Source organism: Capricornis sumatraensis, chromosome 2 (genome assembly GCF_032405125.1).
Source record: "Capricornis sumatraensis isolate serow.1 chromosome 2, serow.2, whole genome shotgun sequence".
NCBI lineage: Eukaryota > Metazoa > Chordata > Mammalia > Artiodactyla > Bovidae > Capricornis > Capricornis sumatraensis.
The window spans coordinates 134,212,749-134,356,927 of record NC_091070.1 but is presented as its reverse complement, the minus strand read 5'-3'; the positions used below and the strand labels follow the sequence as shown (position 1 = coordinate 134,356,927).

Below are 144,179 nucleotides of genomic sequence, written 5' to 3'. Positions count from 1 at the left end.
CAAGGCCCATGTGTTGAACATCAGTGGAGGGGGTTGAGAAGAGGATGGAAAGACAGGGGTAAGGAATGATCCTGGAACAGATGTGAGCAGTGTGGTCTGCCTACCCTTGCCATTTCCCTAGGAGGGCTGGATACAGAGGACCTCTGGGGTCCTTCCCTTCTGATCCCTTGTGAACCAGACCCTAATCCCTGGACTGTGGAGGGGAGAGAGAACCATCCTCTGTTTCCCAGGCTCCAGAAATTCACCTCCTTTCCTCCTCCCCTTCTCAGTCCCTTGGGCCCTTGATCACTTTTCCTACCCTGAGTCTCAGAAAGCCTCATAGCTAATGATTTCCTATGCTAATTATCTTCAAGCTGTGTCCCAGAGGGTGCCTGGAGAGCAAGGGTGGGCTTTCAGACGGTACTGCGGGGGAACTTTCCTACATCACGCACCCACATGCTCTGGGCACTTAATCTGCCAGCCTATCCGGCTGGTCTGTGGTCTCGGGTGCTGGCTGAAGGGTAAACTGTTGTGGGGAGGGGTAACCAGACCCCTACAACCTCAGTCCACCTCTTCTGAGCAAGGATGCTCTTCTTAGAATCTCTGTAGCCAGGACAAGACCAGAGAAGCAGGGGGCCCCCCATGGAGTTGCATGGGAGGGAAGCATATGGCCCTGTGCCCCTCAGAACTGGACCCCAAGGCTGTGTTCTAAGTTTTTTCACTGATTCCACAATTAACTATGGAGCACTTCTTCCGTGTGAGGGCCAAATCTGACAGCATCCTGCCTTCAAATTGCTTCAGTCTAGTAGGAGTGATAAAACATGTATATGCCCCAAAATGCCAAGGCATGGAAGTTATCCAGACCTGTCTGTGGCATTCATGAGCATTACAAAGGATCAGAGGAGGGAGAGATGGCTGGCTGGCAGTGGGAGGAGGGGGCTGCTTGCATGGCGCTCACCCTGGGCCAGCCAGTGTTCCCAGTGCTTTGCATACAGTCACTCTTTTAATCCGCACAACTACGCTGCCATTTTACAGAGGAGAAAACAGGCAGGGAGAGGCTGATGACGTTCCCAAGGGCCCAAAACTGGTAAGTGGATTTGATCAGGTTGGGTGGTGCTCTTAACCCCTAGGTTATTCTGCCTGCTTCTGCCCTGTCCTCATGTCTCACTGCCTAATTGTCAAAACGCAGTTATAGAAATGAGCACTAATGTCTTCACTGCCGCTCTTATATTCAGTGTTAAAAAAAAAAAATCACTGTATCTGCAGGCATGTTCCTATGTGTTATTGCTGGATTATAAGCTACAAAGAATCTCATTCAGCTACACTTATTGAGTGTCTGCCAAGAGCCAGACACTGTTGTAGCTGCTTTTGCATATTCTAGGTCAATTTACTTCTTGCAACAGCCGTGGGAAATAATGCCAATTTCCCCTATTTTCGAGAGGAGGAAAATGGAAGACAGACAGGAAAGAGATTTGCTACACCAATACTTGTGGAACTAAGCTTTGGACACCCTTCTTTTAACACCAACTTACTACTTTTAATTTTAAAGATTAACATTAATACTGTTGATCTTTACACTATGGAACCCCATTCAGCATAGCCTAGAGTGAGTATCCTTTTCATCTGCTTTTGTTTGTTTGTTTTTACATGTAAGCCAGGCTTTTTTTTTTTTTTTTTTTTTAGAACTAGCATCTTCACTCAACATTAAAGAGCATGGAACATGAGCATCTTAACTCTTAACATTAAAGAACATGGAACATCTGGCTCTGAGTTTAAGTTTTCTGACTATTACTTTAGATATTTAAACTTAGGAAAATCTCCTCAAATCTTTGAACCTCGGTTTCTTCATCTAGTAAATGGGGATTGTAATAACCAACCCCATAAAGGTACTGTGAGGCTTACATTCAACAGCATACAGAAAGTGCCAAGAACTGTGCATGGCATCCAGCAAATGGTAGCTATCCTTTACGGACAGCCACGCAGCATGGACGCAGTTAACACATATTGGGCTAAGGGCTTTTACACAGTAACCTAACACATATTATCATTTCATCCCATCAGTAAACCTGTGAGATAGATGTTCCCGTTTAGGAGATAGATTGCCCACAAACAGTAACTGACACAGCAAACTTTCACATGCATGACTCAGGACCGTCCATCCTAGGGCCCTTCCATCATCTATACCAATGGCCATGTTGGTCTTACCATCCAGGGAAAGGTTGGGAGATTCCTATGATGGGACAGATGCCTAGAGGTGCTTTATAAACAAAAGGACCACAAAACACCAGTGATGATCACATGGACCGTCCTGCCTGGTGCGAAGACAGAGTGATGCCTCTGAGGCACACTTACCAAGGTGTTCCCAGACACATCAACCCCATGAGATGTTTTAGGAAAAAAAACGAGGGAGTCGGTTCTTGACCAAATTTGTTTGGCTGTAGCCTGTCCAGCCTTGTAGAAAGCCACTTGTTTTGCTTATAAGTTCTGGCTTAGAAAACTCCTAGATCTTCAGCTTGGTTAGAAATTCTCTATCTGGAATCTAGCCATTGGGTTCAGGTGTATGGTGGTTTTGAATGAAGGTTTATTGGTTAAGCTATTGATGACAGCCTACCCACCCCACCCCCGAGGGGGGTTGGGGGGAGATAAAATCATGAGAGTGAGGAGGTTCCTGCTTCACCTAATGGGAGCCGTATCTGGCATTAACTGTGTGAGCCCTGTGGTCCAGACTGCATCTTTGTGAGGTTGGCTTTACTTGCTGACCTTCTCCTAGTCAGTGCCCTTACCAGTTGCCTTCTATCCTTTACCTGGTGTAGCAGATGTTCTCTGCCATCCTGAGTACCTGTCTTGGGGTCCTAGGTCCATGGGGATCCTCATCCATGGAGATCCCAGACTTCCACATCCTTTAACTTGGAGAATCACAATGTACATAATATTTTAGTTGATCATGCATCTCTTTATCCTATAATACCTATTAATATCCTACAACTCACCTTGGGAAACATTGTCTTCGTGAAAGAAATCCCAAGTACCATTGTCTTAATGGAAGAGATCCCAAGTGTCAAAAACCTCTTAATGAGCCTCCATTTCTGAGTAATCAATAAAAAGGCATTAAGGCTTACCATGGGCAAGGTCCCATGGGAGAACGTGGAGAGTGTGGGAGGCTTCAGAGCTGTACTTAGTCCCAGAGCCTGCCCCTCAAGGAATCCACAGCCTGACGGAGGGAGGGAATGCACCACTGAGGCTCAAGGAGGACAAGTGTGGTGTGGTGCTAAAGGTCAGGTCAGAAGGGCCCTGGCGGTATTCTAGGAGATGTACCCAGGGGAAGGCCAGGAGAGAAAAGGAGTTGGGTGGCAGACGGGTGGTGAAGGTCCAGGCACCAAGGGTGTTCCTTCAAAGAAGAAGAGGAAAGGCAACCCAGTTTGGAACCAAAGAAAGCAATCCCAAGTGAGGCTGAGAACTCAGCCAGGTATGCCATCAGGTGTGGAGGAGGAAACTTGGCAGGGTCCCGCTGAGCGAGTGGCGGAGTGGTGGAAGAGCAGCCACCACCAAAGCCCCGCACAGAAGGAGCATCCACGAATAAGACGTCTTGGCTGCTCCCAGGGACGGGGGAGGCTGTGGGAAGCTGGTCCCAAGAGAGCAGTCTGGGGGAGAGCTGGCTGGGCCCAGCTCGGAAAGCTCTGACTCTAGAATCATAAAGCAGTGGGTAGGAAGAAGTGGCTTACATTGGTTGTCCCTAACACTATCCTGTGCACTTCCCTGTGGACCAGAAAACAATAAAGAAAACAAAACAAAACTCAATCTGAACTTCGCTTCATTCTGAGAGTGAAACACTGGAGTTAATCATCCAATAAATATTTATGGAGCACCTGCTCTGTGAAAGATAGTACACTGGCCTCCCCTGGGTGAGGAGAGAAGGCTGGGATCAAGGCCATGCATGGGTAACATCAGCTTTTAGTACCAGTCGATGCTTGAGGGGCACTGGATGAACTGTATCAACCACAGGTCCTGCATTCATCTTCTCATTTGTCCATTCCGAGCCAGGAGCTGCAATCTGACTTCAGGCAGGGAGAAAGTCTCTCTGGTGGTCAGGGTGGGCTTCAGTCCATTCTGCCAGCTGATATGAAGGTGCCTGATGGACAAGGAAATTAAAACTATAAAACCTCACGTACGTGCTTTTGACAGAACCGAGGACCACTGCCACCTGTCGGGTGTTAGGAGACAGAGAATAGGTTACAGAGGTGGTGTGCTGGAGCAGATGTGAATGGTGATGGAGAGGGAGGGCGTTTCTTGAGTAGAAGAGAAATGAGTGGGTTTAGTGCTAGCTCACGGCGAACTGTCAATAATCTTGGCTATATGCAGAGGTACAAGCCTTTCATAGGCCCATCACGTGTCATATGTGAGCTAGAGGGAAAAAAGGTGAGTAGCCTGGGCTTAAGAAGCCTGGGCTGGAGAAGAGGAAGAGGTTGTAACACAACCAAGTCCTGCTAAGTTGTCTGGCCCTTACTGGGGAGTCACTGAGGGTCCACTGGAAGATGCTACACAGAGCAGGATACCTTACCTTTGCCCTTTAGGAAGAGCTTGCTGGTGTCCATTCTAAGAAGGCCTGGGAGGCCTAGTGAGACCAGAGGCAGGACTCAGGCTGGGCTCAAACCAAGACTTGAGGATGACTTCAGTTCAGGCCTATGGAGACTGGGGCATCCTTCAAGGGTGGAAAAAAAATTTGGTTTTGATGAAAAAGTGACCTTGTGTTTGGGGGCCAAAAATAGACCAGGCCCACCCAGACTCCAGTCTCTGGGACCCTAGGCACACAGTACTCCATCTCTCTCCTATAAACTCTCTCTCACTACTTTCAAATACTATTTTGGGGAGCAGCCAACCTTGGATCCTGTAAAGAGGAGGAAAAGCAGCCCTTCCAGAGGGGAGGAGAATAAAGGAAAAGAGAGGAGAAAAAGCTGCTGAGAGAGGAGGAGGAGGAATCGGTGGAGGTCTGCCCCTCCAGATCTGCTCCTGGGCCAAGAGCAGGGTGTGGCTCAGTGTACATTGTAGAGCAGACTCTGGGACTGGAGCCTTGTCCAGAGCACTGTGCCAGTGCTCAGGCAGCCCTGAGCCTGGGGGTCCCTCGGGGACACAGAAAGACAGTCATGTCTGTCGACCGTGTTTGGAGTGATGAGAGGATGGCAGACAGTGACAATACCCTTGGAAGCAGAGCTAGTTCAGCTGGTCTGGGAACCAGGGGAGGGATGTGCTAGAAAGGAATGAAGTACTGATGATTCAAAACGAAGTTAGGGGGATGGTTGGAGGAGTGAGCAGGGGTGGCGGGTGGATAGCTGGCTTCAAAGCATTTACTGCGCAGAGTCTGGGCACAGACCAGATGAGTGGCAGATGCAATTACATTTCCCATCCACGAGCTGTGAGCTGCCCCGCAGAGCACCCTGCAGATGCATCGACTGGGACTCAATGGTTCAGACCCTTCTGTTGACAAACAAGCTAGGATCCAAGCTCAGTACCTTGAAATCAAGGGTGGAGAACGCAGGTTTCAAGCCCCTTCTCTTGCTCAGGCATGTAAATTTGGCAGTGCTTCCCAGCTGCTCAGCACTTAGACTGATCTCTCTTCCCAGACCCACAGGGATGAGAGCAAATGAGAATTTCAGAAGCCCCCAGTCCACCCAGACCTGAGGGTAGAACTAGACCCACCATCTACCCAGAGCTCTTCATAAGCCAAAGCTGGGACGGATCCAGGGCCTGGGAGCAGTGACAGGCAGGGCTTGAGGGGCCTCAGCCACAGTTTCCCACGCCCTACTTGCCCTGGGCTGCAACTCTGCTCCTGCAGCCCTACTGGTAGCTGCTAGCTGCGTGTGGCTATTTCCATTTAAATTAATTAAAATTGAATACTGCAATTCAAAATTTAGTTCCTCAGTCAGGCTAGACACATTTCAGGTGCTCCATAACCACATGGTTACCATGTTGGACAGCCAGCTAGAGAACACTTTCACCATGGCAGAAAGTTCCATTGGATAAGCTGGTGACATCTAAAAGTAACGACATCAGCATAAGAATGAATGCCACATCTCTTATACCTTGCACAGAAGAGGGTTCCTTGGCTCATGTGGTCCCCTTTCTCCAGTCGAGCCCTTCCTCCTCACTCTGGGCCCCTCCTCCTCAGACACTGGGCACCCTCCTTTCCCATTCTCGCCAACGGTTCCTGAGCAGTGATACCTCTCTCGCCTGCTGACCTCCAGGTGGCCCCCCACCCCTCCTTGGCCCTGGCCCCGAGGCTCTTCTTCCATGAAAGTGGGGCACAGGAGAATTGTGTGTAACAAGAATTGTAACAAGTACGGTTTCCCTGGTGGCTCAGCGGTAAAGAACCCACCTGCCAACGCAGGAGACCCAGGTTTGAGCCCTACACTGGGAAGATCCTCTGGAGGAGGAAATGGCAACCCACTCTAGTATACTTGCCTGGAGAATCCCATGAACAGAGGAGCCTGGTGGGCTACAGTCCATGAGGTCTCAAAGAAGTCAAACACGACTGAGCAAATAAACAACAACAAATAGCAATGTAGGGTGTATGTCCTGGGCGTCTGCCTTTTTTCCTACCTTGGTGACCTGGGCTGGACCTAAGGCTCCCTGTACCCACCTCATCTGAGCCCAGACCTTGTCCTGAGTGACCAGACCCTTGTCCTCTCCTCAGAGCATTCCCCAGGCCCCTGGAGCACCTCTCCCCTAGGCCAAGAGCTTCCACAGTTCTCCTAGCACTCCAAGTCAGACCTTACCTGACTCCCCCTTCCAGGTGTCTTCCCCACACAGCCCCCTGCTCCTAAGGCTAAGGAAGGGGCTGCTTTTAAGGCTAAACCAAGGTGGGATGTTGTCCTAAGCCTTTCAGTTCTCATCAGTTGGTTTATTTCTCAGGTGACTCTTTCCCATCCTCTATCAAATGTCCTGGGTGACTGGGGGCACATGGCCTAGATTGCTGATGGATCACCAAATCCGTTTCACCTCCGTCCTAGACACACAGCTATGCTTCACCTTCCAGCTTCCCTTGCAGTTTAGCGCATCCTTGGGAATGAGTTCTGGACAATGGTGTGTGAGGCAGTGCGCACCACCTCCAACCCTGACCACAGAGATGTCCTAGGTCGGTCTCTGTCTGTGTTCTCTCCCTACCAGCAGATGCTGGGACACAGGACAACCTTGTGCTGAGCATGGCAGAGCCAGAGCCACCTGGGCCCTTGAGTAACTGTGTAGAACAGAACCCCTCCCCCACAACCTGGGCCTGTGTTAGAGCGAGAGGGGTGTTCACACATGCACACATTTGTGCACGGGGGTGCTTCACATCCGACTAGAGGTGTTCCTCTGGGCTCCCAGCTCCCTGCGCTGTTTCTGGTTAACAGGCAGGGCATGTCGGCCTCGAGGCTCTGTGGATGAAGGAATTTTTCGGTCCCCAGCCATTTCCCTGCCATGTCACCTTTCAAGTACGCCTATAAATTTCTTTGGACAATCTCTCTCCGGTCCTCAGGCTAGAAAGACCATTTCTGCTCCTGCAGGCTGGTTAATGACTTGGCTCCTGCCAATTGGCAAGCTTCTTCCTCTCTCATTGTTGAAAAATGAGCTGAGTGATGGTCAGGGGAGGGAGAAAGGACCTCAGTTGAGAGCAGCCCCCTGTCTCTAAATTATGGAAAGAGGTCCCTAAATTCCTCCCTCCCCGTAACCCTTGCAGGTAGAAGCCTCTGGGTCAGCAAACTTTGAATTAAATTGCAGAGATTAGATTTGAAGCTCAGAAGGCCTGTTTGATTTGACAAAGAGGCCCAATGCACTGCCAACAGAAGGCCTTCCTTCTACCATCTGGCAACTTTCAGCTGCCCCATCCCAGGGCTGACAGCTGGTGACAGTCTCCATAGACTGTGTCGTGGGTCTAGGGTTTCCCCACTTCCACTGCTCTCTGCTTCCTCCTAGATGGGGTCTTCATCGAGGTATATGCTCCAACTAAAGACAAGCTCAGTCCAAATAGCATTCAAAGGAGTTTCTTTAACTAAAAGGGCTTTAGTCAAGTGCTCATCAAGACATAAATGAACAGCTGCCTCTTGCCTTGAGCCTGATGCCTGGATTATTCATTCCTTTTGGCTTTCAGATCCTCCTTTTGGATCCAACGGAAGCTGCTCCTTCCACAGCCACCTTGGACTATAATGACCTCCCAGCGGCATGCCCCCTACGCTGGTCTCCCCAGCATTTTCCTTGTTTTGGCTGGGTAGGTGTGTCTCTCTCTTCTCCAGTCCCTTTCTTTCCTGTCCTCTGGACAGAGTCTCTGGAACACTACTTCAGGCTTCTCTCACTTCTAGCCAATTCCCTTCCCCTTCTTGTCCCAGCATCCTTAAACTCATTTTGTTGGCTTCTCTCCATTTTACTGAACTTTCCTTAAAATATCTCCTTCCTGTTTATCTGTCTCTATTCCACCATGCTCTAAAAAGTAAGCAGATTCTGTCTTTAGCAGCATCCCTGTTTCTGCGTGGTACACAGGGCTGCCTCTTTCTTTCCTTGTCACCAGCATCTACCCTGTCCAGCCCCCAGCCCTCAGGTGTTATTGTACACGATTTACTGACTGTGTGACATGTGCCAGGCACTGTGTCAGTGCATTACCTGCACTTTTTCACTTCCTCCTCACAATACCTCATGATAGTAGCTACTACTATCCTATTTCAGAGGTGAGGACACTGAGGGAGGCCCAGGGAGATCGAGTCACTCGCCTAGGGTCACACACTTTCAGTGGGAATAGGGACTCTGATTAAACTCTGTCATGCTCTCTACTCAACTCCTCCTAACACACACCTCAAATCAACAAACATTTAGCAAAAGCTAAGTTTGGAGAGGGTGGTGCTTGGAGAGGAAACAAAGAGAAATAAAACAAGATTTTGTCTATGCCCTACAAGGGGTCCACTTAATGCCAGAAACAGATGTGTAAATACATGTAAAGCTTGGAACCTGAAATGGATAAACATAACCACAGTGCCCTGAGCACATAGGAGAAGGAGTAACTATTGTCATGACCCATATGAAGCCCTTTCAAGAGGGTCTTGTTTATCTAAACAAGAATCTAAAGATAGATGAGAGTATATTTCAGGGAAGGATCCTTCAGTCACAGCAGGAAAGTGGGAATTGTTAAGGAGCATCTTAGATGTTTAACTCTCGGGTTCGGGGTCAGATTCTTGATTTTGACCTTGGGTAAGTAACCTAATGTCTTAGAGCCTCAGTTTCTTTATTTGCAAAGTAAGGAGATACTACCTGCTTCATAGCAGTGTCGGAAGGCTTAATTGTTCAAGTGAAGGATTGAACACATTATCTGGAATGTTTTAAGTGTTCAATGATTATAATCTCCACAATCTTTCTTCTTGCCACAAAGTCCCCCAATTCTGTCTCTTGATGAATAGTATTTATTGAATATCATCTTAGAGTCAGGTGGCTTCAAAGGTTAACTCATTCGGTTCTCAGAACTAGGCTATACATTTTGTCTGGCATGGTTGGTTGTCATTGTCTTAACAGACGAGGGAGCCCAGGCTCAGAAGCTTCTGAAATTTGCTCAAGGTCATCAGAGAGACCTTCACCAGGACTCCAATGGGCTCTGCCGGGCTCTGCAAAGACCTTGCTTTTTCCTTTGCATGAGTCACCAAGAAGTCCTGGAATGGAGTTGCTGAGTGGAAGTGGAGGCATCAAGATCCCGGGGGATCTTGGATGACACTGGGTCCCAAGCTGAAGTATCTGTGGAAGGTGAAGGCCACTAGGCGTTCTCCTGGTGGCCCCACAAATACTGAGCTGTCTTGCTGCTTACAGTGGGGACAGGCAAGCAGAGCAGCTGATTTTCCTTGGAAATGTCTACGATTCTGGCAAAAGCTGCCCTGCGGGTGTTATCTATCCCTGCTATAAAGTAATGGGAAGGCAGTGGGAGTCAGCATCTTATTGGAATGAATACAGAATTCAAAGATAGTCGGACATGTATTCAAATCCCAGCTCCAAGGACTCTCTTGGTGGCGCAGTGGCTAAGACTCTGCACTCCCAATGGAGGGGCCTGGGTTCGACCCCCAGTCAGGGATCTAGATCCCACATGCTACAACTAAGAGTTCTCATGCTTCAATTAAAGATCCCACATGCCATAACTAAGACCCAGCGCAACCAAATGAAAAAAAGAAAAGAAAAATCCCAGCTCCAAGTCTCAAGCTGGGTAGCCTGGGTAAAGTACTTCCCACTGGCCCTTGGTTTGCTTGTCTGAAGACAAGGATGATCATAATCACCCAGCCTCCAGTGACTCCAGAGAGTGGTCACTAGAGCCAGTCAGTCAACTCACGGGGCTCAATTCAGAGTCAGGTAGACTTGGCCTTCGTAGTTGTTGAAATGAACAAGGGGGTATTTGGATGATTCACTGCCCAAAGGAGGAAAACCAACCTAACATCCACCTAACAGAGGAGAGCAGCCTGCTCTGGGCCACTACTGGGGAGTTCTTCAGCTCCCCATCCCCTTCCCCGTCATCACTTGTTTGTGGTCTACACCACATACAATTTTCATGGATCATAAAATCCTCCAAGCTGGCCCCATGTGAGCCCTTTGATAACATTCTCATAGCTGTCACCCAGCACCACACACAGAGAACACATTAAGTCCCTGCTTATTGACTGAGTCAGTGTTGGAGTCCCTGCTTTAGTCCCTGCTTTCTGGCCTTTACAGAGCTTCTAGCTACTAATACTTGTCCTCTCACATGGAATCCATTCCTTACCCAGGCCTTTTCAAACAGGGAACTTGTCCTGGGCCCCTGGCCATTGTTTCTTTTCAGGCCTTCATCACTTCCCAGGTGGCTCAGGTTGTGGATTTCAAAGCAAGGCCACAGAATGTGAGATCCAGACTGTTTTTTTTTTTCATGGTTTCTGCCAGCCCTGCTCTTTCTCATCCATCCCTGACAAGCTCTGGCTGGAACCAGATGCCAATAGGCCAAAGTCCCTGTTGCCTGGCCCTTCATAGCATCCAAACCAGGAAACCAGGGGCTTCCCTGGGCCTGAGGGACCTCCTCTGGGCAGGGGACCAGAGCCCAGCAAAGCACTGCTTCCTTAGCTGCTATGGCTGCATGAGGCCTGGGCTGCATCCTAGAGAATGAGGGCCCAGCTCTGCAGATGGGAATCTCCGGGGTGCAGGGCTACACAGACCTTAAGAAGTCACCAAGCTCAACCCTTCTGTTGTCCAGGGCAGGAGAGTAAGTGCCAAAGAGGCACAGCAACCAGAACAGAGTCACTCTGCAATCTAGGGACAGAGTATGCTGGGCCACAGCCCTGTTCCCCAGCCCTGGGTTATTTCCTCCCCAGAGTTCCCAGTAACTAGACTGGAAGATTCCAAAGTCTGGCTCCCACCTCTTTCTCTCAGGGTCCTGCTCTTTGGCTGTTTCAGGGGAAAAGAAAGCTATTTAGTTTGTTCTTGTTTCCAATTTCAGATTAAGAGACTGGAAAGAATAGTATCTATAAGGAAAACACTATTATGCTGCCCATTTGATAGATGAGGAAATGGACGCTCCGAGATAGGAAGTGTCTTGCCCCAGATCTTCCAGCGAGTGTTGGGATTCCAACTCAGGCAACTGCTTTATCACATCACATCCCTAAACCTCAGATGCACTGGCTGCTCCTTGGAGCCCCAGAGGCCAGGGTAGGGCTAGGAGAAGTCAGCCCGTCTCACATCTGAGGTTGGGTAATATAAGCGTGGCCAGAGGTGAAGCTGGGAGGATGTGGGCAAAGTGAAATCCCCAAGGAGGGGGGATACTGCTAGGTTTGGGCAGCTCACTGTATGGATCCAATCACTTTCTTCAACAGTCATGGATAAAGATTCTAGAAGCAACTGAAAAGGACAGGAAATTTCCTTTCTCTGGTCCCACTGTTCTCTGAGCCTCAGTGTTTATGTTTTTGTTGTTTTTAATCAGTAAAACTGGGGGCTCAGATTAGTTCTCCAAGATTCCTCCCTTATTAACAGCCAACAAGGAAAACACAACAAGGAGCACTGTGCTAAATCCTCATGCAGAAGCATCAGTGCCCACCATCTCTCTCCTGGAGATGAGGGCCTGCATGCTCCCGGCTTCAAGGGCTTAAATGACTGGAGAAAACACACAGTCTGGAAGACTACATAAGCAGGTCCTTGACTTCCCATGCAGGGCCCTTCTAACCTTTACAGGGTCCATGGGAGGAACTGGAGTTTCGAGAGTGGCTTCTTCCCCATTCCATCCTCCAGATCCCCTCTCATTCCAGGTCTGTTCCACCTCCCTGATTTCTCAGCCCTCAAAGACTTCAAGGAACCACTGTTTGAAGGTGGAGAGACCTGCTTTCCCCAGATCCTGGTGCCAAGGGATGGAGAAGGGTGTGGGGAGACTCCCCCTCCCCCACCTTCCAGGGCACCGTCCCTGCAGGACCGGTTCACAGTGCCCAGACTAACAGTACAGTGGACCTCCCCTCCTCACTGCCATGTGCAGAAGGCCTCTCTTCCACTGCTGTGCCGGGAGGATGTGCCCACCAGGTTGGAGGAGCTGAGGAGGGCAATGCTCTGGCTCCCCTCATCCCTCCACTTCATCTGTATAACCGCACCACCAGTTTACAAAAAAGGAAGCCAAGAAGGAAAATGACTCACCCAAGATCTTATAAGATACAGGCGGCAAAACCAGGACACAAAAGCAAATCAGACTCCAGGCTTGCCACCTCTCCACTGAGCGACCAGGTTTAGCATCCGCTGACTCGTGGCCAGCCACGGAGCCCTTCCCCCTCCCCGGAAGGAGGTTTCCACCGGCACTGAGAGCCTCAGGCCTTACTGAGATCACAGTTCTCTCGGAAACAAAGGACCGCACTAGGCCCTGCCGTGGCCTGGGATGTGTCCAGCTGGAGGACACCTTTTGATGGAACGGGTTCCCTTCAGCTTTCCGCCAGCCCGAGCTATTATCCTGGGTTATCAATCTCATCCCTCCTTCTGCCAGTCCAGAAGATCTGGGGACTTCGACGGCACTGCCAGGTAGCATCTGGAATCTCACAGCCCTTGCTGGGAGGCCCAAGGTGCCCACCCCTCCCTTCCCCACCCCCACCCCCCTGGAATGCTTGCGGCTTGAAAGGACCGAGTGACCCAGTTTACTCAGCAGCGAAGCTTTGCTAGCGAGCTGCGCAGTTCGGTATCTGTGTGTCTCTCCTGCCCCCTGCCGGTCGCCGGGCAGGAGGTTAGCAAGCGCTGGCGATCCCACTTGGGGCCGTGGCGAGGATTGACTCTCAGGCCTACAAACGTTTGCTGAATTGACTGAGTGAGTGGATTGTTTACAGTTCCAGGCTCTGGGGTCTAAACTGACCAAAGAGAAGGGGACTGCCCTTGGCAAAACAGTGAACTCACGGAGCTGAGCCCGGGCTCCTTGGCTGTCCTTTTCTTTCTTTCTGCCTGCCCCTCCTGTTACCTCCCTCACCTCTAGGCTACATTGCTAGGAAGAACTAGAATGCCCCAGGCTCAGGACCACTGGATTCTCTCCTCCTACCTCATTACAATTTCTTCTACCCCTTTGAGGGGGTCCCTGTTCTCTATTTGAATGCCTCCACTGACAACACACTCACTACGAGAGTAGCCTTCCCCACATTCTGAGAGGAATAATCAAAAGAATTGTCTTCCTTTCTTCTAGAAACTAACTCTGACTCCTGTTACTTCCACTCAGAGACCCAGTTGTTATTGTTGCCTCTTGGATGAGCCAGTCCCAAGTCTGACTTGTCCAGCCTATGACAACCATTCGGCTTCTTGAAGACGGCAGTCACATCCCTGAGACTCTTCCTCTCTCCTCACAAACACACTGGGTCTTCACTTTCTGAGACTTCTTTAAAATGGGGAGTCTTGAAAATAAAAAAGCCTGGGACACTGACAGTGACTCTCCAGTGGTGGAAGTCTAGTCTTTTAGTCTAAAGACCTCGTGAAAGCAGATAGGTATCTGCTGATCCTGGGAGAAGCCCTAAATAACAAAGTGGGATGACTCTTTAATCACTCCTTCACTGTGTTTTAGATTCAGAATTCACAAAGCTCTTTTACAAGCAGGCTATGTCAGTTGAGTGAAATTATTTTCATACCCATTTTGGGGATGAGAAAAGTGAGGACTCAGAGAGGAAAAATGTTGTACTCATGATCATACAGTAAACAGAAGATAGCTGGCACTCACACTTGATCTTCTGATTCCAAGTCTAACATTCTTTCTATAAAAGCATTTGTTGTAGCTTCTGCCTCCTGAAAATGTAAAAAGGTCAAAAAAGGCAGAAAAAAAGTATTAGTACTTACTGTTTGTTGTATACTGTTCTAAGTGCTTGTGTGTGTGCATGCTCAGTTACGTCCAACTCTTCGCCTCCCCATGGACTATAGCCTGCCAGGATCCTCTGACCATGGAATTCTCTAGCCAAGAATACTAGAATGGGTTGCCAGTTCCTACTCCAGGGGATCTTGCCAATCCAGGAGTCAAACTTGCATCCCTTGAGTCTCCTGTGTTGGCAGGCAGATTCTTTACCACTGCACCACCTAGGAAGCCCTATTCTAAGTGTTTAATATATGTTAATGTTCAAAACAACTATATAAGATATGTATTATTGTTATTCCCATTTTACTTACCAGGGTTAGTAAATTGAAAACCCAGCATTCTAATCCACATAGTGCAGCTGCAGAGCTGACTCTTTCAACCACCCCCCCTCACAGCTCCACACTTGTCTGGGTTTGTGCTCACATCTTTGTTCCTCTCCATGCCTCTTAGCTGGTGAATGACACTGAGGAGAAAGTTTGAGGAGCATTCTCCAGGAGCAGGGTGGGGAGACCTTCCTCCAGAGGCAGGGTAGTAGTTGGGAATCCAGAGGCTCATTCAGACCCCGGCTCTGAACTCTCCAGCTGAGTGTCCTTGGGCAAGGCAGTCAACCTCTCCTCCCCTCAGTTTCATCATCTGTAAAATGGCAGTAACTCCAGAACCTACCCCACTGGGTTTCTGTGGGTTATAAGTTAACTTTTTTGTGAGGTGCTTAGAGCAGTGTGTTTTTATTATTAAATTGGAAACTTTGGCTATTTGAGCTGACTGGGGCAAAGCCTGGAGGATGGGTTAAAGCAGGGAACAAACTGTGGGGGCATAGGGAGAAGGATGAGGGGGGAGGAATGATGGAGGATTTGAATAACTTTTGGTGGGAGCTGACCTTTTCAGGAAATCACGAGTTCTTTGAATTAGGATCTTTCTTCAGCATCTAACCCAACTAGGCAGTATAGTAGGCAGGAGTCTCAGCCAAAAACCTCAGAAGACCAGGAATTCCCCATTTCCTGAGACCACAGGACATCGGCAATAAAATGAATGACACTCACGGAGGCTGGGATTGGGAGAGGTTCCCTTTGCCCTCGTAGAGGATCTTGACAGCAGGGATATTGAGTCCAGATGCCTTTACACCTGGCCTCAATTTGGTTTCATATCCTGGGAATTCTTAGAAATGATTCAAATCTGCTGCAGAATTGTATGAGTTCTAGGCTGATAGCTATGTTGATAATAACAGCCAACATTTATGGATTTCCATGCACCAGGCACAATTCTGAACACTTGCTTTCGAACTCTTTTAATCTGTACACCATTGCTCTGACACTGGTTTAGCCCCACCTTACCTAGGAGGAAAGGGACACACTGAGAAGGTTAAAATATTGGGCCATCATCAAGCAATGAGTAGTGATCAGAGAATGAGAACCAGACCTTCTGACTTGAGGACCAGTATTCTCAACACAAGGGAAAGCCACTCATTTCAAAAATGATTGAAATTGTATATTGAAAAATTCTTTATTCTGTCTGAAAATGGAAGCGGGTCTTGAAAGATTTTAGAGAAGCTGGTTTCTCTTACAGTTTGTGGCAGCATTTTCTCAGAACCAAATGGTGCCATGGATAACATCCCTTACTCCTCCAGCAGTATCTGGGTGCCTGTTTCATGCCAAGCATTGCACCAGACCCTGGGGATGTTACACGGAGCAACACAGACTCAGCCACTGCCTCGTGGTGTTTACAGTCTGGTGAGGCAGAGACACTGGACATGTAGTTGTGCCAGCATATAATCTCATACCATGATGGGTGTTCTGAAGGAAAAGTTCAGGAGAGTACATGATGGGCATGGGCACTGCCCTGGACTGCTGGGAAAAGGGCACACGGCAGGGAAAATTTTCCATCTACGTGTGTAAATGTAAATGTCTATCACATGATAAAACATCTTTTTCTAAGATTATTTCTCAGTGAGTGTAAATAATGGACATGGACGCAAATTTCACTCAGAGAAAAGAGGTTCAATGTTTACTTCCAACCTCTTTTAAGAGGCTCAGAGTTCTAGACTCAAGAAGGCTTCTGAAACTGCATAGCCCCTGAATGGGTAAAGAGGGTGAGAAATGATTCTTGGGTGTCCAGTGAGCTGGCGTGGGAGTAACTTCATGGTCCCAGGACCTTATAGTGTCCTGGTTTTCCTTTAGAAAATGACAGTTCGTACACATTGACGATGTGCCTCAGCTTTTAGTAATGGAGTCATCTTGTTAGGAGCCCTAGCTTTGGTGTCAGACTGACATGGGATAAGTTACTTCTTTCCTGTAGGCCTTAGTTTCCACTCTATAAAGTGGATCAATAATAGCATCTACTCACAGGGTTAATACAAGGAGTAAATGAGTTAACACCTAAGCAACACTTTAGAATCATGCTGGATACATGGCAAAGATTCAACCAGTGTGAACTAGTATTTGCCTAAGACTTCAACTAGAAAGGTTAGGATATTGGGATGAACCTGTTTTTATCTCAAGACATGACATAATTGAATTTCTTTTCTTTTTTGGCCACACTGTATGGCAGGTGGGATCTTAGTTCTCTGACCAGGGATCAAACCCAGGCCCCTTCTTTGGGAGCATGGCGTCTTAACCACTGGACTTCCAGGGAAGTCCCTTGAATTTCTTTAAATAAATACTTTCCTTAAGTTGTCTCCATATAGTCTTTTCTTCTTTTCTTCCTTTCCTATTTACCTTTTTATGTGCATTGTCTAATTTTATGGACTTTCAGAGAGAAAGGTGACAAGAAAGAAACTTGCTTGGAGTTTCTTCTGTGAACAGAGAAGGAGATATGGAAATTCTCTCCAGCATTCCCTGGTTATTTATAAAATCTACCCAGAGGGAGAAACAGAACTCTAAATATAAAAAACCATGTGAAAAACTTCCATTTAGGGAGCTCCAAAGTGCTTTATTTTTAATTTATTGTTATGATTGTGGAGACTATTGTTAGATTTCAGACACTGTGGGGTGATGGGAAATTCCCAAGTGAATTTTGCCTACGGCCTTTCTGGGTCCAAGGGAGGAGGGGTTGCAGTGAGTGGCCTTCAGAGCCCAAGCCCACACAAAGCTGCCTGAGTGGGGCTTCCAGTGGAGCACTTGCCAGGGGTGGAGGAGTGGAGTGGGGAGGAGAATGCCCTTCCCACTGCCCAAGGCAGGAATGAATCTACAAACAGAAAGATGCTCCTCCGGGGAATTCCTGCCCAGGTGTGCCCTGGGTGTAAGAAAGCTATATCTGGGTTCCTGATCCTCTGAGGGCAGGAAAATAGCTCTTGTTCACACAGGATCTCAGAGAACACAGACATTTATCTCCCTCCCTTGACAGTGGCTGGAATGCTGCCTCTTCAGGCAAAAATAATTGCTCACTATAATTACACTTGGCATTTGGGCAGCACTTGATGGCCACTCATTAGTTAAATGTACACAGCACCCCATGAGACCAAAGGATCTCTGGCTCTGCTTTATGGGTGGGAAGAAAGGGATGGGGAGTAACTTCCGACTGTGTCTCAACTTGGAGTGAGCTCCTGCCCAGCGCCTGCTCCCACACCAGACCCAGCTCAGTAACTCTGCACAGCCAGTAAGGGTTAGTTTTCTTATTCCCCAGAAGGACCAGGAGGTGGTGGTTTCCTATACCATTCATTCGGCTATGATATTGGATATTGGAAACAGTACCCTCTGAGCAATCTCAGAGTAACCAGAGGCTCTGGTTAACCTATCTCCAAGCATTTCTTGAGCTCCAGCTGTACGTATATGGAGTACTTATCTCTGTGCTGTATTTACTCTGTGCTGATGTCCTGGGGAAAAGGCACACCTCCTTTCCTCTCTCCAAGAGTGCATACCCTAACCTGGGGGCATCTGTGCAGGCTCGATTGCTTCAGTCACGTTCGACTCTTTGTGACCCTGTGGACTGTAGCTGGCCAGGCTTCTCTGTCCATGGGATTTTTCAGGAAAGAACACTGGAGTTGGTTGCCATGCCTTCCTCCAGGGGATCTTTCTGACCCAGGAATCTAACCTGCATCTCTTGCATTGCAGGCAGATTCTTTACTGCTGAGCCACTAGGGAAGCCCAACTCGGGTGGAATGAGGCAAAATAACCTACAGGAAATAATCAGCATGAAAGCCAAAGTGGAGAGAGTGATATGGAATAGAGCTTGCTGAAGATTAAATGAAAGAGGGACTTCAAGTTGAGCCTGGGAGCACCAAGGAGAAGGTGAGCTGTGGTGAGCTGTGTAATTGAAAGGACAGGGCACCAGTGAATGTGGAGAGTGTGGAGGCTCTGCTGCCTCAGCCCCTGGGAAGGGACACCTGGAGCTGTCAGCCACTTCAGGTTTTCTTCACCTGCAGAGAGCAGCCTCACCCACGGTCACGATCCATTCCACAGTGGGGTCAGCTGGAGCTGTGGTTGGGTCTGACTGCAAGTCCACTTTTTCTTCCTCCCAATCCAAATTCTTTCCCTTTCCTTCCATGGGTGTCAGTCTCAAAGTCACTATTTAAGAAACACCCTGCATGCTAAACTCTTTTCCAGGAACCCACTATCAGAGTTTGGTAAATGGACCATTGGTAAACTTTCCATTAGGAGCCTACTCCAGAATGTTGATCAGGAGAATGGGAAGTGCGCTTTGGGGAAGACTAGGCAGGCTATGCATGTAAAATGGGTGACAGCAAGGGACAGGGGTGGAGGTGTGATCAGCTAGGGGACCAAAGGGTGAGGAGGAGATGGCCTGACCGAAGGCAATGAGGAGAATCCAAGAATCAGTAATGAAGAAGAAGAAGAAAATTCAGGATTTGGTAGCAGATTATTTTTCAGAGAAAGAAAAGTCAGGACCTCCCTGTTGGTCCAGTGATTAAGAACTGCCTGCCAATGCAGGGAACACAGGTTCGATCCCTGGTCCAGGAAGATCCCATATGCTGTGGGACAACTAAGCACCACAACTACTGAAGCCCATGCACCCTAGAGCCTGTGCTTTGCAACAAGAGAAGCCACCACAATGAGAAGCCCATGCACCGTGGGCTTAGACAGTAGCTTCTAGAGAGCATCCCCTGCTCACCGCAGCCAGGCAAAGTCCACACGCAGCAATGAAGGCCCAGCACAGTCATAAATAAATAATTGATTTCTTTTAAAAAGAGAGAGAAAAGTCAGAGATAAAAAGGTTAGTCTATTTTTTTTTTTAAGTTTTAAGCATTACCGAAATAATAAGATTATGGGATGAAGGCTTGTTGTCATAAATTCTTAGACTTGAGTTTGAGTTGACAACAAGACTTCCCAGTAAGATATCTTGTGGGCAATTGTGTATCTAAAAAAGAGAATAGATAAGAGGTCAGGATTGGAAATCTTGATTTGGGAGCTATATAAGTCGATATCTTTCAAAGATGTCAGAACAATATCTCCCATTGCACAGGCTGTTCTACTTTGCGACCTGGCTACTGGCCCCATTGAGAAGTGGAGTCTAATTGCCTTGTCCTTGAACCTGGGCAGGCTAGTGGAAGCTTTGATTCATAGAGTAGAGTGGAAGTTCTGCTGGTCAGAAAAGGCCATGCAGCTTCTGCCTGGTTGTCTTGAAATGAAGCCAGATGCCTTGTGAAAAGTCTGACTACCCGAGACTACTCTGCCAAGGAGGCCATGTGTAGCAGATGACGGCCAATGTCAACCGCCAACCAAGTGAATGACTCATCTTGGACATCCAGCCCAGATGAGATGACTAAAGCCCCAGCCAGCATCTGACTACAACAACATGGGACACCTCAAGCTTGAACTGTCCAGTGGAGCCCTTCTCAAATTCCTGATCCAAGACTCTTTTTAGCTGCTAAGTGAAGTGAAAGTCACTCAAGCGTGTCCGACACTTTGCAACCCCATGGACTATACAGTCCATGGGATTCTCCAGGCCAGAATACTGGAGTGAGTAGAGCTGTTCCCTTCTCCAGGGGATCCTCCAAACCCAGAGATCAAACCCAGGTCTCCCAAATTGCATGTGGATTCATTACCAGCTGAGCCACAAGGGAAGCCCAAGCTATGGGTTAATTTGTTACATAGCAATGGAACAGGGGTCATTAGCATAGGGGAGAGTGGGACCTCATCATTGTGTCCTGTGTAATAAGCTCCCTGTCTGTTCCATGACACTGCATCCTGCCTCACCTTCCCTACCCCACAAGCACTCACCTTCCATGGAACTGCCAGGGTTCCTTCTTAAGCGGTTCCCAGATAATCTGATCAAATTGCCTCTCTTCTTGAAGACCTTCCACTGTTCGGAATGGCCTGCAAAGGTTCTCAAATTTCAGCATGCACTTAAAGTGGTAGGGTGATCAACTGTAATGACCATGGGGTTGACAGATATTTGGTCAAATGTATTCTGGATGTGTCTGTGAGGGTGTTTCTGGATGAGATTAACATTTGCATTGGCAGACTGAATAAAGTCAATTGACTTTATTGGCCCTTCAGTTGGAGTCAGCCTCATCCAATCCAAAATCTAAACAGAATAAAAAGGCTGTGTAAAAAGCAACTCCTGCTGCCTGATTGAACTGGGACTATGGGCTTCCCTGGTGGCTCAGATGGTAAAGAATCCACCTGTAATGAGGGAAAACTGGTTTCGATCCCTGGGTTGGGAAGATCCCCTGGAGAAGGGCATGGCAACCCACTCCAGTATTCTTGCCTGGAGAATTCCATGGACAGAGGAGCCTGGCAAGCTACAGTCCATGGGGTCGCAAGAGTCAGACACAATTGAGCAACTTTCACTAAGGAGACAGTCTTTTCCTGCCTTTGGACTCAAAACTGAAAAATTCTCTTCCTGGGTCTTGAAAGCCTGTTTGTTGGCTTTTGGACTAGAACTTACACCATTGGCTCTCCCAGTTCTCAGAATTTGAATTCAAACTGAAATTTATACTGTCACCTCTTCTGGGTCCCCAGCTTGCCACCTGCAGGTCATAGGACATAGCTGTATCTATCTGTATTTATATCTATCTTTACATCCTCCTGGATCTGTTTCTCTGGAGCTGCTGCTGCTGCTGCTGCTAAGTCGCTTCAGTCGTGTCCGACTCTGAGCGACCCCACAGATGGCAGCCCACCAGGTTCCCCTGTCCCTGGGATTCTCCAGGTAAGAACAATGGAGTGGGTTGCCATTTCCTTCTCCAATGCATGAAAGTGAAAAGTGAAAGTGAAGTCACTCAGTCGTATCCAACTCTTCGTGACGCCATGGACTGCAGCCTACCAGGCTCCTCCGTCCATGGGATTTTCCAGGCAAGAGTACTGGAGTGGGTTGCCATTGCCTTCTCCAGTTTCTGGAGAATGCTGACTAATACAGGTGGAACCTGAAAATTTGCTTTATAAAAGGAGATCTCCCAGGTGATTTTGATTCTGACACCATTTGACAAACCCTCACTTACAGGATACAATCCTTTCAGCCCAATGTTCTGCTCCCACTTTTGTTAAATATCTCACCATTACCGTCAAGAAGACAATGGCTTTGCTGCAGAACCTCTGTATTCTCTATTTATATACCAGTTTTTATAGTTTGAGCTTTAATTTCTGTCATTTGTATTGTGAAAACAATAATTGTATTCTTATTCTTGATATAAAATATATTAAAAATCTGTAAATTAATAATTTATGTAATGTATTTTAAATATGCATGTGCATGAAATTTATAAATTAAATAGCAACAGTAGGAAAAAACATTTCTTTCAGATCAACATCCCCATCACCACCCCTGCCATGCTTCCAGAGAAACTGGTCCTCTGTCCCAGGCTGGGCTCCCTGAGGATGCCCTAATCATGCTAGTCTCTCTGCCTGGAAGGCTTTTTGTTCTTTTAACGTATATTTATTGACGGTTCAGCCTGTGCCAGGCACTGTGCTATGCAACGTATCTCTCCCCGCCAAAGAAAAGTAATTGATTCTTTCTCTGAGGGCCACAGCCCCTGAGCCTGTACTTGTATCATAGCCTCCTGCCACGATGTGTTAGTTGTCTACTTTCCTAGGCTGTGAAGCTTCTCAGATCCAGGATTGTATCTTGTTCATCTTTGTATCTCAATCACTGGCACAGTGCCTGATATCCAGTAGGAACTCAATGAATGCTGATGAATGAGTTCATAAATGAATGATGATAGTCCAGTGTCTGGTACATCACAGGTGATCAATAAATATTGGTTGAAATGCTATTGAATTGAAAATGCAGGTCACAAAACAGGTGCAGGAAGAATTTCAAGAAGGGTTTCTTGAAAACAGTCAAAAAGATAACAAAAGATCAAGGAGATGAACACTGAGGGGAAAAATAAAACATTGGATTTGACAAAAAAGGAAGTTAATGTTAAATCCTAGAAAAAAATAACAATTGACAAAATGTTTATCACAAAACCAAGAAGCAAAGATCAGTATTTACTTGCCTTCAGAGTGTCAGTGTTGCCTCTTTAAATCCTGTGACTGGGTACGTTCCTGTGTTAAAGTAAGTACCTAGTTAAAATGCCCATACATTAACCATCATAGCTTAAAAAGCTTTCACTCACACTTGAACTTAATTATAGTTATCTTTCCTAAGATGGGACCACTCACTAGCTGAAGGGTTATCACCACAGTTATTTTCTCTCTCCATTCATTCTTTGAACACATATTTATTCTGCTACAAACTGTGCTGAGGAGAGTCCATCCTTCAGCTAATGGAGCAGATTGTATTCATAGAACTTTTTTGTACTTGTGGCTCCATTTTTCAAATTCTAAATCCTACATCTGCCTGGATTCCCAGAGCAGTTTAACCGCTGGGAAATTCCTCTCAGGAAACAAAACACTTCTTACCATTTGCTGAACCAAAAACATCAGCACGGGCAGCTAGGTTACCTCCCTTGAGTGGAAACACTGCCCAGAGTTCATCCTAGGGAACTCTGGTTTATATTCTGTGGTCAAATTAAGATGAATCCTTCTTTACTGTAGGATTTGCTACAGTTTTTTTTTTTTTCTTGCCAGAGTGTTTTATATGCAAAGATACATGGGGGAGCCTTGGACGATACAGCATAAAGTATTTTCTAAACTCATTTGACTCTTTATCTCAGGACATTTTATGGGATATTGGGAAATACTGATACAGATTATGTTCATTCATTCATTCATCAAACAAAAACTTGTATCAATTGTGTGCCTGATGGTGTGCTAACAACTGGGGATAAAATGGTAAGTAACCAGACACACAGAGTACTGTCCTTAATGAAAGCTTGGGGAGAGAAAGACATAAATCAAATGCACTAAATTGTAAATAAAATAATTACAACAAGTGTAAAATTGCAATTGTGACAGGTGCAATGAAGGAGAGGCACATCACATGGCAAATGAGAGCCTATAATAGGGGACTTCAGTCTAGTCAGGGAAGGCTGCCCTGAGGACGCAACCTGGAAATGCTCCCTGAAGTATGAATAGGAGTTCACATGGTGATGAGGGTAGAAAAGAGCATACGCCCTGGGAAGGGAGGGAGTTCAATGAGTGTGGGACAGAAAGAAGGCCAGTGGGAAATGCAGGGCAAAATGAGGCAACAATGGTAGAAAGGGTCAAACCATATAGGGCCTTGTAGGGCATATTAAGAATTCTTATCTTTATCTGTGGAGCAATGGAAACTATCAGATTTGTGTTTTGGAAAGATCGTTCAGGGTTACACAGTAAGGAAATTTAGGGTCAGAACCATTATGAAACATTGCTTGGACTTAGAATTCTACCCTGTGCATTCTTTATGGTCTGGAATTCTACAAGGAACACGCATAACTCCCCTGACTACCCCAGCCTACACTGAGTTCTCTTATCAGTAAACTTCTATACTTGACTTAATTTTTTTTTTCATTTTAATAATTCAGTGACAAATTTTAAATGTACCTGATTTTTGTTCTCATCCAAGCAAATTCTTGGTAGGGTTCGTGTCATACAATTTCTCTCTGTACTTTCACTATGCTGGGTACATAGAACATACTTTGAAAAAGATTGATTAGTTAAAGGAGCTCATAATTTTTTAAATGTCACGGAAATTCTGTCCATGGTCATGGACAAACATATGCAAATATTTGTAGAAGTCTTCTTTTGTTTCTAGTAGGTTATTTACGGCTGTGTCAAGGGGCTGGGTTTCACCAGAGCTGGTTTCTTCTTGCTAATAGTGGGCTCACAGAGATGGCTCATGAGATCTCAGAACTGTATTGCATTTCTGTGAGAAAATTTATGTACTAAACACACCAGGAAATATAGAATCTACAACTTTTTCTTCAATTGAAACACAGTTGGTGACAGAAGCACTCACACTCTATCAACTTTATAACCTCATCAGTGTTTATAGGTGGATGGAATTTGACATGAAAGATATAGGAAGACACATAGGATACACCATCCAGAGCTCTTTAAATTGGAATCTCCACCTGACATAGGAGCAGCAAGAGGATTTTGCCTAATACTCAATAAGGAGCAGCAAATAAAGCTTTTATTGCCTCTGACTTTAGAAGTTTTGTCCAATAACTGAGAATCTGTGAATTCCCATCTCCATTGCAAGACTGCTAATTTTCACCTCTAAACTGCCTACAATCAAATGAAATACTTTCTTCCAGTTGTTATAAACTACTGAGGTTAAAGCATCATTCTCAAGTAGGCAGATACTAACACAGTTACTATATGTATTCTATATTAGTGACTCAAAGAGTTGTTTATATCATTTGTTATAGTTTTTTGGTATAAAATGTTCCCTGTCAGAGTATTGTATCTGTTTGTAACACAGAAAGGGAGAATAGATATGGGGGGCAATCTGCAGTGTCACCCCTAATACATAAGAACGACTTCAAATCAAATGCTTTCACAGACTTGGGAAAAAAACCAAACCTACACATATTATTATTCTTAAATATTTGTAAAACAAATTGGATCTCTAAGCCTCAGTTTCCTTTACCTGATAAAGAAGCTGGGGGTGGGGGGTGGGGGATGTACTTCCCTGGTGGCCCAGTGGTTGAAAAGCCACCTGTCAGTGCAGGGGACGTGGGCTTAATCCCTGGTCCAGGAAGATCCCACATGCTGTGGGGCAACTAAACTTGTGGGCCACAGCTACTGAGCCTGTGCTCTAGGGCCTATGCTCCACAGCAGGAGAAGCCACTGCAATAAGTCCACTTGCTACCAAAATTTGTTTAAAAAAGGCATTAAAATAAAAGGGAGGATTATAAGCCTGCCTATCTCCTTGGGTCGTTGTGAGGGTGAAGCAAGCCAATGGGAGAAAAGTTTGAGCAGAATACCTGGTATGTAGTATACGCTCAGTAAAGTCTGGCTTTGATTTTTATTATGTATTTGTGAATTATGTAATCTGATTTGTTTGTTCAGGCTTCAACCTGCTGGAGAGCCATTTCATTTCCGACAACCTGGTTCATACGCGATGCATTGGAAAGTGTCCCACAGGGGGACTTAGTTAGTAGATTTAAGTTCCATCCCACACCTTGCAGATTTACATGCCAGGTTCAGAAAATCAGAGAACATAGAACTACAAGGTTTTTATGAAAGGTAGATGTTGTCCAGAGAAGCCAGGACTCCAGAATTGGCCTATGGTTCCTTTCCCTTGGACTCTTTCTTTAAATTGAAATAAACAAAAACTACCACCACCAGCAGCAACTGCAATTAGCCTCTTGAACCTTAGTCTCCCAACCTGCAATTAAGATAATCACATTTGCCCTAACTCATATAATTACTATGAGGATCAAATTGGATAATATAAGTGAAATCATGAAATGACAGTTTTCATCGAAGCTTGCTAAGTACCTTGAGCTTTCCATGCATTGTGTCATGTAATTCACCCAGTACATAGTTGTGGAAGAGACTGTTGGTGGCCCCAATGCCTGTTCTCCCTCTTTCTCCTTAAAGACCCCTGATTCTTATCTGGGCTAAAGTATATAGAGAATACTTCCCAGCCTTCTTTTCTAAGTGAGACCAGAGGTCTATGTTTTGGCAAATGAGATAGAAGCAGAATTTTAGTGAGTTACTTCCAGGTGGTCTTAAGAGGAGGACATGCAGTTATTCCTCCCATCATCTGCCCTGCTGGGTGCCAGCAATGCTTATTTGATGGCTGGAATTTGAAAAGCTATATTATTAATATAATACATCCTGTGGTGGCATAAGGATTGCAGGGCATCAAAATAGAAGAAAATAATCCATTCCTTGAAAGTTTTCTGATAACATGGAAGAGTCATAATAACATTATGAATGAAAAATGCAAGCCTCAGGAAGATTACAGATACAAATTAGTATAAAGTTACAAAACAAGGGAAACTAAAATAATATACTTTAAAGGGATATATGTGCATGTATATGAGTGCACCCATGTACACATATATTAAGGAATCTTTAAAAATCCACTTTTATATATATTTTCCCCAAACTTCATGACAGGGACTTTAAAATTCCTTTAAAAATTTTTTTTAAGTTCTCTAAACAAGGGATAGCTAAACATCAGATTCAGGATAGTAGCTATCTATGAGGGTAGGCAATGGATAAGGGAGGAACATTTAGATAGATATAAAATACTGGTAACTATTTCTTGGACTGAGTGATAGGTTCATGGGTATGTACTATGTTTTGATAAGTAAATTCCATGAGTGGACCATTAATGATTATGTCTCAGGAACTGAGGATTATGATAAATCCAATTCTATATACTAAAGTTCAAAGAGAAAATATACTAGTTAACAGCAATGCATGCTTACTGTGTGTCAGGCACTCTTCTAAGCTCTTTATACAGTCAGATGAGCCACAGTTGGTTGAATCCAAGGACACAAAACCTGTGGATACTGAGGGTCAAACTGTATGTTTTAACCCATTTAATCCTCCTGGTAAAGAGGTTTTATGATTATTCTCATCTTATAGATGAGAAAATAAAGGCCCAGAGACATTGATAGTAATTCTTTTGAGACCTACAGCAGAGCTGGCATTTAATCCAGGCTGGCTGGTTCCAAAGTTCATGCTCTTAGCCACTGCCCTATAAAATGTCTAAATAAATGAAAGAGATAATTATATTAGGGCTTAGTCATGTAGAAAAAATTATAGCAGAGTCTTTCTGTAACAGTGCTAAAGGGTGAACCACATGCATAGCTTAAGTATACTAAAACCCACTGAATTGTATGTTTTAAAGGGGTGAACTTTATGGTATGTAAATTATATCTTAATAAAGCTATTTTTAAAAAACCATACAAACCACAAACAAGTGACTTTATAGTGCAAACTGTGTCCTAAATGATTATTTGCTATTTTAGGGATTTCATATATGTCTATGGGTAAAACACACACTTTTTCTGGAGAGCAAACAAAACAAATCTTACTGTCAGGCCACTCATTTTATGAAAGAAAATGAAACAGAAAAATTTAATTCAAGACTGTGAGTGGGAAATTTAAAAAAAAATTTCCAGCTTCAGGCCTCTTTGCATCTACCAGGAAATCAAAGGGCTCTCAGCTCCCAAGGTAAATTTCATATTGCAGTCATAATTGTCTCTGTGTGTATTGAGGATACACAAACAATAAAACCTAGGAAGGAAGAGGGTGGAAAGAACACATTTGACAGGAAACATACTGGTATCTTTTCATTGCACAGCTTTCTTCCTTGAATGTAACTTTCATTTTTGCTTTTCCTTTTTAATCTAAAACTGATTCTAAAGGAGATGGAGAAAGCACTTTATGTAGACAGCTAGGGGCTTTGAGTTGTACAGCTCCAAGGGGTCAACACTGAAGCCACAATGGGCAATGGCAGCTTTTCCTCAACACTATTTTTTGGTTTTTGACAACGCACTAAAAGGAGAGATCATCTTGCTGCTATGATGTTCAGGGAATCTGTTGGTAGCTTAACTCTGTTTTCATGACCGCTGAAAGATCCTCTTCACCCAGGTCAGTTATCCTCACAAATCTGGCCATAGACCACAAGGAGAGCAGATGAAAGCCTGGACTGGACCTCAACAACTCCATCACCAACAGTAGAAAAAGTGTTCAAAGTCTTGCCCCTCTAAACCGTGGATCACTTTTATCCTCTCTCAGCCCTCTCAAAAGCACATGTGTGAATACAGGCTGATATAACCTCACTAAGCCACTTCATACTTTAAAGAACACAAAGGAAATGAAAACAAAATAAATCACTTAACTACAGCTTGGATCAACATGTCATGTCATTCATTATTCAGTTCTGTCACACACACGCACACACACGCGCACGCAACATTTTGGCTCTGTTACTGGTAATAGAATCCAGGCCTTTTCATACCTATCCATTAAACTTACCAGTCCTCTTGATAATCAGACAGGCTATTACCTCCCCTCTGGCGCCCCCTACCCCCACCCCAGATAAGCATTCCTACCATAGCCACTTGCAGGCAATATCTTCCATCAAGTACCTAAGCCTCCCACGAAGGGAGGAGCCTGGTAGGCTGCAGTCCATGGGGTCGCTAGGAGTCGGACAGGACTGAGTAGCTTCACTTTCACTTTTCACTTTCATGCATTGGAGAAGGAAATGGAAACCCACTCCAGTATTCTTGCCTGGAGAATCCCAGGGACGGGGGAGCCTGGTGGGCTGCCGTCTACAGGGTTGCACAGAGTTGGACACGACTGAAGCGACTCAGCAACAGCAACAGCAAAGCCTCGCAGAGCCTCAGGCATGGCAGTATCATTCTCTGAATTCTCTCCCTCAATTCTTGTGCTCCTTCAGTCCCTACGAGACTTGGGATACTATACTTATTTGGTCATTATTTTTACTTAAAAAAAAAAAAATCAGTGAGTCACCTAAGCAGGTCAATTTAGGCCAAAAACAGTCGCCCTGGACACTGATTTCTTTAGGTTAGCTATTGCTGTTGTTGTTCAGTCGGTTGCTCAGTCGTGTCCCACATGTGAACCCATGGACTGCAGCACACCAGGCTTCCCTGTCCTTCACCAACTCCCGGAGTTTACTCAAACTCATGTCCATTGAGTCGATGATGCCCTTCAACTATCTCATCCTGTGGACCCCTTCCCCTCCTGCCTTTAATCTTTCCTAGGTTAGCTATAAAAGATAATGCTTAATCAGATAATGGCTTAACTTCAATTTTGTGTTGTGTTCTATTAATATAACCTTGAAACAGATGAAAATCCCCTATGTAAAGTCTTTTTTCTTTTGAATAATTTTTTTTAATTGGCCTAAATTAAAAAAAAATTCTATCTTTAAGTATCATTTCCCACTAAAAGAACCAGAATTACTTGGAGAAATGGTTTATTTCATTTCCGGGGCCAATAAGCTTGGAACAAAATAATGAAGAGGGGGAAGAATAAGAGGACAATGTAGATGAAACAAGATTAACATGATCTGAAAATGGCTGAAATGTTGGGTACAAGGCAGCATTGTACTTTTGTACATTTTTTAGTTTTTCCATAAAAAGTTTTTTAAGGAAAGCTAAAAATAATTGCTATTTTGAAAAACATGAGTAGCAATATCATGCACATAGTAAAACAAGTATTAATAATGCATAAAGCTATATAATGAAAATTTGAGTCCTTCTCCCACCCAGACCCTCAACTCCCCTCTCCTCAGCATGATCTCAGTAACCTCCTAAGTAGTCTCAATTGTTTCTATGAATATATATATATATAAAATGTACAAACACATAAACAGGCGTATCATTTTTTAAGACTACAAATGGTAGCATAATATACACACCATACCACGCCTTATGAAGTTATTTTAACAGAATGACTATGTCTGCACATTACAATATCATATAAATGCTTTTGCATATTTGGTTTCTTTTAAGCTTTTATGGTCTACTCCAGATAAAAGGCTCACATCTTCACTTTCTCCAAATTTCTTAAAAACGCAAGGCTAAACAGTTTTCTGACCTGCCTCTTGAGAAATTTGTATGCAGGTCAGGAAGCAACAGTTAGAACTTGACATGGAACAACAGACTGGTTCCAAATAGGAAAAGGAGTACGTCAAGGCTGAATATTGTCACCCTGCTTATTTAACTTCTATGCAGAATACATCGTGAGAAATGCTGGGCTGGAAGAAGCACAAGCTGGAATCAAGATTGCCTGGAGAAATATCAATAACTTCAGATACGCAGATGACACCACCCTTATGGCAGAAAGTGGAGAGGAACTAAAAAGCCTCTTGATGAAAGAGAAAGTAGAGAGTGAAAAAGTTGGCTTGAAGCTCAACATTCAGAAAACGAAGATCATGGCATCTGGTCCCATCACTTCATGGCAAATAGATGGAGAAACAGTGGCAGATTTCATTTTGGGGGCTCCAAAATCACTGCAGATGGTGACTGCAGCCATGATATTAAAAGACGCTTACTCCTTGGAAGAAAAGTTATGATCAACCTAGATAGCATATTGAAAAGCAGAGACATTTCTTTGCCAACAAAGATCCGTCTAATCAAGGCTATGGTTTTTCCAGTGGTCATGTACGACTGTGAGAGTTGGACTGTGAAGAAAGCTGAGCGCCGAAGAATTGATGCTTTTGAACTGTGGTGTTGGAGAAGACTCTTGAGAGTCCCTTGGACTGCAAGGAGATCCAACCAGTCCATTCTGAAGGAGATCAGCCCTGGGATTTCTTTGGAAGGAATGATGCTAAAGCTGAAACTCCAGTACTTTGGCCACCTCATGCGAAGGGTTGACTCAATGGAAAAGACTGATGCTGGGAGAGATTGGGGGCAGGAGAAGGGGATGACAGAGGATGAGATGGCTGGATGGCATCACTGACTTGATGGACATGAGTTTGGGTAAATTCAGGGAGTTGGTGATGGACAGGGAGGCCTGGCGTGCTGCGATTTATGGAGTCGCAGAGTCGGACATGACTGAGCGACTGAACTGAACTGAAACACTTTTCAGTCTCTAAAAGTTTCAAAGTTTAGGTTTCAGTTTGGGGGACCTAGTTACCTCAAAAGATGTCATGTTTAAAAACATGTCACATTGTCTCCTACAGATAGAATCTTGAGAGATGCAGTTGCAGAAAGGATCTATACAAGAATCCCCTTTCCTCTGCCCAGAGGACATGAGGAGGAATGCATAAAAGCTTAGCCTTGTGATGAACTCAACACTACCTCCCTTCATCGGATAGAAACTGTACGTTTTCTCAACTCGGTATCACCAGCACCCCGCACAAGAGCTTTACTGTCTGACACAATGAAGGTCTATGGAAAGAAATTTGGGTTTTAAAGCGGCAAATGATTTTCAGAGTCAAAAGAGATGGACTTAGATAGCAAGGTGACTGTTCTACCCTGTTCTGAAGGTGAGGGCACGTACAAGAAACCACAGGAAAAAACGCGACACATCTGCAGGGAGCAAAGTACATTCATTTCATTCGATTATTTACCAGGGAAGGTTGTTAACATATAAAAATCTAACGCAGCTATATTATCGGACGACAAAACCCCAAATCTACGTGAACTTGCAACACAAATCAGGAAGCTCAGACTCGTCCGTCGTGGCCCGAGTCCCCACCCTGCCTATAGGAGTCGAAACTGGAAGCTTCAGTCTCTCTTTTTCCTAGGTTACCCCAGGACACTCGGGCGGGAATGAATCGCACCGAGCAATGCCGACTTCCAAGCCTGGGCTAAGCACCGGCTCCAGAGCTGCGGGACCCCAAAGGCCTGAGCTCAGCTTACGACCCGCCCCGCCCCCGGGCGTTAGTGTGACCCGGCCGTTCCTGAACTGTGAACCTGGCCCTACCGGCGCCGCGGGCCCCAGAGCGTTTTCTTGCGTACGGTGGGTGGGGCTTTTAAAGGCCGTTCACGCAAAGGCCAACGGCGCTAAGATGGTGTCCGCTGGGCGCCCCGGGACGGTTTCCTGAAGGATTCGCGGGCCCAACGGTGGGAGGGAAGAGGCAGAAGCCCAGCGCCTGGTCCCACACAGGTAGGAGGTAGGGAGCCTAGAAGTTCTGAGGTCCGAGGGCCAAACCCCAACCAAGTACGCCGTGGGAGCGAACAAATGTTGGAAAGGAAAACGCTGAACGCAGAAAGGCGGAACTGTCTCATGGTCACCATTTCGCGACGTCTAAGTGACGTCGCACAGCAAGCACGTATTCTAGTCTTTCACCTTCAGACAGCCTCCTCATTGTAAGAGCCTACGCCTTTAAGCGAGTGATGGACAGTTATTTCGGCCTATCAACTTCATCGTCAACATCCAATCAGATTTAAACTTCTTTCAGCCGCCGGAGGAGTTGGAAGAAAGGCATCGAAAGAGGGAGCTTTCTCTCTCTCGCGAGATCGCTGTGAGCCGGCCTCTCAGGAAAAAAAAAAATGCTAGAACATATGGCTTGACTTCCCAAATAGTAGGTTAAAGGACGGGGTCATAAACCAATGAAAGTTATGAGGAGGCGGGATCACTGCTTTCGCCCCGCAAGAAGTACCGTTAGAGGACAGACTTTTTGTCCAATCAACGCCTCCAGACTTTGGGTCAGGTGACCATCGAGTACAAGGGGCGGAGCTACAGTCTGGCGCGAGGAACCGTTAAGATGGACAACGAATATAACCAATGAGGTACTCTGACTAGGGCGTTGGGAACCCAATAACAGTGGTTGGGCGGGCGCCTTCCCGGAGCGCGGGGAGATGTAAAGACAGACAAATAGTTTTCCCAATGAGACTGTAGAAGAGCGAAGCTAATTGACCAATGAAGACTGCGGGGCGGGACCCTCTGCCGCGGCAGAGTCCAAGATGGCGGCGTGCGGTTCCGCTGTGTGAAACCAGCGCGGGGCGGCGGGTTAGTCAGTTCCGCGGAGAAGATCTCCGACGCCCCGCTACCATGAAGGGAAAAGAGCGCTCTCCGGTCAAGCCGAAACGCTCCCGTGGTGGTGAGGATTCGACTTCCCGCGGGGAGCGGAGCAAGAAGTTAGGGGGCTCTGGTGGCAGCAATGGGAGCAGCAGCGGAAAGACCGACGGCGGCGGCGGGTCGCGGCGCAGCCTTCATCTGGACAAGTCTAGCAGCCGAGGTGGTAGCCGCGAGTACGACACCGGAGGGGGCAGCTCCAGTAGCCGCTTGCATAGTTACAGCTCCCCAAGCACCAAAAATTCCTCGGGCGGGGGCGAGTCGCGCAGCAGCTCCCGGGGTGGAGGCGGGGAGTCACGTTCCTCTGGGGCCGCCTCTTCGGCTCCTGGCGGCGGCGATGGCGGGGAATACAAGACACTGAAGATAAGCGAGTTGGGGTCCCAGCTGAGTGACGAAGCAGTGGAGGACGGATTGTTTCACGAGTTTAAACGCTTCGGTGATGTAAGTGTCAAAATCAGTCATCTCTCGGGTTCTGGCAGCGGGGATGAGCGAGTAGCCTTTGTGAACTTCCGGCGGCCAGAGGACGCGCGGGCGGCCAAGCATGCCAGAGGCCGCCTAGTGCTCTATGACCGGCCTCTGAAGATAGAAGCTGTGTATGTGAGCCGGCGCCGTAGCCGCTCCCCTTTAGACAAAGATTCCTATCCTTCTTCAGCCAGTGTGGTCGGGTCCTCTGTAGGTGGTCACCGGCACCCCCCTGGAGGAGGTGGTGGAGGCCAGAGATCACTTTCCCCTGGTGGTGCAGCCTTAGGATACAGAGACTACCGGTTGCAGCAGTTGGCCCTTGGCCGCCTGCCCCCTCCACCTCCGCCACCACTGCCCCGAGACCTGGAGAGAGAGCGAGACTACTCGTTCTATGAGAGAGTGCGCCCAGCCTACAGTCTTGAGCCAAGGGTGGGAACTGGAGCAGGTGCCGCTCCTTTCAGAGAAGTAGATGAGATCTCACCCGAGGATGATCAGCGAGCTAACCGGACGCTTTTCTTGGGCAACCTAGACATCACTGTGACAGAGAGTGATCTAAGAAGGGCTTTTGACCGTTTCGGAGTCATCACAGAGGTAGACATCAAGAGGCCTTCTCGGGGCCAGACCAGTACCTATGGCTTTCTCAAATTTGAAAATCTAGATATGTCTCACCGGGCCAAACTGGCGATGTCTGGCAAAATTATCATTCGGAATCCTATCAAAATTGGCTATGGCAAAGCTACACCGACCACCCGCCTTTGGGTAGGTGGCCTGGGTCCTTGGGTGCCCCTTGCTGCCCTGGCACGGGAGTTTGACCGATTTGGCACCATACGCACCATTGACTACCGCAAAGGTGATAGTTGGGCATATATCCAGTACGAAAGCCTGGATGCAGCTCATGCTGCTTGGACCCACATGAGGGGCTTCCCACTTGGTGGCCCAGATCGTCGCCTTAGAGTAGACTTTGCAGACACAGAACATCGTTACCAGCAGCAATATCTGCAGCCTCTGCCGTTAACTCATTATGAACTGGTGACAGATGCTTTTGGACACCGGGCACCGGACCCTTTGAGGGGTGCTCGGGATAGGACACCACCCTTACTGTACAGAGATCGTGATAGGGACCTTTATCCTGACTCTGATTGGGTTCCACCCCCACCCCCAGTCCGTGAACGCAGCACTCGGACTGCAGCTACGGCTGTGCCTGCTTATGAGCCACTGGATAGCCTGGATCGCAGGCGGGATGGCTGGTCGTTGGACCGGGACAGAGGTGACCGAGATCTGCTCAGCAGCAGAGACCAACCTAGGAAGCGAAGGCTGCCTGAGGAGAGTGGGGGTCGGCATCTGGATAGGTCCCCAGAGAGTGACCGTCCACGAAAACGTCATTGCGCGCCTTCTCCTGACCGCAGTCCAGAATTGGGCAGTAGCCGGGATCGCTACAATAGCGACAACGATCGATCTTCCCGTCTTCTCTTGGAAAGGCCCTCTCCAATCAGAGACCGACGAGGTAGTTTGGAGAAGAGCCAGGGTGACAAGCGAGACCGTAAAAACTCCGCATCAGCTGAACGGGATAAGAAGCACCGGACAACTGCTTCCACGGAGGGTAAAAGCCCTTTGAAAAAAGAAGATCGGCCTGACGGGAGTGCATCCAGCACCAGCACTGCTTCATCGAAGCTGAAGTCCCCTTCCCAGAAACAGGATGGGGGGACCGCCCCTGCAGCAGCAGCATCTCCCAAACTCTGTTTGGCCTGGCAGGGCATGCTTCTGTTGAAGAACAGCAACTTTCCTTCCAACATGCATCTGTTGCAGGGTGACCTCCAGGTGGCTAGTAGTCTTCTTGTGGAGGGCTCAACTGGAGGCAAAGTGGCCCAGCTCAAGATCACTCAGCGTCTTCGTTTGGACCAGCCCAAGTTGGATGAAGTAACGCGACGCATCAAAGTGGCAGGGCCCAATGGTTATGCTATTCTTCTGGCTGTGCCTGGAAGTTCTGATAGCAAGTCTTCTTCCTCAGCCACATCAGACACTGCCACCTCTACTCAGAGGCCACTTAGGAACCTCGTGTCCTACTTAAAGCAAAAGCAGGCTGCTGGGGTGATCAGCCTCCCTGTGGGGGGCAACAAAGACAAGGAAAACACCGGAGTCCTTCATGCCTTTCCACCCTGTGAGTTCTCCCAGCAGTTCCTGGATTCCCCTGCCAAGGCACTGGCCAAATCTGAAGAAGATTACCTGGTCATGATCATTGTCCGTGGTGCGTCTTAAAGTCCATGTGTAACTTGTATTTAGTACTTTGACATGGTTCCTGTTTTGTGATGTGTAATGGGATACAGCATCGGATGAAAATTTCTTTTTAATTAGTTGTTTAGTTTTAGGTTTTTTCTTTTTTATATTTTTATAAACCTCTTTAAAAAATAGAAGTCAGGAGAGTTTAGCTATTATTTTAAGTGAAAGGACTCCCCTAAAGGTAGCAGGCAAGTGGTTTACTTTAATTAGGAGTTTCCACTCTTATGTGTAACTGTTTTCCTCTTTTTCTGCGAATTTTTTTTCTTTTTTAATCTTGAACTTAAAAAAATCCTCAAAATTACAAAACCAGAAATTTGAAAAGTTAGCATTTGAAAAACAAAGAGCCCACTAGCTGTAAAAAGATAATACACACCTAAAAATGACTGATTGGTAGGTCGGTAAATAATTCCTGTACCAGAAATATTATTTGTGTGGCTGAAATTTGAGCAGGGATCTCAGAAGTATAAGCTGGTAAAGCATACATAAAACGTTGCAATTACTTTAATCAGGTATTTGAGTATTTTTCTTAAATGGTGTGTTCCCAAGAGCTTGCTTTAGCATATATGTTTTTACCATTAGTTTTTGAGTTCTGTATCCCATATATGCACTTTTGGTTTGTAGCTGTTCAGTAAAAATAGAGGAGTGTGTTACAAACCACGTTGTCTTTTCCTTACACTAGTATGCAGGAAGTGAGTAGGTGCTTTTAAAATCACAATTCTTTGGTCAGTTATTGGTGTGTGGTGGTGTTTTCACTGACTTTCAGAGGGGTATAGCAGGTACAGTTCTAATTGTTGCAAATTTCAAAACTTGTGTTTTTCATCAGAGGTGAGTTTTTATTTTTGTATTCACCCAAATTTCTGACTTCAGTAATAGAAAGAAGAGTTGTCTGCAGGCTCATAAGTCATCCTTTTATTTCAGTGGGCATTAATCACCCATATCTGGATTGCAGAATTTTTTTAAAGTCATTGTGAAATACTTTTGACATACTCTAAAAATTTTGCTTGGATTTTAATTTTCATATTTAAACAGCGATGACTTCACATTATTGAAAGTATTTTGAGTATCTTTGAAGTTTTGTGTTTATATTTTCGCTGGTGTCCAGCCACAGAGAATTGAAATAATCAGTTTAGGAAAACCGTTTTTTAGTGGTTTATTTTCTCAGAGACCTGAAATTAGTATAAAATAATTTAGCCCACCTCCACATTTTTTTCCAAAACTGAAGATTATCAATTTCTGATTCTTAACAAGAGCTTTTGCTGCTTAACATTAATTCATGGTTTCCTTGTCTTTTTAATTTTCCTCCTCCACCCCCAACCCCTAGTTTCTCAGGTCGTTGGTAAGTGTATTTTCCCCTGTGGTTTAAATGTTGAGGACTTTAGCTAAAGCCCTTGATATTTAATTATGATTAGAAACTTGAGGACCTTTGGATCATGGTCATGTATCTATGCTATGTAAGTGACTTACTGAAAGCCTGGCAGAACTCAACTGTTTTCTTTCTGTTATCAAAGCTGATAGTTTTAAAATAGCACCAATAATAACCCAGGAAAACGTCATGTAATTTTTAATTGTCCGTTATGACAGGTGTCTAATGCATGTTAGCATGAAAGCCTCATCACTGCTGTGTCATCCTTTTTAGTTTTCACTATGCATTTATAAGTTTTCTTTGTAAGTTTGGAGACTTTTGTGTTTTTTGTTTTTAAACTGGAAAAACTAGCCATTTTGAGAGAAGGAAGATAATAGGCTATGAGCACAGAGGTCCTTGGTGTGCCTGTAGGGAAAATACCTGAAGTCCTACAATGAACACTTTTGGTCCTTTTGCTTTTAAAAAACTGCTTGACACGCTAATATGGAATAGACACCTGTTCAGAAACTTATGTCAGTGTGCAGTCTATGCATAAATAAATGGGGTCAAAGTACAGTTTGTGGCTAGATACATTTTTTCCAGTTTAAATAGTCTCACTAACCATTAACTTTTGAATACCTTTTGATAAGATGGCTGGACAAATGATTTTACTCTTAGTGAAGTCCTTGATACCTAATTTTACTCTAATCCAAAGTGTATGTGGCTTTCTTTTTTTTTTTTTAAGTTGATATGCCAGCTTATCGAAGAGTAGAGTACTGTGGGTTTTGCTCCATGTTTGTTTGATTCTTTATCTGACATCGTGGCTTTTGTTAGATCTGGGCAATTTGTGCTTCAGTGTTTTTGAAACAATGGCTTGATACCATTTCTAAATGTATGTATTATAACAAAATTATGTTTAGTTTGGTGCTTACCTACAGAGTGCCATCATTTGGATGAATCTTATTTGTGTTGCTCATTCTATTGTTCAGGTTTATAACATTGGTAAACTATCTACCTAAACTTAAGAGTGGAATGAAAGCATTTGTCTAAAACAATCTGGTTCTAATTCTCACTAGCCAGAATTTGTAATCTCAACATTGGATGTTCTTTGTGACAGCCAGTTGTTTCTTTTGCTTTTATTTTTTTTTTAAATGTATTTGTTTAATTGATTTTTCTGGAACTCGAGTTCAAATGAATGGAATTTCTTAAGTATATCATTAAATGACTCATTAAGTATTACTGGTAAAAAAAGAACCATCAAGCTAATTTAGATTTTTAATCACAATTTCAAAGTTTATGAAAAATTAATCATTCAGCTCCTAGCCAATTTATTTTTAGTGTTATTTTGTTGGTTGTTACTGGAATTCCTATAAAGAGTTTTCCACGAAAAAATTTAAATTCCTGGTTTGAGATGTCTGTTTTGACTGACCCGAGAGTAAGCAGAGTTTCCCCTTTAAGGATTACATCTTAAAACGTCCGTCCTTTGGCTGATAATAAGTTTTTGTCACATTTTGAAGGTAATATGTTCTGGCCCTTAGCTCAGTTAGACCACTTGAGGTACAATAGCAAAAGTAAGGGGTGTGTTGCTTTCAGAGTCTAACACTTGTTTAGTTTATTTAAAAACTGTTTTACGAGCAGATTTTCACTGACAGTTTTGTTGTTGTTATTTTGTGTTTTTAATTTTTTTTAATAGTTTCTTCAGACAGTGAAATTGCTCATTACGCAGGTGCAGCTTAAACTGCAGTTTGGGTCCATATAGGAACCATTCACCAAAAACTCTGTGGTAACAGAACTAGGAAATCCTCTTGAGAAGAGGGCCTTAATGACCTTTTTGTGAAAAAGTTTTTGGAGAGAATTTCGGGACTTTTTTTTCTATCTCTGCCACAGTATTTGGTTTGGAGATAGGAGTTAGGTATGAGAACAGGAAGAGAAATGGAGCTGACCCTATTAACATTCTGGTTATAGTGATGTGCCTAAAGGGAGAAAATGATTTCAGGTGACCACAGTGAACTGTCTAGCTTAATGAAGTTTTATATGTATGATTTAAACAGTTGGAAAGTTAAAGTCCCACAGTGTTCTTTGGCTGTTTAGCGATTGTATGAGTGTTTTAAAGAAAATAACAGCTGCTGTCTTTGGTAACATAAATGAAGGTGGATTTTTAAAAGGTTTTGTATCTTGACCCCTGTCTACAATAATGGAGTAGGTCTGTATTACTCCATATAAATTACAGAATGAAAATAGAGGGGGTATAAGTTTGACTAAACTCTACCTTTTTATAATTTCATTTTTTTTAACTTATATGGAATATATTGATTGTAAATTGATTATAAATTTGATTTTTTCTGAAATTTTTTTGACATGTTTTACTCAGTTACATGAGTACAAAGGATATTTTCAGTCCTATAATCCTTAATTGCAGTCTTTAAAAAAAAAATTCACCCTATTCTACTTGTTGTCTGTTCACAGTAAGTTCATTTCAAGGCTTGTGCCAGTGGGTATTATTGGTGCTTTTTGAAGTCAAGGTGGATTGTCCAGGAAGGTCTTGTTAATGTTATGTTCATCTATAATGGCATAGGGGAAATATATATATTTTTAATATTGTAAACATTTGTACTGAATAACCTTTTTTTCCCCCCCCCGCAAGCAAAACTGGTGAACAACGGATGAAGACATGGAATTCAAAGCTCTAATGGACCTTTTTGAAGAGAAGTTGTGGCTTATGTGAAGTTTACATGGGCCTCTTGATGGAAGAAAGCTAATCTGTTTAGTATTTGTGCATTTTACTAAAATGGCAGCTTAAAGTTGTGTATCTGCTATTGTGATGCCAATGCCGGTGTTTTAAGTGGAAAAAAAAATGACCTTGCTTTGTGCTGTGTACACAAGATTTCTGGAAAAGAAAAACCCTTTTTATGGCTCACACAGCTTAAAAGTAGCTGTCACTCAAACGTGCGCTCACAGTTGAGCTGCTTTTGTTTTATTCTAAATAAATTGTTTCTTTTGAGGAAAATGTTTTTCTGCCTGGAAGTGAATTGACGACAAACCTTTGACCCCTTTGTTTGCAGCTGAGGGGATACTTGCTGCTGCTCAGATCTTGTATGTCTTGAGCAAGAAGCAGGGAGACCATCATTTTGACTATCACAGTGTGTCAATTCTGAAGGATCACTAGTGTTACTGTGACCCCCTTTGTTTGCAGTGAAGGGGATCATTTGCTTCTCAGTCCTCAACTTGATGAGGAAATGGTGCTGTTTGCTGGCACGCAAGAAGCCGGGGCAAGCACCGTAAGCCTCACCACAGTGCACAAGTCTGGGGCTTTGCTGGTTTGAAGAGCCGGAGTTGCTGAATTTTAAGTTTTGATTTATTTTGTCCACCCATCACGTTTGGCCTTAGTTTCATTTTTAATTTGAAGAAAAGTTTGAAATTGCTTTATCTTGCACTTAACATTTGCACCAAATTGCCAAAAGAAGGAGAAATGCTCCGCTTGCTTTTTAAATGTTAATGATGATGTTAATAAAGCCTTTCCTGACATACTTGAGGAGCTCCTCCATCTTCAGGGGCTTCTTACCAGAGTTATGCAGTGATGGGTTTAGTTCTGAATGGATGAAGAGTTCCTGAGAGCTAGCGTTTGTAATTAGAACCATTACTTGGTATCTGTGCCTTATTTCACCTGTGGTTCCACATGCCTTGGATGTGCATGCACCGTGACGGTTTCATAGGTACGAACGCACACTCAGGCCCAGTCACTTCGGTTGGTAGTACAGATTGTGAGGAAAAAATGGAGGCATCCTTAAGGAGGAAAAAGTGTTTGCCTTTAGTTCCTGCATTATCCTGTACAGGGGCTCCTGATGTTTGGAAGCTGTTTCCAGTACAGGAGAACAACTCCCCTGTTTGCCGCAGGAGACTTCGGTGCACAGTGACAACGCTGGAATTCAAGAGGAAGCCAGCAGTGCTGCACCATTGGCTTCAGACACCACTGTTGTTTGCCAGTTTTAAACTTAATAGTTGCAGACGAAGACCACCTTGAAATGCAGGCTTGTTGGGCTTGTTTTGAATTTTAACCTCGGATGGAAGAGCCCTAGTGCTGTCTGTCTCCATGCGGGATGATGATTACTTAGGCAACAGGTGATTATCAACAAAGGATGCCACGCTTATACTCTGCAAGGTGGTGTTCCAGTGGCAAACAGCTGTATAAACTCTTATGAACAGGTAAGAGGGTTTTTAGAGGTCAAAAGCATTATGATTAACAGGGTGAGGGCTTTTAATGTTTGGGGATATATTTCTCTGATTTAGGCACTCTGCTGCTGTTACTAGCTTCCTCCCCTCACCAAAGTGTTATATTAACAAAGTTGTAGACCAGAACTTTTGTTCTTGGTGTTTTGATATATTTAAGTTTTAAAGTTTATTTTAACATTTGAAAAAATTCTTTTAAATGTGGGAGCCAAAGTGTTAAAATTCTGGTGATGAATTTGGACCTGTAAAAATCTGACGTTTTAACTGTAGCCTTCACTGTTATTGGTGATTCAGTGGTGCTGGAAGAACTCAACTGGTACAAACACTGATCTCTAAACCTCCAAGTTAAGAATATTTTAGTATATGTAGCAAGAAAGTGTATTATTGGACTGTGAGTGATAGATAATTTAGCCAAAATGGTTAATTTTTTTCTTTTTCCACAGGGAGATTTAATTATAACATTAGGTAGCTGCAATAAACTTAGGAAAGTGAATGGGCAGTGTTGAGTAAAATCTCTTAACCATTTTCATTGTCCATTTAGTGCTACTAACCTTCTGAGCCCTTCCAGCCCCTTCCTCTGTTATTAATCAAATGTGAGGGTTTGGCAGCTGAACACAAGCACAGCTTTTTAAATGTATAATACAATTTAGGTTTTCTTTGCTGTATTTTAAATGGGATCAAAAATTTTGAAGAGGATTTTTCTGTTTCATTAGATTCTTGTTTTTCATCTCTTTCCAAATGGGGAAAGTGAAGTACAGCAGTTTTCAGGTTCTCAGTATGTTGTTTTCAAGAATTTGTGAAACATCTGCTTATGAATTGACTGCCATTTAAAGCTTTGCTAAATGATCTGTCATGTACATTTCTTTAAGCTGTTTATTCCTGTTGGAAATGTTAATTTCCCGTGTATTTTCTTTCTCTGACTAGTCCATACTGAAAGCTCATTAAGTAGTTTTTCTAATTAGTTTAAAAAAAAAGAAAATCACTGTGGCAATTTGAGGAAAATTTTATTATACTCGAAACATATTCCTACATGTTTGGTATCTCAAGATCTCAGGCTTTATCTCAAGAAGAAAAAATATTGCAGACAGGGCATTTGTTTGGCATTTGTTTATTGTATATGTGATGCAAAATGGAAAGGTACACTTTTTTAAAATATAAATTTATTTATTTTAATTGGAGGTTAATTACTTTACAGTATTGTATTGTTTTTGCCATACATCAACATGAATCCACCACAGGGTACACTGTTTTTTGAAACCACTCAATGAAATCATTTTATTTCTACTTACACCATGAAGAAAAAAATATTAATTGGGTTGAGTGTTAGATCTAGAGTCCTTGTTTTATAAATTGGAAACTGCCCTTTTGGATTATATGTGTGGTTTCCCAGTGTCTTTTGTAGGATCTTGATTTAGGGTTCTGCTGTAAAAGAAATAGTTCCAAGAACATCTCTGAGTTCATTTTGAAGGATCTAGTTGTATTAAAATTGAAAATGGGGCTTACTCTGACTAGTAAAATAGCCTAGATTTTATAACTTGTCACTTCAGTAGCTTAAGTCACATTGTTGTTTACAAGTTGTTTATCTGAGGCAATAAATTTAATACTTATGTTTTGTACAGCATTTATTTTTCTTTTTGCAGTAGGATATATGATTATGGCTTATCTGACCATCACCTCTATCTCCCATTCCACTTTGCTATTTTTAAGCTTTCCTGGTTAAGAGCCTTTTACTTAAAAACTTGAATTATAACCTAGTTACAAGTTTTAAACAGAGTTGACTAATTTTATAAATTTAAGCAGAGTAAACAAAATTTCTTCAAACCTCAGACAAGCTTGTTGCTGAGAAGCAACCAAGATTTTAACCTTGAGGTAAAATTGTTTAACATGCTTCTGTTCCCAAATGTTATGTTATTAAGCATTCAGGTAGGATTCCTGTATAAATTAAATTCTGGCTGTATGTTAAGTAAGATTGACCATAGAGAAGAATGTATCAAATAGTCTCTACTCCTATGATTGGAGAAACTAGATAGAAACAGGGAAATAGTTAAATATTGGGGCAAGTTCATTGTTCAGGACAACCATGGGAGAAATGTCACAGGCCAATATTTGATTAATTGTCTTCTTACTGGCAATATGGGTATATGATTGAGTATGTGAACTTTTAAGCTGGGCTGATCATGAAAGAGTTTAAAAAATAATTTGTTAGAACCTAGAATGGTGGAGGGAGGTTGGAATTGAGATGTCAGTCTATCAAGCATGATTAATAATAATAGAGCAGCTTGTTGATATATGGGAAAGATTCAGGCTAAGTCTAGAAAACTAGTAATATGGTTGGGTCAGCAACAATAGGGAGTCCTGAAAGGCTGGTTTTAGGCAGGTGGGGAGTGAGGATGGATAGTTAGTTGAGGGATATGGATATAAAACAACAGTACTAATAGCAGTCATTTTTATTAGATACTTGAGACCAAGCATTCTGCCAAGTCCTTGACAAACATTGTCTCATCTACTTTTCACCACAGACCATACTCTCACAGTGATACAGCCAGGGTTCTAGGCCAGGCTTTTGTTCTAGCTAGGGCTTTTGGTCACTGTACTGTCATAACTCACTGTTTTCAGGAGACTGGGATGGGATTAAAGCTGCAAACCTGAGAAAATGTCTGGGTGGTGGATTTTATGAAGTTCTTGGGAAACATACAGGCCCTTTCTCCAACCCCAGAAATTGTGGGATTTGTTAGGACCAGCATGCATGGCCCAGGAGTCTTTGTTCTTTTACAAGCTCTCCAGGTAATTCTGATGTAGTAGTCTGTTCAGTGGTCGTAGGTTGAGCAGCATTGGTTAGAGAGGAAGAGTGTTGAAGTGTAAACTTGGGGTAGTGTCATATTAAGGCATGGGAAAAGAAGATGATGCCAGAAAAGAGTCTCAGGTAGGAGAACCAGAATAGTATTCAGATTGTGAAGCTGAGAGGAGCTTCCAGAAGATAAATTGAGAACTATTGAAAGGACAAGCAGAAGGAAGCAGCAGATGCCATGGAATTGAGCACTTAACATTGTCACAAGTAGTAGTTTTATTGTCATGTAATTATTTCCCCCAGATATTCAGTCTAAGTGTTTAATTTTACCTTATAACTGTGAAGAAGGGCTGCTGTTTAGTTTATGAAATGCTAAAGAGATACCAGAAAAGTTTTGTGGCTTAGCTAAGGGGTATATTGTCAGGAATTGATTGAGATATCCTTAAGTTTTCCGTTAATCTAAAAAATAATGTGATTGTAGTCTGTCTTGAAATTGAAAGTGATTTTGAGATTGAGTGTGTATGTACACATGTAAGTAATTTCTGTGAATGAACCATTACTTTTGTCTACTAACTTCTAACTAGGTTACTGATAGGCTGAATTGAGTGTATCTTTGGCTTGTAAATTGTTGAAAGATTTCCCATTTTGAATTATTGTTGCTGGGTTTATCTTCAGTTGGTGTAGCTAATTATTTAATACTTCAAATATTCAGGTACTTATTATGCATCAAGCAGTATTCTAGGTCTTGGGATTATATTGGTGAGGTCTTTATTTCTCATGGAGCTTATAACCAAAGAAAGTGAAGTGAAAGTCGCTCAGTCCTGTTAGACTCTTTGTGATCCCATGGACTGTACAGTTCATGGAATTCTCTAGGCCAGAATACTGGAGTGGGTAGCCTTACCCTTCTCCAAGGGATCTTCCCAACCCAGGGATCCAACCCAGGTCTCCCGCATTACAGGCAGATTCTTTACCAGCTGAGCCACAAGGGAAGCCCAAGAATATAGAATATCCCTTCTCCAGCTGATCTTCCTGACCCAGGAATCCAACTGGGGTCTCCTGCGTTGCAGGTGGATTCTTTACCAAGTGAGCTATCAGGAAAGGGAGGTCATAAACTAAGTTGGAGCCTTATTGCCAAGGATCAAGGGTTTCGATTGTGTTCTAAAGGTGAATGCAGAGGTTTTAAGCAAGGGGGTCAAGTGATTTGGTCAAGATTTGGCTACATATCTCAGGAAAGGAACAAATGTCTTTCAGATTTCTTTCAGTTATTCCCAAGATCTAGAACAGTGCCTGGTATATAGTAGATACTAAACTATTTGAAGAATTAGTTAATTAGCTATACAAATTGAAGACAAAGGCAGAATAAGTAGTTCAAAACAGGAAATCTTTCAACCATTAACACATCAAAAATAATATTTCCTTCAAAGATAGATTAGCATTTCAAATTCTCTGCAAGACTGTGAATATATTCTTGCTTAGAGATAAGCATTGTTCTTTTATTTAAATATTATAATAGAGATTTTATTTCTTTAGTCTCACAATTGTTGGCCATCCTGAGGTCTTCCTCATATAACCTCATTTTCTCAGCATGTCAGCTTTCTTTCTGCTTTCAGCAAGTTGTCACGACAGTTTACACTGTAGTCACATATAATTTCTGCTGTAACTCCAAAAAAGAGGCTAAATGAAAAACCCATACATAACCTTTTATTGCATTAATGTTCAGAGTAGAACTATTATTACAGGTAAAATGAACACTTTGAGGCACATATACATATATATTTTATTTCATGTTTTTAAGGAATTTTGGGGAAATTGTTTCATAAAATTTTTATTTTAGCATATAGAAACTGACTCAGTTTTGCCTTGCTCCCAAGATAATTGTATAGTTTATGTATATTCTTTTATAGAGAAACACTTCAATAAACTGCATTCTTTAGAATTCTTTTGTAGCAGAGGTCTCACACCTGGCTATGCATTAAAATCATGTGAGGAATTTTAATACCAGTAGCCAGGAGACTCATCTAGGTCCAGTGGGGTTCTGCCAAGGTGCTAGTGTTAAGTGCTCACCTGATTCTAGTGTGTAGCCAAGGTTGAGAATCACTGCTTGAGAGTCAAATTGTAAACTTACTGACCAACACATGCACAGTCAGCCTCTTAAAAATTGTTCAGACATCAGAACCAAAAACTTTCAGAGTGAATTTGGATTCAGTGCAGTGTGTATATTGTTTAGTCTTGTAGAATTTCTGCTGTTGAAAGTGCGATCCTCAGACCAGCAGTAATAGCATCACACAGAAGCTTGTTAAGAAATGTAGAACTGGAAGCCCTCACACAAACCTATTGAATGAACTCAGATTCCCCAAGTGATTCCTCTACTGGAAAGTTTGATAGGTACTTACTAATATGTAGATATATAAATGTTTAGGGTAGTAAAAGTTGGTGATTAGCATCTTATCCCTCATGCATAAGATTGTCAGATTTATGCTAAAGTAAAGGACATTTACTTTAAGAGTTAAAAAAATACATATTTTCATTAAGAAAAGTAGGTACAAGTGTTCATAGATAGTGAACTCTAGTGAACTCTAGTGAAAATTAGAAAATTACCAGAGGTCTCTGTCACCAAGACATGGGAGGGTTATCTGTTGTCTATCCTAGTTGGTTTGCTTGCTGAGTCACTTCAGTTGTGTCCGACTCTGTGCAACCCTTTGGACTGCCGCCTGACTGTCCCTGGGATTCTCCAGGCAAGAATACTGGAGTGGGTTGCCCTGCCCTCCTCCAGGGGATCTTCCCGACCCAGGGATTGAACCCATGTCTCTTGCATTGGCACGTGGGGTTCTTTACCAGTAGTACCACCTGGGAAGCCCATCCTACTTAGTTGGGTCTTGCTTATTTTGTTACATTTAAATATGTTTTTTCTCTCCCTCCCATTCTGTTCTAGTCCACTCTTTTCATTGTAAGATAGAGCATGTTCTTTTTTGATAGATACAGGTGAGAATATTTGAGACTGTACTGATAGGTGCCCCATAATTTAGGAGATTTGGTGGAGATGGATTCAGAGCTTTCTATGGCGAGCATAGATACGGACAGGATTGAGGAGTGGTTCCTGGTTGCTTTTGTTGTTTAGTCATAGTACAAAAGTAACTTCATTAAGAAACTGATTTTCCACACATAGCAATAAGAATCTAATGATGTTAAAGCTCACAGTGACAAGTAATAAAGATATATATTGAAGAGAATGGACCAGTGTGAATGTTCAGAAAATACTGTGAATTGCATGGTATCAATTTATTGCAGAAATGCTTTTTTAATGCCTAAGTTTTTAAGGTAAAAGATTCTAAAGTACATTAACCAAGCAGCCACGTTAATACCAAATGAGAAATTGCAGCCAGATTATTCTCATGTCTCATAGTTTTTCAATTGGCATGTATGTTTTAGAGGGATTTTTCATCAAGCACAGCAATGTCAGCATCTTTAGAAAACTTCTTTAGGGTTCATTTATGATTTATAGATTCCTCCTGAGACATGAGAATTGTTTATTTTTCAATGGAAATTTACCTGTATCCTTTATTTCTCCCAACAAATTTTACTTATGAAGTTTACCCTCTGCAGTGTTAAAAATCTTACTGAAAATTCATTCCACAAAAAGGAAGAAATTCATCTGAACTTTAAGGTTTGGTGGTTGAAAATACTTTATGTCTGTGATACATGAGTGTTCTTTAATACATTAGCTTAAAGGTATTGTGAACCTTCAAAGACACCTTTTCTTTTATTTGCTGCTTTTTAAGTGTAGAAGTGTCTGAAGCCCTAATTTAAAAAAAAAATTAACACATGGTGTTAGATCTACCCTCCTCTATTTTCTTTTAATAGCCAAGTTTAAAGGAGGGAGCATTTCAAGTATAGTAATTGGTTAAATGTCTCTTTTTCCTCCTGGGTTTCTTTTTAGGAACTACTGACAATCAAAAACCTATAGCCGACTTTGGGATATGGCTTTATTATTCAGCAACTAAAAGATGAGTTCTAATTGGCAGACTTCTGGCATTGGCACTTGTCCTTCTGTTTCTATAGAAACTGGGTTGGAAGTCAGAGCTGCACAAAGGGAAAGGGTAAGTTTCTTTTAAACTCCATATTTATAAACCCGTATCTTATTAACTGTGGCATGGTATCAGTTTTCACATAAGGATATATACGTTCATGAACTAGAACTCAAATATGAATTACTGATTTTTACTTGAGTGGAAACTGACATCAAGTCATTAAATGTAATAGGAGGGTTTAAATATGGATTTAATATTCTCATGACTCTGACTTCACATATCTTGAAGCAATGAACTCAGTATGATAATTCTCACATTTCAGCTATATCTAATTTCGGGGTGATAAAGTTGGTTTTTATCCTCTTAGATCACTCTGTTGTACTTTTCTGGTAAGTGAAAATTGGGGTATAATGCATACAGAGGACATTTTGAAAGTCTGCATGAATTACAAGTCTCTGGGACAAAGTCTGATTCTTTCCATTATAAAGCAGGTACTGTACTACTGACTAGTTTTTTTAGCCTGTCTCTTCTCTTAGCCAAACAGGATGAGATCGTCTGTTGGGCACATACATATGTTCTCATCCAGGCAGACACCCATTAATCGTAGAACCTAAGACACCTGCCACTTGGTGAGTCATCTTATTACTATGGCTTCAGAGGACTGTGCTGCATAGCTGGGGCATTTAGGCTTGAAATGGCTTAATCAAGTGTGGTAAAGTCCTCTGTTCTAGAGGTTGGTATATGTAAATAATTTATACTGAACTCTGACTAGCTTTGAGATATTGAAGGAAGGTTATGTTAGTTCTAACTCTTTAAAACTTATCTGTCATTTCCTTGGTCCTGAAATACTACTCTTAAAGGATAGATTTCTCTTTTCCTTGCTAAAAGAATGTTGATGTGTTGACACCAACCAAAGAAAGGGACATCTTGGCTTTATTTTGGCCCAGTTTGTCAGTTTTGTTAAAATAGTGTAAAAGTGAAAATTGGAATTTTTTGGGGGGGTGTGTTTGTTTATGTCGTGTCTGACTCTTGCGACCCATGGACTATAGCCTGCCAGCCTTCTTTGTCCGTGGGATTCTCCAAGCAAGAATACTGGGGTGGCTTGCCATTCACTTCTCCAGGAGATCTTCCCAACCTAGGGATTGAACCCAGGTCTCCTGCATTGCAGGCAGACGCTTTACCATCTGGCCACCAGGAAAGTTAATTCAGTTTTTGAAATTTCACTTCACAAGTTATTGATTAGTTAATGCCTGAAAGTGGATTTTCATTAAAAAGTGTATGCCTCTATTCCTTAAGTATTGCTGTGTATCCTATTTGTTTCTCTTTGCTTACTAGCCCTTGAATGATATAAAAGAAATTGAATTTGTGATTCTTGGTAAATGTGGCTTGAAGTATCCAGACATCCACATGTGTTATTACTCCTTGGTAAGAGTGGCCAACTTGTCCTAGTTTTAAAACTGAGAGTCCTACGTCCCAGGAACTCCCTGATTTCCAGGCAAGCCAGACAGTTGGCTCTGTCTGGAGCCCCATCTTATCCTCTGCATCTCTGAAGCAGCCTCACTAGGTTGTTACTGATCATTGTTTTGGATGAAAGTAGATTTTTATGATGTGTTAGTCAAAATGTACAAGACAGTAAGTTCTTTTTAGGAAATGATTGTTTTTATTTGTCTCAGTAATCCTAGGTAAACAATGCCAGCTTCCCTCTCATAGAAATAAAACATGAATTTTAATCTGATTTGTTTAAAAGATGATTCCAAGGCCTTTTTTTGTTTTTCATTTGTTTGTATATATGAAGACTATGGGTAATAAACATGAGACATTTAGGTAGATGCTTGTGGTGCATGAGTAGCCAAATGAGGCAAATATATGGACATAAAGCCTCATACAAGCTTTCTCTGTCTTAAGCGAATCACTCAAGGTTTTTAAAAAGTATTGGGCTTTGGTTTTAAATTTAGGTCCTCAGGTTTGGAGTCTGTTTCTTTTAAAAATTACATCTAAATTCAAATATTAATACACTGTGCTTTTTTTTTTTCTCCTCATGGAAAAAGCTAATTTTACAATTAGGCAAGTTTATGTACTAAGGAGCTGATTTTTTTGCAGATAAACAGCATCACATATGTTAATATCCCTAGATTATTTGAAAAATACCACAGATTATTTCAGTCCATTTAAATATAATTGTTTCTTTTATTAAGTTTTAAACTCATCATCAAAGAAGAAAAGCCAGGGGCTATGATCTAATCAACATTGTTAATTAGTATTCACAATTGGCTCCCTTAGGATTAGCTTTGTAACTTTAGACAAATAACTTGGTCTTAATTTGCTTTTGTTCCTTAGATATAAGATAGGAATATTAATAATTATCCATCTTCCTCACAGGATTGACATGATGCTGATGAAGTAATAGGTGGGAAAGAACGTTTAAAACTTAAAAGTACTATAAGGTAGAGTTTTAGTACCAGAAACAGTATTTCATGAACAGTGTATATAGACAATTCCTTTTACATTAATGGTATGGCATTTCTTAGAGTTAGAACCGCTGGAAACGGTTATCTTAATAGTTTTAAATAATTCAGTAAGTGTGAAGAAAGTATTGAACTTTTATGTTGAAAAGTTCCAACTGAACTTTTACATTCAGATTATCATGGCTCTACTAAATAAATATATATGTATTTATAGGTAATTCTTAAACTTTATAAACATTTCAACTAAAATTTTGTATTAAGGAATTATAAGTGGCCCGTACTTAAGCATGAGCTTCTTTGGTCAGGGTTGGTGAATACTGGAAGATTTTAAAATGTTCATTATTTTTTAATAACTACATTTTTCCTGTATTGTAACAGATGTTTTGTGGCTTTGTTTGTTTTGATTCTTAAATATTTTCCTCTTTTTCATTTCAACCTAGATATTAAAATGATGCCAATTTGAGTTAGAACAAATTTATTACAAGATAACTGCTTGCAATTAAATTAACTCCATAATCTTGTATACTGCCAAGAAGCCAAGATTGTCTAAAGGAAAGTGTAGGGTTTTCTGTTAGTTTGTGTTTAAGTTAGGACTCTACATACTGGGTGTTTAATTTCTCTGACCTTAGTTTTATTTATTTGTAAAATGGTCATCATAGTATTTTCTTCTAAGGGTTCTGAAGATTAAATATAAAATTTATCTGCCTCAGTGACTGGTATGTATTAGATGTTGATATAAGGTTATTCACCAGCCTACTTCTGCAAACACATGCGAAGTCTATTGTTTGTTTCCTCTTTGTCCCATGGGATATCTTTTTTTTTTTTTTGGCTGCACCCCACAGCATGTGGGATCTTAGTTCCCAGATCAGAGATCAAATCTGTGCCTCCTGCATTGGAAGGCAGAGTTGTAACCACTGGACCACCAGGGACCCTACACCCAACCCCCCTCCCACTTGGGATATCTTGAGAAAGGTGTACTCTTGCTTTTCTTGAAACCCTATATGTGTCGAGATAATATTTCTAGATTATAGTTACTTAAAAATGTGTTGACATCTTATAATATTGTTGTGTTCAAGGGCAGAAGTAAATAGGAACATTTTAAGTTAATTGTTAGTACAATGAGTACATTAGTTATGAAGTCTTTAGCTTTCTGTGGTCTGGGGATTCACCCTTTCTTGATCTACACCACCCAGATTTAGAGGAGCCTATTAACCACTGAGTAGGATGAAGAACTACTCAGTTGTGTTTGAGTCATGAAGCCTGGGTAAATCAGAATTCAACTTGGAGTTCGTTAGTTGGTTCTACTTTTACTGTTTTGTTATGTTTTTTGTTTTTGGCTGCACAGTGTACAGGATCTCAGTTCTCCAACCTGGGATTAAACCCAGGCCATGGTGGTGAAAGCCCAGAATCCTAACCACTAGTTCACCAGGGAACTCTGTTTAGTTGGTTCTACTTACAATGTATAGTTTGCTTTCATTGGAGAAAAGAATCTAGTTGTCCTAGGTAGTCAGTCTTTTAGAGAACTATTTTTGCTCAAAAGGGAATCTGGGGCGGATTAGAGTGGTTCCTAGTAAGTCACTGATTTTTTAAATCTTGTGTTTTGATGTAGAAAGAAGAAAGGAAATTGGTGGCTACTCTTTCTGAAGAGTTTTTTGCTTGGTACAAGTATATTTTCATTTAATCCTCATAGTGAGGTAGGTTGGTGGTATCCTCATATTACAGAGGAGGAAATTGGGACTCAAGAGCAGTTGAGTCCCAGTTTTCATGAAGAGCAGTTGAGTCCCTAATTTTCATGAAGTTACATAGTAACAAGTAGCAGAGCTTGGATTTATTATTATTCCTGTTTGTGTGAGGGGGTACTGTTTCTGACTATTCATATTGTCTTACATCTAAAATGTAAAAAGAATATTAGACATTAACATCTATGTGTAAAACCTGTACATTTCAAACATGACCAACTACAGTTTTTAAGATAACCTAGACTTGAACTCAGATAAATTTGGTTCCAAAATTGGTGCTGGGCCTGTTAATCTTGCAGACTGATGCCAGAGATTGACATATCAGCTCATATAGTGCTCTGTTAAAAGTCAGATGAGATTCCAGAGGAGAGAATGACTTCATGCTGCGAGAGGTTTTCCAGAAGCCTTTGGTGAGTCAGATTGTGAAGGATAAGCGAGACTGTCTGGTGGACAATGGCAAGCCATTGGGATTGCAACTGGTGGCACAAAGGTACATATAGAGAGTGGGAGAGTGCCACATTTTGGAGCTAAAACCAGGCTTTCATTTTGGATTTTTCTCTGTAGGGAATTAATATACTTTAAAGCAGAGAGGAATGGAAAGATGGAATAATGATAGTAATAACAGAAGCTGAAGGAGATTCTAGAGAGACTGGTATTGCAGAGAACACTAGGATGGTTTTTAAGAAAACATCTTAGTTTGTTTCCCATTAAGAGCCACCTATTCAACTTTCATATAAAACTTGTTCTAAAGTTGTGTCTACATAGTGAGCTTGATCATTTCAGATAATTAAATATAGTGAAAAAGTAACATTGGATGGATAGAAATAGTATTCAGAAACAATCTTGAAATAAAGTTTTCTTGTTTGGGTTTTTAGCAGTTCTTATTTATGTTTTATTGCACAGCAAAACATGTTTATTATAGAAAATTTAAGAAACAAAATTATGAAAAGAAAACAAAGGTTATCTCTAGTTATGAAGCAAACTGTTAAGTTGCTATTACTCTTCTTACCACCAGTTAGACGTTTTTGAATGCTAAAGCAAAAAAGGAATCTTAAAAAACTATGTGATTCACCTTCTCATTCTATAAATGAGGGTACTTCTCTTCTGTGCTTTTTCTTCCAGTGACTTTTAGTTTAGATTATCTTTTAGGCTCTCACTTGACTGCAGTCTTCTCTCTTTGTTGTCACACTGTTTTTCCATCTTTCAGCCAATGGTACGAAGAAAAGGGAAACTGAAGACAGGAGATAGCATGCTCCCGAGAAGTAGTAGGAGCCGGTGTATGTCTGGGTATAATCATATAACCAGCCTATAAGGAAGGAAGGATTTCTATTAATGATGTAAATCGTGCCATTAATAGTTCTCAGCCATGAACCATTGAAGGAAGGAGCCTCCTGTAATTAGTCTGTATTGTGACCCATTAGAAAGTTAGTCAAGCTGCTTACCTGTCTTATTTTCTGTTGAAGCTGAATCAGTTCCATCTGAGTTAGTGGTTTAAACCTTGGCGAAAAAGTAATTGTGGACCCAGAGCCCATCTCCAGTGTTATAATGAAAGTTGGGAGAAATTGGGAACACACACCATTTCATTTTACAATTATTCTTACAAAGAAAAAAAAAACTGAACTATTTTCCAAGGGAAAAAGTGAGAACTGATTATTATCTTTTTTTCTTCACTGAACAAACATTTGAGTTCTTTCTATGTTCCCATCAATGTGCTAGGTGTTGATACCATAATGAGCCAAACTAGACATGGCCCCTGCACTCATAGTTTAGTGGGGCTTTAGGTATTACACCTGTAATAAGGGCTATGCAGGGATGGTTCAGGTGAGAACAAGTGAAAAGGAACTGACTTGGCCAAATGGGTTAAACAATGACAGTATTTCTCCCTGAAATCAAAGTGTTCTTTTAAAACAAGAATTGAAGGGTTCTCAGAATCATTTGGTTGATGGCACATACTTGAATCACCCTGGTAGCTCAGAAGATAAAGAATCCACCTGCAATGCAGGAGACCCAGGTTTGATCCTTGGGTTAGGAAGATCTGGAGAAGGCCATGGCAACCCGCTCCAGTATCTTTGCCAGGAGAATTCCCTGGACAGAGAGGCCTGGCAGGCTACAGTCCATTGGATCACAAAGAGTCAGAAACGACTGAGCGAAAAAGACTTTCACACACTAGAACTTTAAGTGAAATGCCTTTTTTTTTTTTTAAAGTGAGTTTGGGGGCAAGGAATATTAGTACAAGGCACCAATATTTATACATTATTGCAAAAGTCATTCCTATGAAAAAGGCATAAGTCTCAAAATTATTATGAAAGGGCTTCCCAGGTGGTGCTAGTGGTAAAGTACCTGCCTGCCAATGCTAGAGACACAAGAGATGCAGGTTCAATCCCTGAGGATCAGGAAGATCCTCTGGAGAAGAAAACGGCAACACATTCCAGTATTCTTGCCTGGAGAATCCCATGGACAGAGGATCCTGGTGGGCTACAGTCCATAGGGTTGCAAAGAGTCGGACATGACTGAAGTGACGTAACACATTGTTAGGAAAATAATTTTGACCTCAGATTCCCTAAAAAGGGCTTAGGACCTCTAGGGTTTCACAATCTTTTCTAGATTATTGTATGGATATTATGTTTGTAGATGCAAACTTATAATAATATGAGTTTTATAAGTATTTATATTTAAAATCCTAAAAAAACCTTAAGGCTATTCTGATCATTTATTCAAAAAATTTTGGTACCGTGTGCAAGCACAGTTCTGGGTACTAAGACTATATCTGGATAAAAATGGATGAAAATATCTTGCCTGCATGGAGCTGACGTCATGTCTTTTAATTTTCGCTTATATCTTGGAACGTGATTTCTCACTGGCTGGGTCTGATTAAAATAAAATTTTTATCTGATTGTGTATTTCTTTATCTCCTATCCTGTCCTCTGTTCTCTTAGTTGGCTCTGATAAATACTTTTAATTTTTGTTTCTTTGCATTATTAGCTTTTTGTTTCCTTTTCTAAATGTAATGAATAAATGGGATGTTTTCTTTAAATTCAGCTAACTTTAAGTTGCTTCTACTTACTAACTCCCTGCTTGATCAGTGACCTCAATTAAATGTTTCTTGGAGATAAGCATAATAGTGAAACCTACTCACATGTTTTTGTATTATGTTGATTGACCTTTAGATATCTAAGAAACAGGTGACCATTCTAATTAACTTTTCTAGAAATGCCTATAAAGGAGAAGCTGGATATCAGCAGTACCCCCTTTTATCCTTTGTCACCCCTCCCTTAGTCCTTTAGAGTGTATATACATAGCAGGGGTATTAGAAGTTATACTCTGAGAAAAGACTAGAAGTTCTTGGACAAGGAGGTAGCTAGTGCTGCTGAAGGGTCAGGAGGATAAAGCTAAAAATAGTGAAAATGAGTTGTTTTATAAATCCTAGAGGGACTTAGACAGTTTGAGAGAAAACTGCTTATAAAGCCATTCATTTCACACACATTTAAAGTCAGAATCTTGTTTCTGAAACATTAGAGATTAAGATATATTTAGTATATTTTCTTAGCAGGGCAGGGAATTATTTAGCATCCTATAGAACTCCTTCCATGCAAAAGTTTTATTTCCATGCAAAGATTGTTGTTTTTTTTTTAATTATTATTACTACTTTTTTGCTGTATTATGTGGCTTACAGGATCTTAGCTCCCCAGTGAAGGATTGAACCCAGGTCCCTGGCAGTGAGAGCATCAAGTCCTAATCACTGGACTGCCTGGGAATTCCCAGTGCAAAGTTTAATGAAACAGTTTGTTTTAAATCTATTTCCCCTGTTCATGCTTGAGAATTGAGAGATTTGCATATTTTAAAATTATTTCTCTAAGATCTAATTGCCATTCAGTAGGATATTAATGTACAGTTGAGTAGTTAGTTTTATGATGCTGTTTATAATAGCAAATAGGTGAAAAGTGAGATAGACGACTAAATTGTATTATTATTAATTAGTTGTCCTGTGAAAGTATTCGCTTCATAATCAAGGTAAATGTGGGGCTTCCCTGGTGACTCAGGGGTTAAAAGTCTGCCTGCCAACACGGGAGACGTGGGTTTGATCCCCTGGAAAAGGAAATGGCAACCCACTTCAGTATTCTTGCCTGGGTGATTCCATGGACAGGAGGACCTGGTGGGCTACCATCCATGGGTTTGCAGAGTCAGACTCGAGTTAGCGACTAAACAACAACTAGCTAAGTTAAATTTATAGCTTCATTGTTCTAACCAGACGTCTCTTGTTGGAATAATTAGCTTTTCCCCACCACTGAAAGTAAAAAAAGACTGTATAGGGAATTCCCTGGTGGTTCAGTTGGATTCCATGCTTCCCCTATAGAGTGCAAGGGAAATAAGATCTTGCATGCTGCCAGGCACAGTCAAAAACGAACAAACAAAAAGATTGGTATATTTGGTTTGATTTTATTAGATCTTTGTACTTTTTTAATAATAGCATGAAGTAGCTGTATACAAATGTATTTTCAGCCCTAATGAGTTTCAGGGTTACTGTTGGTAGTTTGGAAACCACTGCATTCTAATCATTTTTAAAAGGAAATACACACATAAATTGACATTTAAGACTGGGTTTCTCTGTGGTCATAGCAAAAGCATTGTGAATGGCAGAGAATACCAGCTACAGTCTAGGAAAGCATGCATGGATCTGAGCCTCCACTCCACACTAGGGAACACTGTATGTAGTCAACATTCTGAGGAGTACTGGCTGCTGGTGCAGATTTCCTAAGCTGAAGTGCCCTCTAAGCATTTCCTTAATGTCTCCAGACTACCTGTGCCAGATACACTTAAGATGCATGTTAATTGTGCAAATTCATTGGCTCCTAAGCATCTTCCTCCTAGGCGGCACCCATTTGATTCTTACGTACAATGAAGTTGGGGTCCAAATCCTTATAACTGTGTAACCTTTGTTCTGGACAGAAATGTCAAATAATGTTTCCTGTGATAATTTAAAACAACTGGGGAGATAGGACTCAGCTTCCTTAAACAGTTTTGAAAACCAGTTTTCTTATAGGCAAAAAGGATTAGAATCTTTCAAGATTGGTGTTTAATATAGTATTCTAAATTCATTTTTAAAAATGTCATCATTTTAAAACTACTCTATCATTTTATGGGTTAAACCATACATGTTTAAAAATGACTGACATCTTGCCTAAAAAGTATTCATGTCTGTGATAGCTCAGAAGGTGATTTTTAGCTGGGTTTATAAATCCTTTACAGTAGGATTACTACTGTAAGTTTATTATTGGTCATTTTGTTAAGATTTAAAATACTCCTAAAAGGCCCTTAATTCCAAAGTTCCTTGATAGTAGTTCAAACTAGTTGAGAATTCTGTAAGTGATTTGCTGTTGTTGAACTAGAGCTCCTAGCTAGCTATTGGGCTGTAGCATAGTGCTAGACTTCTGAGATACAGAGATAATGATCTTTTCACATTCCTGGGGTCCTGGCTATTAGCAGCCTTGTCTTTTTACTTTGGGCGTGCTGTACAAATATTTCCTATATGTGCCATGAGGGGAGAAAGTCTTGGGAAACATGGTTTAGCAGATAAAAACCTCAGTGTCTTTTAAGATAGGAACTCCCTAAAGACCCTGTGATAGAAGTTTGCTGGAAGATTTACTGGTAGTGCTTTAATTATTGGCTCTGTGTTATAAATTTTATTAAGAGGATTTTGGTCTGTGTTAGGATGTTGAAACTTGATTTCTTGGCCTTGCAAGGGAAGGACTACCTCCTCCTCTTTTTTTTAAACCACAGTAGAGAGCTGTTTGGAATTTGTTTTTGATGTTTTTATAGGGATTCATTAATCTTAGGGATACTGAATCAAAGTAAAATTCTGTGAGGTTTGTTGTTTATGGGGAAAATAACCACTGGATAAATAAATGATTTAAATCATAAATAAATCAAAATAAATGATTTGTTTTCTTTTGCCTCTTCAGAGTATAATACATTCTTCAGGATTTAAGGGATAAGGAGCTTTGTTCTGCCTTCTTACTTGTCCCCCATACCCTTAATATCCAAAAGGGATTTATAGCAGACCAAAAGGTTGTTTGTGTATTTGTTTTCCAAATAAAATTTTAGGCCATAGAGAAATTTTCAACTGATAGGCTAAGATGACTGGTAAAACTGTCGAGGGCATGGTTGATAAAAGTTTGAGTGAGGACTGGGTGGAATATTTGTTTAACATTGTATCTGAAATAAGGATGGAATAGAGGTAGGAAATGATCTCATTTCATGAAGAGATGCACTTTTCTGCATTAATAGAGAGACAGGCTTAGATGGATGAATTTGCATTTTAGTCATTGTCTTCTCTTGTAAAACAGATAAAATGTTGATGCAAAATTAACCAGTTTTGCTCCATGGTATTTCTGATGAATTGTGAGGTTGAAAAATGATAGCAAGAGGGAAAGAAACATTCTAGACGAAGTCCTAGTGTTAAGTCCTGGCTATGATTTATGAAACAAACAAAAATAAATGAACAAACAAACATGTAAATGCAGAGATCAGAGTAGTGGTTATCATAGGCAAAGGGGCAGAGGGGAGGGCTAAATGGATGAGAGAGATCTCGACTGTATGGATGGAAAATAAAGTTTTGGTGGTGAAAACAAAAAACAGTTATCTATGACATTTTAAGTGAGTTTTCAGACATTATTGATTCAAATATAAAAATATATTTTAGCTTAATATATGCATTTATCATTTGGGAAATGGAGGGGTAGGTGGAAGAAGGGAACTATACTCAATTTGTCTTATAGGCAGCTAATATGGGCCATTGGTGTTTTTATTTTTAAATGAAACTGAACAGTCCATAGCATTTTGAGCTCACATGTCAAATCCCTAGGGTACAAGATTAGGAATTTCACATAAGTAATGTATATCTGTCTTGTATTGATATATTGCCCAAAGCACTATTTTTGTACTTATATTGCTAACAGAGGTCTATTGGAAATGTATATTATGTTTTAAAAATATTAATATTTTTTATTTTTTCACAATCTTTCAAGCTTCCATCTTGGTGTTAGTGTATAGTCCTGGATGGCATCTACCAGCAAAAAAACAGAATTTGGGTTTGGATGAACAGTGACGTTTGACCTACACTTGGGTCAGCTGACCCATTCTGAAGCAGGTCATATTGTTAACTAAAATTGAATTTGTTGCTCGGTGGTGACAAGAATAGGGAGGGCTGTGAGGTGGAGTGGGCAGAGTGATCCCTTGTGGGGAGTGTGTGTGTGTGGGGGGGGATTAATTTTAGAACTACTAATTTATTTCAATCCCTGTCAGTTTTAGTCAAGATCTGATAAAGAATTTTGTTGCTACTGTAGTTCTTAATAATTATGTGTTACAAAAAGTGTATATATAATTTTCTTACTTCTTGAAACATTCTTTTTTCTTAAAACATTTTTTTTAAGAAAATAGGTTCCTTGGGTGTCCTATGCTTCCCCCCCCCCCACCTTTCCTTGAGTTATTAAAATATGCTGTATAGGACTAACTTGTTTTTCTTTTTCATTTCCATACAGGAAGGAGAAAATTATTGTTCATGTACCATTTTTAACTAGTCTTTTGACTGAGGATTATTGTGAAACATTTTATTCTTTGCTCGATTGCTCACTTGTAATACCTGTAATTTTTATAGGAATTTCAACTTTTCTAATTTGATAGTAACAAATCTAGGTAAGTATAAAATGAGGATCTCATACAGTTCAGAAGATCTGAGTTTGGTTTAGAAAAATATTTTGTAACCAGTAAGCCTTTCAATTTAGTTAAAGCTAAAGACAATAATATAACTGTCCATACCAGTTGAGAGATAAATGGATCTGCAAATCACTATTTCTGATGTTCTTAAGTAATTGCTGCTGGAAGTTAGGGACAAATATAACAGCCTTTGTAAAATCCTCTTTGTCATTTCACAGAACAGTGACTTACAGGAGCAAGGACTATCCTGAAATCTCCCTTCAACAGGATGCCTAGCACAACTTTGTAGTCAATGAGAGATCATGATACAGAGAAGGAAACTTAACTGAATTATATATCAATTATCATAATCTTGTTTAAGATACTCTGAGCAACTCCCAGACTAAAAATCTATACTTAAGCTTTTAGCAACAGCCTTATCACTTCCTTTAACTTTTTTTGTAGAACTTATAAAATTTATGATTGCCTACATAGTATTCTGAAAGTTAGCAGGTAAAAATTCTACCATGAGCTCTGTCTTTATCCTTAGATATGGTGCTAGGATATTGTGGATATTGGGTAACAAAAGGCTTGTAACTTTTCTTTTGATTCACAATAAGAAATGTATTTATATCACATATATATTCTATTACATAGGTGTGTGTGCTTGTGAAATAAATTTCACAATAAAGTGATGCACTCTGTTTTCTGATCTGCTCTGTGGTCCTTTTTTATTAAAAAAAATTTTTTTTTTAAAGACCAACAAATTAGTTTTGAAACCTACACGTACATCTATAGCTTTTTCCTTTTAAGTAATACTCCTCACAAAGCTTGTGTTGTCTTCCCATACATTGAACTGTTAAACATTTTAAATGTATACAAAAATGTGTATCTCTAAACATGTAGTTTTATTACTTGCTTTTATCATTTGAATAATATATTCTGTGCCCTGGTATTTGTTACCTCCGATGTTTTTGGCTTAACAGAACTTAGAAAGTTCCAAAGTGTCTTTGGCACAGTGAGCGAAGAAGGGTTAAGATTGAAAAAATTCATCAGCAAACTGTATTTGAACTCTATTTTCCTCTATTTCACTGACCTGGATACAAGACATAGAGTAACTCTTCTTGGAGCCTCTAGTGTTTCGTCTTTTTTTTTTTTTTTACCACTCCCTGTTATATAATAATTCTGGGCTATAAAATTCTCGCCTATTTTCCAGTTATGAAGTATTGGCCAAGTTAGACCTCATGGAGAGAGGTGTGTTCATAAATTCAAATCAGGACTTAGTTGTATATTTGTGTACATTTTTTCTTCAGATAGATATACTGAAATTTAACCTCAGATTAGTGGTACATTTTTTTTTACCTTCAGTAATAATTTCTTAAGTTTTTATATTTTTTCTTTTGATATTTGCTTTTCTCAGTCTCCAGTTTATAGAAGTGCAAATCTTATGTCGTTATAAAACATATTAAAAAAATGTGGGGCAAGATCCCACTCTTTTTCTGTCTTACTTCAGGACTGAGGGAAGCAAAAGTAATTTTTAGATTGGATTCCTTATTGTGGATGATTAGAAATGCTGTAGTAATTTGTAATTCTGCATACTATAATTCTTTTACTAATGTCTTATATAGTATATTCTATATACTGTAATTCTTATAGGCTCTCAATAGTTGAGAACCTATAGCATAAAAGATACTAAGGCTTAAGTCTGTTTCCTAAAAATATTTGTGTGTGAGTGGTTAGTCTTTTAATAGTCTTATGTTCCAGTAGGTAAAAAGTGAATGTAAAACAATACTTCAGTCTTAAAGTTTATTTAAAAACAGAACTCCCCTAAGTTTTACTATGCTTACACTTAATGTGTCTCTCTCTAGTGGCCGCACATGTCCTCTGCACGGATTCTGGCATTTAGTCTTAAGGCACGTCTGAAGAGCAAAGGGATCAGGCCTGCAGTTTTCAAGCTCTGTAATGACTGATGTTTAGATAAAAGGTGCTAGTAGTTTTTGTTTGTTTTTTTGTTTTTAAGCATCATATACCTTTGGGCGTCTGATAAAACTCTGGATTGTCTCTCCAGAGAAGTAGATACATACACAGTCCCTGCTACAAGACTGAAATCTGCTTAGTGCACATGTGGTGAATTAACCCTCAGATTCTCCTGGTTTCATAATGGAGTTGTGCGAGTTGGTACATGAACAGCAGAGATGATCATCAGTTTCTTTTAACTATCTAATATTGTCATTCCATGTTACCATTAATCATGGATCAACATTTTGGTTCATTGTGATTGAAGTTTACTAAGGCTGAGCCGTTACCTGCTAAAGGTGGTCCAGAAAGGACAGCCATCCCAGCAAAGAAACTTGCAAGTCCCAAAAAGCTGTGTACTGTAGAATTCCCAGACAGATCAACCTGTAGGGATTAGAATCCAGTGTTAACCATATTGAGGGTGGTATTCTACAGAGACTTTAACCTACAGAGGGATAAAATACTGTGTATGTTGTCTCAAGCTATGAACAGTTGGCTTCTGAGATGGTTTGGATGGCATTCTACCCTGATATGAACCATTGGTTTTTATTTCTTTTTAAAAATCTTTTAGTTAGTTCAGGGATATTTTTCCCCCTGAGTCTCACTGTTCATTTCTGTTAGAAAATGATATTTACAGTTGGAGCTGATAGTAGTATTCTTCAGTCCACCTATGGCTGAGTACCAACCACTGGTTTATAAGAAACCAGATATCACAGGAAGTTGATTTAAGTGTTAGAAACTTTTAATTTTTGCTTAAGCCTCGTAATACTCTTCACCACTTATGCTAATATTGATACCAGGCCCGAAGATTCCTGGGGATTATGTTCCAGCGTACTGGGAACCTAGTTCTAAGGACCCATGGGGTTCCAAGAAAAACTGAGTATTTCTACAACTCCATTCCATTCAGCTCTAGGATTTTATGTCGATTTGGGATAAAGATGGAAAGGAGTTAAAAGCACAATATCCCTGTTAAAGTATACAGAACTTCTCTCAACAAGAGAGAGGTCATCACTTGTCAGGGAGCCCCTTTTTCTTTTAAGGAACTCTTCCCAGATGTATCCTAGAACCAAAGAAATTTCTGGAGCTGAAGTAAAGAATAGAAGCCTAACCTGGGAGACTGATAAAGTAGAATCCTTCTGTTCCCTGTTTTGCTTTTGCTTCTTTCCTGTTCACGTGGCTAGTCCTCTCATCATCCCTCTTTTCAAGATAAGATGAATAGCTGGATAGGATGTAGCTACAAGTTTCTGAGGCCTTGGGTATATTGTTTTTGTTTTTAGTTATGAAAGTAATACAAAGTATGTTTTCTCTTTGGGGGAGATGATTCTTCATACTTTTACTAAATGGTGTAAGAACATTAACAAGTGTGTCTACTCACCAGTACAGGAAGTATCAATGCCAGGTAACCACCGGAAAAGACAGCAAAGGAGATGGTATAGGTCATAAGTAATGGAAATGTGGTGGCTAAAGGAGCAAGCAGGTTAGTGACGCCACAGAGGATGAGGTAAGACTTGTGGTAATGATACTTCTTGATCCAGTTTTGATCAGCAACCCATCCAGAGATAATCTGACTGACTGTTTCAATGATACCTGGAACAGTATTGAAAAGGTCTTACGAAATCCCAATTGCATTTTTCTAGCCCTTTTGAAAAATGTAAATGCATAAGGCATCTTTTCCTATGTTGTAAGACTTCATTCACCTTGTGGCTAGGGCATATGAGAAAAAAAAATAGTTTGATTTGTATCGGTTCAGTTGCTCAGCTCAATCATGTCTGACTCTGCGACCCCGTGGACTGCAGTAGGCCAGGCCTCCCTGTCCATCACCAACTTCTAGAGTGTACTCAAACTCATGTCCATTGAGTCGGTGATGCCATCCAACCATCTCCCCCTCTGTTGTCCCCTTCTCCTCCTGCCTTCAGTCTTTCCCAGCATCAGGGTCTTTTCCAGTGAGTCAGTTCTTCACATCAGGTAGCCAAAGTATTGGAGTTTCAGCCTCAGTCCTTCCAGTGAATATTCAGGGCTGATTTCCTTTGTATCAGTAGATTCTATCATTTTTATACCTAAACATTTAATAAAATACTGAAAAAACCCCTCCAGATTTGGGTGGAGGAGTTATCAATTGTTTATTCTGATTGTGTTTGGAAACCTTATACCACCAAACTGGGAATACCAGATTATAGAAGACCCCTAGGCCTCCCTTGAAGAGGTCCTACAGGTGAGGAAGTGAGATTTCTTGAGGATTAGTAGACCCACAAGTTAGTGTCTTAGGGAAGTCAAATGGTGGATGACTGGAGTATAAATAATAAAGTCTCACATTGGAAAAAATAATAGATGTTGAGACACTTTCTTAAAATTGCATATGAGGTTTTGGTAGTTAAGTCCTCCAAAGGTTATTATGATTAACTTGAAAACATGTAGGAAGTCTGGAAATGGGAAATCATGTTTTGAATGTTGGCGCTGTGGTGTAACTTGAATAAAATTTAAGAATAACATTTTTTACTGAGTTTCATGGTAATAGAACCTTCTTATCCTTTATCCTATTATATATAATGTACCAGTTAAATATTGAAAGAGATTTTCACCAAGAGAAGCTTGAGCTGCAGTTGTTTTTTACTTAAAATTCTTCCTATGGTTCAAATGCAAATTGCTCCACAAAAAGGTATTTAAAATGCATATTACCATCTCCATATCTGTTTTTACAGGTTTTTCCTAGAATGCATATTGAAACTATTATATTCTGGCCTTGTTGTAAAGCCGTGTGTGTGTGTAAGTTGCTTCAGTCGTGTCCAACTCTTTGTGACCCTGTGCACCATAGCCTGCCACACTCAGCTGTCCTTGGGTTTCTCCAGGCAAGAATATTGGACTGGGTTGCTTTGCCTTCCTCCAGGGGATCTTCCAAACCCAAGGACCAAACCCAAGTCTTCTGTGTCTCCTGCATTCACAGACAGGTTCTTCACTACCATTAGCACCACCTGGGAAGCCCTGTAAAGCCCTAATCTGATCTAAATTGATACTACCAGATATTTCAGTGGAAAACATCAGTTTAGCTATGTATCTTTTTCTTGAGCACACAAGTTTTATTTGACCAAAGCAGTTGGAAATGGGGTGCTGTCAGTTTTGCAAGGACTTGGTAAAAGTCTTTTCCAGAAATTAGCAAGAGAGAAGTTAATGTTGTGCTACTGAGAATTTCCAGGTAGCGCAAAGCAGGTCTGTTTCCTTCATTTTCACTTTTTTCGATTCCCTGTTTTGTCAGCTGAAAGAATCCATATTTTCTGGGTCAAGCATTCTGTTTCCATTTATTTTTATAAATATTCAACTAAAATGATTGGTTTTATTTTTCATTCTAGTTCAATTTAAATGTTAGCCAATCCATTAATGACTAGCCTAAATACACATACTTCTTATCCCTTTACTATGAGTTAAAGGGGGAAAATTGTTAGCTACAAATATTGCTAAAACATTATTGAATGCTAATGATAGTTCAGGTACTATTTTAAACTCTACATGCATTACTTGTTTAATCCTAGTAACCTTACGAGAGTATATAATATTCATATATTGCGGATAAGGAAATGAAGAGACAGAGGCGGCAAGTAACTTGCCCAAGGTCGTAACGGTCATACACTGCAAAAGCTTGAACCTGGAAAATCTAGGTCTAGAACCAGTTCTTTCAACCACTGCACTGTGCTGTCTACGTCAGATTTTTTTGCTTCCTAAAATGACTCTTTCCACTACTATCCAGCTTTGTAAGGTTCAGTATCTAGCAAATACTTAGCTACTGACCTATGAAAATAAAACTTGGTTTGGGATCCACTGTCTTGTAGGGAGAGCCTGTGTGCAAGATGCAGTGACAGATCTGTGGACGGGAAAGCTTGCTGCTCCCATCAGCTTCAAAAAACTTGCTTTCCTGGCCCTCCCAAAACTCCTTTTTAAAAATATTATTTTCCTTCAACTTTTTAATAAAATGTAACCAATTTTTGTAGAATATATTTTTCCTTTTGAGGGTAAGGTAGAAGTAGGCTTTCTTACCAGCTACAGAAACAAGGTAGGAGGCATCCATGATGTTTATCCCCAGTGTTTTGGCTCTGGCTACCAGGTGAAAGGTAGGGATGAAATATGCCAGCTGACTGAGAAGAAAAGACCACGTAAATATGTAGAAAAAAGGATTCTTAAAGAGAGAAAAGTCAAAGAGTTTTTGTTTACAGCTCCGCGAAGTATCCTTTTTCTGATAAGTTTCTTCGTTAGTTTTTTGGAGAAGTCCATTTTTGTTTTGTTCATTGTTGGACTCTTTGCTTTGATTTTGTGAGACAGTTAAACTTAGACCTGGTCGTCGTTCCTTGTGCATAATACTGTCCCTGATGGCCAGCTCTTGTATCTCATTGCAGCATGTTTCTGTTCCACATGCTGCCTCTGGACCACTTGGAGATAAACTACTTTCATCTTTAATATCAGAATTGCTCTTGCTTTTGATATGAATGGGTCGCAAGAGCATACTAGAAGGAACCAGATGCAATGTGATAGCTCCAAGTAATATAAGGGCACCTAAACAGGAGAGAAAAATTGAGAAGCTAAAATTACCTCTTTGATTTCACAATACTCTGTATCCTTAGACTCAGAAGAGGCCCCACAACTAAATATTCATAGTACAATAATTCCTGAAAGCACTGCTTTGTCTTTGAATTTAGCTGAAAGTATTTAAATCCATTGACTTAACTGTTAGCCATACACACTGCTGTATCTTTGTGAAAACAGGGAGACCTTTGGAGATAGCCAGAAAGCCATACCAAAAGTGGCATGGGAGGAGTTATTTGTACTAAAGGAAAAAAATGTTTTGGTGTGTTGGTTGGGGTGGAGAGGGGGAGTCATATTTCAAATGTTAGAAAATTACAATGTGTTTTAAATCCTGATTTGAGGCATTAGATTTAGGTACAGAAAATACCAAATTGGGCAATGGGAATTATTTGGAAACTGCTTTAGAAGAGGAGATAGCCGTTTCATCTCATGATGTTTTAGATTCCTTGAAAGAAGACAGATACCAGTGTTGCCTTTGAAACTGAGTAGTTGCTTGAACTTCAGCATGTCCTGACCAAAGCTGTGACTTGTGTGTGTTGCTTCTAGAGATAGAATTGGCTGTAGGTTCTACTATCTTGCTATCTTGTCTTAGGGATTTGTCAGCTGGTACTGTTCACTATATTAGTGATTTTTAAAATCAGGAATAGAAAAGGGAAAGTTCAACAAAATTGCTCTGTAGGTAGGAATAGTCATATATGTATATTTACATATACATAGATTTTTTTCACCAATAACTTGAGGTTATTTTAAACCAATTGTTTTATCTCAGGTGTGAGAAAAATTATAGAGTGAATGATTTTTATTCATTCATGAAAATTTATAGTTGACAGTATATAAATATTATTAAGGAACATAATCCTCTTTTTGCCCAGTTCTATCCTTTTTAGTGAATCTGATGGAGGAGTCTTTTATTTTTTTAATGCAGATGTTTTTCTTAAAAAATGTGAAAAGAGAAGCTTTGTTTGAGGCAGGGATTCTTGCTTCCCAGGAGTACTGCTATCCCTGCAAAGGTGTGCTCCCCCAGCCACACAAATTGCCTTCCATCCCCTTAGACTTGAACTCTGAGTTGCCTGTGTAGGCAGGGAAGGCCTTGAAGTAATTCAGAGTCTCTTTTGCTATCTGTTCTCCAGGGAAGAATCATGCTCACCTCCTCTCTAGTCATCAAAGGGGGAGGGCTCAACATTAAATCTTGCAGAATTGATTCTGCAGGTTCAGGACTCACCTGTCCAGTCATACAGATCTATCAGGACTTTCGTAAAGGGTGCTAACAGAAATGTCAGTCCCATCCCTGAACGGGCAATAGCTGTAGAAAGAGCTAATCGTTTTTTGAAGTATTTGGTAGTGACCACAGCAGCAACTTGGTACAAGAAAGCAGAGCCCAAACCTAAAAGAAAAACATAATGTTAATAGCTAGGAGTCACTTTCACATTAAGTGGCTTGGTACTGGATGAGATATTCGCCTGAACCTGAGGTAATATAAGTTGGCCTTTTGAACTCACAGTAAAAGGAGAGTTTCCTGGTTCCTTTTTTTTTTTTTTAAGTCTTACTCTCACAGTGGACTCACCAGGTAAAAATCCCATAGTCACACAAAGAAAGGGAATGCTTGTAGCCCAGCTGCTGATCAGATATCCACCAGCAACAAGGAAAGCCCCAAGACTGGAGGCAGTTTTCTCTCCAGTTACATCACAAATAACAGCAACTAGGGGACCTTGGGAAAAGAAACAAATACCAGTTAAACTTGTCCCGGCATCCCTTCTCTTCTGGTGTACAGTTTAAATGGGCAACTGAGGGAAAATGAAAGGACTTTACTTTTGTGTATCCTTCAAAGGGTGTCTCTTGGGTTTCTTAATATTCCTAGTTCCATACTATTTTGCTTTTTTAGAAGAAGAGTTTTTGTTGTTTTTTGTTTGTTTTGAAGAAAAGATGTAAATAAGCAGGTTTGGAATGGAAGCTAACTGAAAAGGTATTATAAAACCTCTGCAAGAAAAGATTGTGTCCAGTGACCTAAAACTAGAACAAAGTTCAGTTATTTATCTACACTGTGATGAGTATGCTTAGATGATCAGGTCAGAGCTTTATGGTCTGACTTCCCAGTTGAGAGACTGACTCACTGAACCTATGATGATAAATTTATTCTTCAACTTCATTTGTTTGAACCCCAATTTTTCCAGTTTTGCCAAGTTAAGTGGAGGTGAACACTGTAAGTCCTTAACTTTTCTCAGCTTTACATATTGATAAATGAACCTGAGTTTTAGTAATGCTTCTGTCTTGAGTGACTGACCGATGAATCTTTGCCCTTTGTGTTCCTTCTCCTTGGAAAACAAGCTTATCGTCGACTTTATACCTGCAAAAAATCGAAGTGATGACATGATGGATCCAATCCAACCAGTTTGCTCTGAGGTGCCTTCAAACTCTTCTTGAAAAACCACAAAGAAAATTGCAAAAGTCTTGGTCATCCCCATCACAAATACATTTACCTAAATCAAAGGAGAGCAGAGTCCAAGTCAGGTGGTGAGTAAGCCATTACAGAGGGAGGTTAGGACTGCTAGCAGCTGTGATTCTGGCTCACCTGTATTTTACAAGTTTGTTTGCCAGTTCCTTTTTGTAACGTCGTATTTTATGGGATGGTTGTCCCATTAGAGTGTCTAATCACTTTACATGAAAGCATCTGATTTAATCCTCATTACGGCACATGGAATAGGTATGTTAATATTGTATTAGAAATTCAGGGAACTTCCTTCCATGCTCCTAATGCAGGGAGGTCCAGATTTGGTCCCTGGTCAGAAAACTAGATTCCACATGCCACAGTTAAGAGTTAGCATGCCGCAACTAAAGATCCTCTGTGCTGCATTGAAGATCCTGTGTGTTGCAACAAAGATCCAGCACAGCCAGATAGATAGGAAGAAATACAGGAAGTTAAGGTTTAGAGAGCTTATTGACCAACCACTGTACCATTCTGTTAACAATAGCATCTGTTAAAAACAGCTAATTCTAGTTACCTCTGTGAGAGAGATGTGTTGGTCCAAATAACCCAAGAGTTTGCTTTAACTCTGCTTTTGAGCTGAATATGCCGGGACAGCAAGGGTTAATGATGGTGTATGGTCCCCTTATGTTTGGGTCATGTGCCCCGCTCTTCAGTCCCACCTTACCCTCCTTGCCCGCACCATCCTTCTCCTCTCCACTAGGGGGAGCACCCTCTTTGAGGTCAGGTTTTCTTTCAGTTCAGTACTCGCATTTGTTTCTTGGAATGCTGATTAGAAGGGGGGCAGTGAGGAGCAAGGTTCTGAGGGGAACTGGAAGGGAGGCTCAGCCAGTCTCTAGTCAAAAAGCCCAGAAATCACGCCTACTCACTCTGTCTACAGGGGCTTCCTAGTGGTCCCTTTCTTTTCCTTTGTTCAGTGGCCTTGTTTGAAGGCTACTTTCTCTGCTTTGAAGTTGGCCATGCTTTGTGGAGAGCTTCCCTGGTGGCTCAGACGGTAAAGCGTCTGCCTACAATGTGGGAGACCTGGGTTCAATCCCTGGGTCAGGAAGATCTGGAGCAGGAAATGGTAACCCACTCCAATACTCTTGCCTGGAAAATCACATGGATGAAGGAACCTGGTAGGCTACAGTCCATGGGGTTGCAAAGGGTCAAACACGACTGAGTGACTTCACTTTCTATGCTTTGTGGAAGGACCACAGGTCCTGGGTTCCTTATCACTGATTCTTTCTCTGGTTCTGCACTGATCTCAATTTATAGTGAGATAGACATAAACAGTCATTCACTATGATTGACTGTCCATGGGATTTTCCAGGCAAGAATATTGTAGTGGGTTGCTATTTCCTTCTCCAGGGAATCTTCAGACCCAGGAATCAAAGCCTGGTGTCCTGCATTGCAGGCAGATTCCTGCACTGTAGGCGGATCCTTTACTGACTGAGCTATGAGGGAAGTCATGTTGGAGTTGTGAATACTGTGTTCTGCCTGCAGTCAGCCTGCCTCTGCTGGAATCTTGGCTCTGCTTTGTACTAGGGGTGTGACCTTGGGTGAACTACGAAAGTTACACTTCCTCTCTTGTCAAGTGGAGATAAAGGACTAGTTCATAGTTCATAGTTCCATCTAGTTCATAGGACTGTAAAGACAGAAAATTCTGGTAAATAATAACCTATTAACTATGTTTTTATCATTTTGTATAACCATTCTACTTTCCCAAGAGCTTGAGACTCATATTACTGTCTGTGATATCTTTCTAACTCAGGTTAACTTACCCAGAAGTAAATTCATCTTTCTCTTCCCCCATGCCTGTTTTCCTTTTCATTTCTCTTGATTGGTACCATCTACTGACTCATCCAAATCAGAGACCTGCCTCCATTTAGAAACTTCCTTTCCTCAGCTTCTACCTGCTAAATAAAGTAACCAAGATGTTCTGCTCCATCCTCCCCAACAGACTCTTCAGATTAATATTATTTCTTGTCTGGAGTGAGGGACTAGGAATCAGTGGTGGCTCAAAGGCTTCAAAAGAAGAGATGGTGAGGAGGAAGTCCTTTAATGTATTCTTCCCATTCTGACTTGATAGAAACTATAAGACTTTACTTATTTAGAGTGAACAATGCTATGGACACCAGGGCTATATATTAAAAAATGAAAAGGTATTTTATCAAGCACTTTATAATCATAATGTTCGTCAAAGGTACCTCTATCAGGAAATGAGGTTAGAGAATATGCATGAACTTTAAATGACACAGGCTTGTTTCTTCTGGTTCAAAATACAAAGTGGTGATTGCATCCTCTAATGAGCAAGGAGCAATACAATGGGTCCTCATTCTATAAAATTACCCTTCCTCTTCTGTGGTCATGGACTCCATGCTGGCATCTGCAGGATGCTGCCTTCTAGGTTCTTAGCCACCTGAATTTGGCGAACTACTGGTCCCCAGAAAAGAACCTTTTGTCTCTGGTCTTTCCTTGATGTCTCAGCATAGCAGCAGTAACTAGATGTGACTTGTCTCTACTCCCTGGGACTGTACCTTCCACTGTGTATATCAAGAAGACCAAGAAACAGCTTTTGTATCTACTGTGCCTCCCCCCCTTAACTTGTAACCTTCCAACTTTGTTCCTATTTGACTTAGATAGTACAGATCTATCTAGATTTTCAGGCTAGATCCCAAGGTCTAGATATTCCATTAGTTAACTGAAGTCTGTAGTCTACTATTTCATCTCATGTTTTGGACTAAGGTTGATGGGTTTCAGTCCTGTTCCAGAGTCCACATCAGACATTATAAATGGTCTTCCCCCAAAATAAAAGCCCCTAGAAATTCTGCAGCCCTCTTATTTCCTTTTTATCATTAAAAGCATGCCTTCCCCCCACCCCCACTCCCATAGTAAGAACTCCCTCACCAGACCATTCTAAGAATATTGTCTTGGGAAAGGAGGGCTGGATCACAGTGGCTCCTTTTTAATGCAGAACACAGGCTTTGTCAGAGATTATTGTTTAATAACAATAGAGTTTTGCCCAGAGAACGCACTGGTCATATCAAACACCCTCTTCCAGCAACACAAGAGAAGATTCTACACATGGACATCACCAGATGGTCAATACTGAAATCATTTTGATATATTCTTGGCAGCCAAAGATGGAGAAGCTCTATACAGTCAGCAAAAACAAGACTGGGAGCTGACTGTGGCTCAGATCACGAACTCCTTATTGCCAAATTTGGACTTAAATTGAAGAAAGTAGGGAAAACCACTAGACCATTCAGGTGTGACCTAAATCAAATCCCTTATAATTATACAGTGGAAGTGAGAAATAGATTCAAGGGATTAGATCTGATAGAGTGCCTGAAGAACTATGGACAGAGGTTTGTGACATTGTACAAGAGGGAGGGATAGAGACCATCCCCAAGAAGAAGAAACAAAAAGGCAAAATGGGTGTCTGAGGAGGCCTTAAAAATAGCTGAGAAGAGAAGCTAAAGGCAAAGGAGGAAAAGAAAGATATACCCATTTGAATGCAGAGTTCCAAAGACTAGTAAGGAGAGATAAGAAAGCCTTCCTCACTGATCAGTGCAAAGAAATAGAGGAAAAAAAGAATGGGAAAGACCAGAGATCACTTCAAGAAAATTAGAGATACCAAGGGAACATTTCATGTAAATAAATGTTTCATGAGCACAATAAAGGACAGAAATGGTATGGACCAAACATAAATAGAAGAGGTGGCAAGAATACACAGAAGAACTGTACAAAAACGATCTTCATGACCGAGATAAACACAATGGTGTGATCACTCACCTAGAGCCAGACATCCTGGAATACAAAGCCAAGTGGACTTTAGGAAGCATCACTACGAACAAAGGTATTGGAGGTGATGGAATTCCAGGTGAGCTATTTGAAATCCTAAAAGATGATGCTGTGAAAGTGTTGCACTCAATATGCCAGCAAATCTGGAAAACTCAGCACTGGCCACAGGACTGGAAAAGGTCAGTTTCATTCCAATCCAAAGGAAAGGCAATGCCAAAGAATGTTCAAACTACCACACAATTGCATTCATCTCACAGGCTAGCAAAGTAATACTCAAAATTCTCCAAGTCAGGCTTCAAAAGTACATAAACCATGAACTTCAAGATGTTCAAGCTGGATTTAGAAAAGGAACCAGAGATCAAATTGCCAACATCTGCTGGATCATCAAAAAAGCAAGTTTCAGAAAACCGTCTACTCCTGCTTTATTGACTACATCAAAGCCTTTGTGTGGATCACAACAATCTGGAAAATTCCTCATGAGATGGGAATACCAGACCACCTGACCTGTCTCCTGAGAAATCTGTATGGAGGTCAAGAAGCAACAGTTAGAACGGCACATGGCACAACAGACTGGTTACAAATTGGGAAAGGAGTACTTCAAGGCTGTATATTGTCACCATGCTTATTTAACTTCTATTCAGAGTACATCATGAGATACGCTGGACTGGATGAAGCACAAGCTGCAATCAAAATTGCCAGGAGAAATATCGTTAACCTCAGATATGCCGATGACACCACCCATTTATGGCAGAAAGCGAAGAAAAACTAAAGAGCCTCTTGATGAAAGTAAAAGAGAGCGAAAAATCTGGCTTAAAACTCAACATTCAGAAAACCAAGATCTGGTCCCATCACGTCATGACAAACAACAGATGGGGAAACAATGGAAACAGTGAGAGACTTTATTTTGGGGGGCTCAAAAATAACTGCAGATGGTAACTGCAGCCATGAAATTAAAAGACGTTTGCTCCTTGGAAGAAAAACTATGACCAACCTAGACAGCATATTAACAAGCCAGAGATGTTACTTTGCGAACAAAGGTCCGACTAGTCAAAGCTATGGTTTTTCCAGTAGTCATATATGGATGTGAGAGTTGGGACTATAAAGAAAGCTGAGCACCAAAGAATTGATATGCTTTTGAACTGTGGTGTTGGAAAAGACTCTTTAGAGTTCCTCGGACTGCAAGGAGATCAAACCAGTCAATCCTAAAGGAAATCAGTCCTGATGTTGAAGCTGAAGCTCCAGTACTTTGGCCACCTGATGCGAAGAACTGACTCATTTGAAAAGACCCTGATGCTGGGAAAGATTTGAGGGCGGGAGGAGAAGGAGATGACAGAGGATGACATGATGATTGATGGCATCACCGACTCGATGGACATGAGTTTGAGTAAGCTCTGGGAGTTGGTGATGGACAGGAAAGTCTCCCATGGTGCAGTCCATGGGGTCGCAAAGAGTTGAACACAACTGAACAAAACTACGTTATACTACTACAGGTTCCTCTCTAGTATCACCTTAGCTCTTGACCTTCGCAAACTTCTTTCATCAAAGATTAGTCTGTTAGGTTATCTCTGCTTCCTCTCATCTCACTCCAATGCATGCCTCTTATCAATGTTATTAGAGACTTCATTGTTGCGAAACCAATAGGTCATATCATTTCTATCATATCTGGCCTCTCTGCACCATCTGCTTCTGCACATTTCTGCCTTAGTTTTTGGGATGCTAACTGCTAACTGCTTCTCACTTTCCTCTGAGCCATCCTCCACCCATCCCCTAGGCCTCACTTTCCCCAGGGTTCTTGCCCAGCTGCGCAGGAGCTACTCCATGTTCAAGGTCAGGAGGGGCGGCCTTGAGGAGATACCCCTCATCCAAGGTAAGGAGCAGTGGCTGCTCTCTGCTGGAGCAGCCGTGAAGAGATACCCCACGCCCAAGGTAAGAGAAACCCAAGAAAGATGGTAGGTGTTGCGAGAGAGCATCAGAGGGCAGACGCTGAAACCATAATCACAGAAAACTAGTCAATCTAATCACACAGACGACAGCTTTGACTAACTCATTGAAACTAAGCCATGCCGTGTGGGGCCACCCAAGACGGGCGGGTCATGGTGGGGAGGTCTGACAGAATGTGGTCCACTGGAGAAGGGAATGGCAAACCACTTCAGTATTCTTGCCTTGAGAACCCCATGAACAGTATGAAAAGGCAAAATGACAGGATACTGAAAGTGGGACTCCCCAAGTCGGTAAGTGCCCAATATACTACTGGAGATCAGTGGAGAAATAACTCCAGAAAGAATGAAGGGATGGAGCCAAAGCAAAAACAATGCCCAGATGTGGATGTAACTGGTGATAGAAGCAAGGTGCGATGCTGTAAAGAGCAATATTGCATAGGAACCTGGAATGTTAGGTCCATGAATCCAGGCAAATTGGAAGTGGTCAACAGAAGATGGCAAGAGTGAACGTCGACATTCTAGGAATTAGCGAACTAAAATGGGCTGGAATGGGTGAATTTAACTCAGATGACCATTATCTCTACCACTATGGGCAGGAATCCCTTGGAAGAAATGGAGTAGCCATCATGGTCAACAAAAGAGCCTGAAATGCAGTACTTGGATGAGATCTGAAAAATGAATGATCTCTGTTCATTTCCAAGGCAAACCATTCAATATTATGGTAATCCAAGCCTATGCCCCAACCAGTGATGCTGAAGGAGCTGAAGTTGAACGGTTCTATGAAGACCTGCAAGACCTTTTAGAACTTACACCCCAAAAAGCCCTTTTCATTATAGGGGACTGGAATGCAAAAGTAGGAAGTCAAGAAACACCTAGAGTAACAGGCAAATTTGGCCTTGGAGTATGGAATGCAGCAAAGCAAAGGCTAGTAGAGTTTTGCCAAGAGAATGCACTGGTCATATCAAACACCCTCTTCCAACACCACAAGAGAAGACTCTACATATGGACATCACCAGATGGTCAACACTGAAATCAGATTGATTATATTCTCTGCAGCCAAAGATAGAGAAGCTCTATACAGTCAGCAAAAACAAGACCGGGAGCTGACTGTGGCTCAGATCATGAACTCCTTATTGCCAAATTCAGACTTAAATTGAAGAAAGTGGAGAAAACCACTAGACCATTCAGGTATGACCTAAATCAAATCCCTTGTGATTATACAGTGGAAGTGAGAAATAGATTTAAGGGACTAGATCTGATAGAGTGCCTGATGAACTATGGATGGAAGTTCGTGACATTGTACAGGAGACTGGGACCAAGACCATCCCCATGGAAAGCAAATGCAAAAAAGCAAAATGGCTGTCTGAGGAGGCCTTACAAATATCTGTGAAAAGAAAAGAAGCGAAAAGCAAAGGAGAAGAGGAAAGATATAAGCATCTGAATGCAGGGTTCCAAAGAATAGCAAGGAGAGATAAGAAAGACTTCCTCAGCAATCAATGCAAGGAAATAGAGGAAAACAACAGAACGGGAAAGACTAGAGATCTCTTCAAGAAAATTAGAGATACCGAGGGAACATTTCATACAAAGATGGGCTCGATAAAGGCAGAAATGGTATGGACCTAACAAGCAGAAGATATTAAGAAGAGGTGGCAAGAATACACAGAAGAACTGTACGACAAAGATCTTCACGACCCGAATAATCACAATGGTGTGATCACTCACCTAGAGCCAGACATCCTGGAATGTGAAGTCAAGTGGGCCTTAGAAAGCATCACAAGAACAAAGCTAGTGGAGGTGATGGAATTCCAGTTGAGCTATTTCAAAGCCTGAAAGATGATGCTGTGAAAGTGCTGCACTCAATATGCTAGCAAATTTGGAAAACCCAGCAGTGGCCACAGGACTGGAAAAGGTCAGTTTTTATTCCAATTCCAAAGAAAGGCAATGCCAAAGAATGCTGAAAACTATCACACAATTGCACTCATCTCACATGCTAGTAAAGATTACTGAAAAAATTCTCCAATCCAGGCTGCAACCATATGTGAACCATGAACTTCCAGATGTTCAAGCTGGTTTTAGAAAAGGCAGAGGAACCAGAGATCAAATTGCCAACATCTACTGGATCATGGAAAAAGCAAGAGAGTTCCAGAAAAACATCTATTTCTGCTTTATTGACTATGCCAAAGCCTTTGACTGTGTGGATCACAATAAACTGTGGAAAATTCTGAAAGAGATGGAAATACCAGACCACATGACTTACCTCTTGAGAAACCTATATGCAGGTCAGGAAGCAACAGTTAGAACTGGACATGGAACAACAGACTGGTTCCAAATAGGAAAAGGAGTACATCAAGGTTGTATATTGTCACCCTGCTTATTTAACTTATATGCAGAGTACATGATGAGAAACGCTGGGCTGAAAGAAGCACAAACTGGAATCAAGATTGCCAGGAGAAATATCAATAACCTCAGATATGCAGATGACACCACCCTTAGGGCAGAAAGTGAAGAACTAAAAAGCCTCTTGATGAGAGTGAATGAGGAGAGTGAAAAAGTTGGCTTAAGGCTCAACATTCAGAAAACGAAGATCATGGCATCTGGTCCCATCACTTCATGGCAAATAGATGGGGAAACAGTGGAAACAGTGTCAGATTTTATTTTGGGGGGCTCCAAAATCACTGCAGATGGTGACTGCAGCCATGAAATTAAAAGATGCTTACTCCTTGGAAGGAAAGTTATGACCAACCTAGATAGCATATTAAAAAGCAGAGATATTACTTTGCCAACAGAGGTCCGTCTAATCAAGGCTATGGTTTTTCCAGTGGTCATGTGTGGCTGTGAGAGTTGGACTGTGAAGAAAACTGAGTGCCGAAAAATTGACGCTTTTGAACTGTGGTGTTGGAGAAGACTCTTGAGAGTCCCTTAGAGTGCAAGGAGATCCAACCAGTCCATTCTGAAGGAGATCAGCCCTGGGATTTCTTTGGAAGGAATGATGCTAAAGCTGAAACTCCAGTACTTTGGCCACCTCATGTGAAGAGTTGACTCAATGGCAAAGACTCTGATGCTGGGAGGGATTAGGGGCAGGAGGAGAAGGGGATGACAGAGGATGAGATGGCTGGGTGACATCACCAACTCGATGGACATGAGTTTGAGTGAACTCCGGGAGTTGGTGATGGACAGGGAGGCCTGGCATGCTGCGATTCATGGGGTCACAGGGAGTCAGACACGACCGAGTGACTGAACTGATCTGAACTGAACTGTACTCTCTGGTGACTTGAATACTCTGACTTATAGTTGAAATCCCTGTGTGTGCTGCTAACTCACAAGTCTCAGTATGCAGATCCTTGGCTGCAGATACACGTGTACTATACTGAACACATACATGACTGGTTATTTCACAAGTCTCCCAGACTCAGTGCCCAGTGTTAAGCCCTTCAAGCCTTCTTTAGGTTTTGTCCCCTTCACATGTCCAACTCAGTGAAGGGCATACATTATCCTCTGTGTTGTCCAAGCCAGCATCCTAGGACTCCATGATTCCCTGTCTCCCTGATATTCAGTTACTCTACAGTCTTAACAATATCTCTTCAATATTGCTCAGATCTGTATTTTTTCTTAAAAGTCCTCCAAAGTCCCTGCCCATCTCTCCAACTTCATATTTATCACCTTGTTTATTCATGAATGTGTCCATCAGTCCATCCATCCGCCCATCTTCCAGCAGGTATTTATTGAGTGCGTTCTGTGTTTTGGCTGCTGATCAGGGAACTTGGCTTATAGTGGTGAGTAAACAGACCCAGCAAATGGCCCTGTGCTCATAGAACATTCAGTCCAGAGAGACAGGCTGAATACAGAAAACAGTCATGCAGATTATGCAGTTTTAAAGTATGGTAAGTCAGAATGAGTCCTTTAAAAAAAAAAAAAGTAGGGAGCTCCTGAAGGATATGTTATTTCCTGGGTTTTTCACTCACCTTTTCAGGAGCTCATCTATTCTAGAAAAGCAGACTTATACAGGCACGAAAGCATCATCATCCAGGTACCCAACTTACTACTGTGGCTGATTGGCCTGAGTTAATTATTAACATTTTGCGGACCCAAAATGTTTTATGTGTGTGCTTAAGAGTAGCACCACACCCCAAAAAGTGTGTGTGCTCAGTCACTTCAATTATGTCCAACTCTTTGTGACCCTATGGACTGTAGCCCACCATGCCATGCTCTGTCTCTGGGATTCTCCAGGCAAGAACACTGGAATGGATTGCCATGCCCTGCTCCAGGGGATCATCCCAACCCAGCGATCAAACCCACGTCTCCTGTGTCCTACATTGCAGGCAGATTCTTTATCCACTGAGCCACCAGAGAAGCCCATGAAAAGTGAGAGATTGTTTACTAATCTCATTATTAGACAACTGTTCTTAGCAGCCACTAAATTTGATAACTTCCTATCCTCAGAGCATAATGCAGGAAAAAGTGGGAGAACTCAAGGCCCTCACCAATAACGCAGGTTCTGCAAAGCCTGGGATGTGAGGAGGTGGCCCAGCCACAGGAAGGCTCTCCGACTTAGTGTGTCCTTGTTTTCCTTTTTAGTAACACTTCTGGGAGGAAGGAAAAGAGATTCCGTGTTCTTTAGTAATGAAGCTAATGTTTAACAAATAGTCCTTAGGTTATGAGTTTTGTATTATGTAAATCCTGGCTGAGGACCTCTGCCTTCCTCCTTTCCCATTCTCTGTCATGATGGAGGAGGTGTGGTCCTTCTATACTGTGGGCTGCAGGTTAGTTAGAAGTCACCAGGACCTGCACTCCCCTTCTTGGAAGCTTCTTACTGTAGGACTGGGCTGAGGAGGAAGATCAGGAGGGAAGGGTATCTTTGTTGAGGACATCTTAAAGTTGACTTACTTGGGAACACTTAAGAGGCATCCTGGAACTGGTGCCACACTCAGGGTTTAAGGTATAGCAGTGAAGGTATTCATCAGTCCCATCAGATTGACCATGCCGGTTCAGATCACCACAGTCTCACATAACAACCCCCAGAGCTTCTGGGAGGATGAGGGAAAGAAGTTAATTAAAAAAGAGTTGGATCTGCTTATGAATGAAGGGAAAAAAATCAGGCTCCAGTTTCAGGATTCACAACCCTGTCTTCCTTTCCAGACATGTCAGAAATATACATTGGGCCTAACTCTGGCATAAGTTATGGTTGGTGGGGATGGGTTGGGAAGTGGACACCAGGCAGAACAGAAGAAAGGTCCCAGCCTCCTAGGAGAGAAGGAAGTTGCTTGCAGCAGTTACATGTTTACTTGACTGAGCTGGGGAATCCCCTCCCTGCCCACCCTGGCAGAAGCAAATTTTAGCAGTTTCTAGTGCTATTTCCAGAGAAGGCAATGGCACCCCACTCCAGTACTCTTGCCTGGAAAATCCCATGGATGGAGGAGCCTGGTGGGCTGCAGTCCATGGGGTCGCTAAGAGTCGGACACAACTGAGCGACTTCACTTTCACTTTTCACTTTTATGCACTGGAGAAGGAAATGGCAACCCACTCCAGTGTTCTTGCCTGGGGAATCCGAGTAATGGGGGAGCCTGGTGGGCTGCTGTCTATGGGGTTGCACAGAGTCGGACACGACTGAAGCGACTTAGCAGCTGCAGCAGCTGCAGCAGCAGCAGCAGCAGCAGTGCTATTTCTCGGATGGCTAAATGTGATTGTCCCCAAATCCTAACTGCCATGCAGCCAGGGCAAAGCTGCTAGTGGTGGCTGGAGCATTCTGTAGGGTTAAGGAATGCTGAGGAGGAGTAGGAGACAGGATGGCAGTGTTTCTGGTTTCACTCAAGGAGAACATTTTCAACTTGAAGTTTCATGGGCAGTTCCTGGCCTCACTTGGATCCCCTTTCCATTCAAATGTCAAGGGGCTCATGCGTGATCTTCTTGTTAGGCTGCTCTGAGCCTTTCCCCAGAAAACTTTCTTTCAGGCAGTGGAGAAGGAGAAAGTAAATTACCAGGAAGAAATGAAATACGACCATCCATCCCCAACCTCCATCCAGGGTTTTCTTGTAAGGTTGAAACTTCCTCTTCAGCATGATGCTTCGTTTGTTTTAAATGCAGAAGATCCCTGTGACAAACCCAAGACAGACGTTGGCTTAGTTGAGAAACTGATCTGAACTTTAAACTTTATTCTATTTTTCTGTGGTATAAAACTACTTATGCCAGGCTTCCCTGGTGGCTCAGTGGTGAAGAATCTGCCTGCCAATGCAGGAGACATGGGTTTGATTCCTGGTTTGGGAGGATCCCGCATGCCATGGAGCAACCAAGTCCATGCACCACAACTACTGAGCTGGTACTCTAGAACTCGAACCTGCAACTGCTGAAGCCTGTCCACCCTAGAGCCCATGCCCCACAACAAGAGAAGCCACTGCAAGGAGAAGCTTATGTGCTGCAACTAGAGTGTAACCCCCGACTTGGAGCAATTAGAGAAAGTCCACATGCAGCAATGAAGACCCAGCACACCAAAAATAAATTTAAAAAATTTAAAAACCACTTGTAATTTTTTTCAGCCCACCTCTTTAAGAATAGATGATTTCTTGTCAGCAAATTGGCACTTGCCTGTCAACTAGAAATTGGCATTTTCCAAGAGACTTTGCCAGCGACTGAACAGCAACAAGGGATTTGCCATCTGCCTCTGGAGCTTGAACCCTGTGCTACTGTAGCTGTTAGCCTTCAACACCCCCTGAAGGAATTCAAGGTGGAATGAGGCCTCTGTGCTCCAGGGAATCTGGTGGAGCAGGTCTTTAGATAGATATTTTTAGGAACTGATTTTATGATTCCAATCCTTAACATCTCTTCAGATCTAGAAAATCACTAAATCCCATCTTGATGACTTCAGGTTCTTGTGACTAGCAGAAAACTTTTTGTAAAGTAAGCACTTGATTGCATTGAACTCCCCTCTTCTCCAAAATCATATATTGACCTTCACTGACTGCCTCTTTGGAGCAGTCTCAGAGCTAGCTGAGGTGCTGTCTCCCAGGCTGCTGTCCTCATTTTGCCCCAGATAAAACTTGCAACTCTCAAGTTGTACATCTTTTTGGTCAACACTTCTGATGTCTAAAGTTGTTTATAGGCTCTCTGATCTCAACCTCACAAATACAAGCAAGGCTTTGTACCATTTGGGGAATATTTGTGGAGGTCCCCCTGGAATTCCAGAGTGCTGACAGTTCTCTTGCAGTATGTCCTTACTTAACATAAGACTGCCCAACTAGACTCCCCTTAATCTTTGTTTATTCCATAATCACAAACCAGGCAGAACCATGGGAAAAAATAGAAAAATGTAACAAAAGGCTGTGATATGAAGGACATCAAAACCACCACAGAAATCTCTCTTACACCAGTGTGCTGCTGCTGCTGCTGCTGCTAAGTCGCTTCAGTCGTGTCCGACTCTGCAACCCCATAGATGCAGCCCACCAGGCTCTGCCGTCCCTGGGATTCTCCAGGCAAGAACACTAGAGTGGGTTGCCATTTCCTTCTCCAGTGCATGAAAGTGAAAAGTGAGAATGGCCTCTAAAAGATGACCAGTTCACTTCAGGCAGGAACTGCAAAGGAGCTGACTGCAAAGCCTGACCTCATTGATTGCTGGGTGGTCACTCCTCACACTGTCCTCCCTCCAGGTCTGAAGTCAAATCCTAGGGCAAAACTGTGTACCACCCTCTGGTCCTCTGGGTAATAAGCTCTTAAAATTAGAGAAATTTTCAAAGGAATGGGGAACTTCAGGTTTGGATATTCCCTTTCACAGCAGTTGCTGAAATGAAAATATTCTTAGGGACTAAATAGACATGACAACCAGAGAAGGCAGTGGCACCACACTCCAGTACTCTTGCCTGGAAAATCCCATGGATGGAGGAGCCTGGTAGGCTGCTGTCCATGGGGTCTCTAAGAGTCGGACACGACTGAGCGACTTCACTTTCACTTTTCACTTTCATGCACTGGAGAAGGAAATGGCAACCCACTCCAGCGTTCTTACCTGGAGAATCCCAGGGACGGAGGAGCCTGGTGGGCTGCCGTCTATGGAGTCGCACAGAGTCAGACATGACTGAAGTGACTTACCAGCTTAGCAGCAGACATGACAACAAAGGGCAATGACTTCCCTGAGTGGATTCCAGGCCTGTAAAAAGTTGGAAAGGACTTTGGGAACTGAGTTGGGGAAATTTGAATAAGGACTGTATAGTAGACCAGGTTAGATCTCCTGGTGGTGATTGTGGTCTCGTGGTTCTGTCAGAGAATGTGCTTGTTCTTAGATGTGTGCTAAAATGCTCAGGAGTGAAATGTCATGTCTTCTACCTTCACACAAGTGGTTCAATGAAATAAATACATAAAAAGAGAAATAGCAAAAGGAAAATGTAAATATTCTGAGAGGGAGTAGCATTCTTTATTTGCCACTGGCAGATAGGCAGGCAGTCTGTTTCTTCCTGGAAAGGAGAATCTGCCGGCAGAGTGTGGGGCACGACTGTCTGGTGAGCAGGCTGTGCGGGGAGAGATGCTGGTCATTCAAAACATGATAAAGAACAAACTCCAACACACAACCCCATTTTCATCCTACCTTTGATGTGGCGTTCAGCAAGGGAATCCTCCACAGACTTGAAGCAATCTGGGAAGAAAAGTTATACGGTTTTCCAGAATGTTGCTCTTTTTCTAAAGCATTTCATTCGGCTGCCCTGTGAAAACAAGCAAGCATTGTAAGAGCTCAGGGCTAGAGCCAACTTAGGCACTCCTGCTGATGGACTTTACTTCCTGAGGGGAGGAGGGGAGACTGGGATTTGACATTATACTAGGCCCTTCCCTCCACCCACCCTGACCCAGAAGATAGACTTGTTCACCATGATCTCAAAAACAAGCACCAGAGTAAACCAAGTAGAAAATCCTTTGGATAACTATTGTTAAACTAGGAGGCCAACACACTGAGGTGGCTCTAATGCCAAGTCAGCCTATGAAAGCAAACCAGAAATTGAAACAGGGCTACAAAATAGAAACCTAAAGATGACCAGTCACAATCAGCCAGGAATTAAGCTTTGACCCATCAATAACTACCTTACTTTGCTTCTGCCTTCTCTCTGTAAAAACCTCTCCCTGAGCTCCAGTCAGTGGAGCACTCCCAATATCTAGTTACTGCGCAGTTTGAACTGATTTTTGTTCAAATAAATAGTTCTGGTATCAGAAGAGGGAGCAAAGGAAGGAGACCCTGAGGAGCCCAAGGTCGATACCCAGTGAGCCCACTGGGCTCACTGCTGTCTCATTGCCTCTGGAGGTGGGGGTTGGCCCTTCCTCCATCCCAGCTCTGCAGCTTTTGCTTCATGAACCATCAGACCTTATTTGAGCATTACTTTTTCCAGACTGCATTCAGAAACTGGCTGGAGTTGCCCTGGGTCCAGGGTTGGGTTGGACTGAAACTGGGCTGGTCCTGTGTGAGGCCTCAGGTGAATAAAATTTTAAGGGTGACAAATAGGCTAAACTTACCGAAGATAATCTTGTATTACAGTGGCCACAGTGGAAAGCTTTTAACCTAGATAAGTTTATCCACTTATGTGGTGCTCTAGAGAAAAAGGGGCTCAGCCAAGCACTTTAAGAGTAGAAGGAAAATTATTTTTTCTCCCTTACAATTTTGTTGCTAGAAGCGTACCCCTTCCAGGGCCCAAGAGTGGACTCTTGTCTAACACTTAGAAATTAATAGTCTAAGGAGACACATGTGCTGACAAAGTAAGAGACTATTGGGAAGGGGCACTTGGGCAGAGAGCTGCAGGATAAGGAAACAAGGAGAGCTCCTTTGCCACATGGCTTACAGTCTCAGGTTTTATGGTGATGGGGTTAGTTCCTGGGTTGTCTCTGGCTAACACCTTTGACTCAAGATCCTTCCTGGTGGCACTCGCATTGTTCAGCCAAGATGGATTCCAGCTAGGATTCTGGGAGGTTGGTAGGACATATGGACTGGGGTCTTCTCTCACCTTTTGATGTTTCTCAAATATTTCTAGTTGTTGGTAGCTTGTTCTGCATTCCTTACCCGGATTTCTTATTTAAGCTAACTCATGCAAGTGATTACTATGGTGCCAGGACAGGGCAGGCAGTTTCAGTCAGTGGTTCCCCAAGTTTCTAGTAGCCAGGATGAGACCTGCTGGGACACCCCACTTGCTTGAGAGCCTGCTGATGAGATCCTGGGAAAACTGGCAGAAGCCCCTAAAGGGTGAGAATTCTTACCAAAGTCAGTTCTGGACCACCACCTATGGTGCAGTTTTACAGAGTTCCTTCCATTCTAGATTCAGAGTGGCAGGAGAAAAAAAATTAGATCTTTGAATGGTGGCTTGTGAATTTTCATTTACATCCGCATTGATGGTTGGATTCTTCCCCTCCCCAGTGTGAGAAACACACCAACCCAAACTCAGACTTGGAGACAGAAGGTGAGTGGGAAGCAAAGCTTTAATGATGGTCTTGCAAGATTGGGTGTCTGGTGGGTAGGCACAACCAGAGTCATTACAATGAGCAATTTGTCCCTAGCACATAAGTCCCTCCCCCAGTTCCTCATTAGATAAGTACTATGGAGTAAGCAATCTTCCCAGACATCATGTAGCTTTATCTCCTTCCACGTTATGGGCTGGCCCCTTGACATCTTGTTTCTTCCTTTCTCGAGCACCTATTCCTTCTCACATGTATGGATGTGAGAGCTGGACCATAAGGAAAGCCGAGCACCAAAGAATTGACACTTTTGAACTGTGGTGTTGGAGAAGACTCTTCAGAGTCCCTTGGACTCCAAGGAAAACAAACCAGTCGATCCTAAAGGAAATTAATCCTGAATATTTATTGGAAGGACTGATGCTGAAGCTGGAGCTCCAATAGTTTGACCACCTGATGCAAAGAGCTGACTCATTGGAAAAGACTGTGCTGCTGGGAAAGATTGAAGGCAGGAGGAGAAGGGGCAACAGAGGATGAGATGGTTGGATGGCATCACCGACTCGGTGGACATGAGTTTGAGCAAGCTGCAGGAACTGGTGATAGACAGGGAAGCCTGGGGTGCTGCAGTCCATGGGGTGGCATGATGTTTTGAATTCACCAATAGCATAAACAAGTGCAAAAATACTAGGCATCCTGCCCTCCCTTTGCCTGCACTTTTCAGTTTTGTAACCCAGCTCTTGGCTATTACATCAGCAAGCTGTCACTCAAAGCTAGCTATTCTTGAAAATGGTCCATTTTTAAGTTTTTATTTCTTACACCCAGGGACTGCTATTTCTTTCTCATTTATCTTGTTTTGTGTTGAGACCTTGACTTGGCTTTCTGCCCATCAGAGCATGCAGGTTGGCAGCTCTATCTGTGCAGGCAGCTCAGCTGTCATGTTGGAGGCCCCCAAAATATGGCTGGACGGGAATGTGGGTGGCACCCTGTTTATAGCTAGTATCCACTGTCGCCCTCTCTCAGGGGTATTGTCTAAGTCTGTCTTTGGCCATCTTTGGGAGTGGCTCTGGATCTTGCGGATGAGGGAGTAATATCTTTTTCATCTTCTTTGGGAATGCCTCTTGCATCCGTGATTAAGCCATGGTTTTGGTTTTGATTCATTTGATACGGATACCTTTGGTTTAAAAGTAAAAGAAAGTTTTGTTTGGTATTGCCAGGAATATTTACTGTTTGTCCCAACTAAAATGTGTTAGTAAGATATTTCAAAGGATTTTTTAGTGAGCTCCATGGTTAGAAGTTGGCCACACTGGAAGCTGATATTCAGAGTATAATAGGAACATTTTTTAGGCCTTCTTCCCTAAGCTGAAGGGAAACTGTGTACCCAGAGAAAAAGAAAAGCATTCTGAAGCCACTCTGGAAGGATTTACTAAACCATTCAAAAGAGGCACAGCCCTAAATCTGGAACAGAGGAATCTTTTAATTTTCATTTTAGTTGAGAATCTCCCTGACATGAAGAAGCAAATTGAAGATAATATAGTTGGATGGCTGGGTCCTTTGGGCCTCTTCATATCATTTAGCTTGCAACCCAGTTCTTTGAGGAATTAAGAAGGACTACAAATCGTTCTTAAAAATCAAGTCTTGACAAGAACAGAAATGTAGCTCTAGAAATAATGAAAAGCCCACCTATCCTTTTTACCAATCTCGAAACCTCCCCATTCAGTTCAAAAGGCTTGCAGATGTTATAAACATCTGGATTTAAGGAATCAGGGTCCTTCTTGGTGGAACTTAACATCTTTCTTCTGTGCCTTAGAGCTTGGAGATGTAAGTATTCTAGATCTCAAGAGACATTTCTTTGAAATGTAGATCTCAGGAAGGTGATTTTTATTAGAAGGACAAAAACTGTGTGTAGGGCAATTTGGAAACTAGGAAAGTTATACTAAGTTAAATTTTGGATATTCGTTGACTATCTAGATCATTTCCAAATAAGATAAAATATTGAAACCTTAATTATTGAGCACAGATTTACCTACTTTTGATTTTGTATTTACTTTGGCTTCTTATCACAGAGGAACTAAAGATCACTGGTGTCTCCTGCACAGGTAGGTGGATTCTTTACCACTGAGCCCCAGACCCTTATTTCAAAGATATTTGGGTTTATTGGCAAACATGTTTTATGCCACGTTGAAAATTTTACTATGAGGAAAAATATATTTCTTGAAATTATGAAATGTATTTATAAATGTGCCAATCCACAGAATGCTAGTGTAACAGACAGTCTACAATTGCTTACTTCTTTTTAGTTTCTACTAGAAAGTAAGGATTCTAAGGTTATAAAGGCTAATCATTATATGTAATTAAAAACCACTTAGAAATACAAGGGTGAAAGGAAACAACTGTGTGTGTAAAGTAAGAAGGAAGGTAAAATGTGTCTGGAGGGTAGGGAAAGGTATGGAAGGACTTTATTAAAAAGTCTTTTTGTCATTTACAGAGACTTATTTACTGATGCTTTCACAGAAGTCCCTCTTTGTCTTGAGAGATTCATGGAAAGATCTAGAATACAGGTTTCTGATAAGTTTAAGATCATAAAAGTGAACTGGGTAAGAATTTTCAAAGCTAAGGAAAAAGACAGGATTCAATATCAATAAGAATTAATAACATGATTAAATGAACTGATGATAATTTTTTAACAACTTTTTCTTTGAAATACTGCTAATTCATTAATGTTTTGTTTTCAAGATTTAACAAAACCTTGTTCTCTCTTAAACTACTTATGACTTCAGGCAATTTGGTAAAGTGTACCTTGGTAAACAAAAGTGAAACATTCACTTTTTTTCCCTACCTGATCCCTCCAGAATTTGGAAATTTGTTACGTATTCTTATTTTCATGGCAATACTGTGACTTACATAAGCCCAATAAGAATATGTCCTTATAACAGGACACAGTTGAAAGCATTGTATATTACCAAGGCTTTGATTAGAATGTCATGTTTGAGAATATACATAAAATCAGATATGACCAGACAGTTTTAAGGAACTAAGGTTGAATTTATGGATGCAATAAAGCTCCTAAAGAAAAACTGACCTGGCATCTTGTTTACAGGGTTCCTAGAAACTTTACCAGTTAAGTAAGAATGGTCACTTCCTGGCAGGCCCAGGAACCTCAGGATATCTTGGGAACCTCAAGAAGAGAGGATTTCACCCAAATCTGTAGGTATTCCAGATACAGTCTGAAATGACAAATTCTTGATTTGGCTTCTTAATCTGGAGAGCCTTAAAAGTTCAATCTAAGATTCCTTATTAAAAGTTCTAGCAAAAAAAAAAAAAGTTCTAGAATAAGAGCTTTTTAAAAGAAACTGTATGGTCAATTACTATTCTCACTGCACCTCTGAAAATAATCAGGCCAAGTTTAATGAGACTAGACTTATTTTGCAAACAAGTTAGTCTTACTATGATGGGAGTGATTGCAAAAAAATTAAATTTCAATTGAAAAGTATAATAGAATCTTGTGGGTATCACATTCTAGTCCTATTCATTGTTTTTGAGTTTTTGTTAAATACCTGTAAACTAAGCTGAATCCTGAATTGTTCTAGTTTTCTAGTTTTGTTCTAGTTTTCTCAAATATCTAGTTATTCTCCAAACTAAGATTTCCAATTTTCTCCCACCCTTCTGATTTGAAATCACTAAGAACAAAGGTTTCCCTTGAACCTCCTTAGAAGGTACCACACCAAGTCAGCAGTAAAACTTCAGAGCCTTAAACCTTGGGTCCATATCTCCCAATTAAAAAGGGCTCCTCCGGACTCCAAGAACTGTGCACTAACTGGAGACCTAAAATTAAAATTGGCTTACGGAAGTTCCTCCCCAGAAGCAGATAGCATCTTGAGGTGGACAGCTCTCCCAAGATCATGGATCAAGATCTTCATCTCCTATTTGAAACCATTATTCATTTTGCCTTTTCACTTACTTTCTTTCTCTCTGTTAATGCCTGGGAAGACAATGCTCCTCTGGCAACTCACTGAATCTTGCTAAAGCCATACCTACACAACAGAAGTCCCTAGGCTTTTGGTAAGATCATTCGAGACAGTAAAATTGCTTTAAATTACTTGTTGGCTAAACCAGGAAGAGTCTGTGCCATGGCAAACCTCCCGCTATACCTGGATCAACACCTCTGGTACTGTAGCGAATACAAGAAGTTGATAAGTCACTTGGCTAAAGCAGAAGGAGGCCACTAGAAACTTAAGGTGGCTCTAGTGCTGTGTGGCCTACACAAACAAACCCAAACCTAAGCCTGTAAATGCTTAAAGATTCTGAAACTAAAACCTAGAGACAGGCAATCACACACAGCTGAAACTCCAATACTTTGGCCACCTGATGCAAAGAACTGACTCATTAGAAAAGACTATGATGCTGGGAAAGATTGAAGGCAGGAGGAGAAGGGAACGACAGAGGAAGAGATGGTTGGATGGCATCACCGATTCGATGGACATGAGTTTGAGCAAACTCTGGGAATTGGTAATGGACAGGAAAGCCTGGTATGCTGCAGTCCATGTGGTCACAAACAGTTGGACATGACTGAGTGTCTGAACTGAACTGAACTAGGCTTTAAGCTGTAGCCAATCAATAACTGCCTTGCTTTGCTTCTGCTCCTACGTAAGTGACAAAGCAAAACAAGATATAGCAAGCATACATTTGTTCCCAAGCATGTAGGCTGTTGTTTTTTGAAATACAAGCCTCTCCCTAAACTCCTGATGATAGACTGCTCCTAACCTCTTCAGGTTTGTCCGTGCCTGCTTCAAATATTTTTTTGCTCAAAAAAACTCTTTATCACTTTAAATATGCTTCGATTTATCTTTTAACTCTATGCTCAAGGCAGGGGGTGGGGCCCCAGAGTTGGGAAATAATTTCTTCTTTTTTTTTGCAAAGATAATTATCAGAGTTATTTGGCAAGAACTTAAGAGCAACACATAGACTATAACAGTTTGTTATTGTTCAGTCGCTCAGTTGTGCCGGACTCTTTGTGACCCCATGGACTGCAGCATGCCAGGCTTCCCTGTCCATCACCATCTCCTGGAGTTTGCTCAAACTCATGTCCATTGTGTCGGTGATGCCATCCAACCATCTCATCCTCTGTTGTCCCCTTCTCCTCCTTCCTTCAACCTTTCCCAGCATCAGGATCTTTTCCAATGAGTCAGTTCTTCACATCAGGTGGCCAAAGTATTGGAGCTTCAGCTTCAGCATCAGTCCTTCTAATGAATATTCAGGGTTGATTTCCTGTAATTGACTGATCTGATCTTGCAGTCCAAGGGACTCTCAAGAGTATGACCATGCTTCCTGAGAATTGTTAACGACAAGAAAAATGCTCCTACTTAAGTGACAAAGCAAAACAAGATATAGCAAGCAGACATTTGTTCCCAAGCATGTAAGCTGTTGTTTTTTGAAATACAAGTAATACAGTAAAATAATATAAACTATTACTTGCTGGTGGGATGAATGACTACCTTTCTTGTATGTTCGCTTTGTCTAAAGAATACCGAAAAAAATCCCTAAAGACTGTCTAAAGAAAATACTGCCTGTACAAATAATACATTTAAACTTGGAAATTAAGTCAACATGGTATTTTTGAAGAAAATCAAGCAGAAGAATGAACAAGGCCCATGAATTCTTTAAGAGAAACAGATTTGGAAGACTGCCAGGATGCAGGGAATGAGAAAGAAGTCTAGGCTAATTCCAAGGTCCCAAGCTGGGACAGATACAAAACAAAGAAACAAGGGGAGAGTTGAGTTCTGTTTTGGACCTAAGGAGTTTGAGAAACCTGTAAAGTCCAGTAGAGGTGTATGCTCAGTTGTGTCTGACTCTTGTGACACTATAAACTGTAGCCCACTAGGTCCTCTGTCCATGGAATTTACCAGGCAAGAATACTGGAGTGAGTTGACATTTCCTTCTCCAGAGAGAGATAATTTCTGGGCTACAAATGGCAACCTGCAGCCTCTCTGTGTGTGCTTCTGTGAAATGACTGGTTAGTACTTTGAAGTTCGAAGCCCTGTTTTAATTACTTTTCTATACTTGATTACCTTAACTCCAAACACCTCCTATGAAAGGTATATACTTATAATTTTAATGCAACTTTTTTTCCCATTGCATTTTGGAAATGGTGAAGGCTGAGTCTCCTAGAAAATAACTGGGATAATTCAGTTTTCTTATCCCATTTCCTTCCTCTGCTCCACCCTCCACATCAAAAAGAAAAAAAAAGTAAATAGGAAATTGCCTTTCATCTCCCCAGCACCAACATTCCTGGTTTTAAACCAGAGCGTGTTTTAGGCCAATGTGTGTTTTTCTTGTTTTATCTGGAAAATCTGCACATATTTATGCATGTTCCTTTTTAAAAAGTAAGGGGCTTCTCAGGCTTTTAAAAAGCAGAGCTTTTGTGGTTTGAGAAGATGCCCTCTAAGTGGGCAGTTATGTGTGGTTGGTAGCATGGATCATACTCTAAAAATAACTTTTTAGTAAACATCTGTTAAGATTTTTTTTGTGGGGGAGGGGTAGGAACTTGTTACTCTTTAAAGCAGGGCTGTCTATGATCCTGATAATAGGATGACAAGAGGCTTTTGTATTGATAGACAGCTCTGATACTGAGGGTGGGGTCCAATTTAAAATGCAGCAGAACAGTGAGTCATTTACTGAAGCTAGGAAAGCTGCAAATATGCTGTAAGAGATGAACCCCTTGAAACATATCTTTCATACAGAAAACTCTGAGGTACAGTGGGAAATGCAAACTTGGTTAGAATCTCAACCTTACCGTTGTTTAAGTCTGCAGACTCTGGGCAAGTTACCCTTTCTGACTCTGTTTCCAGCCGTGTAAAAGGTGGCTAATATTATTTGAAAGTTTGTTGTGAGGACTCTGTATATATAGCAACTGCACTTAAATGACCTGCTATTGGTATACTTAGTTCATTAAAAATGGTTCTTATTAATCATGTGGGGCTTAATATCAAGAGCAGAATTCTTAAGCCACCGTTGGATTATTGGTTAAATTCTGACATCTGTACCCAATTGATTTAATAAAGCTTTTAGGATCTTGAACTAAGCATAAATAATTCCCTCAACCTCTGACTTTCTAATTCTTGGCCTTAAAGTTACTCAGCAAGAATGCAGCATGGTTTTCCTGTCACCACTGTCAATCCACTGACAAACATATCCCATGAATACTTTTTGGCACTTGGGGACCTAGAGTGTTAATACAGAACTACCAAGATTTTATTTTTAGCTGAATTTTTCTGTCCTCACTCTTTGTGCAGAAGAGTTAAGATTTGGGGAGAGTTCCCACCATTTCTTAAATTATAAGAGTAGGCCACTGGGCTTAATTTAAACTAGCACTTTTTATTTATAGGTGCTTGGTATTTTTGAAGATTATTCTGGAGATTTCTTTTTATACTGTCAGATATTAAACTGCTAGAGTGCAACAGAAGCTGCATTCAAATTCAACAAAATGAAGACTTTTTAATCTGCTTGTGCACTGTTCTGTTGTTGAGAATGATAAAGGCTGAAAAAGAAGATAGCACGTATTTCGAACAGTAGATTTTCTTCTGGCCAATCATACCTATTTCTGCAGTGATTGGGCTGTTAAAAACAAGGCTCTGTTTAGGTCTTCTGCCCATTTCAACATGTACATGCTATTAGGTGTAAGATGGATAGCTGGTGAGTAGTTGCTGTACAGCACAAGGAGCCCCATCTGGCTCTCTGTGATGACCTGGAGGGATGGGGTGAGGAAAGGGGAGGGAGGCTCTGGAGGGAAGGAATTTAAGATTCGGAGTTGAAATCTTAGGTACAAATGGTGACTGCTAATCCCTTAATTATACAAATGCAAAACGGGACAAATGAGTACTTACCATATGGGCTTTTTTGACAACTATTTATGAAACTTTTATTCTTCCATGAAATATTAGAAAAGTGTATCAAGTTAACAAAAAAATTTTCTACTGCCATCTTTATTAGGACTATATTGAAAAATTAGGAAAACTATATTCAGGAAAAATTCTTTGCAGATTTGATATTTTGTTACATTATATTTTATAATTACTTAGTGCTGCTCATTTTTTAATCCTTGAGTAAAAATTTTTTCCCTATATAGGTTTTATCCTTTATTAAATTCCTAAATGTATTATTTTTATTGTTATTGCAAATGTTTTATTTTCTATTTTGAGATACAGAAAAATCCTTTTCACTTTTATAAGTTGATCTTCCTCTTGGAATTGTGCTGAATTATTTATTCATGTGGTATTTTTATTCATTTTTAAATTAAAACTTTTATTGTGGTAAAATACATAAAACATAAAATTTACTATTATAATCATTTTTTAAATCATAATCATCCTTAAGCGTACAGTTCAGTGGTATTAAATAATTTATATTGTTGCTGCCATCACCCCATCCATCTCTAGAACTCTTTTCATCTTGTGAAACAAAAATTGTGTACCCATTAAACTGTAACTCCCCATTTTTCCCCTCTCACCCTAGCAACCACCATTCTACTTCCTGTCTGTATTAATTTTTCTGTTCTTGGTAGCACCCCATATAGATGGAATCATACAATATTTGTCTTTTTGTGACTGGCTTATTTCACTTATCATAATGTCCTCCAGAGTCCTCCATGCTATAGCATGTGTCAAAACTTCCTTCGTTTTTAAAGGCTGAATAATATTCCATGGTATGTATATACCATGTTTTGCTTATCCATTCACCCATCAATAAGACATTTGAGTTGCTTCCACCTTTTTGCTAGGAAAACCCATATATGGTTGTTAATGAGAACTAAATGTGTTCCTGGCATATAGTAAATACTTATGATATCTGCTATTATGTTTTTATTATGGGGTAACAGTAAGCTTGATTTGGTTTACATATCCATAGATGCTTCTGTGAGAATCTATGTATTTCAGGAGCTTCTGAAAGAGAACAATTTGTAGTAGTTACCCTTTTTAAGAAAAATTACAATTTGATAATTAAAAAAATGAACATTTGTTAAGAGTTTAAAGAATTCAGAAAAGATCCAAGCTTTCCTCCAACCAGGTTTATTAAACTTAACAAAATTCTATATACAAGGTGACCTAAACCTGCTGCTTCAAAACATGATCCTTTCCTAACTAAATCCACAGAGTGTCAAAAAGCAACCTACTCTGAAATTAACAGAAAAGTGCCCAATGCATATTACACGAATGGTTTAATAGTTCTATGAGCTAATTCACATAAGGTGCGACCGAGTCCCTGTGACAGGCTGCAAGAGAGCTGATATGCAGGAGCACCGACACGAGATGTCAAGAAGCCATTTTGTGCACTGCCACTGTGATGCCATCGTGTTTCTGGATCATGATGTTCCTGAAAGGCAATGTGGAAGATACTCAGTAAAGTGCTACCAGTGGGTGGCAATGTAAGATTAAAGAGGCTGTTAGATTTAGGATACAACTAAAAAAGTAATACTTATTTTTCTATATATGAAAGCAATATCTAAACACAATAAAACATTTGGGAAATATAGGAAAGTATAAAATATAAATGTGAAATTAATCTTATAATCCTATCCCTCAAAGTGAAAGTGAAGACGCTCAGTCGTATCCAACTCTTAGCGACCCCATGGACTGCAGCCTACCAGGCTCCTCTGTCCATGGGATTCTCCAGGCAAGAGTACTGGAGTGGGTTGCCATTGCCATCCCTCAAGTTCAGTTCAGTTCAGTCGCTCAGTCGTGTCCAACTCTATGCGACCCCATGAATCACAGCACGCCAGGCCTCCCTGTCCATCACCAACTCCCAGAGTTCACTCAGACTCACGTCCATCGAGTCAGTGATGCCATCCAGCCATCTCATCCTTGGTCGTCCCCTTCTTCTCCTGCCCCCAATCCCTCCCAGCAGCAGAGGCTTTTCCAATGAGTCAACTCTTCTCATGAGGTGGCCAAAGTACTGGAGTTTCAGCTTTAGCATCATTCCTTCCAAAGAAATCCCAGGGTTGATCTTCAGAATGGACTGGTTGGATCTCCTTGCAGTCCAAGGGACCCTCAAGAGTCTTCTCCAATACCACAGTTCAAAAGCATCAATTCTTCGGTGCTCAGCCTTCTTCACAGTCCAACTCTCACATCCATACATGACCACTGGAAAAACCATAGCCTTGACTAGATGGACCTTATCCCTCAAAGACAACCACTATTAATATTTTCCTTTTTTTAATCTGCATGTATACTATATATACATTTTCTCTCATTTTATTGATATAAAACTGTGATCATAATGTGCATAGTTTTGTATTCTGCTTTTTTCACTAATATTCGGAGGACCCCCACTTGGAATGTCTTTGCTACTGCTGCTGCTAAGTCGCTTCAGTCATGTCCAACTCTGTGTGACCCCATAGACGGCAGCCCACCAGGCTCCCCCATCCCTGGGATTCTCCAGGCAAGAACACTGGAGTGGGTTGCCATTTCCTTCTCCAATGCATGAAAGTGAAAAGTGAAAGTGAAGTCGCTCAGTCGTGTCCGACTCTTAGTGACCCCACGGACTGCAGCCTACCAGGCTCCTCCATCCATGGGATTTTCCAGGCAAGAGTACTGGAGTGGGGTGCCACTGCCTTCTCCATGAAATGTCTTTAGTACTTCTATTATTACAGACATTGTTTCTGTTGTTGAGTCTTCCTCTGTGTTATTTATTGCTTTCTTTTACTGACAGTTCATGACAACTCTTACTCTTCCTTTAAATGTCGTTGTGGTCTGAAAGCACATTAGCTTCAGAGACCAACCCATCTGGTCCTGTCGTCCAAAGGGTGGAAGCTCCCTCCAAGTACTTGGAATGAGGAATCACTGATGAACACAGGGCAAGCCCCGGTCGTGTTTCTGAGGCATTTTCCTGAATAAATAGGAAAGGAAGGGATCTGTTGCCATCTACTCACCCATTATCTGATTCTAAACACACCACAGGAATATCAGTGGGGTCCGAGGTTAGCTTAGCCGCTTGCTGGGCTAGAACAGATATCACTCCAGCATGCTCATCTGACAGGGTTCCGCGGCCTGGAAGACAGAGATGATATCATGTTGCCTGACTGTCCAAAAATGAGTACAGAGGTACCACAGAACTGAACTGAATTATTCACAAAAAGAGGGTTCTCATGGTCTCTTAGGTTATGTGGTGACAAAATCATTCTGCCCTGATATTCAGCTGGTTACATTAGCGAGAAAGCCAACAACAGCTCTTAACTCAGTAAGGTCATAACTACTCAATTTTCGAGGTCATTCCCATCACCGTCTCTAAACACGTTCTCAAGCATATGAGTAAGCTATAATTCAAGTCAATCTGAAAGCAAACTGAAACCAAGAAGAAATTCAGAGGTGAGACTGACAAAAAGCAGCCGGTAAGGGCCAGAGACTTGTTGACACTAATTAATTCCTCATGGGAAATCCAACCTCAAAGGATATAAAGATTTTTACTCACGAGTTCAGCTGTAGATCACTCTGACAGCATATATAAATATTCTGTGAGCAGTTATTTCCACTAGAATAAGCTGATTGTTTTCAAAGAGCAACAGAATTGACTTTTTACTAATATTTGTTTTAGCCTGTAGATAATAACTAAATCTTGGGTGCCAGGTCCAAAAAGTAATTACTAAGTTTATAATAACTTCCCTGGTGGCTCAGACGGTAAAGCGTCTGCCTACAATGCCGGAGACCTGGCTTCAATCCCTGGGTCGGGAAGATCTGGAGAAGGGAATGGCAACCACTCCAGTATTCTTGCCTCCATCCCCCCTACCCCCCAAAAAAGCATTAATTGGACATACAGTGAAATCTTTTGGGCCTTGAAGGTTTCTTGAAGGAATACATTTAGTTTTAGATTTCTGCACTTGAATTTCAGCCTTTCCATTTGTGAGCGTGGCAACAAACCTCAAAAAAATCTGCCCTTTTCCCTCCAACCAACTGGTTTGTGTGCAAAATCTAACTGGGTGACACAGACTACTACTTTCAATTACTCTCCCAGCAACAACTGTGAGCTTTAAAAAGCCCTATAGTACAGAGGAGTAAAGAGCAAGATGTCCTGGGTTTACTTGTTCTGACATGACTTAGCTGAAGCCTTCCACTGTCTACCTTTCTGGATTTATTTTCTCATGTGTAACTGTTACCATTTATTGAGCATTATGTCTGAACTCTGTGTTGAGTGTTTTACATATATAATCTTCTAGTACTGTGATTAAAAGACTATGGAGCCAGATTCAAATCCTAGCTCAACCATTTACTAACTGTGTGACCTTAGGCAAGTTTACTCAACCTCTGTGCCTCAGTTTCTTTACCTCATAGGGTTGTCATGAGGATTAAATGACTTAGTATATGTAAAGCACTTAGAATAGTACCTGGTATACAGTAACAGCTCATGGATGCAATTCCATAATATTAAAAAACAACTCAGTAAAGAAACTGAGCCTCTGAGATGTTCTTTTTGGTCCCAGTTCACACTACTAGTAAACAGAAGAGCAAGGGGTTGAACCTACGTGTGTCCAACCCTGCATCCCACATTTTTATTGCCTACTCACTTACTGTTAAGTGAAGTTGAACTGAAAAATAACACCATCACACATTTAGCAGAGTTACTGTGAAAATTAGAGATAATGTATACAGAGCTTAGCAGCCCCAACATATGGTATCTGTTCAATAAATAGTAACTACTGTCATTATCTGAAGTCCTTTCTAGACCCAATTTAAAATGATTCAAATACTACTACAGTAGAAGCAACTGTGCAGTGCCAGAACTGCAAGGAACATTTCTACTTTTATAAATGTCAAGTGAGAAGTTTCAGTTTTCTAATCTTGTTATTTGGAGATGATATCTACTCTCATAAAAGTCCCCAGAAAGTGTCAGGATAACAGGAAATAAAAACTAGAGAACAATAGCACACTAGGCTCTCAGTCAACATCAAGTGCTATGCAGTCTACCAAAAGGGATGATGTGAGATACTTACAACCTAGATTGAGTCCTTGTGAATCTGTGCACAGGACTCCAACAATGGATGGATTCTTCATTCTAATTCCAGGAACACAGGAAAAAGGAAGAAAATGATGTGGGAAAATGACATTAATTATAACACAAAGAGGCTTTCTATGTACCAGACATTAAATTCGTGTTACTCAATCTTTTTTCACTTATCATCCACTTCTACCCCAAGAAAAATTCAATTACAACTATTTTAAATTGAATAGTTAAACCAATTTCTCTCTCATGAGAGAAAAGACTGGCACGGCGCTGTTGAGCTCTGGAGGGCCAGGAACGCTGCAATACCTGGGATTTAGTTGCCTTTGTTAAAAATGCATACTTTAGCATACCTACTCACTTGAAACAACTGATGAGAAACTCTTAAGTAACAATGGGTTGCCTCACACTGAGGAAGTGGGAAGCTGAGCGGTACTGATGGGAAGGAGGTGTTCCCCTGTGCGGTGTCTTATATTTTTCCAATTTTGGATTTTACGTATACATTACTCATTCGAAAAATTTATGGGACGCCTTTCATTTCCTTAGGCGACAAGTAACTGGTTACACCCGGAAGGAAATAAGCATGTGTGTTTACGTTTATAAAGGCAGGGCTCGGCACAGGTGGTACATCTTTCCCTCAAAAGAACCGGGTTCCTAAAACTGTCGAAGAGCGACCCTGTCCAGACAATTTCAGCACGACAGAGGGGTTGTGGCTCGGACGGCGGAGACCGGCTCGGGAGGGAGTGTGCGGAGCCCCGGCGCAATTTAATTCCGGGTCACCTCGCACCCCCACCGGAGGCCCCGGGATAGAGCGTCTCCTAGACGTCCAGCCGGCGCTCGCAGCTCGCACTCTGTCCCGTTCAACTTCTCCAGCCGCGACCCAGGACGGGCCGACAAGGATACTACTCACGTGTCCTCCAAGTGTTGCTCTAAGGTAGCCTCCATCTCGTCGCGGGTCGCCTCCTTCTTCGCCACTGGTGTCAGGCGCCTCTCGGGCGGTCACATGACGTGAGCGCGCCGTGAGCAAGGACGGCGCCTCCAAAGGGACAAATTTCGCGGCGCGTCCTCCGCGTTATGTCCAGGATGACATCATTACGCGCCCGCCGCGGCGTATTGGCAGGGGTTCTGTTTCCCGCGCGGCGACTGGCGACTGGACGGCGTGGAATGTTCCCTGAGGAGGGAGGTCTGTAGTCCCACCGATTCCGAGAAGTCGGGCCAGATCTAATTGAAGTTTTACAATAAATAACCTGCCCTGTTCCGCGGGGTCTCATCCAGGCGGTGGGGCAGGGACAGACAAGAGCGACACAGGATCCCAGTGAAGGATCCCCAGGCTTGTAGGAGAAAAGATTGAACACAGACTAGAGGACGAGATGGAACAAGGCTAATGGAGGTTTCGGGAAACGGTCGGGATTTTAAGGAAAAGGTTGGTTCTTCCCCTTTGGCAAGGGAAAGAACCTGGCACTTGTGATAAAGACTGGATAGGACTACTTAAGAATAACCTTTTAAAAAAAAGTTAATTAGCCCACCCATAGTCTCTGACCAAAGATGAATATTAATCCCTTGGAGAATTATCTTTGCAAGTAAATGCTTTTATGTTGTTGTATCTTTTTAAAGCTAAATCGACACACATACTGGGTATACAATTCTGCTGCTGATCTTTTGCACAGTATTTAGCATAAATGTCTTTCCATGTCAGTAAGTGGCTTCCCAGGTAGCTCAGCGGTAAAGAATCTGTCTGCTAGTGTAGGACACGTGAGTTCGATCCCTGGGTTAGGAAGATTGTCTGTGAAGGAGTCTTTTGGGCCTAGAAAAGAAAACAACAGTCTCAAAGGCCCTTTCTGAATCATCTAACTTCGGAGAAAACGAAACAGAACTTTAGGTCCCACCCTGATACTCCAGGCCGGTTGCATCTATCTGGGACTTATCACCTCCTGTCCAGAAACCTTCCACCCCCTACACCTGCCCAGAAGACTTATCACCCCTGCCCAACTACAAATGCCCAAAACATCCCACCTGATTAACATTTCCCTTATCGCTTCCACAAAGTGAAAGTGAAGTCGCTCAGTCGTGTCCGACTCTTTGAGACCCCATGGACTATAGCCTCTGTCCATGGGATTTTCCAGGCAATAGTACTGGAGTGGATTGCCATTTCCTTCTCCAGGGGATCTTCCTGACCCAGGGATCGAACCCGGGTCTCCCACATTGTAGGCAGACGCTTTACCATCTGAGCCACACTATAAACCCTATCGCTTCCACAAACCTCCCTATAAATATGGAGCCTCCTTGATCCCTCTCGGCGCTCAGCCTGGTCGTTAGGCCGACTGTCGCCCCTCCTTGCCTGAATTAAGGTAACCTACTTCTGTCGAGGTCGTCTTTCTTCTTTCTGCCTCAGCCCAAACTACACCTTACATTCTTGGTGTGGAAACCCGGGAAGGGGAGAGGCACTCGGCTCACTCTCACTCTCCCTCCCTCTCCCTCCCTCTCATTGTTTTCCCTTTTCCTGGAGTCTGGGAGGGTGAACATCCTCCGAGCTCACTTTTCTGCCGGGGCTCAAGTTCCCCTTGGGGATGCCTAGTGCCTTTGTGAGCGGTGCAAGCCTTGGGCTAAGGCTTTATTGGTGCTTTGCCTACCCCCAGGCCTCGGCTCTACCCCCTCTCCCTCTCTCTCTCTCTGACGACCTCCGGAATAGGGAACTCTTGCCATTCGACTGCTCTACATGCAACACTCCACTCAAGCCGGCCCCTAGATTAAGGTAAGATCCGGATGGTGTTCTAGAGGCACCCTAGAACTCAGTCCTCTCTGAGTCCCGGGACCCCCGGCCCAGGGCCACTCTGTAGGCGACGGTGGGGGACGCTCCACCTTGACACAGAGCTCTCTTCTCATAACTCCTATTGCGACTTGAGCTCTCAATAGGAGCCTCTGCTTGCCTTTCAATTATGGGGTCTGGCCAATCTGTCCCCAAAGATTCCCCTCTGACCTGTGTTCTCAAAACTCTCAAACCACTCTCACTCACTGAACTCAAAGCTAACGGTTTAAAACAACTCTGTACACAGATTTGGCCTCAGTACCAATTAGACAATCAAGACTGCTGGCCTGAAGTCGGCACATTTGACTTTAACATTCTTCAAAATCTCACCGACTTCCTTAAACGGAATGGCAAGTGGTCAGAGGTCCCCTATGCCCAAGCCTTTCGGGCCCTTCGGATCAGCCCTCCCTATGCAAGGCCTGCTCCACCCACGAGGTCCTTCTATGCACCTTGCCTCCCAAGCAAAAGGGCTCTTCCTCAACTAACTGCAGACCACGACCTTCTGACCTTCCGCACCCCCGGAGTTCGACCCCGCGGACGAGCCCCCTCCCTACCCGCCGCCCCGCCAACCCTCTCCTTCCCCTTCATCCAACTCACCTACTGGCGTGGAAACCTCTCCTGACTTCCCCTCGACCCTGCTACCCCATCTCACCGACTCCCCTCCCCTCTTCCTCCCCACCCCCACACGGTCCCATACCCAACACGTTTCCCCTGAGAGAGGTGGCAGGACCAAAGGGCCCCACCCGAGTCCACGTGCCATTTTCATTGTCAGATATGAGCCAGATAGAAGAAAAGTTAGGATCATTTTCCGAAAATCCTACCAGATACAGAAAAAAAATTCCTGAGACTCTCCCAGGCCTATAACCTCACATGGAGTGACATATATTATATCCTAAATGCCACTCTCACCCCTGACAAAAAAGACCGTATCTGGCAAGTGGCAAAAGCCCATGCTGATCATTTACACAACCAAGACTGGGATAGCTCAGTTGCTGATGAGGCAGTGCCTCAGTTAGATCCCCACCGGACCTACCAGCCCAGTAACCCAGGTATCAAGAGACTCAATCATATGATTACCTGCATTCTAGAAGGAATGCAAAAAAATATTCATATCCATGTCAGTTATGATAAAGTCAGAGAAATCACCCAAGGGGCAGACGAAAATCCAGCCTTATTCTTGGCACGCCTCACAGGGATAGTCCAGAAGTAGACCAGCCTAGATATCACCACCCCTGCTGGCTTACTCTACCTTCACGTTCAATTCATCAGCCAGTCCGCCCCTGACATCAGACGCAAGATTCGACCACTAGAAAAGGGCCCCAAGACCCCCCAAAGAGACCTAGAAGTAGCCTTCAAGGTGTTCAGTAATAAAGAGGATGAGGCTAAGAGAAAAAAAGAACGTGAGAGAAAAGCTAAATATGCCTTTTTGGCGGCAGCAGTTAAGAAAAGAGATCAGCCTGGCCCAAGTCATCCCAGAACGGGGCTTAAGACCACCACCACCCCCACCCCGGACCCTGCTTCCGATGCAACCAGTCAGGACACTGGGCAAAGGCATGCCCAAACCCCCACAAAAGCATGCCCAACCTGTGGCCAGTGGGGACACTGGAAGATGGATTGTCCCCAGGGATGCCCTGGCAGCCCTGGGGAGGTCCCCACCTCCCAGACCTGGAGAGTGGAATGCCCACAGGGACGCCCTGGTGCCTCTGGGGAAACCCCCACTTCTCCCCAGAACCCCAGCCCAACCCTACGAGAGTTGTTCCAATGACGGCCCGGGTTCCAACCCTGCTGTGTCCTGAACAGGAGCTCGGAACTTAGGGTAGACGGGGTAGTGGCCGGAAAAAAGACCTCCTTTATAGTAGACACCGGAGCCACTTTCTCTGTCTTAACTTCCTACTCTGGCCCAACTCAGGACTCAGAACTCACAATCAAGGGGGTCTCTGGGGTTCCCCTAAGGCCAAAAATCAGCCCTCCATTACTCTGTCAGTTTGGAAAATCAAGCCTTATACACTCATTCCTCATAATGCCTCAGTGCCTGATGGCACTCCTAGGGAGAGATTTGTTATCCAAATTGGGGGTCTTTATTACCATACCCCCCCTTGATACAGTCTATATTCTGCATGCAGATGGCACCTGGACGGTCTCTATCCCTCACCCCTGACCTCCCCTTGGATCTACCAGACCTAGACCCCCAAGTCTGGGACACTGATCACCCATCCATAGCCAAACATCATCCCCCCATCCACATTACCCTAAAAGACCCCTCGACTATAATCACCCAACAACAGTACTCTCTCACCCCGGAGGCCCACGAGAGACTTAAGCCTATCATAGACCGCCTTCTTCAAGCCTCTATCCTAGTTCCTACCCATTCACCACACAACACCCCTATTCTGGCAGTAAGGAAGGGACCCAACTCTTGGAGACTGGTCCAGGATCTGCAAAAAGTCAATGAGGCCATCAGATCGACATTCCCAGTAGTCTCTGACCCTTACACCCTTCTGTCTACCATACCCCCGACTGCAACCCACTTCACGGTATTAGATCTTAAAGACGCCTTTTTCATCATCCCTCTCCACCCACTCCCAACCCCTTTTTGCCTTCACCTGGCAAGACCCAAAGACTCACATTTCCCAACAACTAACATGGACAGTTGTCCCCCAGGGGTTCAGAGACAGCCCCCACTCTTTTGGACAGGCTTTACAAAAGGACCTACAGACACTCAACCTAGCCTGAGTCATCTCCTCCAATATGTAGATGACCTCCTCCTTTGTAGCCCAACCCCAAATCTCTGCCTCCAACATACTGCAAAACTCCTTGGGGCCCTGGGATCCTGGGGTTATTGGGTACCCTAATCTAAGGCCCAAGTAGCCCAGACAAACATCACCTACCTGGGGCTCTCCATATCCCATCAACAAAGAACTATTCCCCCAGACAGAATCCAGGCCTTAATTAACTGTCCAGTTCCAAAAACAAAAGGAACTCCTGTCAATCCTTGGCCTCCTAAACTTTTTCCATATCTGGATCCCTAATTTCTTCCTCATTGCAAAGCCACTCTATGAGGCAACTAAAGGATGTCTGGATGAGCCCCTCTTTAACCCCTCCTCGCTGGCCAATCCTCTTCGCCAGTTCGCCCAGAGCCTCCTTCGAGTGCCAACTCTCCACCTGCCAGATCACACCAGACCTTTCTCTTTGCCCATTCCAACCAAGGACACACCCTGGAACTTCTATGTCAGTGGGCCGAAGACACCTGGGCTCCCATAGCCTATCTATCAAAACAGCTTGACATGGAAGGCCCATGCTCCCTCCTGGACTCCCCCCTGAACCTCCTCCCATACCAAGCTTCTTACACTCCCCTCTGCTGGGAGAACACCGCAATGCCCTCTGGAAATACGTCAACCACAACTTGCCCGCCCCTGACCCCCAAGCCTCCCTGCCCGCTTTACAAATTGGGGACATGGTCTATCTGTCAGATAATCCCCAGGGTGACCTAACCCCAAAGTGCCAGGGACCATTCAAAATCATCCTCCTTACCCCAACTGCAGCTAAACTCGAGAAGGTCACCTCCTGGGTATACCTCTCTCGCCTAAAACGGGTCACTTCTGACCCTGCGCTGCCCTCCTTAACTGACCCCTGCCAGGTCTCCCTCACAGGATCCACCTCCTTAAAATTCACCCGCGACAACCTCTGTCAACAGTCCAAGAAGACACTGAATGACCTGGACTCTCTTCAACCTACAACTGTTCCTGACCCAACTACTACAAGACCTCTGGACCAGCGCCCCGACAGGAACCTCCTTCAAAGACCTGACCACACTGGTGTCTCAACTGTGGCTCCAGGGAACCTTCTACAATCTGACTCCAGACAAAACTGACTTCTTTACTCTCATTCTCTACATCATTCTACATCCTAGTGAACACTGTTCCTCCTCAGATGCAACCAACCACCAACTTGGGGCCTTTTTCCCCTCACCCTGACTGGCCTCTCCCTGTCTCTCTAACTATAATAGCACTCTAAATCTTAATCCTTGCTATAGGCCTAGTAACTGTCTCCCCTCAGGACTGGCCACCTACCCTTCGTCTTTCCGTGGGTATCGCCTACGTTGCTAGCTGGGTTCTACTCCTAGGGTGCTATTTCCTCGGCACTGCCTAACTAACAGCCCCATGACTCCCCTGTTCCTTATCCTTGCTGCACTCCCCAGCCTTCTGGCTACTCCCTGCCCCTGCTCTGACGTTTATTCCTATGTACATTCCTCATGTTATAATACAGCTCCAAAGCCACGCACCATGAACCTCGGGGGCGGGAAGTCCAAATCCCTACTCACTGTTCAAGCACAAAAGAGAGGGAGTTTCCTGAGTACCTGCCATAAACCAATGGAAGAAACATGTTTCTATCCCATTACCCACTGGGGGTACTCAGACAGGGGTGGGGTACTAGATCAAAAATGGGAGAAGAAACAAGAACAAGTCATAAAGAACATAATTTCCCGGTTACAGGCGACCCCTGAGCCTTATAAACGCCTAGGCCTCCTTTCCCAAATACGGCCTCTCCTAAAACCTCCCTCTGGCAACCAACACCTTACTCGCCTTCTCAACTCTTCCTTCCAATTCTTCCAGTACACACAACACACATCCCAGTGCTGGACATGCATGTCACTGCCTCCCTCACCACACATAGCAACACCTTTACCTTCAACCTGGCTGTCACAGGGCAACTATACCTCCCCTGCCCAACAGAAAACTACACAACTCATTGGGCCAGTCTCTGACAATGTCCTACTCTCAGCCTCTTCAAACCTAACCTGTATTAACTAATCTAGTCCCAACTACACTATCTTGCAAACTCCACTCCCTCCTTCTGTTCCACTTGGGTTCTCTGGAACAGCACAAAGAATTGCACCAAACCTGGAATCTCCATTCTCTGCAGGACCTACGCATATTCATGTCTCCCGTTGGACCCCCCTGGACCTTGCATCTTGGTCTTCCTGACCCCGGGCCTAACATTCCTCAAAGAAGAAGAAGTAGAACAAATATTCGAACCCCAAGGGGAAATTTCCCATAGGAAAAGACGAGCTGTCATAGCCCCCTTCCTGACTGGGACTGGCACAGCAGCAGCCCTAGGCACCGGGATTGGAGGCATCTCCACCTCTGCCCATTTCTACTACAAGCTGTCCCAAGAACTTGGTGAAGACATGGAGCAGGTAGTGGAGTTCTGTGTTTCAATTCAAAGACAAATTAACTCATTAGCTTCTGTGGCCCTACAAAGTAGGCAAGCCCTGGACATTCTCACCGCAGAAATGGGAGGGACCTGCCTTTTCCTAGGAGAGGACTGCTGCTATTTTGTTAATGAAACGGGCATAGTCCAGGGCAGAGTCAAAGAATTTAGAGACAGAATTGAACGCCGCAGAAAAGAGTTACAAAACCTTTACACCCCCCCCCCCCAAAACCTGTTCCAACAGGCCCTCCCTTGGTTGCTCCCTTTCCTGGGACCACTGGTACTTACCATTCTATTCCTCTTCTTTGGACCCTGTCTCTTCAATCTCTTTCAAAGGTTTCTCCCAGACAGATTCAGGCCATCTTTCAAAATCAGGTCAAGACCATTCTTCTCGGGAGCCTCACCCCAAGCTCAGAAAAAGGAGACCCTGAGCCCTAGGACGATCCTCCATTCCAGACCCCAAATCATCGCCCCTACCCAGCAGGAAGTAGCCAGAGAGATACGGCATCCTTTTCCCCATATTTTTATGATTTCAAGGTCTGGAATGAAGGAGACTTTGGGGCCTAGAAAAGAAAACAACAGTCTCAAAGGCCCTTGCTGAATCATCTAACTTCGGAGAAAACAAAACAGAACTTTAGGTCCCACCCTGATGCTCCAGGCTGGTTGCATCTATCTGGGACTTATCACCCTCTGTCTAGAAACCTTCCACCCCCTACACCTGCCCAGAAGACTTATCACCCCCTGCCCAACTACAAATGCCATCTCAACTAAAGAATACCCAAAACATCCCGCCTGATTAAAGTTTCCCTTATCGCTTCCACAAACCTCCCTATAAACATGGAGACTCCCTGATCCCTCTCAGAGCTCACCCTGGTCGTTAGGCTGACCCCTAACTTGCCTGAATAAAGGTAACCTACTTCTGTTGAGGTCATCTTTCCTCTTTCTGCCTCGGTCTGAACTATACCTTACACTCTGGAGAAGGAAATGGCAACCCATGCCAAAATTCTTGCCTGAAAAAGCCCATGCACAGAGGAGCCTGTGGGGCTACAGTCCATGGGGGCCCAAAGAGTGTGCACGACTGAGCACACACGCACGCACATGTAAGTTTTTATTTGCACATCCTTTGTCATACTTGCAAAATAGTCCTTAATTGATTTAAGCAACTCATATTAAAGCGCAGCTCATTTAAGCAACTCATGACTTCCATGGTGGCTCAGACGGTAAAGTGTCTGTCTACAATGCAGGAGACCTGGGTTCCATCCCTGGGTCGGGAAGATCTGCTGGAGAAGGAAATGGCAATCCACTCCAGTACTATTGCCTGGAAAATCCCATGGACAGAGAAGCCTGGTAGGCTACAGTCCATAGCGTCGCAAAGAGTCGGACACGACTGAGCGACTTCACTTTATTAAAGTGCAGTTAGTTTCTTTATAGTTTTTTGTTGTTGTTATTTTTGGGGTTTTAGCTATTACAAATGCTGGATATCCTTATAGCCAAATATTTGTGTAGTTTAAAATTTTCCTTATAAGTTACTAAGATGGAATTATTGGGTCAAAGGATATTGACATTTTTAAGACTTAATATGCACTTACATGTTGTGCCCCAGAAAGGGGGTACCAGTTTACAGTAAGATTGGTAGCATTTTGATAAAAATGGGAGTTATGTCCCAAGCTCACCCATCCTCCATAAGGCAGTCCTCACTCCCTGTGCTTAAGCCCTCCCTCCTTACATCACGCCTGGATCTACCTTTTCTCCAACCCTCTCCCCTCCAGCTTTTACAGTACACCTTCTGTTCTGGGGCTCAGCTTCAAGGCTCCTCTCAAATTCAGAGTCTCTCTTCATTCCTGAGCTGTGACCATGAGAAACTTGCAGCTGCCTTAAAAATTACTTTTTTTTCCCCTTCTTAATTCCAGTCTTGAATGTTGTAATTCAGGAGTTTTAGATTCCTGCCCTAGAGAAATTATTTATACTAACTTAGGGGTCACGTACTATGGGTCATTTAAATTTTAGAAAGAGCAGTTTAAAACTGTCCTTAAAAATTAGCATTAGAAAACGTAACAAGCTGGCGGGCTGGCGACGGAAGTCCTGCCCCAGGCAGCTTGGCACTGCAGTACCGCCCCCTAGTGGTCCCTTGTGGTGTGAAACTTTGCTGGGCTGGAGCATTTTCAGTTCAGTCCCGCTCAGTCATGTCCAGCTCTGCGACTCCAGGGACTGCAGCACTCCAGGCTTCCCTATCCATCACCAACTCCCGGAGCATGCTTAAACTTGTGTCCATCGAGTTGGTGATGCCATCCAGCCATCTCATCCTCTGTCATCCCCTTCTCCTCCTGCCTTCAACCTTTCCCAGCATCATGGTCTTTCCCAGTGAGTTGGCTCTTCACATCAGGTGGCCAAAGTATTGGAGCTTCAGCTTCAGCATCAGTCCTTCCTATGAATATTCAGGACTGATTTCCTTTAGGATGGACTGGTTGATCTCCTTGCAGTCCAAGGAACTCTCAAGTGTCTTCTCCAACACCACAGTTCAAAAGCATCAATTCTTTGGCACTCAGCTTTCTTTATAGTCCAGCTCTCAGATCCATATGTGACCACTGGAAAAACCATAGCCTTGACTAGATGGCCCTTTGTTGGGAAAGTAATGTCTCTGCTTTTTAATATGCTGTCTAGGTTTTTCATAGCTTTTCTTCCAAGGAGTAAGCATCTTTTAATTTCATGGCTGCAGTCACCATCTGCAGTGATTTTGGAGCCCCCAAAAATAAAATCTGACACTGTTTCCACTGTTTCCCCATCTATTTCCCATGAAGTGATGGGACCAGATGCCATGATCTTATATTTTTGAATGTTGAGTTTTAAGCCAGCTTTTTCACTCTCTTTTACTTTCATGAAGAGGCTGTTTAGTTCTTCTTCGCTTGCATATCTGAGGTTATTGATATTTCTCCCACCAATCTTGATTTCAGCATGTGCTTCATCTAGCCTGGCATTTCACGTGATGTACTCTGCATATAAGTTAAATCAGCAGGGTGACGGTTTACAGCCTTGACGTCCTCCTTTCCCGATTTGGAACCAGTCTGTTGTTCCATGTCTAGTTCTGCTGCTTCTTGACCTGCATACAGGTTTCTCAGGAGGCAGGTAGGTGGTCTGATAGTCCCATCTCTTTCAGAATTTTCCACAGTGATTATAGGAGTCTCAGAAAAGGTAGTGATCACTTTTTATTCTGTTAAGGAAGGTCTTTGGAGGGAAAATGAACAAGTAGGAAGAGGATGACCGCTGGCTCAAACATCCTCGTCCCTCCGGAGATGGAAAGACAGGCTATTCCACAGCACCCCCTCCTGCTGTGTCCTCTTGATGGTTTTCCCCTGCCCAGGTAGGCAGAGGGGGCAAGCGGCTTATATAAGTTACAGAGGTGCTGGGGGTTGGAGTGATGGTTAGTTGGAGGAGGTGTCTGAGTCCTAATTGTTTTCTACTTTCTTCAGTTTGTGATGAAACTATTCGCACTGTTGAGTGCTGATAACCATTCTTCGTGTGATAGAAGTCCCAGGACGCCAGTATCAGAGTGCTTGTCTCACTGAATTGTAATTTTTTATGTTTACTTTTCAAGACAGAGTGTTTTCTGCATCCTGAGCCTTGCAGCTGCAGAGCACAGTAGGAATCCAGTAGTACTTATTGGAGAATCTTGATGGGTTTTTTGAGAAAAGGACTGTGTTATGTAAAGAAACTTGAAGCTCTTAACTTTAACCGCATTTATCCTTTTCTCCCTCCTCTGGTCCATAAGCAAGCTCTTGGGAAATGGAAATCCCAGGAGGATCCTGCAGAGTGCCTACGCCCACGTGACCTGGCTGGGAAGGAGGAGATGAGAAGCTGGGTGGGGTGAACCGAACCCTGTAAGTCATCTCACAGCTGTTGGCCCCGGACCCTAAGCCCTCTTCTTTGGCTGTTAGGAGCAAAATCCTCCTGGTAGAGGGGTCCATTTAAAAAGTGACACTCTGCAAGAGGCTCTAGCCCTCCTGTAGGTGCAGAGGGCTCTGCTACGTCAAGGCCAGCCCCGCTGGTAACTCTTGGAAGTGCTTAGGGTCTCAGGTTTGGAGTGGAATGAGCCTGAAGCTGGGAGGGGAGCAGGCCTTCACAGGCCACCAGGGGGCAGCAAGCCCACGGAAAACCCTGATCAGGCCAGAGGAGCCTAGGTGAGGGACAGGAGCGCTCACAATTCCGTAGCTGGTAGCTTGCTGAGGACAGCACTAGGCTAGGTTGGTGACCTCAGGGTCAGACAAATGTGGAATTGGACTTTGAGCTTGGTCACTGCCTTGCCATGCGAGCTCTGAGCCTCAGAGTCTCATCTGTGATGCAGGAGCACCGTTAGCTGCCTCGCTGGGTCATCAGGAGGATATGAGATAGTTTATGTGAGAGGGCCCGTGCCTTGTGGGAGTCAGTTGATAAGCTTTGCTATATTTCACTAAGAAGACCCATTTGTTTCCTCAAGTTACTTTCAGTCTAGGTGGAGACACATATGAGCAACAGTTCAATGAAGGCTAGAGCTGAATGATTACTACAGACCCCAGGCAATCTAGTGTTCATGTGGGGGTGAGGTCACAGGGCTGCATTTAAATGCGATAATTAAATAGATTTTATTAAACTTTTCCAGGGTGTATAAAATTGATAAAACAGTGAGGAAAAAAAATCACCTGAAATCCTAGCCCTAACCCTAATGACATGAATGTGGATGTCAGAATGGGATGGGATTTGGATAACGTGGAGGTGGGGAAAGTTGGGCTTCCCCGGGTGGCTCAGGCGGTAAAGAATCCGCCTGCAATGCAGGAGACCCGGGTTCGATCCTTGGGTCAGGAAGCTCCCCTGGAGAAGAGAATGGCTACAGGGTTCACAGGAATTCTGCCAGCTGCAGCCTCTCACGCCACGTGAGCTATGGGATAGGACCCTGGGACACAGACCCTGCCTTCCAATCATCGTGGACACCACCTGAGACCTGAGTCCTAGGTCCAATGCCTGATTCCTGGTAGTAATAAGAGCAGTAATACCTTTAGAAGTTCATACGCATGGAGTGACAACTGTGACTCAGGCAATTCACAGGTCTTATTAGTCCTCAGAACCTTTCAAAGTAGTTATTATCACTGTCCTCACTTTAGAGTATTAAAAAAAAAAAAAAAATCCCCGAGGCTCACATCAGTCCCTGCTCAGGATCAGTCTTCTTGTGAGTGGGGGAGCCTCATCATTAACCTCCCAGCCTTGCTGCTTCAACTTCTCTCACTTTGTCAGCAACAGGATCCCCGGGGGGTGAGAGGGTTCTGGAGGCCCCATCCAGCCCCTCTGATTCTCTAGAGAAGAAATCCGAGACTCTGAGAGGGGAAGTGGCTAATTTAGAACTTGAACATGGAGTTCTTAGCCCTCTATGCAGTGTTCTAGCTGTTTTGTGCTGCTACTGCTTATTTACACCTATTTTATTTTAAATTAAAAACAATTTTTTTTCTAGTCACGCCAGACAGCCTGCAAGATCCTAGATCCCTGACCAGGGATCAAACCTGGGCCCCTTGCCGTGGGAGCGTGGAGTCCTAATTGCTGGACCACCAGGGCATTTCCCAGTTAAACCACTTTTAGAGACACTCACTACTATGTGTTGAATTGTGTGTCTCCAAAATTCATGTGTTGAACTCCTAACCCCTAGTACTTCAGAATGTCAGCTTGTTTGGAGGCAGAGTCTTTACAGAGGTAATCAAGTTAAAATGAGGTCATTAGGGTGGGACCTTTCTGGTAGCTCAGCATGTAAAGAATCCGCCTGCAATCCAGGAGCTCCTGGTTCAATTCCTGGGTAAGGAAGATCTGCTGGAGAAGGGATAGGCTTACCCACTCCAGTATCTTGCCTGGAGAATTCCATGGACAGAGGAGCCTGGCAGGCTACGGTCCATGGGGTCGCAAAGAATCGGACATGACTGAGTGACTTTCACTAATCCAATATGACTGACACCCTTATTAAAAGGAGAAATTTAGATACATTCATAGAGGGAAGACAATGTGAGGAGACAGAGAGAGAAGATGGCCATCTCCAAGCCAAAGCGTGAACACTTCCTCACAGCTGTCGGAAGGAACCACCCCTGCTGACACCTTGATTTTGGACACCTAGACTCCAGAGCTGTGATGCAATAGACTTCTGTTGTTCAGGCCATTCAGCCTGTAGTACTTTGTTGTGACACCCCTGGGAAACCAGTGTACTCACATATCCATAAAAGTTAATGTCTGTGATCACAGGCAACACTTATGGAGAAAAGAGTTGGGAGGCTCACTCTCAGAGGCAAAATGATAGAGCAGCTAATTTTCCCAGCTTGCTTCCAACCTTGATGCTTGGCTAACTAAGACGTTTTTCTTACACTGGCCAACAGTGGTAGCATAACTCATTTGACTGTGGCCTTCTGGAGCCTGTTTTCTGTCCCTGAACCTGGCCTATAACAGGTACTCAGCAAATGTGTGTAGAGAGGGCAGTGGGAAAATAGGCTCCACATACTCTGGTCCAAGCCTCTCCAAGTGATTTGTTAGCTAGGAGAGTAGGGTACAGGCTGTCAGTGGATGCAAGTTGAAACTGAATAGTGTCTCTTAAAGTAGATGACTCAGGGTGGGCTAAAAACATTTCAGTTCAGGAAGCTATTTTCCTGCTGCTTTATTAATTTCCCTATTGAGGAGAGATGAGATGCAGACTTCCATATCCAAGTCTTCATTAGATGCCCAGTTAATGCAGCTATGACAAATGGCAGTGAAGCCCTTATGAATAAAAAAAAGATCAGCACCGTATAAAAAATTGTATACCTTGGGAAAGGAAATTTAGAGGAGCTGATAAAATGCCCTATCCTTAAGTAGACTGTCTGTATCACACATCAAGCCAGCCTTAATGCCAAGATTTGTTGGCCTTGGAATTGCGTAAATGAAATCAGTGCCTGAAAATGAATGGAACAGAAATTAGAATGTATTAGAATGTATTTTCAGTGCAGGCCTGAGCAAACTGATGCTTTTTAATTAAATGCAGGCTTTAAGCTTCTTTGGCTGCCCCTCAGTGTCTACCAGGCATGGACCCCCTTGGCCCTCCCCTGGCAAGTTTCAGAAAACATGCTTGTGGGGTAACAATGTGATCCCTTGTGATCTCTGCCACTGTCCTGGAAAAATCCTCTTCGGACAGTGAAACATCTTTGTGTCTTTACTTCACCCTCTGTGAACTTAATGAAGTGTTTCTGGTCCTTACTTCAGAGTAGAGAATGTTGTGAAGACAAGATGGTCTGCCTAGTTCTACCCATCCTGCCATGCAAAGCAATTGACTGCCGCCGTCTCTCCCGGAATCCGAGTTTAACTATGAGAGCTTACCTATTGCTGCAACATTGAATTACCCTCTTGTAAGACCTTGGACAAGTCCTCTAATGCCTTGATAGCTCAGATTTTTTTCCCCTCTCACTGAAGATGAGGATAGTATCCACCTCACAGTGTAGGAACTCCTTGAGACATGCATACAAAGCCCCTGACCCAGTCACTGAGACCACTGCAGACAGCGAACATGTGTGTGCTGCTCTTGTTGCCGGGACCTCGGGAAATGATGGCTGAGGCAAAGTTGAACTAGACTGTCATTTGGGGCTCTTGGTTGCAAGCAACAGAAGCTGAGCCTGGCTTATAGAGTAGGAAAGGAAATTTTTAAATGATACTGGGCTTGTGCCACAACTAGGGAAGCCTGTGTACCGCAATGAAGACCCAGCACAGCCAAAACACAAACATAAAGCTCAGCACTTATAAAAAAAAAAAAAGTAAAATGACACTGAGTAGTTCATGGTTACCCAATTGTTAGGCGGGCTGGAGAGCTCAGTCTAAGCTGCTAGTGAAGAAGCTCTAATCCCACCATGCCACCCCTGCCACTGGTGTTACAGCAACACACAACAGGTGTGGCACCAAGGCTGTTACTGGGGCAGGAACCTAATTCTGTAACCACTACGGCCCTGAAGCCAGACCCCTCTGTTGCTGCCCTTGCTAGCAGGGTAGGATTTTCCCAGAGCCTCTGAATTGAAGTTTCATGTGGGTAGGCTTAAGTGATGCAGCCTGGATCACACGCCTGGCTTTAGGTGCAAAGGAGGCTGAAGAGGAAACGCCTGCCTTTTCTATCTGTTCTGAAAGTGCCCTGAGCAAAGCAAAGGCATTCACATGGGGTTCGGCAGCTGGAGAGTGTTTCCCATGTCTCCTATAGGGAGCTTCTTGCTTTCCATGAGGGAAGTTCTCAGGTGGGGCACCCACAGCTCCTTCCACAGCTCCAAGAGCAACTTGACTGGTCAGCGTTCTGCCTCCTGGCAAGGGAAGGGGGGAGCTTTCTGCCCTTTCTTCTGGGTGAGTTGTTGTTCAGTGGCTCCCCATGGACTTCAGCAAGCCAGGCTTCCCTGTCCTTCACTATGTCCTGCAGTTTGCTCAAGCTCATGTCCTTTCGAGTCAGTGATGCCAGCCAACCATCTCATCCTCTGTGTGAGTATGAGTTATATGTTGGTCCCATGGTCCCATGGTCCCTGATGGTCCCATGGTCATGAGTCCCTTGCCAATGCAGGGGACCCAGGTTCTATCCCTGGTCTGGGAAGATTCCACGTGCCTTGGAGCAACTAAGCTCATGCACCACAACTACTGAGCCCACGCTCCAGACCCAGGGAGCTGCAACTGTTGAGCCCACATGCTGCAATTGCTGAAAGCCGCACTCTAGAGACTGTGCTCCACAACAAGAGAAGCCACCTCAATTAGAAGCCCAAGCACTGCAACAGAGTACCTCCCGTCACTGCAACTGGAGAAATCCCAAGTACAGCAACAAAAAACCAGCGCAGCCAAAAAACAAAGAAGTATGCAGCATTCCAGGGGCTGGTCATTTTGCTTTGTGCTTCCAAAGATAAGGGCCATAAAGACTCTGCATCTCAGAGTCTGTAGGTCAGCCAGCTTCAGGCTGTGCACTGGCCCCCGCCCCCTGCGATAGATCTGTAGTTCCATTTTTAAAAATTGATTTCTCACTCTTAGTTTGCCAAATTCTATGTGGATAGTTGGAGAAGGCAATGGCACCCCACTCCAGTACTCTTGCCTGGAAAATCCCATGGATGGAAGAGCCTGGTGGGCTGCCGTCTATGGGGTCGCACAGAGTTGGACACGACTGAGCAACTTAGCAGCAGCAGCAGCAGCAGCAGCAGCAGCAGCAGCAGCAGCAGCAGCAGCAGCAGCAGCAGCAAGTGGATAGTTAGTAGCAAATTAGGCAGAGCTTCCTCACCGGAGGAGTTTATGTTCTATACACTAAATAAGCTAGAGGTGCCTGGAGAATCCCAGGGACGGGGGAGCCTGGTGGGCTGCCGTCTATGGGGTCCCACAGAGTCAGACACGACTGAAGTGACTTAGCAGCAGCAATGAAAGAAAAAAAAAAAAAAGACACCCAAGTTTTATTTTGGGTAAGAGAAACTTTTCAGACCAATGATCATTACCAGTAACTGCTGGGGTCCAGCCCCCGCAGGATCCAGGGGAACCTGAAGGAAAAAACGGCATCGGCGGGTGATTTAGAGAGAGATAAGGAAAGAATATTGTAGATAAGAAAATAGAGGAGAGAAAGAGGCTGATATTCCTTGGTTTACATAGAAAGCCAATAAAACTTCGAGACAAGAATTTCGCCCTGTTCACAGAGGCCACAGGTGCCTTCTCGGTATCCCGAGGGAGTGAAGACGCAGAACGTCTTCTTGTTCAGGTCTTAGAAACCTGGGCAGATAAGTGAACGCAGGGAGCCTCTATGCTCCAAGGGATCGGCCTGAGAAAAAAAGTAAGAGAGAAAAAAAGAGAAAAAAGAAAAACACGGGGTGACCAAGCTTTTTCAAGTGAGGCCCAATAGCTTTATTATTAAAAGGTACTTTTATACCTTGTCTTATACATAGAGGGAAATGAAAGATGTAAAGTCATACAGAGTTAGCCCAAACATTACATCTGTTTTGTTTTTATTGAAACCAGGATTATTTCTGCAAACCTTTCCCGTAAACAATATTGTGTACATTATCTTCTGGCCTTGGAGGCCTGTGAACATTTTATGGCCCTCTTTTGATAAAGGCTTTTCAACCAGAAAACTTATTTTCCCTTGAAATGTTTTTTCTTGTATTTTTAATCTATGTCAGCCTCAAAAAGTATTAAACAGAGTTACATTTTCAGGAAGCGAAGGTTCAGTGAGTTACAAGAAAGAACCAATTAGCTCAAAAGTCTGATGTGGTTAATTTCAAGGCTACACTTGCTTTTCTTACTTTCCAACTATGTTAACTAATGCACTCCCAGGTGCACAGTGGATAAGAGATATGGGAACTTAGCAACAAGCATTGGCCCAATAATGAAATCCTATGCCTAGCACTACTCTAATAACTTTTAACTCTTTAAAAGGCTCTATGTTTTAGGCTTTCCATGCCTCTCACAGTTGGGAGGATGTAAATAATCATATGCATAGCTGCAAGAGTCTGGATATACCTGCCAAGCAAGCTATAATGCTAACAGAGGGGTTTTGATTGGAAATATTCCTCTCATGTCCAGGAGACTTATTAGCTAGACCCCTAAGTTGATTTTCTCCAGAGAAAAGTGGTCAGGGTCAGCCCCCTGTTAATGTCAGAGGAGTTGGTGAAAGTCATGTAATAGTAAAACAGACAGATTCTGGTTTTGGGGTAGATGCTCGAGAAAGCCTAGGGAGCCCGTTGAGTCCTGAAGCCTTGCTTAACAGTTCTCTTCCACACGACCTTCTCATGGGTGGGATCTCCCGTGGTGGCTCCCGGCAAGTAACAACCTGAATTGTGAGGAAAGGACTCAGTGGGGCAGGCAGAGCTGTTTCTGGGAGGGAGAAGATGAGAGTGAGAGAGAGAGGGTGAAAAGAGAATCACCAAATCCTCAGGATGGAGGGCTTTTCAGAACTTGAATGTGTTGTCTTTACCCTCCTGGTCCCTCAGTTCAGTCACTCAGTCGTGTCCTGAAGTTTGCTTAAGCTCATGTCCATTTGAGTCAGTGATGCCAGCCAACCGTCTCATCCTCTGTGTGAGTGATGAGTTATATGGGGCGGGGGCCGGGGGGGGCGGGGCGGGGACTTCCCGCTGGTCTCATGGTTATGAGTTCACTTGCCTCATGATTCTTTGCAACCCCATGGACTGCATGCAGCATGCCAGGCCTCCCTGTCCATCACTAGCTCCCGAGCTTGCTCAAACCCATGTCCATCAGGTCGGTGATGCTATCCAACTACCTCATCCTCTGCCGTCCCCTTCTTCTGCCTTCAGTCTTTCCCAGCATCAGAGTCTTTTCCAAAGAGTTGGCTCTTTGTTATCAGGTGGCCAGAGTATTGGAGCTTCAGCTTCAGGATCAGTCCTTCCAATGAATATTCAGGACTGATTTAGGATTGACTGGTTTGATCTCCTTGCTGTCCAAGGGACTCTCAAGGAGAGTCTGCTTTCCATGGTCCCTAGGAAAGCATCTGACACACAGAAGGTGTCCAACAAATGTTCCATTCAAGAGGAAATCCTTTGAGAATCTCAAGAACATGACCCTCTCAACCCTTCATCTGTCCATTATTCTCGCTCCCAAGGAACCAGTAGAAAGTGGGGAATGGGAGGCCATCCCAGCGTCAACAGCAGTGAAGGCGGTGGACAGTCTTCCTAACTTTGCTAAATGATACGGATTTCATCTCTCTAGGCCTCAGTTTTAGTATCTGTAGACTTGGTCAGTTTCTCACTCAAGAACATCACATTTACATTGTACTTAGATAAAAAATTAACATTTACAAAGCACCTCTATTCATATTCCCCCCAGTCATCAGGGCAGGGATCTCCAGCCTCATTGTGTGGATGAAATACCTGCGGTCTGGAGAGGCCTACAGCTTGTCAAGGTTGTAGAATTTGAGAGTGTCCATGGCTTTGGGACTTCAAGACTACGGCGGGCCAGTCTCCAGGCTGTAGATCCCAGGTGAATCGGCCCCTTTGCCACTGTCTCCCCAGCGAGTCTAGACAGCGCAGGCCTGTGAGTCAGACCCATAAAGTGGCCAGAGGCTGCTGTCTCCCTGTCTCCCCTCCCAGCAGCGGGAGGACTTGTCTTGTGCCTCTAGATACCACGGGTAAATCAATTGCCACATTAATTCTGGGCTGTCAGCATTTCCCCCAGGAAAAAGGAGGAGGCAAGGAGGCTAACATCTCATTGATCTTTCCGATGGCCAAAGGGGAAGGGAGATGAATGTAATTCTATCTGTCAAGGTGGAGCAGGGCCCAGCAGAAAACAGATCAGATTACTTTAAGGAGATAACAGTTTATCACTCTCTGTACAAGCAGATATGAAAGTAGGATGACCTCCTTTATGAGTTTGCAGAAACATTGATTAGGAAAGAGAGGGTCTAGGGACGTGAGTGGCAGGGTCTCTGGCCTTTGTTCCCTTGTCCTTCTCCTGGGACTTTCTGTTCTCTATGTACACACAACTGCAAGAGCACAAGCGTGGCAACACCCACCCCCTGATCCCCAAGAAACTGTTAACATTTGTTGAGGATCGAGTACTGCCAGGTGCTATACAGTTTTATATTTACTGTTGAGCAGCTTTGTGACGTATTATTATGAGCACTGAGGCTCAGAGAGGTTGAGCGAGTTGCCCACAGTTACTCAGCTAGTGTAGGCCGAAATCAAGTGCAGGCTGGCTGAGCCCAAGCCTGCCCTCAACCACCCACAGTGCACACTGGTTACCCAACTGGGAAAGTTACCCAGCAGCCCTGCTTCAAGATCTCTGCGTCTTCACCCGACTCACTCCTTCCTTGGTTGGCCCCATAGGGAGCCCTCCCAGTGGGGAGGCATCTTTACTCTTTGTAGAGGCTGAACCAAAGCTGAGGGGTCCCGGTCAGAGAGTCGGGACAGCTGATTCTGGGAGGGTAGGAATGGGCCAGCGCAAGGCCGTGCATCACACCAGCCTGCAGGGTGCAGGCTCTGCTGAGGCTCTTCTAGGTCACAGCTGTATGTAGATTCCCATGGAGGAGAGGGAGGCCAGTCACAGCCTCTCAGCAAGATGGAAGCTGGGGCATCCAGCATCCAGCCACGGGCAGGCTGCTGTGGCCGCTAAGCCTGAGGGAATGCCATGGCCATGGGCGAGGAAGCTCAGGTGGGGAAAGCCTGGGGACCACAACAATGTCATCTCAAAAACCCAAGGAGGCATGTGCACACCTGAGATCCCAGGAAACCAAGCTTCAGCATTAAATTCCACCAGGGGCAGAAGCACCCTGCAGAGTAAAGGTCCCCAGAAAGAGGGGCTTCGCTGCCCACCATGGCTGCAGACACACTGCTGAGACAAAGGTCATTTGAGGGCGGCAGTTCTCATCCTCCGAGGCCAGAAGTTAAGTTTTCTAATTAATACCACTTTGGATCCGACAGAGATGACTGCTCTGTCCTGGGCTTGTTTGTGGTTTATCTGTGTGATTGATGCTGGTAACATTTAGATTCTGTCAGGGAGATATTTCACTGATGCCCCATGTGGTGGGAAGGAGACAGCCAGGAAATGCGGTTCCCTGGTTAAGACATAATCAGAGACGAATCCAAAACGGGGAGAGACAGGCCCAGGCCTTTCAAATCTCTCACTGAGGCAGGAGAAGGGGGTGAGATAGGGGTGCAGGCTCAGGAGGAAGGTACTGACCTGGCACTGTGGCAGGAATCTGTTGTGAAGAAATTGACTTAGGGAAGAGGCAAGAAGCTTTTTTTCTCCCCCAAGTCTTTCTCATAAAATGTATCAACACCTGTGTTGGCCAATAGACTTTGCTGGCTAAGACACACAAGAAAGGAACAGCCAGCAAGGAAAATGGTCTTCCTGCTGTTTCTGGGGGCTTTAATGTTCACCGCAAACCACCATGTCTATCTTTCAAGCCTAGCCTAATCGTAAAGCTGATTTCAAAAGTGAAAAGGCTTTTGAATCCCTCAACTAGAAATGATCATCACCCTGATACCCACAGCACTTTGTATGTCACTGCCAAAGCATAACATTCAAATGTTTAAAAACATGCATTTCATAAAACATGGAATGGGCAAGCTTCAGAGATTTAGAAATTCACGGATGAGGGAACCAGGAAAATGGCAAAGCCAGTTCAAAGACATTTTGAGGAACTGGGTATTTATAAGCACTTAAAAGGAAATGTTAGTAAAATTTCTAAGTTAAAAACAAAACTGGTTACCCTCACATATATAGTCAAATGATTTTTGGCAGGCATGCCAAGATCATTCAATGGAGAAAGGACAGTTTTTTTTTTTTTTTAAACAAATAGTGCTGGGAAAACTGAACATCCACATGCAAAAGAATGAAGTTAAATTCTTACCTTATACCATGTACAAAAATTAACTCAAAGCGGATCAAAGACCAAAATGGAAAAGCTAAAACTGCAGAACTCTTAGGAGAAAGCATAAGGGAAAAGTTTCACGATATTGGATTTGGCAGCAATTTCTTGGCTATGACACCCAAAGCACAAGAAACAAAATAAAACAGATAAACTGGATTACACCAAAATGAAAGACTTTTGTGCACAGAAGCATGCTGTCAGCAGAGTGAAAAGACAGCCCATGGACTGGGAGAAAACATTTCTAATCATGTATCTCATAAGGGGTTAATACTCAGAATATATAAAAGAACTCCTACAACTCAACTGACTTCCCTGGTGGCTCAGACAGTAAAGCGTCTGTCTACAATGCAGGAGACCCAGGTTTGATCCCTGGGTTGGGAAGATCCCTTGGAGAAGGAAATGGCAATCCAACTCCAATACTATTGCCTGGAAAATCCCATGGACAGAGGAGCCTGGTAGGCTACAGTCCATGGGGTCGCAAAGAGTTGGACACGACTGAGCGACTTCACGTTCATGTTCACAACTCAACAACAAAAACTGAACAACCTGATTTATTTATTTATTTATTTATTTATTTTGGATTTTTTTAAAAGGGCAAAGAACTTGAGCTGGAATTCTCTGAAAAAGATATACGAATGGTTAATAAGCACATGAAAAGATGCTCAACATCACTAACCATTAGGGAAATGGAAACCAAAACCATAATAAGATGCCTTATACCCATTAGAATAAAAAAACTCCAAGAAGTAGCAAGTGGGAAGGATCTGGAGAAATTGGAACCCTTGTGCACTGCTGGTGGAACTGTGAAACTGTATATTTGCTGTGGAAAAGAGTATGGAAGTTCCACAGAAAATTAGAATTGTTATTTGATCCATCAATCCCACTTCTGGATAGATATCCACAAGAACTGAAAGCAGAGTCTCGAGAGAGATTTGTACACCCAGGTTTAGACTAGTAGTATTCAAGGCAATGGCACCCCACTCCAGTACTCTTGCCTGGAAAATCCCATGGATGGAGGAGCCTGGTGGGCTGCAGTCCATGGGGTTGCTAAGAGTCGGACAAGACTGAGCGACTTCACTTTCACTTTTCACTTTCATGCACTGGAGAAGGAAATGGCAACCCACTCCAGTGTTCTTGCCTGGAGAATCCCAGGGACGGGGGAGCCTGGTGGGCTGCCGTCTATGGGGTCACACAGAGTCGGACACGACCAAAGCGACTTAGCGGCAGCATTCACAATAGCCGAAAGGTGGAAGCAACCCAAGCATCCATGGACAGATGAATGAATAAGCTAAAAGTGGTGTATATGTACAGTGAAATATTATTCAGCATTAGAAAGGAAAGAAACTGACACATGCTGCAATGTGAATGAGACTGAAGAACATTATGCTAAGTGAAATAAACCAGTCTCATGGACAAATACTGCATGACTCCGCTTGTATAAAATATGTGGAGTAGTCAAATTCATGGAGGCAGAAGGTAGACTGTGGTTGCTAGGTGCTGGCAGGAGGGGAGAGTAGGGAGTTATTGTTTAATGGGTACAGAGTGTCAGTGTTGCAGGATGAAAAGAGGTCGGGAGATGGATAGTGGTGATTGTTGCACAACAATGCAAATGTAGCTGATGACCTTGAAGTGTGCACTGGAAAATGGTTGGGATGGTAAAATTTTATGTTATGTGCATTTTACCACAATTAAAAGACAAAGCATAATGTCCTACAGGGCAATTAAAAGAATCAATCTTTGATGTTATGTCTTCTATTGGATAGACATTATTTATACTTTTACTGGGCGTGATCTACAAGTTAACATGTAACTTCATAGAGTCTGAGCCCTTCGTTAATGGTAAACAGACATTGAACAAAGACACATTCCCCTAGATAATTAAATAGTCCTTGGGTGGGCTTGAGAAACAATGACTGAATGACGTTGGAAGGACTTACTGTCCTCTCATGGCCTGATTTCCAGGTTTTAAGTTTTTAGTATTATTTTTTAACATCACAGTCACTTACATGCTTGCTTTTCCCACCAGTCCCTCGGGGGAGGGCAGGGGCTCTGTCTCATTCAGCTTTGCCTCCTCACTGTGTGCTCTGGTTTCTTGAACGGGACTGAAGCAGGAATGTTGGGGTAGAGCCATTGGGAGCAGCAGACTTGTGGTTAGAACGTCTGACCGTGACCCTAGTCTCACCCATCAAGTGAGGATATTGCACTTGAGTCCAGGATGCTGTGCTGGGGACGGGGGCTGCTGTCTAATCTCAGGGTTTCCTTCCAGCTCTAAAATGCTTGGATCCTACTTTGGTCATCATCCACACACGAAAGGAGTTCCTGAATGCAAACACATAAGTGAAACATATAATGAACAAACACAGGAGCCTTTGTCAGATGCACGTAATACACAGAGGCTTTTTCTTTTTTCCTTTCCTTGCTTTTCTTGGAACCCTCCTTGACGCCATGTGATGTCTATGGCCCAAGCTCCTGGGTTGGCTTGGGAGGGGTACAAAGACGTGCTGTTCGTAGTTTTTCTAGAGAGGGAACAGCTACAGTTTGCTGAAGGCAGGAGCACCTCTTCCCAGCAACTGGGGGGCCTTGGGTCAGCTGTTCTCAGGGCAAGTGTACCTGACCCTGCAAGGCTGCCTCTGAGAGAGGAGAAATTACTGTCTTATTACATATTTCTGAGACTCTCATTGCTGCTTTCAGATAATTTCTTGACAGATATTGGCTGTCAATCTTGTTTTTCTTATGACAGGAGAAACTCCGGTGATCTATTAGGAAGGTGAAATTATGTGTCCAGCTGAGAACTCTGGACACTCTGGAGCTCATGCAGAAATTAACGTGAGTGATTTGGAGCCAAATTTACACAGCAGCATGGCCCCAGGACAGCTCCTTTTGGCTGGAGCTGCTGGGCCACTGGATGATCTCGCACATGGTGTACGCTATCCCCAGAGGCCTTTGGAGCCATGCTCAGCCCCATCCTGGCATCCCCTGTGTCCCTTGCACCTCTGCCATGAGGGCCCAGCTGCCTTACTTGGATGTGGGACTCATCAACTTGCAGGGGAATATGTCTGTCCCCTCTCCTAGACTGACTTGGCCCCCAACTCGTAAGCACCTAACACAGTGTTTCTCAAGGAAATGTCTGGTGGCTGTGTTTGGAGACTGGGTCCCAGTGAGTGAGTGTCAGCTCACATCAGTCATGGCTACAGATGGGCTGGAATCTTGCTGACTGGCGTTCCCAAGGTCCCTGGTGGTCACCTCTCCCCATGCTTGGGTTGGAGGCATTGCAGGGGGTTTGGGTGGTGAGCTTCGGCGCCTCCCAGATGTACCATTTCTTAACATTCACCAGGCTGCCTCATGTCCACTCTAGACCCTCCATCTCAGCAGAAGAAACCACAAATCTCTCCCGAGCACCACAACCATCTTTTGCTGGCTGCTAAGCACCCCTGCTATGAAACCAATAACCAACCACCATAAAAAACAGTTAAGTCTGCCTTCTTTGTCTAAGCATGCACTGTGGTTTAAGGAGAGGAAATAAGAGGCCAGGGGAAGAGAATTTATCCAAGGACGCCAGCTAAAAACGAACTGAATGAGGATTCCTATTAGTTCTAAATAATTCCAATACTCACATTTGTTTTAATTTTCCCTTTCCCACACTTTTATAATTCTTTTAAAGTAACATTTACTTCATTTCTGTTACAAAAGGAATTTGTGCCCAAATAAAAATCAGAAAATGTAGAAAGAACATATGAAGACAAAAGAACCAACAAGAGGAACCACACCCAAGCTCATTAGTAATTCCTCCTTGCTGAGATGAAATGTGGGCAGTTGACCATCTTGTTCTTTGTGTGTGTCCATGCATTTGCATATTCACACATAAAATGTGGGTACCTTGTACATTCCCTTTTTCTTTCCAGCTCTTCCCACTTAGCCATATAATGTTAACATTTGCCCATCAATAAGCCACCTTCAGTCCCAAGCTCATTAACTCATCCAAGGCATGTTCTGTCCAGCTTGGTTTTCTTCTGTGTTCAGTCACGCACTTCCTCTCTGGACTGTGCTCCAGGGGACACTGAGCCCTTTTCAGTAGATTGAACTGGTTTGTACATGAAGGGCTTACTTTGCAAGTGACCCATCCTTCTTTTGCCTGTAAATCTATCGAACTCTATTCAAGAGGGACCTGTTATCTTGTTCAGACCCTATGAGAGAGAGGGAGAGTCTTTACCACAAGCAAGCTCCGAGGCCGTGCGCCCCCACTCCCACCCCTGCAGTGGATGTAGAACCAGAAGGGGAAGTACAGAGGATGAGGCACGGCCCCATTAGGATGGCTGACCCCTTGCAGCCACTCTGGTGTCCGTTTCCCGAAGGGAATGAATTGTTGGCCTCTGGAAACAATTCTTAAAGGGATATTGCATGGATGGACAAGGTAGGAACCATTGACCTTCAGACCTGAATGTGCAAAGTCTTATTTTCAGCTCAAATTGAAATGAACCATTAACTGAGGGGAAATAAACAGTATTTCACTTTGCGGCAAATGCTCTGAGCCTGTAGAAATCATCTTGGCCCACGTTTGTGTGTGTCACATAGCCTCTGTCCAGGATGGCCACCCAGGTCAGTGACCTCCCTAGGAGGTCCTGGTAGCCCAGGGGTAAGGTTCCTAGGCAGGTTTTCCAAGGCTCAGCCCTGGCCTTTTTGCCAAGAGGTATTTGTTTGTTTTTAAAGCAGTTTGTTTCATTAACCACTAGATAGAGGAAAGTAATCATCAGCCATAACTCCATTCCTAGCACCAACAACCCATAGCTCTCAAAGGAAGAACTGTGATTCTGACCTGTTGACCTGAATCAGGAGAACAAATACACTGTAGAATTCATTTCTGTGATCAGAGACAAAATTGCACTGGGATTTGAAAATTCCTTGATCCTGAGCCTTCAGTTGTTATCTCATTGACATTTTCTAGGATACTCCCTGCATAAATGAATTATTTCTGAATAGAGTCCCCTGATTAGAAAATACATGGGATGTGTGGCAACAGTTTCCCATCCTGTTCTCATGGTAGACCTCACCACTCAGTGCTGGCGGTCTCTCTCACACAGCCCAGAGATGACTTCAGATCTCAGTCTCAACACATTTCTCTAGGCAGCCACTATAATCAGTCAGCATTGGCCTATGGAATGAATTCCTTTGACTTTCCTGAATTAGTTTATAATCATAAGCAAGAGCTGTGTGTCAAGTTCTCATTGGAAGGATACTTAGAAGGCCCTCAGGATGTCTCTTTTTTTGGTTTGTTTGTTTTTTCCAAAGAGAATGAAGGCAGAATGTGGATGTTCCTTAAAAAACTATAAGTAGAGTTGCCATGCGATCCAGCAATCCCACTCCTGGGTATGTATCTGGAGAAAACTCAAATTCAAAAAATTCATGCCCCTTAATGTTCATCATGGCACAATTTATAATAACCAGGACGTGGGAGCAACATAAATGCCCATCAACAGATGAATGGATAAAGAAGATGTGAGATATATACTCAACGAAGTATTGCTCAGCTATAAAACGGAATGAAATAATGCCATTTGAGGCAACCAGGATGGACCTAGAGGTGATCATACTAAGTGAAGTAAGTCGGAAAGAGAAAGAGGAACGTCAGCGATATCACTTATATGTGGGATCTAAAAAATGATACAAATGAGCTTATTCACAAAACGGAAACAGATGCACAGACATAGAAAACACATTTATGGTTACCAAAAGGGAAAGAGGCGGGAGGGATAAATTAGGAGTTTGGGGGTTAACAGAAACAAACTACTCAAAATGAGATAAACAACAAGGTCCTACGGTATAGTGAAAGTGAAGTCGCTCAGTCGTGTGTGTCCGACTCTTTGGGACCCCATGGACCCCAGGCTCCTCTGTTCATGGGATTTTCCAGGCAAGAGTACAGGAGTGGGTTGCCATTTCCTTCTCCAGGGGATCTTCCCAACCCAGGGATCGAACCTAGGTCTCCCATATTGTAGGCAGACGCTTTACCGTCTGAGCGAATACAGTCCAGCCTATATAGTACTGTATACTACACTATACACTATACTATATATTATACCTCAGTACTACACTACTATATAGAATGGGGAGCTACAGTCAATATCCTGTAGTAAGCCATAATGGGAAAGAATATGAAAAATAATATGTGTATATGTATATACACTTGTCTGTACATCAGAAACTAATGCAATATTGTAAATCAACTCTATTTCAATTAAAAAAAAGAATGTGGGCAGGAGATAGCTGGGAAGGGTGGAGGTAGATGGAGGAAGTTGGGTTTAGAGAGCCACGGGTCTTTATCTGGTCCTACCTTTTCTGATTTAAGACTTGGTATGATTCTTCTCTGCTTCCCAGGTGGCACTAATGGTAAAGACCTGCCTGTCAATACAGGAGACATAAAAGGCACGGGTTCCATCCCTAGGTCGGGAAGATTCCCTAGAGGAGGGTGTGGCAACCCACTCTAGTTTTCTTGGTTGGAGAATCCCACGGACAGACGAGCCATGGGGGCTACAGTCCATAGGGTCGCAAGCAGGCCTGCACACACAATTCTTCTCACTTGCCACACGCAACCTCTGTTTCTATCTGTTCCTAAATGAAGCCCTGGGACTTCTCCCATCTCCAGACAGGGCAGCTTGAAGTGGGGCTGGGGTTTCCTCCTTCCTGAGGGGCAGCAAGGGGCAAGAGCTCTGTCCCTGGTGCCTTGCAGCTGGCGCACGCCCTCGGCTCACTGGCCAGCCATGCCTCCCAAGACCCCCTACCTTAAAGGAGTCAACAGTGCTCCATACCCTGCTGATTTCAGGATTTACTAGAGAAAAGTTGTGTTCAGGACTTCCCTGGTGGTCCAGTGGCTAAGACTCCTCCACACTCCCAATGCAGGGCGCCCAGGTTTGATCCCTGGTCAAGGAACTAGATCCCTCATGCCACAGCTAAGCTAAGAGTTCAGCATGCCACAGCTAAAGATCCCTCATGCCACAGCTAAGACCTGGCACAGCCAAATGAATAAATAATTTTTTTTTTTTTTAAGAAAGAAGAGTTAATGTTCAGTCACTAAATCGAACAAAAGAAAAAGAAATAGAGGGAAGTAGCACAGCACAGGTCCCTCAGCTGAAGAGAGTCCCCAGTCTGCCACCAAGAGAATTATTTGTAATTTAACTGCTTTTATTTATTTCAATGAAATATTTCACATGCATGAAAGATCGTGGGTTGAAGAATAATATTAAAACTGTCATCCACAGTCATCCTACTTGCCGAAGCTTCAGAAATTGAAGGATTATTCTTTAACGAGAAGCAGAGAGTGATTCAGGCCTGAACTGGGCCAGCCCCCCTGTTCCCTGCTTCCCCGGGGCTCTCCAGGAGGATGCAGCTGAGTTATGTTAGTGGGAAATTGGCAAGCTCAGATTTATGACCTAATATATAGCAGCTTCCGTGTATCGCCTTCGTCAATCAGCACCGGCTGGAAATAATACCTGCTTCCTGTTGGCGAGCCACCTGCCTCTGTGTCCTGACTGGTGGGGCAGGCAGACGGCTCCTGCAACTGTCTGCTCTGATGTTCCATCGCCATGTTCAGACCATCCTGAGTTTTTATTTTCCACGTGTTTCCATGGCTCATCCTAGGTGAGGGATTGTGGAGTTCTCTCTTTTCCAGGGACTGGTAGACAACCATTTGCTTCCTCACAGACCATAGCCTTTTGGGTTTGTAATAGCAGAATGCAGAGTGGGCAGGAGGGCTGTGTTGGGTTTTGAGCTTATATAATCTTTTCCAGGTGGATGGATTCCTAATATGAGATAAACTGTTGCATCTTTTCTTTTTCATGTTTTTGCCCTCACCAGGGACCTGGACTTTGTTCCCCAGCATTGTTGGGAACTTGCTGGTGTTTGTAAGTACAAAAGCTGCATTAAAAGAAGCTTTTCACAGTAATTATTATTATAACAACTGTCTGGATGCTGCTTACTGAACATCCCTCTGCAACAGACTACTCCCAAGCACGCCTGACTGTGTTCTCCTGTCCCCACTGCTTCAGACCTGATTAAAAGCCCAAGTTTGGGCACTCAGGTCCTTCATGAACTCCTGCCTGCTTGCCTACCCAATCCAGCCTCTCATTCCTTCACTAAATCGTTAACTAAATTAAAAAAAAAATTAAACTGAACACTAAACTGAGTTCATCTCTGCACGTTCTCCTGCACCCTACCCGCTCCCCCCGAATCAGGCTGTACTCATTCCCCACCTCCCAACCTGCCTAATCCCTGCCCCCCGACCCCACCCCACTATCAACAGTCTGTGCTTAGTGAGGCCGTGTGGACGGCTCTGTGGTTGAAACTGTCACACTTACCCAGGTGGCGATCTCTCCGAGCACAGATCAGAGCCTTTACTCTTGAACACAGTGCTGGTCACCTGGTAATTCTGCGGCGTACTAACCAACATCGAGGCTACAAAGAACAAGTTAACTTTATTTGGGGGTCTTAAGAATTGCAATTTGGGAAACACAGAGTTGGGTAAAATTGAAGAAGTGTTCTGAGGAAAAGAAACAATCAGGAGGTTATAAAGGCAAAAACCATCAGACTGTCTTCTGACACAAAAAGAAAATATTTATTCATCCTTCAGGGACAGACCATCATGGGTTGTTTTAGGGTGAGGGTCTTGAGTTTCTGCCAGAAGTTCTTGATGCCTTTGTCAGGACACTGCATGGTCAAAAGATTAGGTTCCACCTGGGCTGGGATGTGCATAAGTCACCCTTCCTCAGTGGCCTCCTGGTTCCGTTGTGGAGAGTTCTCAGCAAAACTGACTCCTTTTTGATTTCCTTTTCACAGTCTTTTGTAGGTGGCCATCAAGTAGATGCAAGGTCTTGAGGTCATTCCTCAGCCTGAGATCCTGCCTTCAACCCCAGGCTGTCTTCTTCCATTCACTGGAGCCCGCTGACCTGCCCCCAGTTCTCGGAAGCAGATTCTTCACTGTTGCTGATTCGGTCACTCAGCCGTACCCTTTGAATCAGCTCTTTGCTCAAGTCTGCTCCCCCGCTTCTTTGCCCTGCTGTGTCCCGGAGGCTGTGTCCCTGGGGAATGGCAACCATGGGCTCCTGTGCTGGCTGGCCTCCAGCTGGCTTTTGCTAGTGGGAACCTCAGATGATTGGAGGAAAGGAAAAGATGAAACTAGGCATTTATTTCCCTGGGATGCTCCCAGTGAGGTCACCTGAGTTGGCTGTCTCTAGGCCAAAAGGGACAGAACATTGGCCAAAATATTGCAGAACCTCTCAAGAGAACTTCTCTATAAGACTCCCCTTCTGGTCTAGGCAACCGTTTGCTCTCTTGTCTTCTGGCCTGAAAGCACATACTCTCTGCTGTTACTAGCCCCGATCTCTGCATTAGCTCTTGTCTCTCTCTTACACCAAGCCCACATGTACTTTTAAGAGAGTACTCTCTGCATTATTCTATTTTGAATCCCCCCATTTCTTGTGGAGACACTGATAGGTGTGTGTTCCTTCTCCTGCACACCCTGAATTGGTGAATTTCATTGACTCCTACATGGTTCTCCAAACCTCCGTCATCTGCCTCTCTTCCTTCTCCCTCACCCACCCCTCTACCCACTTAGACTGGGCCCTCTCCATTCTCACCCCATCTATTGACATAGCCTCCTGGTTAGCACAGCATCTCCACACTTGATTCCACTCATCCATCTTGCCCTTGCTGAAGACTCTCTCAAATAATTCTTCATCCACAAGAAGAAATCTCCCTGTGTCAGCATGCCCAACCAGACTCCAGTCTCGCTTCTGATGCTCGTCACTTCCAGTCTGTATCTCTGAGTGCTGCCCCCAAGGGCTCTGGGCCCTGTCTGTCTTTCTGCCTTCATAAACATGACTTATTCTGGCTGGAGCGTTTTCTCTCCATGTCTGTTGAGGGAACTCCACTCTGCCTCCAGCTCCAGCGTCCTCTCCTCCCTGAGGCCTGTTGTTTTGGCCGCCACTGGATCTAGTGCTTTGCTAACAGTCTGTCCATTTCCTGGAGTGGATCACCTGTTTGCCCACCAGCTTCCCCAACTGACATATGGCAAAGCAGGAGTTGAATTCAAGAGCTGATTCCCAAGCTTACATCTTTTTCACCAGCCTATACCCTGCTCCCCACAAGAATGGCTACTTGACAGGGTTATTGGGGATAATGCCTGACACACAGCAGGAGCTCGATACATACTGTGATGAATGAGTGACCAGACTGGGAGTTCCCCTATCTCATCTCCCATCTTTTGTGTGTTTCTTGGTCCTTCAGGCCTTCTGCCTCCCACAGCTAAAGTATGTTTCTGGACAAATTGCTGAGGCTCCAGTCAGGGATGAAGCTCCTCCAGGAAGACTGGATACTGGGCTAGCTGTCAGGAAGCCTGGCTTGTCAAGTCGGAAAATGCAAACGTTAGTGATGAACAGCACTTCTGGTGACTCTCCGTTGGGGGGGGAGGTGTTTTTGCATCAGCACACTATGGAGGTGCTATCCATCAGGGACCAGAAGATGGATTTTGCCCCCTCGCCATCTTGCCTAGCTACTGGCATCACTCGGCAGTATCTCCAAATCCACACTTTCTTTGGAAATCCCAGATGGACCCTTCCCAGAACCAGAAAAGCTATTTTTTCTTTCTTTCTGAAAGATGGCACCTTATTTCCATGACTTTTCTTGCCTAGCACTGAGACATCTCAACCACTCCCAAGGTTTTGTTTCATTGTGGTAGAATTTCATTCCTAGGTGAGACCCCTACAGTTTAGCCTGTAGAAACAGGAGGAAAGAGCAGATAGCCTGTCATATAGGGACATCTGGAATTATGGGGCTCGTCCTCCTGCTTATTGGGGATGTAGTTGATGAAAAAGGACAACTGTTGTGGACCCATCTCCCCTTTCTCCTCCCAAATGCCAAGAAGGGGGAGCTGCTTCCTGAGCTCAGGCTTGCTGCTCGCATACCAGAGCCCATCCCCTAGAGACCTGCTTCTGCCAGGTGGGGCTGCTGGGGGAGTGAGGGGAGATGCCGCCTTCCTTCCTTCCTTCTTACGTTCCTCACAAGCATCAGCATCCGAGTAAAACCAGAGGGTTCCTGCCTCAGGTGGCTGTGATCTGGGCATCCCTTGCCTTCTGCCCCTCCTCCCGGCCCTAGCTGGGAAACTGCAAGTTAACAGCTGGAAATAAATCAAGGCCTTTGGTGAGCCTGTCAGGTTTCTTAGTTCTTGCCGTTCTCCATACCCTTCCTGTCATGGCACCTGCTGATAGTAACTGGCCAATAGACTGCTCCTCCTGGATAAAGGAGAGAGAGAGAGATATATACCCATACACACAATGAAACACTACTCAGCCATAAGAAGAATGGAACAATGCCATTTGCAGCAACATGGATGGACCTAGAGATCATCGTACTAAGTGAAGTAAGTCAGAAAGAGAAAGACAAATATATGATATCACTTACACGTGGGATCTAAAATATGATACAAATGAACTTATTTACAAAATGGAAATAGATGCACTGATATGGGAATCAAGTTTATGGTTACTATAAGGGAACGAGGAGAGAGGGATACATTAGGAATTTAGGGTGAACAGATACGTATTACTACATATATAATAGATAGCAAGGACTTCCTGCATAGCACAGGGAACTACATTCAGTAGCTTGCAGTAAACGACAATGGAAAGGAATATGAAAAAAGAATGGGTATATTCGGAATAACTTTGCTGTGCACCTGAATTTAACACAACGTAGGAGATCAGCTATACTTCGACAAAACTAAATAAATAAAAGAGTGCTCCTCTTAGCCTCCCCGTTCATAACAGAGTTGTTGGGAGGGCAGGGTAGAAGGCTGGGTGTGGGAGAAAAATGCTACTGAAAGCGTCTGATTGTTGCTGCTGCTACTGACTCAGCTCCAGGCCGCTCCCCGTTTTCCCAGCCCATTAGCCTACTGTTCCCAAAGCCGGTTCCTACCCAGGCCTTCCTGGAAATGAAGCCACATCAACAGCCCCGCAGGGCAGTGTTTTGTGACCACCTTTCCAAGGAGGTTGTGTAGGATTTCAACGTGCTGTCACCCTGCCCTGCTGCCCTCAGTGTCTTTCATTTATGCTATTTTCCTCCTTTTCCCTTTTGGCGGTAAAATATACATAACATAAAATTTTCCATTTTGATCATTTTTGAACATACAATTCAGTGGCATTAGACACTTTATTTCATTCTTGCTCTTAGTAGCCTAAATGAGAAACTCTTTCCTGGGTCAAAGGGGAAAGTCAGCTTCAATGCCCAGTGTGTGCATGCTGAGTTGCTTTGTGACCCCATGAACTGTAGCCCACAAAGCTCCTCTGTCCATGGGATTGTCCAGGCAAGAATACTGGAGTGGGTTGCCATTTCCTCCTCCAGGGCATCTTCCCAGCCCAGGGATCACACCTGAGTCTCCTGTGTCTCCTGCATCGGCAGGCAGGTTCTTTACCACTGAGCCACCTGAGAAACCCTGCTGCTGCTGCTGCTAAGTCGCTTCAGTCATGTCCGACTCTATGTGACCCCATAGACAGCAGCCCACCAGGCTCCCCTATCCCTGGGATTCTCCAGGCAAGAACACTGGAGTGGGCTGCCATTTCCTTCTCCAATGCAGGAAAGTGAAAAGTGAAAGTGAAGTCGCTCAGTCATGCCCGACCCTCAGCGACCCCATGAACTGCAGCCCACCAGGCTCCCCCTTCCATGGGATTTTCCAGGCAAGAGTACTGGAGTGAGGTGCCATTGCCTTGGATACCCAATATTTCCCATTTATAAATTGGGTTTCTATTCCATGTTAAAAAGAGACTGAGGCATCTTTTTTGAGTGTATTTGAGCATGTATCAATTTGAATAAGTCAGTACCAAACCAAAGGCGATTAGGAGCACGTCAGTGACAGGAACTGGGGCAAAGTCTTTGTAGAGAAGATGCTGAAGCCAAGTGAGATGATTTGCTTGGCTGTAGCTGAAGTGGTTGTCTTATTTGGGAAATCTGAGTTGTCTGTTTTTGAGTAAATCTCCTTAAGTGTCTTTTTCTCAGAGTTGAGTGCATTAACTCTGACTTAGGCATGGGGGTGCTTATGTAGCTGCTAAGGCATCAAAGACACCCCAGTTTAGTGGCCTCCTTGCTTAATTTCCCAACCATCGCCCATCTGATAGATGTAAATTTCCTGCTAAGCCTGACTTCTCTCAGCAGAAGACTTTTCAGATAAAAACTGAAGTGAGTTCGTCCTGATTTCAGAGAGTGCCAGCCTACTCTTGTCAGCACATGTGACTGAGGGACGGCCCAAGTCTAACATGCCCTGAAGGCCACTGCTTCTGTGGGGTGGGTACCCCTGATTGAGGGGCACTGGTCTGTGGGTGAGGGGTTTGGAGGCCCCAGTTACTTAGAGTGAGCATGGGTCTTTCCCTAGAAACTGGAAATGGTTTGGAACGGAGCAAGTTTCCATCTGTGGACAAGGGCCCAAGAGCCCTAATGGGCAGCCCTGGTGTTGGGTGCTTTTGGCCACAAGAACTGGAAAGACCTGACTCAAAGCGGTTTATCATGTGGTCAGATCAAGAATCCAGATTGTTTTCCTCTTTCTGCTCTGTGTTCCTCAGATTGGGCTCTTCCTAAGACTGGTTACCCTGCCAGGCCTAATCCTCCAACCCCAGTGATGCCAGGGGAAACAGGCACAGCGCCACTGGGTATCACTCGGGAGAAAGAAACCGCTCCCCCCAGGCATGGACTTCACATGCTTCTCTTGAGGCTGATTGGGCCAGCTTACGTCCTGTGTCCACGCTGGAGCCACAGCGGTTGAAAGGTGCGTGGTGTGGTGGGCTGCTGTGACCGATGGAGGCGTAGTGCTAGTACAGGGAGTACGGCCGCTCTCCTGAGTCACAGCTTGTAAGCTCCCTGGGGGTTGTGCTACATGTAGAGGAGGTGCGCACTGAAAACAATCTGGTTTCTGTTAGGGGGAAGGATGTGGGGAATGATCTCCCGGAGCAGTGTTTTTCAAACCATGGTTTAACCCATTCAGTTCGGTTCAGTTCAGTCGCTCAGTCGTGTCTGACTCTTTGCAACCCCATGAATCGCAGCACGCCAGGCCTCCCTGTCCATCACCAACTCCCAGAGTTCACTCAGACTCACATCCATCAAGTCAGTGATGCCATCCAGCCATCTCATCCTCTGTCGTCCCCTTCTCCTCCTGCCCCCAATCCCTCCCAGCATCAGAGTCTTTTCCAATGAGTCTTTTCTTTTCACATGAGGTGGCCAAAGTACTGGAGTTTCAGCTTCAGCATCATTCCTTCCAAAGAAATCCCAGGGTTGATCTCCTTCAGAATGGACTGGTTGGATCTCCTTGCTGTCCAAGGGACTCTCAAGAGTCTTTTCTAACACCACAGTTCAAAAGCATCAATTCTTTGGTGCTCAGCTTTCTTCACAGTCCAACTCTCACATCCATACATGACTACTGGAAAAACCATAGCCTTGACTAGACAGACCTTTGTTGGCAAAGTAATGTCTCTGCTTTTCAATATGCTATCTAGGTTGGTCATAACTTTTCTTCTAAGGAGTAAGCGTCTTTTCATTTCATGGCTGCAATCACCATCTGCAGTGATTTTGGAGCCCCAAAAAATAAAGTCTGACACTGTTTCCACTGTTTCCCCATCTATTTGCCATGAAGTGATTGGACCGGATGCCATGATCTTCTTTTTCTGAATGTTGAGCTTTAAGCCAACTTTCTCACTCTCCACTTTCACTTTCATCAAGAGGCTTTTTAGTTCCTCTTTTCTTTCTGCCATAAGGGTGGTGTCATCTGCATATCTGCGGTTATTGATATTTCTCCCGGCAATCTTGACTTCAGCTTGTGTTTCTTCCAGTCCAACGTGTCTCATGATGTACTCTGCATATAAGTGAAAAAAGCAGGGTGACAATATACAGCCTTGATGTACTCCTTTTCCTATCTGGAACCAGTCTGTTGTTCCATGTCCAGTTCTAACTGTTGCTTCCTGACCTGCATATACGTTTCTCAAGAGGCAGGTCAGGTGGTCTGGTATTCCCATCTCTTTCAGAATTTTCCACAGTTTATTGTGATCCACACAGTCAAAGGCTTTGGCATAGTCAATAAAGCAGAAATAGATGTTTTTCTGGAACTCTCTTTAACCCATTGGTGATCATGAAATCAGGACTTAAATTTACAGCCCATGGGCCAAACTCAGCCCACTACCTATTTCTGTAAATAGGGTTTTATCAGAGCCCAGCAGGGCCCATCTCTCTCCTGTTGTCTATGGCAGCTTTCCCACCACAATGGAAACCTTGAGCTGCAACAGAGGTTATGTGGTCTTCAAAGCTTAAAATACTTCCCATCTGGCCCTTTACAGAAAAAGTTTGCTGATCCCTAACTAGAAAATTGCAATAAGCATTAAAGGATGAAACTGACTAGGCTAGAATAGGAACTATCAGGACACATTGCATGTGATGAGAAGGAATATTATTGCACAAACCCTTTCTTTCAGTTTTATATAAACATACATCCATATCTGGGGGTGCTGGGCTATAATTTATTTCTTAAGGTGGATCATGGTAAAAAACAATTTGAAAAACTGCTCTAGAGCACTGTCCATCATTCTTTCTTTCATTCTTTCTCGATATATAATTGATACATTAGTTTCAATTATACAAAGTAATGATTTTATATTTTGTATACATTGTGAAATAAAAGCGCTATTCATTTTTGACATGGAAGTGACTTCTTAAGAAGGTCTGTTTGTAATTGTGCTGTCCTTTGGGTTGGGCGTCACCTACTTGCCTGAGAAGCTAGGTACTGAGAGGGTAGGGTAGGAGCCTTGAGTTAACAAGAGGGGCCACGACACTGGTTTTTGGTAGTGACCGACGAGTGCTGGGTGAACAGGCAGAGGACAAGTAGGAGTCTGGCCAGGAGAAAGCCGGCGGCAGAGTCGGGTTCAGGAGGGTCCATGCCGGGAGGCAGAGGCACACTGGGCAGGGGGCAGAGGTCCCAGCCCTCACTGCAAACTGCCACAGCCCAGTCCAGTAAGTCCCCTGCCTCCTGTTGAGCTGAAGGAAGACTTCTGAGCTATTTCTGTCCTAGCAGTCTGTGATTTTCGTAGGGGCATCCCCCTCATTCCATGGATGGAAAACCAAGGACCAGGGGAGACCCCCACACCCCACTGAGAACTCAGAGGCAGAGTTAGGGAGATCCCTCAGGGACTCTCTATGTACCCTCCTCCTGACCCTGAGTTTTCTTTGGCTCAGGCTCCATCTATGCCTAGGAAGGCACTTGTGTGGACTGGACCAGATGGGAACTGGCTGGGAGTATTTACCCCTGAATTTCCCTCTCCTGAGAACCCTGCTATGACCTGCAGAAAGTGGAGGAACTCTCCCCAACTGCCCAGGAAAGGGTGTCTAGCCCACCACAGGTTTCCTTGTTTCTAGGCCACTGGCTTTTAGCAGTTGCCCTGCTTGTCTGCCAGCTCTGGGCCATCTTCCTGCTTAACTGGGAGTAATTAGAGTGCAGGCAGGCCGGAGTCACCCCGCTGTCTCCCAGACGTCCATGCCCTGCCCTTAGCGAGGCAGCACCAGGGCTGTTTATGGCCGCTGCCACTTCAAAGACACAGTTAAGCTTCCATAGTGGAGTGGCTTTGACGTTTATAGGAGAACCAACCAGCTAATGAACCAGAGAAATTTCTGGTGCCTGGGGGATCTTGTTATGGGAAAAAGAAACCCATCCCAGATACTAGGAATGTCCAGAAATTTATGGGAAATATCCAGGCAAGAGTACATACTAACCCCATGCTTCTTTTTGATGTGACCTCATGACTAGACAGGCAGAGGGCTCAGAGTGTGTCCTGGTATAGGAGGCCTCAGTAATGACACTCAGATGAGGGGCTCCACTTTAGCAGGCATCCTGGGGGACTGAGCTCTCCTTTCTAAAACTGCCTCTAGGGCTTGGAGGGAACATTCAAGACCCAGTCACCCAGTGGTCTTTTAACAAGTCAAAGCACAAGTCCTTTGATTAAGTGAACTCATGTGGAACCCCAGAATATGACAGCTGAGAATAGCTGCTCTCTTGGACAGGGTGGGGGACCCTTGGTTGGACGTCACTAGTCATGGGAGGCTTCCTCTTCCCCAGCACAGTCCCTAAGGCACAGCGTCTGCAAATCCCTATTTTGTAGAGGGGTGTTCGTTGGTGGCTCAGCTGGTGAAGAATCTGCTTGCAGTGTGGGAGAACTGGGTTTGATCCCTGGGTTGGGAAGATCCCCTGGATGAGGGCATGGCAACCCACTCCACTATTTTTGCCTGGAGAATCCCATGGACAGAGGAGCCTGAAGGGCTCTTTTCCTGCTGGAATCGTCTTCCTCGTCCTCCCGGTAACTTCCATACTTTCCTCCCACTTTCATCCTCTGAAGTAACGCAGAAGAAGTTTCAGCCACCCTCCTTCTATCATCCTTTCCCCTAGGTAAGAGGCGGGGTAGCATGGTGTTGGGGAGCAGGCATTTAAAGTCAGATTTGGGGTCAGATTCCAGCCTTGTGACTTACGATCTGTTTGACTTGGGTAATTACTGAGCTTCCACTTTCTCAGCTGTGAAATGGGCAATTATATCTCCTCAGGACTGTTGTAAGAATTTAGTCAGATGATGCTGTAGACAGCTCGGTAGTGGATTACTGCAGTGGAAGGTGGCCATCCTGCCTGCTTTTCCAGGCTAAGAATCTGAAACCTCTTCCTCACGTTTCGCTGCCGTTTCAAGACCTGCCCGAAAACAGCCTGCCCACCCACTCTGGCTGCAACTGATGAAGTAGGGAGCCAGTGTGGTTCTGGGACTGCTGTCTAGGGCTAGAGGGTCTAGAAGCTGATGGGTGACAGGATGGTGGGAGGGAGGACCACTCATGGGCTGGGGAGACAGGTGATCAGGAAGCTGTGCTTCTGGCTGGGACCCGCCGGCTGCGAGACAGGTGGGATAGGAAATTGTCCTGCCAATCATCTAACCCCCAAACTTAACACTTGCATTCCCACTGTTTGGGAACAGCCAGAGAGAGAAGCCCCCCTTCTCCAAGGCTCTTTCTCCTTTTTTCCTGGGCTGGGCCTTATGGGAAAAGTTTGGTCTGGACTGTGGAGTGTGTCTCTGGGCTCAAGACCCCAGGCTGTCCTGTCCCTCCTGTGTCCCAGAGCCCCTCAAATACAAACCTGCATGGAGAAAGGAAGGAGCTGGACTGGAGTGGAATAAAAAGCCTGGCTTTGGGGGTGAGTGGGAGAGCCCCAGAGGGAAAAGGGGAGGAGGATGGGATGGAATAATGTGTGGGCTGGGGGGAGACCGGGGAGTTTACTGATATCTACTGTGCCCCTTCTTCAGTCCTTACTAGCCGATCTGCCAGCCTGGCAGTTCCTAGTGCACCCCATCCTGTGTCTGACATTGGCCAAGCACTGAGGAGGTACAAACACTGCTTAGGATGGACCCGCCCGGCTGCCTGCTTTCCAGGGTCTGCCAAATAAACGTGAGTTTTCTTTAACAAGAGCCCCACCGTGAAGACCTGAGAAGATAGTTGCATTACTATGGTTTTCCATGTTAGACCTACATGGTGGGGGCTCTTTCTGGGCCAAGGACAGATATCCCACTTATGGGAAAGATATCACGGTTGGCAGGAAAGATATCGCGGTTGGCCCACTTACGGGAAAGATGTCGCGGTTGGCAAGCATGTTAGCGCTCCCTCGCCCTTCAGTCCTCTTGAAAGCAGGAGGGGCGGGGGGAGGGAATCACTGCTGACATAAGCCACAGAGACAGGATTTGAAACTGGGCCTCTCCATGCTCTACTTGCTTCTCTTCTTCCTCTGCCATAGCTGGGTGGAGAGTTTGGGCTCTGCCGCTGTCTAGCCCGGTGTGGCTTCAGGAGATTCTGCAACCTTCCGGGCTGAGCTCGTTCTCTGTGGAATGAAGAGGTAGGGAGAGACTAGGTTGTTTTGGGACTCAGACTTGAGGATGAAAATGCCAAATGGTACCTGCTGTGGATGCTGGCGAGCGTAGAAAAAAGGCCGCTCTCTTCTATGGTTGGCTTCTCCTGGACACTCTCAGCCAGCCCTGGCCTAGTGCATCTCTGGACAGTGATGTCAGTGTTCTTACAATGTCTAGGACTTTGTTTTTTTTGTTTTTTGAATATTTGTTTATGTGGCTGCATTGGGTCTTAGTTGCGGCATGAGAGATCTTTGCTGTGGCACACAGGTTTCTCTCCAGCTGTGGCTCGCTGGCTCAGTAGTTGCAGTCTGCAGGCTTAGTTGTCCTGTGGCATGCGGGATCTTAGTTCCCAGACCAGGGATTGAGTGCCATGCAAGGTGGATTCTTAACCATTGGACCAGCAGGGAAGTCCATACCTGGGAATTTAAGCTCCTATGTAGACCATTAGGAATTGTGATGGAGGAGTTTAGTCAAAATAATCAGATGTCACTGGGCCCTCAGATTTCTAAAGGAGGGAAAAAAAATGTTCCTTTTTCCTAGAAGAGGTTAGAAATAAACAAATAAACATAAACTGTAAGTCCCTGGGGCATCTTTAAGAAACCAAGATAAATGAGAGATAGTCATCCTGCCCAGCCCCTGAGCTATGAGGCTGGCGGACCAGCTGCTTTTCTCTGGTCCCCTGGGTTCACTTGCTCTGGACCTTCTGGGTCCAGGCTTCCATCTGGAAGCCTGTTCCCATCCAGGGACGAGAGTGGAGCAATGTCTGCATTCAAACTTGTCCTTCAGAGAGGCCATCTCTGTGGTGATTGCTTGTAGAGGAGATGGGGTGTTTTGCTGTGCCGTTGGCTGGCCAGAACCTAGTTGTGGGGGTCCCCAGTCCAGTAGTATCCCTGATGGAACCCCTGCTGGAAGGGATGAGGAAGGAGGAGGAGATGAACATCCTTGGTGTGGGCGTCTGTGCTAGTTTCCTACGGCTGCCTAACAAGTTGCCATGACTTGGTGGCTCAAAACAACAAAAATGTGCTCTGTCACAGTTCGGAGGCCACAAGTCTAAACTCAAGGTGTCGGCAAGGCTGCGCTCCCTCAGAGGTTCCAAGGGAGAACCTCTCCTTGCCACTTCCAGCTGCTAGTAGCTCCTAGCGTTCGTTGGCTTGTGCTAACATAGCTCCAATCTCGGTCACCATCTTCAGATGGCCTTCTCCTTTTCTCTCCCTGATAAGGACCCTTGCCAGTAGATTTAGGACCCATTGGTTAACCCAGGGTGATCTTGTGTCAAGATCCTTAACTACATTTGCAAAGACCTTTTCCCCAAATAATTCACAGTTTGGAATGGGAGGGGTCATGTCTTTTGGGGGCCACCATTCAGCCTGCAGTAGTGTCTAAGCACCCTGCCCGGTCATGTCACGTGCTTTTCACAATGCACCTGGGAAGAGGGTATCATTCTCATCTTTCAGAAGAGAAAACTGAGCTCCAGAGAGGTGTGCTAACTTGTTCAAGTTCATACCTCAGTAGGTGGCTGGAAGGGAATGGAAACGTAGGTCTTGTCCACCCAGACGAGAAGAAAGGGGGCCAGAATGTGGGAGGTAGGGAGGAATGAAGCAGGTTGGCCTGGGGAGGAACTGTGAATGGCTTCGTGTTGCTGGAGAGGGAAGTGTGTGAGGGTGGGGGTGATGGAGATGAAGCTGGAAGGAGAGCAGAGCTGGGTCATTCATGCCCTTGGCTGCCAGCCCTAGGAGTCTGGGCTTGATCCTGAGCTTGGCGAGGATTCCTTGGAGAACTCTGAATCTCCAAAAATGAGAAGATCTCTGGGTTGTGTGGAAGATGGGTAAGCCTGAAAGGAGGGGGGCCAGTCAGGAAGATGATAATAGACCCTGGTGGTCAAGGGGAAAAGCAGGGGAGAGTCTGAGGTCCAGGGAAGGGCTGAGTGACAGGATTACATCTGATGAGCACAGGGAAATTCAGGAATCTAGGAAACTCCTAGGCTCAGCCACAGACTGTGTTGTGGCCACTAATGGAGTAGGGGACACAGCAGGAAGGATGGGGTGGTGGGTGCCCATGCTTTGTAGCTACCCAAGAGCTCTGAACATCTTCTCTGTGTTCGGTTATGAGTTGGGTCCTTCCCAGGGTCCTTGCAGAAGGGCAGGCATTGGATTCATGCTCTGTAACCAAGCCACGCTGATTCTATTCGGTAGGAATGAAGCTGCAGGAAGAAAGAGGGCCCGTGTGGGGTATGGATGTCAGCAGAGCTGCCCTGAGGGAGATGCCTTCCTTGTTAGCTGACTCTGTGGTGTGGTTCTGGGCATTGTTCCTAGACACGCAGCTTCAAGCCATTTCTCAAGACCCCAAGCCACTCAGTGAACTACTCACTAACCTTTATTAAATTCCCTTTTGCTTAAGCTGGTCAGACGGATTCTGTTATTTGCGACTAATATCCCTGAGCTATATGAGTGGGTACAGAGGTAAGAGTGATGGTAAAGGATGCTGGAGGACAGGGGCACGTGAAGGTGAGGTGCCCGGGTATCAATCTGTGACATCCAACAGGATATTGGCTAGATAGGCAGGGAAGAGGGTGGCTCAGGTGGGGACAGGTCTGGGGTCATCAGCACTTAGGTGACCACGAAACCTGTGGAGGGACCAAGAGGCTAGTGAGTGTGCAGCCCTAGGGCACCTCTAGAGGAGACTGAAAATGGTGGGGGTCTCAGAGAAAACAATGTGAAAAGCAAGAGAGAGGGGTTTAAGGAAAGAGTAGGTGCCTGTGTCAAAGGCTGCAAATGTGCAAGTGAGATGAGGATTGAAAATGGAGTTTTGTATTTGGCTTCTTTTGTTTGTTTTTGTTTATTTTTTAAATTAAAAAATTTCATTGAAGTATGGTTGATTTATGACATTTGTCACCTTCTACTATGTATTTGGCATTTAGAGGACAAGGGAGGCTTAGAGGAAGTGGTTTCACTGGTGAGGTGGGAACCACAGAGAGGCTGGAGAGGGTTGAGCAGGGGACAGGAGGAGAGAAATGGAGCCTAACTTTCTAGAAACCTACAGTGCAAGGAGGAAGAGGAACAGGTGGAAGCTGAAGGGGGGAGTGGGGCCACATTCAAGGGCAAGCTCAAGGGCAGCTGCTTCGAGCAGTGAGCTGGTGGTGTGGATGCTGTCGGGGTGACTGTGGGTGATCAGTCCAGGTTGTGGAGTATTTCTTCTTAGGTACTTGATAGTCTCTGATTCATTGTAGTTGTGTCTTCTCTTTAGCTGCATCTTCCAGTTGTAGAAGAAAGAGGTCTGGTGATCAATCATTGTCAACCCACTTAGATAGTTGGGATGGAAGTAACTTGGTGGGGACTGAAGATGCAAGGACGGATTGGAACCTGGTCCTTGGACTTTTAAAATCCAATTGAGTTCTGAAGATGAGGTAGCTAAAGTACACGCTCTCTGTGGGTTAGGGAGTCTCAGGGGCCCAGGATGGAGTCTCCTGAGACCCGGAGCAAAAGCCAGAGCACCGTGTGACCCCTTCACGTGGGAACAGCCACCAACAGTGTAGGTCCTGCTGCTGATCTGACCCCAGACACAGCTCTCTGCATGCTCTGGCTGGCTGCTTCAGCTGCGTCTGCTTCTTTCTTTTATTTTTCTGACTTTTTCCCTTCTTCTTTTTTTTTTTTTTTTAAATTGGAGGATAGTTCCTTTACAGTGTTGTGCTGGTTTCTGCCATACAACAATGTGAATCAGCCATAGGTATATGTATGTCCCCTCCCTTTTGAACCTCCCTCCCACCCCCACCACACACCACCCCTCTAGATTGTCACAGATCTGCTTCTTTTTGACAATTTCCCCCCAGATGTGTCCAGCCTAATGTTCTAGCTAAGTTTGGCTAGCCTGAACTTATGACCCTTATACCCCACCTAAGTCTCCTCACCCTTCCTCAGGAGTTTTTAGCTATTTTTGTACCATGGATGTCTTGGAAGTCTGTGACTCTCATTTGGAGTAATGCTTTAAAATGTATAAAAATAAATACATAAGATTGCAAATAATTATACTGAAATTAAATGTTACAAATGATTATATTAAAAACAAATTTATGATGTGGTGATATATGTCCTTCTTATTAACGTATCAAATAGCATTGCTGGTGCTCAGTCTCTCTGTCGTGTCTGACTCTTTGCAACCCCATGGACTGCAGCACACCAGACCTCCCTGTCCTCCACAGTCTCCTGGAGTTTGCTCAAACTCATGCCTATTGATCAAATAACATGGCCTGGACTAATAACTACCATAGTATCAATGTAGTGATGAACAAAAATATTTTGAGCTATTCGCAACAGTCAGTCACTTCAGTCGCTCAGTCATGTCCGACTCCTTGTGACACCATGAATCGCAGCATGCCAGGCCTCCCTGTTCATCACCAACTCCTGGAGTTTACCCAAACTCATGTCTATCAAGTCGGTGATGCCATCCAGCCATCTCATCCTCTGTCGTCCCCTTCTCCTCCTGCCCCCAGTCCCTCCCAGCATCAGGGTGTTTTCCAATGAGTCAACTCTTCGCATGAGGTGGCCAAAGTATTGGAGTTTCAGCTTCAGCATCAGTCCTTCCAAAGAACACCCAGGACTGATCTCCTTCAG

The 144,179-nt window shown here is 43.7% G+C and overlaps 3 protein-coding genes across 4 annotated transcripts; 1 reads left to right on the top strand and 2 right to left on the bottom strand.

Moving 5' to 3' along the window:
- The first annotated feature begins 32,904 nt into the window (after positions 1-32,904).
- On the top strand, positions 32,905-39,981 carry RBM15 (RNA binding motif protein 15). 2 transcript variants are annotated; one of them, XM_068964708.1, is made up of 2 exons: positions 32,905-35,767; positions 39,029-39,981. In XM_068964708.1, exons 1-2 carry the CDS (start codon positions 32,905-32,907, stop codon positions 39,139-39,141), a joined length of 2,976 nt encoding a protein of 991 aa, XP_068820809.1. In that variant the 3' UTR covers positions 39,142-39,981. The 2 variants fall into 2 exon arrangements, with proteins under 2 accessions (XP_068820809.1, XP_068820810.1); XM_068964709.1 differs by having other exon boundaries at positions 32,905-35,771; positions 39,786-39,981.
- Positions 39,982-53,533: 13,552 nt separating this feature from the next.
- Positions 53,534-80,929, bottom strand: SLC16A4 (solute carrier family 16 member 4). Its single transcript, XM_068965781.1, has 8 exons — positions 80,849-80,929; positions 69,010-69,142; positions 68,230-68,373; positions 67,888-68,049; positions 66,123-66,635; positions 63,472-63,683; positions 62,387-62,480; positions 53,534-53,694 (listed from the first exon to the last, which is right to left on the bottom strand). The coding sequence occupies exons 1-8, from the start codon at positions 80,927-80,929 to the stop codon at positions 53,534-53,536; spliced, it is 1,500 nt and encodes a 499-aa protein (XP_068821882.1).
- A 12,753-nt stretch (positions 80,930-93,682) lies between these two features.
- Positions 93,683-99,287, bottom strand: LAMTOR5 (late endosomal/lysosomal adaptor, MAPK and MTOR activator 5). The gene is made up of 4 exons (XM_068965835.1): positions 99,175-99,287; positions 98,257-98,318; positions 96,202-96,319; positions 93,683-94,646 (listed from the first exon to the last, which is right to left on the bottom strand). Exons 1-4 carry the CDS (start codon positions 99,207-99,209, stop codon positions 94,586-94,588), a joined length of 276 nt encoding a protein of 91 aa, XP_068821936.1. The 5' UTR covers positions 99,210-99,287; the 3' UTR covers positions 93,683-94,585.
- Positions 99,288-144,179: the final 44,892 nt, after the last annotated feature.

Coding starts and splice junctions, on each gene's coding strand:
- SLC16A4 (XM_068965781.1), bottom strand. CDS start 80,929: ATGCTGAAGAGGAAGTTTCAACCTTACAAGAAAACCCTGGATGGAGGT. Junction 69,143..80,848: donor TCGTATTTCATTTCTTCCTG/GTAATTTACTTT, acceptor CCTTTGATTTAG/GTAAATGTATTTGTGATGGG. Junction 53,695..62,386: donor TTCTGGACCACCTTTAGCAG/GTAACGGCTCAG, acceptor CCTTCCTTATAG/GCTGGTTATATGATTATACC.
- LAMTOR5 (XM_068965835.1), bottom strand. CDS start 99,209: ATGGAGGCTACCTTAGAGCAACACTTGGAGGACAC. Junction 98,319..99,174: donor GAGCAACACTTGGAGGACAC/GTGAGTAGTATC, acceptor TCCTGGAATTAG/AATGAAGAATCCATCCATTG. Junction 96,320..98,256: donor ACAAGGACTCAATCTAGGTT/GTAAGTATCTCA, acceptor TCTGTCTTCCAG/GCCGCGGAACCCTGTCAGAT.
- RBM15 (XM_068964708.1), top strand. CDS start 32,905: ATGAAGACTGCGGGGCGGGACCCTCTGCCGCGGCAGAGTCCAAGATGG. Junction 35,768..39,028: donor GGTCATGATCATTGTCCGTG/GTGCGTCTTAAA, acceptor TCTCTGCCACAG/TATTTGGTTTGGAGATAGGA.